At 37.0% G+C, this 144,179-nt stretch overlaps 5 protein-coding genes across 7 annotated transcripts; 3 read left to right on the plus strand and 2 right to left on the minus strand.

The window, feature by feature from the left end:
• Positions 1-3,140: 3,140 nt before the first annotated feature.
• Positions 3,141-48,501, minus strand: LOC117335201 (C-myc promoter-binding protein-like). 2 transcript variants are annotated; one of them, XR_004534306.1, is made up of 38 exons: positions 48,451-48,501; positions 45,839-46,083; positions 44,777-45,075; positions 44,376-44,565; positions 43,802-43,858; positions 43,083-43,152; positions 42,558-42,727; positions 41,329-41,573; positions 40,920-40,986; positions 40,601-40,656; positions 39,421-39,565; positions 38,660-38,753; positions 38,159-38,240; positions 37,612-37,654; positions 35,955-36,095; positions 33,302-33,443; positions 31,669-31,814; positions 31,136-31,191; positions 30,688-30,750; positions 29,454-29,595; positions 29,082-29,122; positions 20,719-20,863; positions 20,361-20,489; positions 19,784-20,087; positions 19,241-19,417; positions 18,814-18,948; positions 16,674-18,014; positions 15,954-16,176; positions 15,384-15,435; positions 14,592-14,898; positions 13,882-14,107; positions 13,165-13,315; positions 12,841-12,921; positions 11,919-12,030; positions 8,776-8,833; positions 8,092-8,264; positions 5,031-7,240; positions 3,141-4,818 (listed from the first exon to the last, which is right to left on the minus strand). XR_004534306.1 is itself a non-coding variant. In XM_033895187.1 (37 exons), the coding sequence occupies exons 3-37, from the start codon at positions 45,070-45,072 to the stop codon at positions 7,104-7,106; spliced, it is 5,997 nt and encodes a 1,998-aa protein (XP_033751078.1). In that variant the 5' UTR covers positions 45,073-45,075; positions 45,839-46,083; positions 48,451-48,501; the 3' UTR covers positions 3,141-7,103. The 2 variants fall into 2 exon arrangements, 1 of the variants encoding a protein (XP_033751078.1); XM_033895187.1 differs by having other exon boundaries at positions 3,141-7,240.
• Positions 48,502-61,484: 12,983 nt separating this feature from the next.
• LOC117335191 lies at positions 61,485-66,958 on the plus strand. Its single transcript, XM_033895173.1, has 2 exons — positions 61,485-61,561; positions 66,408-66,958. The coding sequence occupies exons 1-2, from the start codon at positions 61,549-61,551 to the stop codon at positions 66,887-66,889; spliced, it is 495 nt and encodes a 164-aa protein (XP_033751064.1). The 5' UTR covers positions 61,485-61,548; the 3' UTR covers positions 66,890-66,958.
• Positions 66,959-76,001: 9,043 nt separating this feature from the next.
• Positions 76,002-93,969, plus strand: LOC117334870 (short-chain collagen C4-like). The gene is made up of 4 exons (XM_033894714.1): positions 76,002-76,430; positions 79,494-79,568; positions 80,171-80,656; positions 93,870-93,969. Exons 1-3 carry the CDS (start codon positions 76,064-76,066, stop codon positions 80,650-80,652), a joined length of 924 nt encoding a protein of 307 aa, XP_033750605.1. The 5' UTR covers positions 76,002-76,063; the 3' UTR covers positions 80,653-80,656; positions 93,870-93,969.
• On the plus strand, positions 89,960-93,969 carry LOC117334871 (short-chain collagen C4-like). The gene is made up of 3 exons (XM_033894715.1): positions 89,960-90,247; positions 92,757-92,831; positions 93,384-93,969. Exons 1-3 carry the CDS (start codon positions 90,043-90,045, stop codon positions 93,863-93,865), a joined length of 762 nt encoding a protein of 253 aa, XP_033750606.1. The 5' UTR covers positions 89,960-90,042; the 3' UTR covers positions 93,866-93,969.
• A 3,723-nt stretch (positions 93,970-97,692) lies between these two features.
• Positions 97,693-143,010, minus strand: LOC117334758 (ADAMTS-like protein 1). 2 transcript variants are annotated; one of them, XM_033894554.1, is made up of 16 exons: positions 142,101-143,010; positions 111,894-112,064; positions 110,602-110,835; positions 110,221-110,374; positions 109,187-109,316; positions 108,202-108,403; positions 107,393-107,531; positions 106,907-107,009; positions 106,418-106,548; positions 104,835-104,939; positions 104,452-104,581; positions 104,065-104,275; positions 101,231-102,031; positions 100,720-100,911; positions 99,817-99,961; positions 97,693-98,176 (listed from the first exon to the last, which is right to left on the minus strand). In XM_033894554.1, the coding sequence occupies exons 1-16, from the start codon at positions 142,137-142,139 to the stop codon at positions 98,079-98,081; spliced, it is 2,985 nt and encodes a 994-aa protein (XP_033750445.1). In that variant the 5' UTR covers positions 142,140-143,010; the 3' UTR covers positions 97,693-98,078. The 2 variants fall into 2 exon arrangements, with proteins under 2 accessions (XP_033750445.1, XP_033750447.1); XM_033894556.1 differs by lacking the exons at positions 110,602-110,835; positions 111,894-112,064; positions 142,101-143,010 and having other exon boundaries at positions 110,225-110,369.
• Positions 143,011-144,179: the final 1,169 nt, after the last annotated feature.

The raw sequence follows: 144,179 nt of genomic DNA on the forward strand, positions 1-144,179 counted from the left end.
TATATATATATGAATTGATATATACGTCTCTGATAGAAACTGACATTTTGGATAAGATTTTACTTATTTTTGTTGTCAGAATTAAAGAGTAAATTTGCCAGGGTATATATATCTAAAAACATCGACAAATTGACATATCAATTAGTTCCAAGTTAAGTTTTATATAATGTGTGAATATATTTTAACCGGATTAACAGAAATATGTGATCATAGTAATTTAAATCAAGAATCCTGTTAACTATAGAAGAGCTGTACATGTCATTGTTTTTTTTTCAATTGACAACTCAAGTGTTATGAATATTGTACCACATAGAACTATATTGTGTTATACCTAGTGTCAAAAATATCCACCATTCGGGTGAGTATTTCAGCAGACAGTTTGGTAATTTGAAACTTGTAAGCACTACATTAGCGATTTAAGAGTATCTAACGACTTAGATATTTCGCCTGGGATCATATCTCTTACTAATCAATGATATTCCATAGGGAAAACTGCGTTACACGTGCTATGTCAATGGCTTGGTATATATTCTTAAACATTTCGAAACACAAATATTCTGCAAGCGATCAAAACACACAGATTTGGTGAATGTGGGTATTGCTCCTAGAGCTATTCGATGACAATTCTGAACGATGTGTTGCTAATCTTCCTCCGTTGATAAGCCAGTATAAACTTTCCATTAATGCTAAAATATCATTTCAGATCATTGCGCATTCAACGTGATGTATTCGACTGAACACTTTTGTTGTTAGGTGCTGTGGCCGGATGTTATTACCATATGAAAACGAAAAACACATAGGCTACAACGATTAAATTTGGACCTTTTATGCTGCATCTGTATGATTTGTTATATTTCATTTGATGGCCATGTAGGATAAAATTCATGGAAATTTCACCAATTAATGAAGTCATAAACAAAATGATACCAAAACTTCAAATACAAGTTTGATTCACAAGCCTTTCATCTCTCAAATATCCAACATGTCGACACATTGTGTTTTGTGTCCAATAACGATGTCGTTTTACAATGGGGACGAGTCTCTACATTTGGCGTCAGTTATGAATTTACAATAATATTTTTATAGTTTATTATAATATTTTTTTTAAATTTCCATAGGTATAAAAGAAAACAATCTGTGAAGACTAGGATGTGGGCTTGTGTATATATGGTTTGTTATAAAACAATATGACATTGTGAAATATGTCCCTGGATACTGGTCGTTGAACCCTTTGATTGGTCAATGTTCTTTGGCATCCATTGAGATGGTAAAGATGAGTAAAAATCGGATTCATAAAATTTAAATCAAACATACCAATTGGGAGCCAACGGTACTTTAGATACTGGTTTACAGCCTACATGACGCCACCTATTGCTAGGTTTAGTCCGAGTGTGCTGTCGGCGTACTCTCCGTACGCGATTCTTCGAATTTTCCTCGTTTACGGAAACAGTTTCGATAAGTCACACGTCAGACTTGTCAATGTTTTTGGAAATACATTTTATACCGCTTCTGGTGTCACCAAAGTTGTGTAGAGTATTTACTGTTTCTGTCAGGAGGAATCACCTTCGTTCATGTATTTACAACAGTTGATCATCCCATCACATGATGCCTTTGTATGCCACTAAACAGAATCAGGTTTATTGGTCCACGTGGTCAATAGACATTGTATGATCGTGCAACACTCGTCGCCTGGTGTCCGCCTGTCTACGAACAATTGTTGTTAACGCTACTTCTCCAGAATGTATGATCGTACCAAGACAATACCACGAATAGTGAGCATCGTCTTCTTAGTCCTGAACTAAACTCAGTGAGCATTGTCTATTGTCAGTCCTGCACTAAACTCATACAATTAAGCATTGTCTATTGTCAGTCCTGCACTAAACTCATACAATTAAGCATGGTCTATTGTCAGTCCTGCACTAAACTCATACAATTAAGCATTGTCTATTGTCAGTCCTGCACTAAACTCATACAATTAAGCATTGTATATTGTCAGTTCTGAAGTAAACACAAGACCCTAGTGAGCATGGTCTATTGTCAGTCCTGCACTAAACTCAGACATCAATTAAGCATTGTATATTGTCAGTCCTGCACTAAACTCAGACATCAATTAAGCATTGTATATTGTCAGTCCTGCACTAAACTCTGACATCAATTAAGCATTGTATATTGTCAGTTATGAACTAAACACAAGACCCCAGTGAGCATGGTCTATTGTCATTTCAGAAATAAACTCAGACCCCAGTGAACATCGTCTATTATCAGTCCTGAACTGAACTCAAGACCCCAGTGAGCATTTTCTATTGTCAGTCTTACACTAAACTCATGCCCCAGTGTGCATTGGGTGTAGTCAGTCCTGAACTTAAACAGGCCCAAATGAGCATTTTCTATTGTCAGTCCTGAACTGAAGTCTGACCCAAGTGAGCATTTTCTATTGTCAGACCTGAACTGAACTCAAGACCCCATTGAGCATTTTCTAATGTCAGTCCTGAACTGAACTCAAGACCCCAGTGAGCATTTTCTATAGTTATTTCTGAGCTAAGCTTAGACCCAAGTCAAGGGAGCAGTCTATAGTCAGACCTTAGTAAACTCAGACCCCAGTGAGCATTGTCCATTGTCAGTCCTTAACTAAACTCAGACCCCAGTGAGCATTGTCTATTGACAGTCCTGAACTAAACTTGACCCTTAGTGAGCATGGTCTATAGTCAGACCTTAGTAAACTCAGACCCCAATGAGCATTGTCTATTGACAGTCCTGAACTAAACTTGACACTTAGTGAGCATTGTCCATTGTCAGTCCTGAGCTAAACTTGACCCTTAGTGAGCATGGTCTATAGTCAGACCTTAGTATACTAAGACTCCAGTGAGTATTGTCCATTGACAGTCCTGAACTAAACTCGGACCCTTAGTGAGCATGGTCTATAGTCTGACCTTAGTAAACTCAGGCCAACACCTTGAATATATCATTATTTTTCCAGAACAGAGTAAATTGAGAGGTGGCTTTCACTAATGAGAGATATAATACTGTTCGTTGATAGTGTAACATGTGCTAATTGTAGAGGATCAAAAGTAATCTGTTTATATCAGCTGACAATTCATTCAGTGAAGAAAATGTATCAAATAAACCACAATACACACCGAGACAATGTAATTTTTTTAATGTTCATATATGTAATTCCATCTTATTAGTTTTAACACATTTTATTATCAATGACTATTCAGACACTTTAAGAGAATTACAAAATGTAACATTGGTAAATCTGATTTCACCAGATCTCTCTATACAAACTGTTTAACAGCAGTTTAACACAACACTACAGACAAATCACTACAATACCTCGCTCCCTCAAACTACTAACACCAAACACCCTCCCTATCAACTTTCTTTGGGCATGTAAAAGTATATATGTTGGAATATTTCCTCAAACTTCAAGGAAAGTTACACCATATTTATCCTGTAATAAGCCCATGCCTTGTTATAAGCCCACCCATACCTAATTGTATTGTCCTGTAATAAGCCCATGCCTTGTTATAAGCCCACCCATACCTAATTGTATTGTCCTGTAATAAGCCCATGCCTTGTTATAAGCCCACCCATACCTAATTTCATTGTCCTGTAATAAGCCCATGCCTTGTTATAAGCCCACCCATACCTAATTGTATTGTCCTTTAATAAGCCCATGCCTTGTTATAAGCCCACCCATACCTAATTGTATTGTCCTGTAATAAGCCCATGCCTTGTTATAAGCCCACCCATACCTAATTGTATTGTCCTGTAATAAGCCCATGCCTTGTTATAAGCCCACCCATACCTAATTGTATTGTCCTGTAATAAGCCCATGCCTTGTTATAAGCCCACCCATACCTAATTGTATTGTCCTGTAATAAGCCCATGCCTTGTTATAAGCCCACCCATACCTAATTGTATTGTCCTGTAATAAGCCCATGCCTTGTTATAAGCCCACCCATACCTAATTGTATTGTCCTGTAATAAGCCCATGCCTTGTTATAAGCCCACCCATACCTAATTCTATTGTCCTGTAATAAGCCCATGCCTTGTTATAAGCCCACCCATACCTAATTGTATTGTCCTGTAATAAGCCCATGCCTTGTTATAAGCCCATCCATACCTAATTGTATTGTCCTGTAATAAGCCCATGCCTTGTTATAAGCCCACCCATACCTAATTTCATGGTCCTGTAATAAGCCCATGCCTTGTTATAAGCCCACCCATACCTAATTGTATTGTCCTGTAATAAGCCCATGCCTTGTTATAAGCCCACCCATACCTAAATGTATTGTCCTGTAATAAGCCCATGCCTTGTTATAAGCCCACCCATACCTAATTGTATTGTCCTGTAATAAGCCCATGCCTTGTTATAAGCCCACCCATACCTAATTGTATTGTCCTGTAATAAGCCCATGCCTTGTTATAAGCCCACCCATACCTAATTGTATTGTCCTGTAATAAGCCCATGCCTTGTTATAAGCCCACCCATACCTAATTGTATTGTCCTGTAATAAGCCCATGCCTTGTTATAAGCCCACCCATACCTAATTCTATTGTCCTGTAATAAGCCCATGCCTTGTTATAAGCCCACCCATACCTAATTGTATTGTCCTGTAATAAGCCCATGCCTTGTTATAAGCCCATCCATACCTAATTGTATTGTCCTGTAATAAGCCCATGCCTTGTTATAAGCCCACCCATACCTAATTTCATGGTCCTGTAATAAGCCCATGCCTTGTTATAAGCCCACCCATACCTAATTGTATTGTCCTGTAATAAGCCCATGCCTTGTTATAAGCCCACCCATACCTAAATGTATTGTCCTGTAATAAGCCCATGCCTTGTTATAAGCCCACCCATACCTAATTGTATTGTCCTGTAATAAGCCCATGCCTTGTTATAAGCCCACCCATACCTAATTGTATTGTCCTGTAATAAGCCCATGCCTTGTTATAAGCCCATCCATACCTAATTGTATTGTCCTGTAATAAGCCCATGCCTTGTTATAAGCCCACCCATACCTAATTTCATTGTCCTGTAATAAGCCCATCCATACCTATATTACTGTTCAATAAACTTAACAATTATTAATCTCATTGCCCTGTAATAAGCCCACCCTCTTATTTTGTGTAGGTCCATCAGGATTATTGCAGGATAAATATGGCAATTACATACATTGTCCTCTATAAAAAGTATCACATATTTACTGTACTACAGTACCGGGTAATGTTTATTGGTATTGGAGTTGAACACAACAATAAAAACAATTTCCATATGTAACCAAGATAGTGCAACAGCTGAATGATAAATATAAGGACTTATTTAGTGGTGTAACCCTTAGTGTGCTCAAAACAGCCACTAACATACAAACATGTGAACAGACAATGTTTGTTTTCTCTGAAGCAGCAAATGAACATACAGGAAAGATAAAATGAGGATTTACAAACAAGTAAAAAATTCACAATATCAAATTGCAAACTTGTACTATCACTGTAAAATTTAAAACTGTTGTTTTTTTCTTTTCATAAACATGTTTTGTGTTCTTAGAATTTCAAAAACAATGAACACATCAAAGCCTCTAGGCCAAGAACTCAGCAGAGTTTGTTACAAGGGTTAGGTCTGTGTTATCCATCAGAAATAATATCCTGTTTTCTTCTTCTGGAACATAATTCTGGGGTTTTAAAACATCGTACCACTTTCTTTCCCATAAAATTTCATTGTTCTTTGCCCTCTGGTGCCACCTGACATTCTAACTCGTTGTTTTCTTTAACTTTCTTCCTCTTTACCAGGAATTGATGAATTTTCCATTTTTAAAAAGAAAACATCTTCACATAAGTATTTTGTCTGACAGCACTAGATTAATGAGATACCTAAAAGAGATTATCGGACCCTCCGAGGCTTCTTCTTATGATAAAAAATCCTGTACTTCCCTGTACTTCCCTGTGAAATGAGATTTCGTAGATTCTATTCATGAACCTCGATGATAGTATAAACTGAATAGTCAGCATACTTTTGAAAGCATACATAGTATTACATACTAGGGTACTTTTGATAAAGTTAAAAGGAGCTTTGATGCAGAATACAGGTAACAATTAAAAGCTTTGTTCAAAGTCAAATGTCGTTTGTAATACACAAATCATCAACCATGCAGTTGGTTACGATTTTGAAAGGGATCAATCTTATCACTAGCTGCAAGACTTCAATTTTACCATGACATGATATAAAGGTACAGAGAGCAGAACCCTTGTATATTACAGGTATCTATTGACATACCTTATAGGAGGGAAGGAGAATAGTGAAGATATATCAGGTATACATCTGCATGAATAGATCCTTTGAAGAATATGTGCAAATAAGCATTCAAATAATAGTGGGCTTTGAAATAACATGATTGATAAACTTATCTAAACTCTTCGAAACTGAAAACCATGTCTTTTGAGACATAAATGTAGGAATTTAGATGAAATCTTCATTATTTTTCAGCTCAGTGAATGTAACACTATACATACCACACAGACTATGTGACACATGCTAGCGACATATAATCTATGAACATGAAACAAAGAAATGAAAATCAAAAAAAAATTTGGATTCATACAATTAACAGGCTTAGATATAATAATTATCAGAATAAATAAACAAGAATGTTTTTAAAGCATAGCCACACTCTCTCCAATCAGCTTTTTAAAGCACAGCCACACTTATTCCTATCAGCTTTAAATAAAGAAATCTAAAACTAATATCCGGGAACCACAAAGTAGGTGTATTGTAACATTTTATTATGTATTGTTTACCATGCTCAGACAAAACATTTAATTTGTCACAAAATAGATTTATTTTGGCATTGCACTTTTCTGTATGTACATTAATTTGTTGACAGTTCTTCAGAAACATCTGTCTGAATGTGTCTCCATTATGCAAAAAAAAATTCACTACCCTCTACTCTCTTCACCGCTGTAAAAATGAGAAAAATGGAAAGAAAATGGTCAGGAATTGTATTTAAAACCTTATATCCCTTTAAAACACATAAATTTTCATATTTATTGAGTCTTTAACAGTTTTATCTAAAACACTGTCTTGTGATTATATGTTTATTATACTTCTAATTCCCCGAACACTTTTCGACACCATATGACTTTCGTTTTCCTCGGACGATCGTTCCGCTGCAAGCGTTTAACCTCCATTGGTAATAACCTATTGAATGCTTGTCTGTATTCTCTGTCAAATGCATCTGTAAAGAGCAAGATCAGTTTATTAGTAATATGACCAGAAAAGTTCTTCAAACATTCTTTATATCTGAAATTTTCATTTGAATGACTTAACAATATAAGATATGTCCAACTCACTGGTTACATTTCAGACGGACTACTTAAATCAATTCTTAGCTATCTTGTGTCACAAAATCAGGAGAAAGCCCTTTAACATTTGAGAATGTAGTTGGTATATGAACAAACAATTTGAATAATTTGAGACCTGGAGACTAATATGGTACAGAGACCTTATATAGTCTATACTTAAGCCAAAGAGACGACTATCATAGTCTATATTAAAGTCACAGAGACCTAACATGGTCTATATTTAGTCACAGAGACCTGACATAGTCTATATTTAGTCACAGAGACCTAGCATGGTCTATATTTAGTCACACAGACCTAACATGGTCTATATTTAGTCACAGAGACCTAACATGGTCTATATTTAGGCAGAGATATAACATGGTCCATATTTAGTCACATTGACCTAAAATGGTCTATATTTAGTCAGAGATATAACATGGTCCATATTTAGTCACATTGACCTAACATGGTCTATTTTTATTTAGTCAAGAGACCTAGCATGGTCTATATTTAGTCACAGAGACCAAACATGGTCTATATTTAGTCACATTGACCTAACATGGTCTATTTTTATTTAGTCACATTGACCTAGCATAGTCTATATTTAGTCACAGAGACCAAACATGGTCTATATTTAGTCACATTGACCTAACCTGGTCTATTTTTATTTAGTCAAGAGACCTAGCATGGTCTATATTTAGTCACAGAGACCTAACATGGTCTATATTTAGTCACCGAGACCTACCATGATCTATATTTTCCCTGCCACATGCTGTAAAGGCCAGAAACAACATATCCCGGTACAAACTCCTGTATTTTGGTCTTCGTAACCTGTGGCGCCGCCGACAATTCCCGATCATTTTGATGGGCGACAGGACGTCGTTACACTGAACACTGGTAATAATCTGATGGAGTGTTCTGTAGGAGCAAAATAAGGAGAACATTTTAACAACTTTAATTCAAAGAAATACACATATTAAACTTTATCATCAATAGCAATTGCTTTTCCCGACTCTTCACATCAATTTTAAATCTGTCCAACAATAATACTTAGCACGTGTCAAGAGGTGATACTGTACTTTGAATTAATCATAGGAAACGCCTCGTTCAATAAATCATTCAAGGGCTATTCCAGCATATATTCTTTCACTGGTCCCTGTTAGGTAGACACTGGATAAGTTTGATCTGAAGTTTATTTTTTAGTGAAGTATTACAAAATGACAATACACTGTATATGCAATTACAAATAACCATATATAGCTGGTTGTGAGATGTTAAATCAGTCACTGGACCTGTACTGTATGTTGATCCTAGCTATAGAAATAATCATCTATTTAATACTTACGCTCTGTTAAATGTTAAATCAGTCACTGGACCTGTACTGTATGTTGATCCTAGCTATAGAAATAATCATCTGTTTTATACTTACGCTCTGTTAAATGGCTGCTGCTCAGTAATCAAAGCATCTACTGTATGAGAACTGTGACCTGAAACATACATCAATATAGTATAGGGTGGACACAACACTTAAATCAGTATAGTATAGAGGGTGACACAGCACTTAAATCAGTATAGTATAGGGTGGACACAACACTTAAATCAGTATAGTATAGAGGGTGACACAGCACTTAAATCAGTATAGTATAGGGTGGACACAACACTTAAATCAGTATAGTATAGGGTGGACACAACACTTAAATCAGTATAGTATAGGGTGGACACAACAATTACATCAGTATAGTATAGGGGACGTCACAACAATTACATCAATATAGTATAGGGTGGACACAACACTTAAATCAGTATAGTATAAGGGCCGACACAACACTTAAATCAGTATAGTATAAGGGCCGACACAACACTTACATCAGTATAGTATAGGGGACGTCACAACACTTACATCAGTATAGTATAGGGTGGACACAACACTTACATCAGTATAGTATAGGGTGGACACAACACTTACATCAGTATAGTATAGGGGGGACACAACACTTACATCAGTATAGTATAGGGGGGACACAACACTTAAATCAGTATAGTATAAGGGCCGACACAACACTTACATCAGTATAGTATAGGGGACGTCACAACAATTACATCAGTATAGTATAGGGGGGACACAACACTTACATCAGTATAGTATAGGGGACGTCACAACAATTACATCAGTATAGTATAGGGTGGACACAACACTTAAATCAGTATAGTATAAGGGCCGACACAACACTTACATCAGTATAGTATAGGGGACGTCACAACAATTACATCAGTATAGTATAGGGGGGACACAACACTTACATCAGTATAGTATAGGGGACGTCACAACAATTACATCAGTATAGTATAGGGGACGTCACAACACTTACATCAGTATAGTATAGGGGACGTCACAACAATTACATCAGTATAGTATAGGGGACGTCACAACAATTACATCAGTATAGTATAGGGGGGACACAACACTTACATCAGTATAGTATAGGGGACGTCACAACACTTACATCAGTATAGTATAAGGGCCGACACAACACTTACATCAGTATAGTATAAGGGCCGACACAACACTTACATCAGTATAGTATAGGGGACGTCACAACACTTACATCAGTATAGTATAGGGGACGTCACAACACTTACATCAGTATAGTATAGGGGACGTCACAACACTTAAATCAGTATAGTATAAGGGCCGACACAACACTTACATCAGTATAGTATAGGGGACGTCACAACACATACATCAGTATAGTATAGGGGACGTCACAACACATACATCAGTATAGCATAGAGGGTGACACAGCACTTACATCAGTATAGCATAGAGGGTGACACAACACATACATCAGTATAGTATAGGGGACGTCACAACACATACATCAGTATAGCATAGAGGGTGACACAGCACTTACATCAGTATAGTATAAGGGCCGACACAACACATACATCAGTATAGTATAGGGGACGTCACAACACTTACATCAGTATAGTATAGGGGACGTCACAACAATTACATCAGTATAGTATAGGGGGGACACAACACTTACATCAGTATAGTATAAGGGCCGACACAACACTTACATCAGTATAGTATAGGGGACGTCACAACACTTACATCAGTATAGTATAGGGGACGTCACAACACTTAAATCAGTATAGTATAAGGGCCGACACAACACTTACATCAGTATAGTATAGGGGACGTCACAACACATACATCAGTATAGTATAGGGGACGTCACAAAACATACATCAGTATAGCATAGAGGGTGACACAGCACTTACATCAGTATAGCATAGAGGGTGACACAACACATACATCAGTATAGTATAGGGGACGTCACAACACATACATCAGTATAGCATAGAGGGTGACACAGCACTTACATCAGTATAGTATAAGGGCCGACACAACACATACATCAGTATAGTATAGGGGACGTCACAACACATACATCAGTATAGTATAGGGGACGTCACAACACATACATCAGTATAGTATAGGGGACGTCACAACACATACATCAGTATAGCATAGAGGGTGACACAGCACTTACATCAGTATAGTATAGGGGACGTCACAACACATACATCAGTATAGTATAGGGGACATCACAACACATACATCAGTATAGCATAGAGGGTGACACAACACTTACATCAGTATAGTATAGGGGACGTCACAACACTTACATCAGTATAGTATAGGGGACGTCACAACACATACATCAGTATAGTATAGGGGACGTCACAACACATACATCAGTATAGTATAGGGGACGTCACAACACTTACATCAGTATAGTATAGGGGACGTCACAACACTTACATCAGTATAGCATAGAGGGTGACACAACACATACATCAGTATAGTATAGGGGACGTCACAACACATACATCAGTATAGCATAGAGGGTGACACAGCACTTACATCAGTATAGTATAAGGGCCAACACAACACATACATCAGTATAGTATAGGGGACGTCACAACACATACATCAGTATAGTATAGGGGACGTCACAACACATACATCAGTATAGTATAGGGGACGTCACAACACATACATCAGTATAGCATAGAGGGTGACACAACACATACATCAGTATAGTATAGGGGACGTCACAACACATACATCAGTATAGCATAGAGGGTGACACAACACTTACATCAGTATAGTATAAGGGCCGACACAACACTTACATCAGTATAGTATAAGGGCCGACACAACACTTACATCAGTATAGTTAAGGGGCTTGGTAAAAAGTACTCGTCCAGATTAAGAATTCAGTAGCCCGAAAAATAATCATTTAAAGTCAAACATTTTTTCCCCTTATGTTTATATTTGTTACAATTTAAAACTTGTTTAGATATAAAACACCAAAAGATAGTGCTAGTGTAAATATTACAAAATTTAAGCTAATTTCTTTACAAATTGCATGATTTTTTTTCAATGAATTAAGAAATAATATAATTCTAACTTAAAAAGTCAAAATCTACTTCTCAGGACGAGTTCATTTGCCAGGCCCTGAGAGTAGCAATTAAGATTTATAAGCTTGGTTACAGTTTTACCTTCATTCCAGAGCTTATACATTGGGAGCCCCACTTCATCATGGATACGAATGTTGTCCCAAAGCGGTCTAATTAACACATGTTGACTTGTGTAAACAGCTGTTGACTTTGTCTGAAACGAATTGACCATAACCTCATCACATAGTATAATTTCTAACTTTTTATATTTTCACCACAAAATAACTTGCATGACTTCTTCACCAGGTAGTTTTCTTCACTTCACCATCCAGAAGTAGAGACACTAATGATATAGCATTATACTGAATAGTGAAAGTAGAACAGACGATTAACTAATGAAGGATAAGTTTTTCATCATTATTTGACTTTTAAATCAATTTCAATCAAAAACACATCATTATCAACCATTAAGCACTTAATTTTTTTTCTTTCCTTTTTATTTTTAACAAAATGCAAACAACAAAATACAAATTTAAATTTTTAATTTCTTAACCAATATGTTAGATCTCCTAATGAATATACATTGTCATCAAGGTTTTTTCTCTCAATGAAATGTAAGGGAACTATTCAATTACGGTATAGAGGAAACTAGAACTGTTGTCCAGGGGCGGAGTCATACCCCCAAACTCCCAACCCCCTATTCAGGGAGGTAAATTCTACCTCCTATAGATTATGCACATCTACAATGTATAAGGATTATTGCCAGTAGGTTTAGTTGGAATCCCATTGCATTTATATAACAGGTCCTAATTGAAATGGGAAACCATAACAGAAGTTCCCCAAATGCCTCCCATAATCCCAAAGGTACAAATGTTGTGGCTATGGCAACGAAACCCATGTGGTTGAATTGCAGTCCCCTAATACCCTTGGAAACAAATTTTCGTCGAAATAATGGGAATATGTCAATTTTGACCAATCAGAGGGCAGTATAAATGGTGGCCATATGGTTATAATGGGTACTTACTGGTTTTGGATTTGAATATTTGGCCGTCAGTAACAATCCAGGCATATGGCTAGGTACCTCAATGCGCTTGAAATACCACACCTAGCAAGTAAAAAAAAATATTTAAAAATATGAATTGAAATAATGAAATCAACATTTCAAATAATATTCTTTTAAAATGTGGCTCAATATTTTAGACATTTACATAATAATACATTAAATAATTTTTTTTTTTAATTTCAAAATATGAACTAAACATGAAATATGGAAAGTATCATCAAGCTGAACACAAATCACCGGGAGAAAACTGCTTCTTTGTGATATTCTGTAACTCTAGGTTCCTACCAGATTCCAGAATATTATGGGATGTTCATCCAGGAAGACATCAACACTAAGCGACATGTCACCCTCGCTGTTAAGGATATTCTCCAGTTCCTTCCTCAACACCAAAGGGCTAAGGTAGGGCACCGTGATGGGGTCCATAGATGTTGTTCCTCTGTAACAGGACGACATGTATCACTTTCACATTCATTTAATTCAGATTTATACATTTACAATGGTAGTAATAAGAATTACACAGTATTTCAACCTTGACCAATGACCACATACTAATTGTACAGTCTGATTAAGTCATAAATATGGAGCCTTGCCCCATATCGAACCCCTAACAACAGTTGTTAATATAACACGGATTTATCATAACTGACCCCTAACAACAGTTGTTACTATAACAGGGATTTATCATAACCAACCCCTAACAACAGTTGTTACTATAACAGGGATTTATCATAACCGACCCCTAACAACAGTTGTTACTATAACAGGGATTTATCATAACCGACCCCTAACAACAGTTGTTACTATAACAGGGATTTATCATAACCGACCCCTAACAACAGTTGTTACTATAACAGGGATTTATCATAACCAACCCCTAACAACAGTTGTTACTATAACAGGGATTTATCATTTCAAATTGTGGACAAAGGTTTGCATAAATTCATTCTAGAGGTCATTAAAAACAACTTTTGAAGGGTACTTAATAATTATAGAGGTACTTGCCTCTCCATGAAATCTTTCTTCATTTCGGGTAAATCCGACGGCCGAGTTGGCAGCTCATTATCTTCCTCTATTGAGATGTTGAGAGGGGATCGTACAAACTGGCTCTGGAAGTTATCCATGGAGTCAAAGGAGGTACCGAACATCATATCTGTGGCGCTGGTGAGACATTCACTCGTACATCGTCGACGACCGGCGGTCACATCAAACTCTGAACTACCACTTGTACCTAGAATCAACAGTTTTGATCACTTAAAACATCAAGTCACACCTTTTGAGTTAAGTTAAATGAGATAACCGAGTTCAGATCAAAATAATGGGTATCAATATTTTTTAACTCGTAAATTTGTCAATGTCTGGCATGGGGAAGGTCATACAGGGCCTCCCAATCTACGGTATCTCATAAATGTTAACTTTATCTATTTAATATCAACTGTGAAACAATTATATGAACTTATGTTATCCACTCTAATTTGCCCAGTATGCAAGTGATCAACTGCTGGACGAAATCACAGTACCAAGGGAAAACCCACACGAGCCTCAGTAATAGGTGTAACAGTATACCTAATATCACAGTGCCACTCGACCACCTAAAGTTTCATAATCTTCAGTCATATTTTCGATGGCTGTGAATAATTATCAAATGTATAGTTCTAAACCATATCCAAGTATTTCTCTGGTAAATAAACCAACTATACCATTATTAAGGCTACCTGATGGACTGGAGCAACGTGCAGCCTCTGCCAGATGAGCGTCCTTTCGAGCAGAGCGGTGAGACTGGACAGGACTGGCATGGCCATCACCATCCAGGCTTTCTTCCCCAGGGAAGAAAAAATGATTATTGTCTATGCTTCCCACAGATGTGTTATCCTGGAGCACCCAGGGATCATTTGTTGAATTCTCTGACACAGAGTCTCGATCATGGTCTTCGACCTGCAGGCTGTGTTCTTCAACTTTGTCTGCAAGGTCAATCACATCCAAGCCTTCGATGTGTGTGTTATGACAGTGATCTCTCCAATCCTGAAAGTAATAAAGCCTCCCTGATCAACACAACCTTATACTCAGTGTCTGAACTTTAATCTTCATACTGTTTTAAAATTGATTTTATTGAAAATTCAAAAAAGGTGTCAAGAGTTAATTTCAATATTTAAAATTCAACATTAAATGTAGAATGTGTCAAAGTTAATTCAAAATTCAATATTCAACATTAAATGTAGTATGTGTCAGAGTTAATTTGAAATTAAAAATTAATAATAATATTACATTAAATTCAACTATTAAATGGTAATTGTCCATTGCAGCAAATGTAAGATTAGACATCACAAGTCATAACAGTGCAGTAAAAAACATGAATGATATGATTTTATGTCTTGGTCAAATCATAATTTAAAAGCTTTCTGAGAATAATATCCTGGGAAAGTAACTGTAACACCAGAACAAGATGTGGCTGCTACAGTAACTGTTTTTTTTTAAACATATGCTGTACTGATACAAATCTTTGTTACCTTGACATAAATCTGCAGTCTTGGTACAATCTTTGTCTGACAAAACACACATCTGCAAATAAAAAATAAAAAAAAAATTAAAATGTTCACATGTGAAAATTTAAACTCTAAATCAGCATTTCCTTATTTTCAGGGAGACAATTTCACAAGGAACAGAAAACCATCATTTAATAGTGTCTTGAATCATTCCCTTTTTAACTTTCTATTAAAATACTAGTTATTAAAGAAGACATATTTATAGTTGCCCTCAAATGTATATATATGATGAAAAATCTTGAAATAAGATATCCATTTGTTTACAGAAAGCTGACTGACCTAGAGAAAACTCATACTCAAAATATTCGAGATTTTGCATTTTAAATATATTTTCTAAACTTTTGAATTTAAATATAATAGTAGCCAGTCTTCCATTTCATACTTCACTGTTTGTTTAGTGTAGTAGTAACTACACAAATAAGGAAATCCTGTATCAGATTTATGCCAGCAAACATGTTTTTAAATTACTGTTGCTGTCCTGGGGTCGGATAGCTTCAGCCTCTGTTATCTGTACCTACTAACTGGAAATCTTACATTGTGTTAAGATTGGAGTCATCTGCCAGCCAGCCACTCATGATTTCCTCATCATACAACAGAGATTTACATCGTGTGCAACGACAACAACTGCTGATTTCAGTCTCAATGGCGATGTCATTCAGCGACGGAGCCAAGCTGGCAAAATGGACTGATTTCTGCTCTCCGAATTCCTTCAGTGGAATATACTGCTCCATGAATGACGAAGATGGCAGGAAACTCCCTGAAATATTTCAAGTGAAGAGCTATACAGATTCCTACATGTGATACCCTGGTGTTGTGTTTTTAACCAATATCTAGATTTTGGCAAAATTAAAAAGAAATCAATGATATTGAGCCAACAAGAGTACCGCTGGTTGGAACAATAAACATGTATCCCAGTCTCATATGCAAATATACATAAATGAAAGCGACGTCAGAATCTCAAAATACTGAAACAGCATTTTTACTTCAATGTGGGAAACATCTTTTCAATATGCTGAATTAAGCATTAATACTGAAAAGTTTCACCAATACACAAACAAGGAAATCGTCAAAACAAATTAAGATGCAACTTAAGGGTGCACAACTACACAGGATTCAAAATCCTACTTAGTTTCATTCTTAGTAATTTGTTGAAAGTTGAGCGAGAAGATCCACACATATTAAAGATTAAGTACTATAAAAACCAAAACCAAAGTAGCTGTGATCAATGCTGTGTTGTGATTTTTGTACACATACCAACAGGCAATGCAGTAGCAGTATCTTTAGATTCATCGCGTGCATCACCACGCCGCAGGTCCCTGTCTGAACCCATGGCAGACTTCCTAGCGGGTACGTCCAGTGCCCCCTTGTGGTGCGGGTTTCCTTCCTCACTGTTTACACTGTCACAATCGCCTGTGTGTGACAGTGAGGTGTTTGACCCAGTTTTTGTTGGGGTGCTCATTGTCTGTTTTATCTCGCTGAACTTGTTTGCAAGAGCTCCAAATCCCATTTTTAATGCCCCACTCAATCGTTCGTTATGCTTTCTAAAGCTTCCAACTTTTCGAGGCCCATGGGAGTCTGGAGTTGTTGCTTGACTAGATTCTTCTTTCTCATCCAGGGAATCAGTAGATTTTTTTAAAGAAGATGATAGAGACTGTAAATAGCCTTTTACCGGCCAAAATCCACGCCCAGTTTTCTCTGTGTTGTCTAAAGATCCCGGAGAGCTATTTGTTCTTCCGATATCCATCAATCTCTTTCCTATTTTTCCCACAGGGGAGAGAGGTTGTGAACCAGTACTTGTGACACTGACAGCGTCTAAGCTCTGAGCAGATCCTAGGCTAAACGCATTCTTATTATCACTGTTGGATCTAGTTCTCCTTGCTTCACTAATATTGCACTCTTGAGCAGCGACACCAGAATTTGAAACAGGTTCATTAAAATCAAATTGATCACTAGATTCTGGCTGTGAACAAATCTCATATGGTTGTGACACACAATGTGAAAACGTCACATTAGTCTCGCTCGAAAATTTCGAAACAGAATCAGAAACAGGTATATTGGAATTTCCATCCATAAATAAGCCCAGGGGATCATTTGTGGTAACGGGGGTACCAATGGAATGTAGCACGGGGGACGGGTCAAGTGTCTCGGGTGCACTGACTGAATTAGACATGGAAGACGGTTTCATATCTATAGGTATGGACATGGGCCTAGCTGAACTAGTGCGAGTATCAGTGTTGTCACTGCCCTGTACACGACACTCGTCTAACACCACGCCACTATCCTTTGTGTCATCACTAGTCCTCATCTCATCAGACAATACACTATCTTCAGGTTTATCCAGCTCCACCTCAAATATGTCATCATCACTGCCCTTCCTTTCTAACTCATTGAATTTGAGGAAAAGCCTGTCCTCACCACTGACGTGCCGTGGCCGCCAATTCTCGCTGACACTTTGAGAGCGCGGCTTGTTGTAGTCCCCGGCACTTTTGTGTCTCTTTCTCTTGCCATTGTTATTATCTAAGGATATCTGTCTTTGGAATTCACTAGGTTTTATGTTTTCATTCACCATAATCAATCCAGTGGATGACAAACTCACTGAAATCAAGAAAGAATAATTTTCAAAGTATGCAAATATTTTTCAACAAGAGCCCCAGATAGCCTGTACCACAATTGAAAAATAAAAAAAAAAAAAAAAAAAAGGAAGAAAAACAGCATCATGGCAAAAATTATGGTAATGATGCAAACCAAGAATTTCATGGAATTGGATGTGTTGCCTGCGCAGAAAGCTGGTATTAATGCATATAAACAGATTTTCTATATCAAGTAATAGTGACCTTGACCTTTGACCTTCGGACCTGAAAAGCAATCCCAAGCAAGATTGGTGGTAAGGAAGATCTACATGAAGTTTGAGTTTGATCCGCCCAAGGAACTTGAGTTATCGCATGGAAACCTCTGTGCAGATGTCGTCGCAGACATAGTGATACCTATATATATCATCTGCTTTTTGCAGGTAACACAAAAATTGATCTACAGTTTCTATGGATTCTGTGTAAATATTTTTATTTTGAAAATATTTTTTCTAATATCTCATTTTTATTTGCCCTGTAGGGTCCAGTCCATCTGCCCCAACAATGCTTCAGGACAGTCTCAATTTAATCAAAATCCATCCTGCTGTTCTGGACTTATATTTAAAGAAAAAGTCAAAAATCATGTCATTGTTTTAACTGATCTTTCTTCATGTAAACATCTTAATTTCATTTCTAGTGTATTAATTCAAAACCAATAAATGAAATGCCAGGAACATTATCTACATTATTGCTTGAATGATAAGTAATGTCACTTTGTAAAGCGTGATCACTTTGGTTTTTATTACCTTCACCTAGATTAAACTTACTGAGACTGCCTTTCAATGTCTCGTGACTTCCTATACTGCCAATACTTCCCAGAGATTTCCGTACAATGCTTCCAACTCGTGATCGAAAGGCAACTGGGTCGGCGTCGCAGGCAGGAAAATCAATATCTTTCTTTCCTATAAAGGAATACACGTGGAAGTATTTGATATGAAGTCATTGATCTGTATCAAGTAGCCTTCAATTTGTTGTTAATATGTCATTGCTATGAAAGTTTGGATTAGGGTAGCAGGTATAATTTTGTGAAGGTTTTATTTAATCTATATTCACATTTAAAACTAAATCAGCAAATTCTTTCAATTCCAGTTCTAATACATGTATGTATACAAAATTTATAGATATGAAATGCATGCTGAAATCATAAAGTGACAATGAATAGAACTTATGAAACAAAATGTTTAAAGTGGGAACCTGATGTGCGAGCTGAGTTGTGTTTGCGTGGTAAACTGAAGCGGAGTGAGGGCTTTGTCTCCTTTCTGACTTTCCCGGTCTCTTCCTCCTCCTGGATGGTCATTTCCGTCACACTCTGTACAATGGTTTTTGCCTCATCATACGTCATGGAATTATAGCCGCGATCTGACACCATTTCTGTAAACATTTCACATTTAATAAAATCCTTTACAGTTCACCTCAAATTCTTGAAATATTTACTATTCTGGCTCAATTAAAAAGACTTGACAATTCACCAAGAATTCATGCAAAACTTGTAAATCAGTTGGAATTAATTAGGAGAGGTTGTTGTGTTTTGTTTATATTGAATTGAATATACATAATTAATTGAATTGCATACTGATATTTAATTTGAATGATAGAACTGGAAAAGAAATGTCTTCAAAAAAAAAAAAAAAAAAAAAAATCTTTTCATCATGTAAAATTTGATATTTTAACTTAAAATATATCCATATGTGATACAGAGTAAAATAAACAATTTCTATTGAACGAGTTTGATCCTACCTGAAGTAGCACTTTCCTCACTGATAGTTGATGTTGGAGCCTCACTGACGGTGCTCCCAGTGTCTGTGACCACTATATCTGACTTGATAATACTTTGTGGCTTCTCTCCCGGATCCTCCAGGAAACTGTCTATGCTAGTCCTACTAATCTGGTCATAGTCACTCCCCGAATTAGAACACAGCGACATACTTCGCCGACGGATGGCACGTCGGAATTGAGCAACACCAAATATCACATTCCGTACTTTTTTCCAAAGTACAGCTCCACGACTTCGGGAAGATGGCCAGGTTCCTTCAAAGACGGCCTGATATGTAAAGATAGACTGGTTATACAAGCATGAAATGATGGTGTGAGTAGAATAAAATTCATTTTAAAGGATCACCAGGTAGATATATTCCAGTAATATATATTAACGGTTAAAACTGGATCATTCTTTTACTGTATAACATGAGGATATCCATTTAACGAAACAAGAATTGGGTAGCAACAGATATACTAATCCTTTAACAGTTATAAAACTGTAGTCAGTTTTTACAGGAAACCACAAAAACAGATACTATGGTGTTTAGATACTTACCTTGTTATAATATCCATATGTTATGGCATTAGGGTGGACTCCGGCCATCTTCATCTGGGAATGGACCTTGACCGCTAATACTGGCATGTTATACTGACCACACAGCTGCAACATCACTCTGTAACATACCTGTCAAGAAAGGATATCATTTACGGTCAATTAATGTATTAAATACTCCTAATTATTCTATATAGTACGAGTTAAGTTCTCAACTACATGTATGTGATAACAATGACATAACATTTATATAAAATCTTAAGAAATATCTTCCAAATATCATCTGCATTTCCATAAATGACATTTGGTTACACCCATACAACAAGAATTTGTCCCTTTCTGAAAACCTATGGTGACTCACCTCATCGGGAGGTTGTAGTTTAGCCAGCTTCATTTTCTGCAGGACATCATAAGCTGCCTTCAGTGCCTTTTTTTTGGACGGACTAGCAGCCACATACGCAGGCAGGTGGATAAACCATAGACTGTAGCAGTGACTCAGCAAACACCTAGAAACAATACACATTGTATAGTAATGGTCACACTTCACTGATCACAATACACAGTGTATAGTAATGGTCACACTTCATCGGCCACAAAACACATTGTATAGTAATGGTCACAATTCATTGGACACAATACACATTGTATAGTAATGGTCATACTTCACTGGACACAATACACATTGTATAGTAATGGTCACACTTCATTGGACACAAAACACAGTGTATAGTAATGGTCACACTTCACCGGCCACAAAACACATTGTATAGTAATGGTCACACTTCATTGGACACAAAACACATTGTATAGTAATGGTCACACTTCATTGGACACAATACACATTGTATATTAATGGCCACACTTCATTGGACACAAAACACATTGTATAGTAATGGTCACACTTCATTGGACACAATACACATTGTATATTAATGGCCACACTTCACCGGCCACAAAACACATTGTATAGTAATGGTCACACTTCAATGGACATAGAACACATTGTATAGTAATGGTCACACTTCACCGGCCACAAAACACATTGTATAGTAATGGTCACACTTCACTGGACACCATACACATTTTATAGTAATGGTCACACTTCATTGGACATAAAACACATTGTATATTAATGGCCACACTTCATTGGACACAAAACACATTGTATAGTGATGGTCACACTTCACTGGACACCATACACATTGTATAGTAATGGTCACACTTCATTGGACATAGAACACATTGTATAGTAATGGCCACACTTCATTGGACACAATACACATTGTATACTAATGGTCACACTTCACTGGACACCATACACATTTTATAGTAATGGTCACACTTCATTGGACATAGAACACATTGTATAGTAATGGCCACACTTCATTGGACACAATACACATTGTATAGTAATGGTCACACTTCATTGGACACAAAACACATTGTATAGTAATGGTCACACTTCACTGGACACAATACACATTGTATAGCAGTGTTCCAGCTAGGTCGGGTTAGCAGGGCGCGGCGCCCTGCCCCTAATTCAAAGTTAGAAATGCGCCCCGCCCCTTTTCCTGTAGTACTGCCCTTTTTCTAAGTGTCATTGATGCTCATTTTGCCTCGTATACTCTAGATCCGATTTGCTGATGCCATGCAATATACAGTCAGCCAGTCAGTCACTAATTGGCCACCTATAACACCAGTCCCCTTACCTGTAGACCTTTATCCACGGTACTGATGGACGCTGCCCGAGGCAGAGATCGGTCAGCTGGGGATCGAGCTGGTGTTTTATAGATTCATTTAACCGTGACGAGTCGATAGGATCGGTTGGTAATCCAATTAAATCATGATCACGAAGGCTTTTTGAAGATGGACAAAGTAATGATAATGGATGGAAATGTTGTTTTACTTATGTAAACAACTTTTGACAAGACCGAAAAGAGCCGCACGTTTGTCGTAAAGTTATCCCATGAGCACGTGTGCAATTGGCGATCGATCTATATATCTTTGAAATTTTCTTCACATGACAACACGAAATCCTTCTGGTTTTAACCAAGCAACTTTTAAGTAAATGATCATGAGATCACTTTCCAGTGATTTTCCAGTGATCAAAATTAGCTTTCGGTTGATTTTATTTGATGAAGTTTGGCGGGACGCCGGAAATGGTTCGTTGTAAATGCAGATGTCGCAAATTCCTTGTTGGATTGACGGATTTCTATACAAAATGTTTATTTTTCATCAATAAATAAAGGACACATAAAAATATCTGCTTATGTGAATAATAGTTGCAAAAGTTTAGTTTATATTTTGTTATTTTCGTATCTGAAATGCCGACTCTGCATTAACTGCGGGTCATGTGATAGCCAAGTGAACACGGGGACCGTTTGTTTACGAGAGCAACGGAACAAATGTTTGATCAGAAACTTGCGAATCATGATCGGCCCTTATTCGTTTACCATTTCTTATAATTAATTCAAGAAAATGTTAACTTGCTATAAATTCCTGATTTTAGTTTACCGTTATTTCTAAAAAGTCTAAAGTGAAAGTAAAAATTTACCGCCGCTTAAAAGATAACTGTTACATCGCAGTTATTTGGACGAAGTTTATTCAGATATTAAATAATATAATTTCTTTTACTTAATCATTTTTTTCTCGTATATGCTTGATCACCTTTTCTCTTTTGCTCTATAATATCTTCACTTACAATTAGTCGTCTTACAATCACAACGGACAGACTAACTTCTGGTTGAAAATATCGCTCTGTTGACTATAATCTGATAGTAACTTTTTGATTGGACGTAATTATCGTATATATATATGGATTCTCTCAATACACCCTTAAATTGAAATAATGCTAATATCATTTTATTTTTGAATTACTCTAGGTCATAACTTTTACCATCAAAATTTAAAACAATATTTGAAGAATAAAGAGAAGAAAGAAGACATTTTTACACACAAACAAAATAATAAAAAAAAAATCAACAGATTTCTATTTGTCTCTATGAATCAGGTCATATGTAATGCATGGATGTACTTAAATTGTCCTGTAAAATAAGGTAGAAGATAGATAGGCCCGGAAAAAATGTCGCGCACAAAAATGCCCTTTTTTTAGGCAGCGCCCTGCCCTTTTCAAATCCTAGCTGGAACACTGTATAGTAATGGCCACACTTCATTGGACACAAAACACATTGTATAGTAATGGTCACACTTCATTGGACACAAAACACATTGTATAGTAATGGTCACACTTCATTGGACACAATACACATTGTATAGTAATGGCCACACTTCATTGGACACAAAACACATTGTATAGTAATGGTCACACTTCATTGGACACAAAACACATTTTATAGTAATGGTCACACTTCATTGGACACAATACACATTGTATAGTAATGGTCACACTTCACTGGACACAATACACATTGTATAGTAATGGTCACACTTCATTGGTCACAAAACACATTGTATAGTAATGGTCACACTTCATTGGACACAAAACACATTGTATATTAATGGCCACACTTCACTGGTCACAATACACATTGTATAGTAATGGTCACACTTCATTGGACACAAAACACATTGTATAGTAATGGTCACAATTCATTGGACACAATACACATTGTGTAGTTATGGTCACACTTCACTGGTCACAATACACATTGTATAGTAATGGTCACACTTCATTGGACACAAAACACATTGTATAGTAATGGTCACACTTCACTTGACACCATACACATTTTATAGTAATGGCCACACTTCATTGGACACAAAACACATTGTATACTAATGGTCACACTTCAATGGACATAGAACACATTGTATAGTTATGGTCACACTTCACTGGACACAATATACATTGTATAGTAATGGTCACACTTCATTGGACACAAAACACATTGTATATTAATGGCCACACTTCATTGGACATAAAACACATTGTATAGTAATGGCCACACTTCATTGGACACAATACACATTGTATAGTAATGGTCACACTTCATTGGACACAATACACATTGTATAGTTATGGTCACACATCATTGGACACAATACACATTGTATAGTAATGGCCACACTTCATTGGACACAATACACATTGTATACTAATGGTCACACTTCACTGGACACCATACACATTTTATAGTAATGGTCACACTTCATTGGACATAGAACACATTGTATAGTAATGGCCACACTTCATTGGACACAATACACATTGTATAGTAATGGTCACACTTCATTGGACACAAAACACATTGTATAGTAATGGTCACACTTCACTGGACACAATACACATTGTATAGCAGTGTTCCAGCTAGGTCGGGTTAGCAGGGCGCGGCGCCCTGCCCCTAATTCAAAGTTAGAAATGCGCCCCGCCCCTTTTCCTGTAGTACTGCCCTTTTTCTAAGTGTCATTGATGCTCATTTTGCCTCGTATACTCTAGATCCGATTTGCTGATGCCATGCAATATACAGTCAGCCAGTCAGTCACTAATTGGCCACCTATAACACCAGTCCCCTTACCTGTAGACCTTTATCCACGGTACTGATGGACGCTGCCCGAGGCAGAGATCGGTCAGCTGGGGATCGAGCTGGTGTTTTATAGATTCATTTAACCGTGACGAGTCGATAGGATCGGTTGGTAATCCAATTAAATCATGATCACGAAGGCTTTTTGAAGATGGACAAAGTAATGATAATGGATGGAAATGTTGTTTTACTTATGTAAACAACTTTTGACAAGACCGAAAAGAGCCGCACGTTTGTCGTAAAGTTATCCCATGAGCACGTGTGCAATTGGCGATCGATCTATATATCTTTGAAATTTTCTTCACATGACAACACGAAATCCTTCTGGTTTTAACCAAGCAACTTTTAAGTAAATGATCATGAGATCACTTTCCAGTGATTTTCCAGTGATCAAAATTAGCTTTCGGTTGATTTTATTTGATGAAGTTTGGCGGGACGCCGGAAATGGTTCGTTGTAAATGCAGATGTCGCAAATTCCTTGTTGGATTGACGGATTTCTATACAAAATGTTTATTTTTCATCAATAAATAAAGGACACATAAAAATATCTGCTTATGTGAATAATAGTTGCAAAAGTTTAGTTTATATTTTGTTATTTTCGTATCTGAAATGCCGACTCTGCATTAACTGCGGGTCATGTGATAGCCAAGTGAACACGGGGACCGTTTGTTTACGAGAGCAACGGAACAAATGTTTGATCAGAAACTTGCGAATCATGATCGGCCCTTATTCGTTTACCATTTCTTATAATTAATTCAAGAAAATGTTAACTTGCTATAAATTCCTGATTTTAGTTTACCGTTATTTCTAAAAAGTCTAAAGTGAAAGTAAAAATTTACCGCCGCTTAAAAGATAACTGTTACATCGCAGTTATTTGGACGAAGTTTATTCAGATATTAAATAATATAATTTCTTTTACTTAATCATTTTTTTCTCGTATATGCTTGATCACCTTTTCTCTTTTGCTCTATAATATCTTCACTTACAATTAGTCGTCTTACAATCACAACGGACAGACTAACTTCTGGTTGAAAATATCGCTCTGTTGACTATAATCTGATAGTAACTTTTTGATTGGACGTAATTATCGTATATATATATGGATTCTCTCAATACACCCTTAAATTGAAATAATGCTAATATCATTTTATTTTTGAATTACTCTAGGTCATAACTTTTACCATCAAAATTTAAAACAATATTTGAAGAATAAAGAGAAGAAAGAAGACATTTTTACACACAAACAAAATAATAAAAAAAAATCAACAGATTTCTATTTGTCTCTATGAATCAGGTCATATGTAATGCATGGATGTACTTAAATTGTCCTGTAAAATAAGGTAGAAGATAGATAGGCCCGGAAAAAATGTCGCGCACAAAAATGCCCTTTTTTTAGGCAGCGCCCTGCCCTTTTCAAATCCTAGCTGGAACACTGTATAGTAATGGCCACACTTCATTGGACACAAAACACATTGTATAGTAATGGTCACACTTCATTGGACACAAAACACATTGTATAGTAATGGTCACACTTCATTGGACACAATACACATTGTATAGTAATGGCCACACTTCATTGGACACAAAACACATTGTATAGTAATGGTCACACTTCATTGGACACAAAACACATTGTATAGTAATGGTCACACTTCATTGGACACAATACACATTGTATAGTAATGGTCACACTTCACTGGACACAATACACATTGTATAGTAATGGTCACACTTCATTGGTCACAAAACACATTGTATAGTAATGGTCACACTTCATTGGACACAAAACACATTGTATATTAATGGCCACACTTCACTGGTCACAATACACATTGTATAGTAATGGTCACACTTCATTGGACACAAAACACATTGTATAGTAATGGTCACAATTCATTGGACACAATACACATTGTGTAGTTATGGTCACACTTCACTGGTCACAATACACATTGTATAGTAATGGTCACACTTCATTGGACACAAAACACATTGTATAGTAATGGTCACACTTCACTTGACACCATACACATTTTATAGTAATGGCCACACTTCATTGGACACAAAACACATTGTATACTAATGGTCACACTTCAATGGACATAGAACACATTGTATAGTTATGGTCACACTTCACTGGACACAATATACATTGTATAGTAATGGTCACACTTCATTGGACACAAAACACATTGTATATTAATGGCCACACTTCATTGGACATAAAACACATTGTATAGTAATGGCCACACTTCATTGGACACAATACACATTGTATAGTAATGGTCACACTTCATTGGACACAATACACATTGTATAGTTATGGTCACACATCATTGGACACAATACACATGGTATAGTTATGGTCACACTTCATTGGACACAATACACATTGTATAGTTATGGTCACACTTCATTGGACACAATACAAATTGTACAGTAATGGTCATACTTCATCTAATACGCATTGTAAAGTAATGGTCACACTTCATTGGACACAATACACCTTGTATAGTTATGGTCACACTTCATTGGACACAATACAAATTGTATAGTAATACTGTAATAGTCATACTTCATTAAATAATACAAAGTCAGTACACAAACACAATACATGTCAGTATAGCAAGTGTTAATGACATGTCTCACCTGTCCCACTTTGTCAGTATAGTAAGTGTTAATGACATGTCTCACCTGTACGACTGTCAGTATAGTAAGTGTTAATGACATGTCTCACCTGTACGACTGTCAGTATAGTAAGTGTTAATGACATGTTTCACCTGTACCACTGTCGGTATAGTAAGTGTTAATGACATGTCTCACCTGTACGACTGTCAGTATAGTAAGTGTTAATGACATGTCTCACCTGTACCACTCTGTCAGTATAGTAAGTGTTAATGACATGTCTCACCTGTACCACTGTCGGTATAGTAAGTGTTAATGACATGTCTCACCTGTCCCACTTTGTCAGTATAGTAAGTGTTAATGACATGTCTCACCTGTACCACTCTGTCAGTATAGTAAGTGTTAATGACATGTCTCACCTGTACGACGGTCAGTATAGTAAGTGTTAATGACATGTTTCACCTGTACCACTGTCGGTATAGTAAGTGTTAATGACATGTCTCACCTGTACCACTCTGTCAGTATAGTAAGTGTTAATGACATGTCTCACCTGTACCACTCTGTCAGTATAGTAAGTGTTAATGACATGTCTCACCTGTACCACTCTGTCAGTATAGTAAGTGTTAATGACATGTCTCACCTGTACCACTCTGTCAGTATAGTAAGTGTTAATGACATGTCTCACCTGTACGACGGTCAGTATAGTAAGTGTTAATGACATGTTTCACCTGTACCACTGTCGGTATAGTAAGTGTTAATGACATGTCTCACCTGTACCACTCTGTCAGTATAGTAAGTGTTAATGACATGTCTCACCTGTACCACTCTGTCAGTACAGTAAGTGTTAATGACATGTCTCACCTGTACGACGGTCAGTATAGTAAGTGTTAATGACATGTTTCACCTGTACCACTGTCGGTATAGTAAGTGTTAATGACATGTCTCACCTGTACCACTGTCGGTATAGTAAGTGTTAATGACATGTCTCACCTGTACGACTGTCAGTATAGTAAGTGTTAATGACATGTCTCACCTGTACGACTGTCAGTATAGTAAGTGTTAATGACATGTCTCACCTGTACGACTGTCAGTATAGTAAGTGTTAATGACATGTTTCACCTGTACCACTGTCGGTATAGTAAGTGTTAATGACATGTCTCACCTGTACGACTGTCAGTATAGTAAGTGTTAATGACATGTCTCACCTGTACGACTGTCAGTATAGTAAGTGTTAATGACATGTCTCACCTGTACCACTCTGTCAGTATAGTAAGTGTTAATGACATGTCTCACCTGTACCACTCTGTCAGTATAGTAAGTGTTAATGACATGTCTCACCTGTACGACTGTCAGTATAGTAAGTGTTAATGACATGTTTCACCTGTACCACTGTCGGTATAGTAAGTGTTAATGACATGTCTCACCTGTCCCACTTTGTCAGTATAGTAAGTGTTAATGACATGTTTCACCTGTACGACTGTCAGTATAGTAAGTGTTAATGACATGTTTCACCTGTACCACTGTCGGTATAGTAAGTGTTTAAATATTTTAAACCTACTTTGCCCAGAGCATAGGATCAGTCGAGTTCTGAACAGCATTCTAAAACAAAGAAACAATATATAGTCCAGTTGAGTCCAACAGATCAGACAACAATAAAACATGTCTATATCATCTCATCTTTTACTTATATCAAATTGTTTCTGTTATCCTGGAGGCTTAAAATATCAAATTACGTTAATATCTATCAAGTCAATCTCAGTAGCATTTTCAAAGTATGTATAAATACTGTATGGTAACATCACCCAATCATCTTCATAGATATGAAACCTCAATCTAAAATGATCTGCTATTGAAAAATGGGCATACAAATCCCTGATATGTCCTGATAAAGACTGTTGATGGTGTTGCAGGACCAGTTTTTGATACTGACCTTCTGCGCTGTCCTCACTTCCTGTTTAGTTCGGCGTGAGATTGGGCTGTTTGGACATACAGGACCTTTGGTAGGGAGAGATAACTCCGACACATTTTTCTTCATGAACAACTCGTGCTTCAGCTCTGGGAATCCGTTGTAACTGTAAAGTATTAAAAAAGTTGTTCTTATATTGAAGAATGTTCTGCTACATCCTCGAGTGATGTGAACATTCTATCCTAGTGAGTAAGTAACAAATTTTCCAGGATCTACATCTTTGTGTCTGTTACAGCAGGTTGACCATGTCTACTCTCTCTTGTTGGTACTCCAGTGATGGTATATCCAATTTTCGCAGTCATATGTAAAATTTCTTAGGTGTGGCACAGGTTTAATGGCACAACACCAGACATATTCCAATATTTAATTTACTCTTCTTATGACAAATAAACCAGACAGATGAGCAGAATTCCAGGTGTGGTTGTAAAAACGATATGTAAAGGTTGGAGAAAATTTCTTCACCTATATACTTAAATGCTTTGAAGATTAAGAAGACCATCCTATTTGCTTTCTTGGCATGAATGTTGACGTTGTTTTCTAACTTCAGGTAGCAATCAAAGCTGATTCAAAGGTCCTTTTCTGTTAGTACAATTAATCCTACCCAGTCTCAATCGCTATAGGACATAACTGAGCACAACAGCCTGTGAATCACAGGCTTGGGTTTGTATAGACACAGAACAATTTATAACTCCCATAAAAATAGGTGTCATCAATTGAAAACCTTTAACACTACTTATTACATTATGTTTGTCCTTGTTTCTGCTAATGTTTCAGTTATCACACAAATGTGAAGTGTCATGGTCGTTTTATTGATTCGAGATAAAATTTATATATGGTGGAACATATCTGTACCCTGGAGCCTACTACTGGGGTAACATACCTGTACTTGAGCCCTGAGGCCAATTTGATTTGCACCTTTCAAGGAAGAGAAGCCTTCTCAGAAGATCGTATTCCGGTATATGTAAATCAAGTAAACCGGAAGAACATAACCCAAAACAAAGAAGTTTTAAAGATTTCTCAAACACTGTAACACAAACCTGTGCATGTATGTGCCATACATCCTTCTCTAGTGAAACTCATCACTCCGCATGACCAACACTTAAACATGGTCGCCACCATCTTGGAAGATAAATCTTCCAGCTTTGAGATGGAATGCAAATTGAGTTGGCCTCGGGAGCCTATAACTGGTGTAACATACCTGTACTTGACCCCTTCAGGAAGTCCTACTGGCTCAGGAGGCAGGATAAACACTGTTCTCTCACTATAACAGAATTACAGAAAAGTCCTTATACAAGGCACAGTAGAATGCTACCCTTACCCAACTACGGACGTAAAATGTTGTCAAGAGATCTCAGAGAATGCTACCATTACCCAACTACGGATGTAAAATGTTGTCAGAGATCTCAGGTACATTCTACTTATTGTTTTTTCCCCTAATAGCAAGAAGAGTTCCAAAGATAATTCTCCAAAATAACTAAAGCATTGTCATTGCATTACTTTTCCATAAAAAATATTGATTGAAGAATATATTCAAAGAATGAATATAAAATATTAAGAGTTAACAGTAAGATAATAAATTATATTTTACTCCAATGAATGTTTATGTTATGAATTCAGGTTATCAGATTACTGAAAACTGCTCTTACCTGTTTTGAGAATCATCAATTTCTATTAGTTTGGGTTCTTCTTTTGTTTCATCCACCTGAAATAAAATTATCTAAACATTATTCTCTGAATCTGTTTTAGAAAAGGAGATTTAGGTAAAGGGTGTACTTCACATCTTCCACAAGAACAAACACAAAGTACATCAGCAGATAATGTTTCCCCAGCAATGTTGGATAGTCTGCCGGGGTCGGGGAAGCTCTGAGGTCTCTTCCAGCCAACTATCTACTCAATGCGATGATTCAAAGTTCAAAGTTCAAAAAACAAGAACCACCAACGTAAGTAATTTAACAGTACCATATAATAAGAAAAAATTTCTCCTGCATCCAGCTAGCTTAGAATTCCCTATTTTCTGGAGTCCTAAAGTGGATATATTTCACTGGAATAACCATCAGCAGATTATGTTTAAGTTTTAATATGGTCAAATTAAAGCTTCATTAACAACTTCTGAAGAAAACTACTGAATGTTTTCCTCTGACATGATGAGTAAATTTCTGAAACAAAACTGCTCACAAACCTTTTCTGTACATTCATCAAAGAAAGCAAGACTGGCATCTTTGTCCGATACAAAAGATCGCTCCTCGATGAATCTGATGAACGTCTGAGTTTTTGTTAGCTGGCCGTAGAACTTCATATTGGCTTTGTCTCTACTCTTCAAGAACCCTGAAGGAAAGAAAAAATGTTTAAAGCACTTTATAAAGAGTAATGTAATGAGGCATAATTATATGTCTTAGCCACTCCACTTTTACACTATAGCAAGTATTAAGTAAACTCCAGTATACATTAAAATTCCCCCAAACAACCAAACAAGGTCCACATTATAAAGTGATAGCATGGAAGCACCCTGTATACATTACAACCATGTTTAAATACTTATGTATTGCAAAACAAAAATCAAATTTCGCAAAATCACTAATCCTCAAAATTCACCCAACATTTTTACCTAAAAATTAACACTTCCTAAAAAGTGACAAGCAAATAAATCAATTTATATCATAGAATTCCTCCCAATTTGGCTATAAACTAATTCATAAAACAATTGAAGAAGCAATGAAGATTTTGTATTAATTTCTCAAAATCTAAGGTTTTCAACCCAAAAATACAGCAAAATATTAAAATTCATGTAATGTGTGTTAGATGTCCATACTACAATACAACTATATTTCAGGTTTGGTTTGAATAACATTGACAATTTTTGAGAAACAGAGCTGAACACAAAACTTCAAAGTCCAGATTCCTAGCATCCCTAACTTGCCGTCACTGACCATAAATTCTGATTAATATTCTGTAAATGAAGGATGTGTTGGAATGTTCGCTAGGGGTGAAACGGTACACTTTCAGCTCGGTTTGGTACGTATTGCGGTATAGTGTTGACAGTTCGGTTTTTTCGGTTCGTTTTATTTTAAGATATATAAACCAAAATACAAATAGATGAATAGCTGACGTTGAATATATGTAAAACAAATTCGGCAAGTAGCTGCCGTCACATCCTTTATCTGAAACCAAAATGTTTCTATACGGAAGATCGATAGGAAGCCAGGGAATCTCTCAGCACTAGCGCCATTTTCCCATAAAAATATTGCTTTAATGTAAGGCCTTTTTCGATTGGGGCTCATCAAATTCGCTTGACCAATCAGAAACCAGCCTTTGTATATATCGTCGGTCTACCTTCCCCGGCGCATAGTGAAATAGACACCCATATAAAAATTTACCACTCACGGTGCATGTACTGTAATTTGCCGTCGCTATACTGTGTACCGAACCAAAAGAAAAGTATTGTGGTTCAGTTACACCGCGGAAAACCAGTTCACCCCTAATGTACGCTAGACTTAAACTTTTTGAGCAACAGATCTAAATGCAAATCTTTAAAAGTGAAATGTTGCCACCTCCACTGACAGAAGAATAACACACACCGGTCTTATTTTTTGTGACTTTTAATCACAAGCATGACAAAAATCATCATTATAAGACATATGTTTGTTTTATAAACACTTCCATGGTAAAAGTTGATAAGGCCTCTGAATGTGATCATTATCAATTATTTAGTAGATCACAAACCATTTTCAGTAAACTTAATTTCAGCTACACTTAATCTTTACCTTTAACCTTTCTAGGACGACTAAACTTTACAGGACAAATCCATTACAAACCTTGCATGTCGAAGAGTGATGTCGTGTCGGTCGTACTTTGAGTTGGAGCATGTGTGATAGGCTTTAGGAATTGTTTGTAACCCTTTAAAATGCAGGCCATGAACCGTAGGAAGGCCTCCTGTATCTGCAATTCCATCAGTGTCTGAAATACAATGAGTAACGAAGTTAGGTTTGGTTGAATCTGTAGTGAATTGCTGTGCATAATGGTATGATCACGATGGAATAACTACAGAAATTACCTGTAAGCTAGTAAGCTACCAGCTTAATAATAAAACCCTGGATAAAGATGAAACATAAGTGCTTATCTTAACCATCTCGTTCTCTGTCAATTGCATTGATCAGAATAAATGTCTAACACTCTGTATCTTTATCTCAAAATTTCAGACTGAATCATTCTGTATCATTGTTTAATATTCTGTATTTTATCTAGACAGTGTAGACAGAATCATTGTCTGATATTCTGTATCTTTATCTAGACAGTTTAGACTGAATCATTGTCTGGTATTCTGTATCTTTATCTAGACAGTTTAGACAGAATCATTGTCTAATATTCTGTATCTTTATCTAGACAGTCTAGACAGAATCATTGTCTAATATTCTGTATCTTTTTCTAGACAGGTTAGACTGAATCATTGCCCTAATCTCTGTATCTTTATCTAGACAGTTTAGACTGAATCATTGTCTGGTATTCTGTATCTTTATCTAGACAGTTTAGACGGAATCATTGTATAATATTCTGTATCTTTATCTAGACAGAATCATTGTCTAATACTCTGTATCTTTATCTAGACAGTTTAGACAGAATCATTGTCTGATATTCTGTATCTTTATCTAGACAGTTTAGACTAAATCATTGTCAGATATTCTGTATCTTTATCTAGACAGTTTAGACAGAATCATTGTCTGATATTCTGTATCTTTATCTAGACAGTTTAGACTAAAGTATTGCCCTATTCTCTGTATCTTTATCTAGACTGAATCATTGTCTAATATTCTGTATCTTTATCTAGACAGTTTAGACAGAATCATTGTATGATATTCTGTATCTTTATCTAGACAGTTTAGACTAAATCATTGTCTAATATTCTGTATCTTTATCTAGACTGAATCATTGTATAATATTCTGTATCTTTATCTAGACAGTTTAGACTGAATCATTGTATAATATTCTGTATCTTTATCTAGACAGAATCATTGTATAATATTCTGTATCTTTATCTAGACAGTTTAGACAGAATCATTGTGTAATATTCTGTATCTTTATCTAGACAGTTTAGACTGAATCATTGTCTAATATTCTGTATCTTTATCTAGACAGAATCATTGTATAATATTCTGTATCTTTATCTAGACAGTTTAGACAGAATCATTGTCTGATATTCTGTATCTTTATCTAGACAGTTTAGACGGAATCATTGTATAATATTCTGTATCTTTATCTTGACAGTTTAGACTAAATCATTATCAGATATTCTGTATCTTTATCTAGACAGTTTAGACTGAATCATTGTGTAATAATCTGTATCTTTATCTAGACAGAATCATTGTATAATATTCTGTATCTTTATCTAGACAGTTTAGACAGAATCATTGTCTGATATTCTGTATCTTTATCTAGACAGTTTAGACGGAATCATTGTATAATATTCTGTATCTTTATCTAGACAGTTTAGACTAAATCATTGTCAGATATTCTGTATCTTTATCTAGACAGTTTAGACAGAATCATTGTCTAATATTCTGTATCTTTATCTAGACAGTTTAGACAGAATCATTGTCTAATATTTATCTAGACAGTTTAGACGGAATCATTGTGTAATATTCTGTATCTTTATCTAGACAGTTTAGACTGAATCATTGTCTGATATTCTGTATCTTTATCTAGACAGTGTAGACTGAATCATTGTATAATATTCTGTATCTTTATCTAGACAGTTTAGACTGAATCATTGTATAATATTCTGTATCTTTATCTAGACAGTTTAGACAGAATCATTGTATGATATTCTGTATCTTTATCTAGACAGGTTAGACTGAATCATTGTCTGATATTCTGTATTTTATCTAAACAGTGTAGACAGAATCATTGTCTGATATTCTGTATCTTTATCTAGACAGTTTAGACTGAATCATTGTGTAATAATCTGTATCTTTATCTAGACAGTTTAGACTGAATCATTGTATGATATTCTGTATCTTTATCTAGACAGGTTAGACTGAATCATTGTCTGATATTCTGTATCTTTATCTAGACAGTTTAGACAGAATCATTGTATAATATTCTGTATCTTTTTCTAGACAGAATCATTGTCTAATACTCTGTATCTTTATCTAGACAGTTTAGACAGAATCATTGTCTAATATTCTGTATCTTTATCTAGACAGTTTAGACTGAATCATTGTATAATATTCTGTATCTTTTTCTAGACAGTTTAGACAGAATCATTGTCAGATATTCTGTATCTTTATCTAGACAGGTTAGACTGAATCATTGTATAATATTCTGTATCTTTATCTAGACAGTTTAGACTGAATCATTGCCCTATTCTCTGTATCTTTATCTAGACAATTTAGACTGAATCATTGCCCTATATTCTGTATCTTTATCTAGACAATTTAGACTGAATCATTGTCTGATATCTGGTATGTATACCTCTTTGCGTTTGCGTTTGAAGTCATGATCTATGGGAGCCATTTCCAGTGAGATTTCATCAATGCTGTGTGTGTGAGATCGCTGGGCACACAACTCATCAAACAGTCGATGTAGGGTGTTGTACAAGACCTTGGCAGCTTTCTGTAAAATCAGAAGTCATATAAAGTAGAATGGATTCCCAACAATTCTCTTCTTTATAGCACAATTTGGTACCAGAGCCATTTCTTTTTTTCTAGATAGTAGTGTGACATTATTTCAATACAAAGATGATATCTTAAAAAAATGTTTTGTACAAATGCTACATCGTTTTTACTCAATGTCAATATTGCACAGCAAATGGCCTGTATAATATCATAAACCTCTTTAAAAAAATCTAATTCCAAGAGAAAATATGATTTGTTTTAATGTGGAACTGGCGATCACATTACATTGCTAGTGAAACAGATGATACACTGGTGGTAGACATATTTCATTTGATATTGTAACTACAAAATCTGTAAGACATGAATCGCTCCAATGTAACATTGTGTCCAGTGTACAATGGGTCAAAGGTAACTCAGAGGTGACATTTCACCCTTTAACCTTGACCGATGAACACCATAATGTGATCAAGTGTAGACTTTGATGTTACACACTACCGGTAACTCAGAGGTGACATATCACCCTTTAACTTTGACCGATGAACACCATAATGTGATCAAGTGTAGACCTTGATGTTACACACTACCGGTAACTCAGTCGTGACATTTCACCCTTTAACCTTGACCGATGAACACCATAATGTGATCAAGTGTAGACCTTGATGTTACACACTACCGGTAACTCAGTGGTGACATTTCACCCTTTAACCTTGACCGATGAACACCATAATGTGATCAAGTGTAGACTTTGATGTTACACACTACCGGTAACTCAGTGGTGACATTTCACCCTTTAACCTTGACCGATGAACACCATAATGTGATCAAGTGTAGACTTTGATGTTACACACTACCGGTAACTCAGAGGTGACATTTCACCCTTTAACCTTGACCGATGAACACCATAATGTGTTCAAGTGTAGACTTTGATGTTACACACTACCGGTAACTCAGAGGTGACATTTCACCCTTTAACCTTGACCGATGAACACCATAATGTGTTCAAGTGTAGAACTTAATGTTACACACTACCGGTAACTCAGAGGTGACATTTCACCCTTTAACCTTGACCGATGAACACCATAATGTGATCAAGTGTAGAACTTGATGTTACACACTACTGGTAACTCAGAGGTGACATTTCACCCTTTAACCTTGACCGATGAACACCATAATGTGTTCAAGTGTAGACTTTGATGTTACACACTACCGGTAACTCAGAGGTGACATTTCACCCTTTAACCTTGACCGATGAACACCATAATGTGTTCAAGTGTAGAACTTAATGTTACACACTACCGGTAACTCAGAGGTGACATTTCACCCTTTAACCTTGACCGATGAACACCATAATGTGATCAAGTGTAGAACTTGATGTTACACACTACCCAGTAAGATGTAAATATAAACCAAACCTTCCTAACATTAAGGTGAGAATTACAGCTGTCATCAATGTCACCCTGTAAAGTCTCTGTTTCCTTTTCTTATTTCACCAGCTAAAATAAGACATATCTTACCTTTGGGAATTGCTTGTAGGTGACATTCTTTTTGTCATCAGGACTGAAATATACAATACATAGTAAGTTAGTGTTTATTTACTTATCACTTTTAGTTTACTTATATTTCAAAAGTCTAAACTGAGGTGAAGGTTACAATCACACAAATTATAATCTAGCAGAATTCTTTTATTTGTGAAACAGAATAACTCACGGGTTGTAATGAATCTGACACATATTAAAGACTGATGGAGAAGTATCTCTAAACTCCAAACTCAGAATAACTCACGGGTTGTAATGAATCTGATACATACTAGAGACTGTGAGAGAAGTATCTCTAAACTCCAAACTCAGAATAACTCATGGGTTGTAATGAATCTGACACATTCTGGAGACTGATGGAGAAGTATCTCTAAACTCCAAACTCAGAATAACTCACGGGTTGTTATGAATCTGACTCATACTAGAGACTGATGGAGAAGTATCTCTAAACTCCAAACTCAGAATAACTCACGGGTTGTAATGAATCTGATATACTGAAGACTGTAAAAGAAGTGTCTTTACTTACAGAAATATTGCTATGGTATCTAGATCAACACAGATCACTTCGGGTGGTGGATCATACAGATCAAAGTAGCGAGTGTCCACACCTATAACAAAATACAAATTCTACAACATGCCAGGATATGATCATATTCACTCTGTGCATTCTTTATCAGACTCATAAATATATAAACAGCAAGCACCTGGTACTGAAATTAGCAATAGTGATTTGTAGGATAATTTTTATAACGTTCATTTGATATTATGGAGTATAATTTTTGTGTTTATGTTGGAAAGTGATTTTAAAGTATTATAATAAAGTTGTGATCCCGCTATTTTCAGATCATTAGCTATTTTTAATATATATATAGACATTAAGTTTTGTGTTGAATATTGATTTTTTTTTTTTTTAATTTCCTTTTCAGCAATCTGAAATGCATCAATTTGAGGAATATCTGTTCTGATCAACGATGACTACATACCGACAATGAAAGGAACCGTGTTCTGATCAATGATGACTACATACCGACAATGAAAGGAACCGGTGCACTAAGTACGTAGGAAAGACCCAACGGACACAAAGGAATGTAGGCACACTGCCAGTGTAACGGGAACAACATCTGTTGGTAGAAAAACATAGAATTATCCAACGGAAGCAAACATTAAATTTCCTTTCTAATGACATGATAGAAATAGACCTCTGAATTATGGAACATGTCACTGATCTTTAGTGGTTGTAACAAAAATCTTGAAAATAATATAATTAGTTCTTTGTGAGCAAATGTCTTATAAAACTATTAATATATTTCTGATAAAAACAATCACTGATTTAGCAGGAATGTTTTATGCTAAGAAAGTTCTGGGTAGCTAATGTGTTCTATCCATCCCAATAAATATACTTTTCCATGTAAGCTTCATGTCACAAATGCTTTCTATACAATGTTTTATATAAAGTATATAAAATGCAGATAATTGAAGTTGTTTGAAAATATATATGTTCCCATATATAGGTACGAATATGGGTTTTACCCATATAAAGGTTAATCGAAATCTACAAGCAGTTTATTAGATAGCATTATTTCATTTAGAACAAATACCGATTTCAGAGAGGTCAAGGTAATACAGAGGTAATGATGATTTCAGCTGTAAATTAGAATGTAGAATGTTATTCTGTGTCAGAAATATCACAATTCTTGATCTCAACACCTAGCGATATAGTTTCTCTACCAAAGTCATCCTACAATGTCTCTCATAGAAGTAGTCAATATTCCAGTGTTGATAGCTTACGTTAGCCACCGACTCAGCCACGCCTGTGAGGACAGCTGGCCGTAAGGAATGAAGAAGGATCTTCTGTTCTAGCAGTATGTGTAGTAGAAGGTTCATACAGTTCTCGGGCCCAAGGTTCTTCAGCATCGTTATATAGGAAGCACCACTGTAACAAACATTCAGCATCTTTTTATAGTCTTTTATTTCTCTTTTAATAATGGCTGACTGAATTTTAAACTTTAATAAGCTGCTATTCATAGCCTTTTTTTCTCTTTTCATGTGTTTCTAGGGTGTGAAACAAGACAAAGTATTTCTCCCTTCAACACACATCCAGACAAGTATGATCCGATGACAGAAGTAACACTAACACAGCTGGATGTTCACTACTATGTATAAAATTGTAGTTATAATTAAAGTGACTTGAACAAATAGAATACATCAGTACAGGTTAGTCCCAGACTTAAAACATTAAAACTTCAATAGTCACAGTCACAATCTCAAAACTTCTAACATCTGTTTGCTTATAAAATTTGGTACACTAGCTGTTGTACATATTAAATCTTTTTGATGAAGATTTAACCCTTCAGATTTATAACAAAATATATATATATATAAAGTGTATGCATTGATTTGACTTCTGAAAATGTTAAAACTGATTAGTCTACAGAATGCCCTGTTCGATGACAAGTTATTTATGGCAGTTTCACGTTAACTGGTTGGTGTGATAATTTTGACCTGTCTATATAGGCAACATGACTATAGTGATCATTTTTCTGCCTCCCCTTGGGCGGTCGTTATAGACAGGTTTGACTGTATTGTAATTGCTTCAGTATGGTACAGCCTGAGAGATGATCATGACAGCCTACTACTGTTGTATATAAGTATTGTAATTGTTTCAGTATGGTACAGCCTGAGAGATGACAGCCTACTACTGCTGTATATAAGTATTGTAATTGTTTCAGTATGGTACAGCCTACTACTGCTGTATATAAGTATTGTAATTGTTTCAGTATGGTACAGCCTGAGAGATGACAGCCTACTACTGCTGTATAAGTATTGTAATTGTTTCAGTATGGTACAGCCTGAGAGATGACAGCCTACTACTGCTGTATATAAGTATTGTAATTGTTTCAGTATGGTACAGCCTGAGAGATGATAGCCTACAATTGTTGTATATAAACTATTGAGATTTACTACTTACGTCTGAGGTAACGGAGAGTCCTCTGGCATAGACAAACACAGGGCTTCATGGTTCAACTGCAATAAAGTTCAAAATTATATGATAAAAGTATAACACTATTGCGAACAGTATCAACAAAATTAAATTTTACGTAAAGCATCACAATCAAAGAGTGGAAAGAAGATTACACTGTCGATCTATCCAGAAAACAGTATAATTACACTGGTTTGTGAGAATTACCTATCTAATCATTTAATATTATGTACAACACGGTAAAAATATATTTCAGTCGATTCAGTCCTTTTGACTTCCATGAATTATGAAATGGTGGTAGACTTACCTGGACGAGAATGCGTGGCCTCTGAGGAGATGGGTACGGGACGTCATACATGAAGTGGGAAATATGTCTGAAACAGGAAGACATATCCTTGACAATATCTTATTACATCAATAGTTCTGAGACGATACATCTTCTCCTTTTTCAAGTCTGCAGTCAATATTGAAGATTATCACTTACAGTGTGTGAGGTGTGCATAAGTTATCAATTTAAGGAATCAGAATTTTCATTATAGATATAAATGTCTGGATGCAAGTTGCTAATTATCGAATATTGATATGACACATGCTATTCAATTGTATGAACACATCTGTACAACAATCATGGCTAGTTATATTATACAACTTTTATTGTTATTAAGGTTGATACAATCCCCAGTAATTTTTATCTGTAAGCTGTCACAGCGCCTTACCTCTCCAGAGGGACAGAGTGGGGCCCTGTGATGGAGATACGGTACAGATAGGTCAGGAACTTGCGAAACGCATCAAAGAAGGGCCAATGAGAAAGCAAGCAGATACTTTTGTGAGCATGTACAGTTTTCAGAATACGGTACTGCTCCCGAATATGCTTATTCTTCAGGCCCAGATGGCGTTTTTGTAGGTCTGTGAGTCTTTCTTCTGGAAATTCTTCGTAAAATGTCACAGCCGCACCATAAAGCTGTAATATAGAATCACTCATATTGAAATTTGTCCCTGTACAGTATAATCTGATATTCTGAGTGTCAAAACAGAATTCAAGTAAACACACCTGCTTCCCTGTTTAACTTTACATATCTTACATTTCCCTCTATTTTTAATTTACACACGTTTCAATCATCAAGTTTTACTTTTAACATGTTTATAACAAAGACTTTATAGTGTATGGAATGTTAGGGTATGATAATGTAAAAAGGTTATGGCAAAATGTTAACATTTTAAATCCATCTAAATTCTCTGGTAAATGCTATTACACTGGGACCAAATATAAACAATTCCTAATGATATCACTGGGACCAAACGTAAACAATTCCTAATGATATCACTGGGACAAAAGATAAACAATTCCTAATGATATGACTGGGACCAAAGATAAACAATTTCTAATGATATCACTGGGACCAAAGATAAACAATTCCTAATGATATCACTGGGACCAAAGATATACAATTCCTAATGATATCACTGGGACCAAAGATAAACAATTCCTAATGATATCACTGGGACCAAAGATAAACAATTCCTAATGATATCACTGGGACCAAAGATATACAATTCCTAATGATAGTCACTGGGACCAAAGATATACAATTCCTAATGATATGACTGGGACCAAAGATATACAATTCCTAATGATATGACTGGGACCAAAGATAAACAATTCCTAATGATATGACTGGGACCAAAGATAAACAATTTCTAATGATATCACTGGGACCAAAGATAAACAATTCCTAATGATATCACTGGGACCAAAGATAAACAATTTCTAATGATGTGACTGGGACCAAAGATAAACAATTCCTAATGATATCACTGGGACCAAAGATAAACAATTTCTAATGATATCACTGGGACCAAAGATAAACAATTCCTAATGATATCACTGGGACCAAAGATAAACAATTTCTAATGATATCTCATAAGAGAACAAAATTGAGCTTACCTGTTCTCCTGCAGACCCTGTCAGTACAAACGTAGAGAATACAGGCAGAGGATGTTGGGCTTTCGCCGACCAGCACTCTATGGAAGCTCCCATGGGTAGACAGAATAAAGGTACTGAATCAGGTAGAGGGAAGCTCAAGTAATCCTCTCTCGGGTACCGATCCAAATAAGCTGCATATTAAAAATCTCACAAATGAGCACAAAAATAGAAATAAATTTGGTAATCCCTCCTTAACACTGAGGATACAGAATTTTAACACATTTATTGAAACAAATACATTTCGTCCAGTCTATTATATTTATTAGAGAACAATCTCTAAATGGATTTAATCAGTTTTATCTTTGCTATCCAATTTATTGATGTGTATTTCTCGATCACAATAATTAAAATACATGGCAGTAGAAGATAATTACAACAACAAAATAAAGACGTCAGATTTAACATTCACCATTCGATTTGATTTTATGAGATTTCCCTGAGAGTCAATTTTGTAGCAGTACCACAGCATTAAAGCCCCAATCTTACCTGGCTGGTAGGCCAGAACATCCATCTTAGTCATAGCCTTTTTATAGCAGATGAAGACATCAGACCCCACCTAAAAACAAAACAGATTATTGTAACAAAAATACACAGATAAAATAAGAGATTGTATTAACATATTATTCTTCCTGTATTTTGACTTTTTCCCCCAGTTCAACTCGCAAGCTGAGTAATAAAATTCTGATTATCGCTCAAATCTTAATTTGCCAATAGCAACATAGATTATATTTCTGTAACATTGTATGGGTTTTTGAATCATCAGATAAAATCCTTAAGCTATGTTTTTTTTTTATTCTCTTACTGGAGTACAACATGTCATCAGGGTATTGAACCATGCAGTCAATGAAGTCTAAAGTGGATCCAGTCTATGACCATGTCATTATCCAGTATAACATCTATCTCACCCCAGTACTTCAGGTTTGATTAAGGGGTACCACCTATAGAATTTATTATATAAATTACATAGAAGTAATAGGAAGGCAATCCAACCATGGATAAAAGTGAATTATTGTGGAGTCCTGGGGTCAGGTAGATATTTTAATGGAATAGCCCTCACACCTGATTCAGGGGAAGTAACTCTTAACTTCACTAAAATTTACCACTTGTTTATTTTCAACATGTTCAATCGCATGGAAAAACAAACAAAAATTACACACTGGCAACAAAATGTTCTGCAGTATAATTCTAAAGGATTGTATACATACCATTCCTCTGTTCAGATTCTTTTCAATTCTGTGATATGCATGAGGTGGAATTTCTCCCTGAAGCAAATTCAAAATATTGCTTTAAATTCAATAAATGATTTTGAATTTTTTTTAAACATCCAACAGATACTTCAAACAGGAAGAAAAAAAAATAATTTTGTCTTCAGAAATTGTGTTTAAGCTGTCCCTACAGCATTTAAGCACATAAAACAAACAGGACACCAGCTATTTTCTGGAATCCCATTCAAATCATAATAATCTGAAAACGACCCCATTTATGCACACATAGTGCAAAATCTGGTCCTATTCTATATTGTTGACTAATCTGACTAAAGGGACTTTTGTGTCCAATGTTAACATGTCCAGGTTGGTGGAGTTTGAAAATTGTGTAAATTATATAATATGCATTATAGCAGAAAAATACTGTTTCCATACTTAGATCCCTAAAAATTTATACACAGTAAAACAAATACCAGTTTTTGAACCCCAAAAAATGCCCTTGAAAAATACCTGGATTAGATCAACATCAACCAAAATTAATTTTGGAGAGTTCTGATGATGACCTGCATCTTACCTTGTTTGTAAGTATAACACATATATCCACCACAGCCAGTGTGTCACTGGCAGCCGTCTCCTTGGCTCGGCGGTATGTGATATAGGTACGACCGTTACTGCTGTTGTTTACATTGGCTGGACTACCGAATGGTGTTGTATGTACCACCTCACATTCCGACATGAGGCGTTCCTTCCCCTCAAACAGCACACTGTAAGTATTGGACAGGTTTTCACATTAAACACTGCTAAAAACTATGAGAAGAACAACTAACCAATAATCGTGAATTTGAAGTTTTAATACTCTTGAGGCATGTCCATCAAATTGTTTTGGCTTTAAAGATTATTTGGTGGAATGATTTATAACTGTGCAGTACAAATTCCTCATAGGGAAACATACAATTTTATCCCTAATAGCCTTACCCTACATCTGTGAGAGGTGTTTTGTCTCTACTCCTGCGAAAACACAGATACATTTCAGCACAGCGTAAACTGCCATGGTTAAGGTCTGCTGGGAAACCGTCTGTGGTTCTCTCTAGACAGGTAAATCCTTTAGGAACCTTTTCTCCTAGTGTCTTGTTGATGACACTGATGTCTGTGATAGGGTCCTGTTTATAGGTAGGTTTTATGACAGCTTCGTTTGCGTACTCTTCCAGTGGCAGTGGGATCTCTGGTAATCCAGCTACAATAAAGTAGTCTGCCACTCTTCGTTCGTCCATTTTCTGTGTGAAATAAATGTAGAATTACTTAATACTATCTGCTCCAATTCTATTCATAAATAGGAAATGTGTACATATTATTTATTGATATTATACATGGAAGCATTGCATTACCTAACAAGAATCTTCATGTACAATGTGGATCAATCTACATACAGAAAAAGGCTTATGTGGCTCCGAGATAATTTGACTATATATAATGAAAGTGTTTTTTTAAGTTCTAAAATTAAGTATTGCTTTTAAATATAAATATATATTATCTTTATCCAAAATCTACAGCATGGACTTATGTATTATTTGACTTTGTTTATTGACCATTGAGAGTAGGCTTTTTGACTTCCCAAAAATGAACTTTGAATCTGGGTCGAAATGATATAAATTTTCACACTTGACAGGATAAAAAGCTGTGTAAATTTTCATACTTAAACAAAATAAGCTATATTTGTATTCATATGTAGATACAATCATGGTTAAATATTACATTATGTATAAAGGGTTTTAATTTCAATAAAAAAAACCCCACCTCATTCACTAATTACAAACATTCCATCGGTTCATAGAAGATGCTTGTGAAATAACTATAGTAGTTTCTTTATAAAGGATAGTGGATATCTTTGAAACCATTGAATACATACATAATTGTTCAATCAGTGTTTGTTTGTTCTGAATTTCCAACCCTTCAAATCTCTGTGAAAGAGTAGATGTAATTTAACTGCATAACTTTAACTGAAGACTCTGATGTATCAGCATTTTGTTTGAATCTTACTCTTAATTTTTCTGCAGCAGTGATGAATGGACACTAGGGTGGTGCAGTCATGTTCAATAGATGACTGTAAAATATACTGATATTTCTTCACCCAATGTAGTGGTCTCACATCCTGAATTTCCAGTAGAGATCAATATCTTGAACCGTAGCTAGCCAGGAAAGTCAACCAATGGAAGACACTGTTTTTCTATGTAATTTTATCATCGTGTCTTTTTGAAAGTAAAATAGAGTTCTTGGTCTTTTGTCTGAAAATACACATAAAACTGTACATATTATGGTTATATATAGTCAAGTTCTTCATTCAGAGTCAAGTCTTCAGACTTATTAGATATTGACAAACGATAAGGATTACAGTGTCAGCACAGTCTGTGGTCAGTATAAACATGTAATAAACACAAATTTGCATAATCTGTTTCAAACATATTAATGGTAATAGCTAAAATCTGACCTTCAAGAGAATAGATGTTTTTTTTGTGAGAGAAAATGTTATGTGAAGGATGGACAACAATTTGAATATTGTATAGTAATTATAAATTATAAGTATATTGTTTAGTTCACTTAACTGTCATCAAGTACAGGCTAAAATGATAAAAGTAACAATGAGCTGAGATGATCCAGGTAACTATAATACAGATTCGGTGATAAAATCACTTGTAATAACTCAACAAATTTGAACTTAACACAAATGTTGAATGTCCACATCAGTCTAAACCATATCAAATAAATGTTCTACTAGTAGCTTACATGTACATGTTTGTTATCAGATGTAAGATAAACCAAGGGTACAACAATGATAAAAATGCTTTAGGTCAGCCTAAGATACAAATAATTGTTTTATAGGACTTAGAATTCACATAAAATTTGAAAACAATTCCTAATACCATGAAGAACTTTTTCAGAAATAACAATAAGTTTTAACGATAAAAAAAAATAAAAAATAGCCACGGCTGATTTGTCGACCATTAAGCTGCGTTCCCACCAGTCTAAAAATTGAACATGCACAACTAGTAGTAGCTATATATATAATGGGGAACCTAAAATTAAACTTTCAAGAAATAGCAAAAACAAGCAGTGTTAACAGTTGGAATGATTTGAACACCCTACCATCTCATGTCGGTGGGCTATAAGTACCGGTTTAAATTCCAAATTATATGAATCAACACCAAACTTTCCCTTGTTTATGTTTGATAATCATACACTTGGTATAGCCGTGTAGTTGGCTGCTATGTTATTACTAAGTAGTAAAGTCACCTTTGTAAATATGAGATAATGCATATGGTCATCATTTGTAATATTGATGTCAGAACTAGGTAACAGAGCACAGGATTAATTAAATTTAAATCACTGCCTCCGCTAGGGATCGAACCCGGGACCTCTGGCTTACTAGTCTCACTCTCAACCGATGGAGCTAAAGAGAAGATCTCTCTAGCCGAGCGGTATATTGCAGCTAGTATTTACCAGGGTTACATACTCCCCCTGCAGGAAAGAACTTGTTCTCGAGTTTTCCAGGGGTTACAGCGATGAGTATCATTCCCGAGTCTCTACATGGGCTTCAATGTAACACAGTGCATGATCAATTAAATTTGAATCACTGCCTCCGCTAGGGATTGAACCCGGGACCTCTGTCTTCCTAGTCTTACGCTCAACCGATCGAGCTTAAGAGATGATCTCTCTAGCCAAGCGGTATATTGTGGCTAGTATTTACCAGGATTACACTAGTATTCTGAGCAATGATATATTGGTTGGTTGGTGAAATATTTAATCAAGGGGAATACAACAATAATACAAGTATTTTGCAATTTTGCATTGCACTAATTTTATTTCAATGCATCAAAGAAAGGTTGAAAATTACGCAGAATCCAGAAGTAATAATGAGAAAAAATTAAGGAACCTTCTCCATAACAGCATCGGAGATTCGACAGGTCCAAGGCTATTTTGGAGAAATTTCTATACGGTGTGTAGAACTTGAAAATTCACTTTATCTCTCGCTATGCCATGCAATTTATAACATCTTGGCCTATCAACATTTTGCATTTACGATATTCAAGATTCACTTTAAAAATAAACATCACTAGATAGCTGGGACTGCCATTATGTATTATTATGCATCCGCCAGAAGTTAGACTTTGTAAGTATGCATATTAGATGTGGGATCAGAATTGTCTTTTTCCTGTAGCAGAGACCTACTACCCACGCTACGGCTAACTACGTATTAGTCTATGGATATAATAAATAATCATGAGATTTTTAAGATCATTTGAAATCTCAATCATGCACCACTTTCACTTTGAGAAATTACGTCAAATGCAACATAGAGTTAACTATTCGAAAGTATCTATTCTACCGTGCACTAATAGGACACGTAGCTCCATCGAGCACGAGATGCGTGGTCATGAAGTTGTTTTCATCCCAGACAGTGCAGAGCAAACGAAATAAGTGTTTGGACACGGCCGTGTCAACAAAACCTGCAAAGCCTGTGCTGCTAGCGGCCCTGTAGAACAAAGCATGATGTAAACGAAAATACTGTTAAACAGTGATGAATGAGATTGCAGCACCAATTATCTGGCATCGACACAGAAGCTGCAAAACAGGCATGGTATATATATACTCACAAATATTTACAAGGTTTGTCATACACATATATCCGCCATGTTGAATCAATATTCATACGCGAAAATAGTCCATTAGTGACATTTAAATATCGATTCCATTTCATATAATCTTATAGATTACAATCCGAATCTTATCAAGTGAGTTTATACTGATTAGCTCATATTCTTAAGTTATAACAAATTTTATCTCAAAAATTTAAATGCATATCTCAAAAATAAACAAGAACTATATTTTTCAATGCAAAGCGGAAGCATATAGGCAGGTGGCAGAAGGGAGTTGTCTTCGTTGACACCTCCCTGCTTCATCAGCCTGTCAGCAAACCGCTATGACAGATCTAAGTTAAACTGACGACAGATACGTAGGGTTTTAAAGTATTGAGGTGACACTAGTCATTCCATTGATTAGATAGTATCTGAATGTCTCTGCCTCGCTGATAATTACACATTTTTTTTCCTGATAAAGAAATGCTGGTCTATGACACAGGTAGATACAAGATACAAGAAGCTTTATTTAAAGTCATATGTTAAAAACAAAGAACATTAGCTCTGTAGAGCTATTTCAACTGTTCTTTGTTTTAGTATCTTGTTGTATCTTGTAACATTTAAATTAAAAAAATATCATAATCATGTCCACAAGTACCTAGCTGTGGTCTATGACCATGAGTCAGACGTTCTGTCAATAAGAATACCCTACTGTAGCTATATAATCACTAAGTTATATGCCTATTATCACTCTTTATATATGTAACAGTTAAAGTATATCTGTTATTCTACATTTTTGTAGCTATGGTTAAAGGATGTCGGACTCCACGTTTGGGATGGGTCATGGAATTACTGCTTTCAGTAGATATATAAATCTAGAACTTATAAAATCTTGATAAATATCTTGGAGAATTTGAAATAGGCCTATAGTTTTTTTTTTACGATTTTATTGCGATATTGAATCTACATATGTATTAAAATAGGCCTATGTAAATTACAAGTCCTATGGCGCGGGAAGGATGTCATAATTAAATATTTTTGCCTAGGCAAAAATAAAATATTGCCTAGGCAAAATTATTTCTGCCTAGGCAAAAATCGAATATTGCTTAGGCAAAAATATTTCAGCCTAGGCAATATTCGATTTATGCCTAAGCAAAATTGTTTCTGCCTAGGCAAAAATCGAATTTTGCCTAGGCAATATTTTATTTTTGCCTAGGCAAAATTCGATTTCTGCCTAGGCAAAAATAATTTTGCCTAGGCAAAAATATTTTATTATGACATCCTTCCCGCGCCATAAATTCCTTCTGAGATAGCTAGGAAGTCCGTGATGTAATAGCGGGGAGACAACTCTTATAACATATGGCGAATAGTGCATTCAATAAAGGCCTTATATCAGAGACATATGTATAGACTATATATGTCTCTGCTTATATACACTAAACAATGCAATGTTTAACAAAATAAAATGTCTGCTTAATAACGGGTGACCGGGTGTATTGCAAAAATAATATTTGGCAATATAACTCGTTATACATTCTTCTAAATAGAGTGTACTAGACTCCAGCGGCCTGCTGTGCGCAACTCTGGCCACCAGATTATTTTTTTTTTTGCTAGAACTAGGCCTATAGTATATATAGATTTTAAGTTTTACCCAAGTTTTTATGATGCGCAACCGGATAACAGTGAGTTAATCCTACAAGATGCGTCAGAATTAGCTGATATCAGCTAACCAGCGACGTCGAAGAAGAGGTATCAGGCATCAGGTATAGATGACGAAAAAGTCTAAGGACTAACGACTACTGGTGGCCAGGAGGTCCATTGGTGTAATTCTGGACATGAATGCGGGCAGTCAATCTATTACCTTGATGTTTACGTTATTAGGCAGTTGTTTCAAGGTACAGATGGACCTGGGGAGGAACTAATCCGAAGGGTTCTGATGTTAATATCGCCTTGTGGCGATTTAGTGAACAATGACCAGTGAGTAATATATGTATGTAAGCTAATACAATTTTATCTTACCTTTTAATTGATGTATACCTTTTATGTGTCAGATTGAGGGGAAATGGAGTAAACGTATGTTCAAACGCCGACCTGATGGTGGGTCGCAAAAATTGCTCATTTTCTGTATGTAAGAAGTTCTGACGTATCTACGTAGTAAGATCGTCAGAAAATTCGGGCTAGAGGGAGGAACCTATGAAGGAAGAGGTCGAGCCGTGCTGGTATTTGTTTGTTGTTCTGCTCCAGACTCGAGTCAACTTGATGGTAGATGATATTATTGAACATAATCACTCTAGCCCTCAATCTCCTTTGTCCCACGGAGTTCCAGCCTAGGTGTTTAAAGATGGCTGTCATGCTGCCTGGTTCCTCGGACTTAGAGTCTCCTGCAAATCTTGCTCCCGGTCTCTGTGTTGCCTCTAGTTGGTCGATATATGTCTGGGCCATGACGTCTTTAGGACATGCATGGAGGTTTCCTACGGTGGAAGCCTATTGATCTTGCTTCTCTGGCTGATATGATGTTGGTGTTCGCGCCACGAGAGGTCAGATGCGATGGTGACTCCGAAGTACTTGCTGGATAGTACTGTCTGTAAGGTGTGTCCGTAATGATGGTAGATGCACGTACTTGGCCATCTTTCTCCGCTCATATGCATGTCAACGCACTTCTTTGGATTGAACTTCATTTGCCAGGTATCCTCTGACTTCTGTAAGTTGTCCAGGCCTTTTTGGAGAGAGCCTTTATCTTCTGGGTTCTTGATTGGTCTATAAGATATCAGCAAAAAGGAGCACGCCGGAGTTAACAGATTCCGGCAAGTCGTTAATATACAACAGGAAAAGGAGCAGGCCAACCAATGTTCTTTGCGAGACCCCTGATATAACGCCAGTGTCTGTCGATTGACTCCCCTCATCGACCACGCGTTGCTTCATGCCATATAGAAAGTCCTTAAACCAGCCGTAGATGTTGTTTCGGATTCCGTAGTGATATAGTTTCTGAAGGAGTCTTCGATGGAGACTTTATCAAAGGACTTATCACCTCCATCACCTCCACTTGCTAGCTCGGGGATAGTCTGAAGGAGCTGAGTCTAGGAAGATCTTTTGTGGAAGCCATGTTGTGTGTCTGACAAGATGCTATGACGGTCTAAGTAATCCATGCCTGAGCTGTGGATTATATGCTCTACCAACTTAAAGCAAATGAGAGACACTGGCCTGTAGTTTGTTACTTTGACTGGATGTCTTTTTCTTGGAACTAGGAACACTATGAGCTTGTTTCCGTGCCTCAGGGACGGTGGATGTGTGTAAGAAAGGCCTGTATATCCTGAGTACAGGGGCTAGTTCAGCAGCTAGTTCCCAAAGTAGTCTCGATGGTATTGAGTCCGGGCAAGATGTTTTGTGGGCCGAGTCCCTGGAGCAGCTTCAATATCCCTGGTGTGCTCACACGGATATTGGGCATCGCTGGGGATGGAGTTCCACTTGGGGTTGGCACAGAGGTGGTGTTTCTGTTTCTGTACGATACTGACGCACACTCAATACAGATTATTTTGGTCAGGTATGCGTAGCAAGTGCCATTAAAAGTGTCCTTTTCAAGGCTTAAAGATATATTTTGACATACTAAAAGTCACATTTATTTTCACGGCAAAGAATAACAAGACAGTGTGGTTTAGGCTTAGAGAACTCTTGCACTGATTTTGAAGGCAGCTAGGGGACCTGAATATAATGGATAGGTAGGTAGTTCCAGTCATGTATGGTCCTAGGTATGAAAGAGTATTGGAAGACATTTGTGAATCATGGCGTGTGCGCCCTGAAAATGGTGTGACCTTGGTTCTGTTTGAATTGTCCATTTGGAAATATTTACTCTGGAATCATATGTTTTGTTGACAATTTATTTTGAAAGCGTTTATCATGACTCCTCTACTCCGTCGGTGCTTTAGTATTGGTAGATTTAATGTCTCTAAACTTTCGGTGTATGACAAATACTTAAAGCCAGGTTGTAGCTTAGTTGCTCCTCTTTACACAACTGGTGTTTTTGAATAATAATTTATATAATTAAACACACCTGTATCAAGGAACACAGATGATCTAAATAATTCAACTATGTTGTTTTCCATGTTAACTATAAGATGCATGTGTGTTCTTAAATTCCAGTTTATCAATGTCCTTTTCACTGGTAATATTTTCTAATTGAAGCCGCTCGTCTTCCGGTCGATCTGACGTGTGTATATTTTTGTCTGAAGCTCTTATTGATAACACTTTTTATCAGTTTGAAAGAATTTTAAGTAGTCACGTGTCTTTTTTTCCATTTGGAAATATTTTATTTGCTTTTTCAACACATGGTATACAATACACAATATACAAAACACATTTCAATAACACAACTTTCATTCACAGTTCTGATTTGCACTCCTTCCTTTTGCTCACAACACAACAATAATTACACGTGATACATTAACATACATACAAATTAAATATCTATTGATCCAGGCTCCAATTTGGAAGATACAAATCATTTCCCACACCCCTAAAAGTTGACAAATAGGAGAAGACTGTTGGGAATTATCCACAGACTCTCAAAAATGATACTGTATTCGACCCAACAGGCACACAGGGCACTAAACAATAGAGATAAAATCATAGGCCACCATTCGAATCACCTAAGATTCCAATTGATCATGATTAAACCAATAAGCCACGGGCCAAAATTTTGACATTACAAGAGTGGGGAGTTATCGCCTAACAATCCATGTTTAAGGATGGCTGTCATGCTGCCTGGTTCCTCGGACTTAGAGTCTCCTGCAAATCTTGCTCCCCGTCTCTGTGTTGCCTCTAGTTGGTCGATATATGCCTGGGTCCATGACGTCTTTAGGACATGCATGGAGGTTTCCTACGGAGATCTTGCTTCTCTGGCTGATATGATGTTGGTGTTCGTGTTTGAATATATTATAACATTTAAACAAAAAAAAAAGGAAAAGAAAAAAAGATTGAGGTACTTCTAATGACATGGCCGCTCAACATACATATTTGGAATACTATTTTAAAATGCGTGTAAGTGGTGGAACACTTACGGGTATACTACATATATGTACAGCATCCTCACAGACAGACTTTCCTCCATGGCCCCTTCAATACAGCCATGTCTCAGTAAATGAGTATAGATTAACCAAAGATATTATTTGAGCTATCATCTATATTAGAATGTTTAAGAAACCTATCCAGGTCTTCAGATGCTGCAAATAAATGTATATTTTATTAATTCTTGAATTATATATGGAATTCATTTAACCATGTAATCCATGGACCCTTATGTACTAACAATTGTTTAACATGATTGTATATCTAGAACACCCGTCGTCAGTATGCCTGACTCACCATATATATACCGTATCTAGTACAGCGCTGTCAACAATTACTCTTATACAGACTCGTCAATAGATACCGTATCTAGTGTAGGACTGTCATCTATGTGACTCATCAATGATCATAGATATTACTCTAGTTCAGATTCTGAATCATATATCTATATATAGTAACACAATTGACGAAGGAAGACAACTTTATGACTCGTGCCCTAACTGGGCTCCGAACTAATTATCTACGGCTCCCAATCGCCTAGCCAGAAATACCCGCAGCCTATACCACTGCGCCACATCGGCGTTCTTAAAAAGAACTTTTCAATGGCGCGGTGATGGTCGGCCCGATACTTGACATGATTATTTTGGAAGTCGTCTATTAGATGATATAAACGACATTTCTCTCTAGAAATTTAAAGTTCCACACACTTTATCTAGACCAAGAAATATGAAATCTAATGGATCCAGCCATGAGCCATATAATATACAACCCCTTTGGTCGTCATTAAGTATACACCTACACTCAACACGGAATGTACAAAGTTAGCAAGATCAAATATCCAGCACAAAACTCATTTGGCTTATTATTTACAGCAAATATCTTCTGCAGTTTCAATTTTAAAATCAAAACAAAAAGGTATCTTAGGTATTTCAGTATACTTTCACGAAGAATATCATACACCACTTCCAGTCAATTTTAACTTATTTTTTTATCCTGCAATAGCTCAAGTCTTTAAAGTCACACTCTTCTCATATCTCCCCAAGCGATATTACGTATTTTCCCTCGCTCCTAACCACACCTTCGTGTTATCGCGGATCGATGTAGTCCCTGCTTTGTTCGAATCCTTTGGGCCAACCCAACACGCTCACTCCATTTCTTCCTTAGGTCCGGAGTAAGGTATGATCTGACACTGTTGTTTTTAGACCTGTCTATGTGCAGAGTTGGAAGGATTGCATAGTCTCTATGTTTTAAACACGCGAATTTCAAGCGAAAGTGTGAGAGACTAGGAGTTGTTTCCCTTCCGTCGGTAGCCTGATCAAGTTGACGTGGTAGTCAGGTTCTTGATCATCGCGCCTACCACTTGCGCATCAATTTAAAGTTCCTCGCACATGAACTCACGAATCTGTTGTTCAGTTTGCCGACCGACGCCCCTGAGATAGCAGATTAAGACAATATATTTCTACTCCTTGCCGGTTGGTATTTTGCTTGTTTTTCTAGAAACTCTAGTAAGGAGCACTAATTTTCGCCTTCTTAAGGCTCTGTTTTTTCTGCATGTTAATTTCATCGATCTTTTCATAGCAATAGTCTGCACTTCTTCACCGACCGTTTCTCACTTCTCTTCCACTTTATTTTCCGCGTTATCAATTCTATTTCAAAATTTATCCATGTCCATTTCTTCTCAACTTTAGTTATTTTGCTTACAAAATTCCTCTCTATGGATTGAATTAACTTTCTTAAATCTGAATGTATTTCGAGAGATTCGTTCTGGGTCGCACTGGCAGCCATTTTGATTCCAACTTCTGCTCTCATGGAGGCAATCCTTGTAAAATATGAGTGTATAGGAGTATTCTCACGCTGTTTCGGTTGTTTATTTATGGTTTTGGTTTGTTGCTTTCTTTGGACATTCATTGGTATTCATTAGTATTTCCTGGCTGGGGAGAGGATTTCCCGTTTTTTTTAACATATAGTGCACGTGCACAAAATGCGCCAGCCACGATGCAGGCTGGAACCAGAAGTCAGTAGCCACGTGTCTGACCATTTTGTACACTTCTCTGGGGAATACCACTTATTACAGGAATAAAATGTTGATACAATAAAATGGTTGCGTTGTCGAAAAATAACGTCTTGTTTTCAAATGGCCGGTATCCGATTATTTTGGTTCATGCCTAATCAGTCAAAAGTCAAAACTATTTCCACAGTGTTGGAACAAACCTTAGGAACTGAACATTCCCCGGCCCGCGACCTCGGGAAACAGTTCATCGGGTTAGTCCTAACATCTAAGGGAAAATTTTTGACTATCGACTGATAAAGCATGAAATGACTACATATGCTAATTATATACGGATTACCACGCTACAGGTGTGCTCTGTACATGTACCCCCAGGCGTCTCAGTAATTACTAATTAGTGTATCAGATACTCATTACCGTAGTCTAAACGAGAAGTGATAAGCGAATGACAGGAATTTGCATTAGTGGTTGCCTGTTTGCCAGTGTTCGATGAACTATCAATGGGTACACCAGTAGCTTTCTCATAGCTTGGACTATCTCAATAGTTTGTAAACTTGGGCTGGAGACCCCGGGTGAGTGTGCTGTAACACTTACAGGAAAACAACCTGGGCATGTCATATACATATTACGTGTACAGAGTTCATCAAGGTAATGATGTCTGGTAGTAAGACAGACTGGACTTTCTGTAGATACTATTGTAGCGAAAAACAAAACAAAAAACAAAAAAACAAAGCAAAAACAAGAGCAACTACAAGAACAACGAAAAAAGAATAAATCATTTGACATTCTTGATTGTCATTTCATTATAATGGTACTGAAGCCTACAACGATAAGTCTCCCTGATTGGTTTAGAATAAAACGATATTTGGTAATCCCAGCATAGACCCATGATGAACCTAGAGTCTAAGGTTTTGTTGTCAGAAACAGTTGATCCTATGGTAACAGGCTGTCGTCGTTTACTATCACAGGACTGGATCCAGCGAAGACTAACACCAATCTCCCCATAGGAGTACTTTGGACGTTTGAACAGTAGGCTATCGTCATTAACGTCAAACGACAGCTCAAGCATGATAAGAAACGCTCTACATTCACTGTGGACACGAAGAAGGACCTTCTCGGTGAAGTGCCCCGTGCGACTGACTGATTGTAGCTTGTCAGAGAAACTGTTGGCATGGAGATAAGTCTCTAAAAGCTGGAAAAACAATCTTCTTCATGATCTTTGAAGGGAACGGAAGATTTGACGCGGGAGGCAATTCCTTCTATAACAGGCTTCTACACCAGTGGTCTAATGTAAGTGGGTTTGAAATGAAATTGAACAATTGACTCAGCCAATGACTTATTCAATAGTTAGATTATCACTCAGCACTGCTTCGACAAATTTCTTGAGTAAAACAAGAGATCCCTGAAGGATCTTGACGCCCACCATTGGATGATCTTTATTGGTTATATGTCAGACTTATCTTCTCTCTACTTTTTCCTTCTGTTTTATAGTCCTAATAAAATGACATGAAAAAGTGGAACCTATATGTCAAGTTAGAGATGAATCCCTCCAATAACAGCGATAACAAACTTCAATGCTTAAAATCCAGGATGGCCACCTGTTGGCCATTTTTTTTATCTGATCAAGAATCTAAATTGAATTTGCACAACTAGGTATCAAGGGAAACCTACACATTAAGTTTGAGGAATATCTCTAGTGCTTTTCAAGAAATAGCGATAACAAATTTCAAATTATCAAACTGCCAGATGCCGCCTGTCGGCCATTATGCCTTTCTGATAAAAACTCTTAAAAGATTTGCACCTCTAGGGACCACGGGGAACCTACACGTGAAGTTTGAGGAAATTTTCAAGAAATAGCGTTGACAAGGATTTTTTACGTACAGACGGACGACAATGGATGACGAGCCACGAAAGCAGGACGATTTGAATAACCCACCATTATCAGATGGTGATGATGGTGGGCTTAACAAGGAAGTGATTTCAACTCACAGGATTTCGGCTGGAAGTTGTAGTAATTTAAATGAATTGGTCTCGTGCAATCATATTTGAAGAGGTGCATGTTTCTCGACGAGAGATTCAATAACTTTCAACAAGACGCCAACTCTACCGGCGGTCGACTGGAGGACCGATGATAACGATACTCAACGTCATATCTATTTCTGAAAATTGGTAGTGACATAATAATACCTTTGAACTTTCCCATTTCTGATTTACTCCACCCCCTTGATGGCAAAATTTATCTAATTATACTTAGTAGTTGTTTCTAGTTTGTTTCCGCATCACCCTATATGGAACAGCATTTCTTCAGTCCTTTTATACCACTTAAAGTACATTTTCCCGGAAACTAGTAAATCTTGTCAAAACACGTGGTCACCCTCAATTGTTACTGTTACTGGGTGCATGTCAGAAGTTTCAATATCTTGGGGATTGAAAAATATCTTTATAATGCTTCTCAGTTCAGCAATTTGAATGTTGATATTATGTATATATATTTTATACAATGAGTCCTGGATGCAGAAATGAATATTACATTTTTGGTCTCCTCCGTAGCAGTTTTATTTTCATCAATCTAATTAAAATCTAGATGGTCATTTTCACTACGTTACACGAACATCTTACAACATCGCATAAAGGGTCAATAGAGGGCGCCAATATCTGTTTTGTCCTTCAGGATGCGCAATATAGTATCAATGCGCTGGTACCTTTTCCCTCCTTGGTCTTGCTAGGAATCCTTTCTATCAAAGTCTTGACATCTGCATCGAACTCCCTATTCCTCAACATTCCAAGTTCCCCGAGAAAACCCACGTGGTCGGGCAGGTGACTTAATACCTTTCCACGTCTGATAGGGTAATGTAGACCCCCGGTTAGCTAGACGAAAGGCAAGTGTGTCACTACTGTACCACTCAGTATAGTTCACGCCCGTGTACGTGGTCAGCCTACCTGGATATCGAAAATGTCTAATGAATGTTTGGATAGTCTCTAAACTAATACGTTCATAAAAAGGCGCATGATCCAGAGAATGTGAAGAAATGAAAACTTAGGCAACAAAAATATATCACTAGGCTGGTTTCACAACCATTCCGTCAGTACAGCGTTAATATGTTGTCTTTTACACATGCTATACGTGGACGAGCTGTGGACTTAAAAGAATTTAAATAGGTGGACTACAGATATGGACCATTCTATGTCATATGGGCCATAGTCGATACGACACATGTGGAAATGACATTTAACCTTTTATCTTTTTCATTATAACATACGGTGTTTTTGAAGCGAGATCATACAAGCGATTAGAGCAGACGAAAATACTCCCTCAAAATGTTGTCGTTTTTAACGATGATCATTTCTGTTGCAGTTGTTTCCTATACAAACGGATCTGACGAGAAGCGAATCCTTCTCAGTGATCCACAGTACATCCAACAGGAGCTGACCAGATTCCAGTCAGAACTTCAGGAGATACAAGTCAAGTATAACGCCCAGAATGCCAACCTTGTGGACTTACAGACCAAGTACAACACACAGAATGCCAACCTTGTGGACTTACAGACCAAGTACAACGCACAGAATACCATGCTGACTTCCCAAAACAAAGAACTGGCAGAGCTGCACGCCCCTATCCCAGAGACCCACGGTTGATTGCACTACGCTGAGCAGCACTTATCAACCGTGCAACCGTGGGTTTCCGGCGCTGGTCACAGACGTATTACGCTTGTATGATAGAGTAAACGAACTCAAGTGAAGGCAAAGCCATACGATAGTTACGTGCCCCTATCTTCTCAAGCTCAAGCTTTTAAAGATTTTAAGATCGACGCAGTTGTAATCAAATGGCGGCACGATGGTGTTAAGTTTTTGCCCATGGGCGAAATGAGTGGCATGTGAAAATTCAACTAAAACAAAAGGTATGTATTCATGGAAAAAATATCGTTGTTCCACCCAAAGATATGAAAAAACCCAACACGATTCTACCGAGGATAGATAATGATAAAAAGTCTCATGTCTGCATCATTTTCATTATTTCCATGCATTGTATTGCTCGCGACAACAGACTCTTCCACTTGTTAAACCTAAATGTCGGAGCAGTCGGTAACGCGATTACTTTAACTTTGTATTTATTTATAGAGACACTGAAACAGAAGGGTAAGCATTAAACTGTCCTGACATAGTTTACGCCAATGCTACAAATTCATAAAGCAACTTTTATATGATTCTGTTATAGTATTTGAATTTCTATCTCGGACTAAAACATTCTTCATACAAGCATATGAGTTAATAAACGAAGCAACTTTTGATAAGGTAGACCTTTTTGTGATTAAGTTAGATAAGTATCAATGCAATTTTATTATTAATGCAAGATGCCCGAGGAACACATTAACTTTAGAATTGGTCAGAGAGCCAAACTGTCAATCATTTTGATGTGTTATATTTCCTGACAGCATTATGCGTATAGCTCTGCTATTCTTAATATAGGAACATTAATGATATCGGTATGTGGCCTGTACTGTATAGTTCAATGTAAGAATGACGTAAAGAACTGTGTGCTGTTCCGCCATCTTGACAAATAGTTATTATATTTTAAAGCTGTATTGTTAGAGATATATTCGGTCAGGTCAGGTCTCTGACTCGAGAGATAATGGTCGTTGTGCCGTTATGACCCCATATGAAATCTATACATGTGGCACCTTCTTAAACTTTGTCATCACTGATAGGCCTAACTATATGACCTCTGATACAACGCCATATGAATATCCTCGCCATAAGTCTTCGTATTCCCCTCTCGTATTCATCCTTCATCTTAGCTCAACTACAAAATCTATAGCAAAAAATGCCCCGTGTTTAAATGGTTAAAAACTTAATCTTTCTAATTTATATCAAAATATGTCCAGGATGTAAGGAATATTATATTGGAGAAACAAGCAATACTCTACAGGCCCGGTTTCGCGTGCACAAAAAAATATGTTAATGTGCCAGAATACAGAAGAAATAGATTTAGCGATCATCCTGATATATGTGGAAAGAAACAGTTCAAAATATTTCCTTTCTATAAATTTTTTACAAAAGATACCGTTGAAATAAAGGAAAATGAAAATATTTTATCAGAACTTTTAAACCTAAATTGAACAGACTGCGGTAGACTAATATAATATTTCACCCCCTTGGGGGTGAGACAGGGGAATCTCAACCCGAGGGGAAGATTCTTAAGTTGCCAAACACGAGGCTTGCCGATGGTTGAGATTCCCCTGTCTCACTTCCATGGGGTGAATGATTATTTTTCTCTTACCCTGTATATCTTATGCATCTAATATTGACGTTACATCAACACAAGAAAATGTTGACATGACGTAATACAATTGCTGAGAGCGTAAAAAGAGCACGTGTAGCTTTTCTTTTCTCCGAGGGTGAGATTAATATATTCTCTTACCCTGGACAGGGATATCCGCAGTTTTACCGGGGTGGGATTTTCTTATCTCACCCTAGGGGAAGGAAAGCTACACGTGCTCTTTGCACGTTCTCAACAATTGCATTTCGTCACGTCAACAATACCATGACGTCACAGAAACAGTACAATGACGTTACGTCGACAATTCAATCACGTCACGTCAACATTTCCAGTCAATAAAACTGCGGATATCCCTGTCCGGGGTAAGAGAAATAATTATCTCTGTCGACAGGGGGCCGCGGTAGCCGTGTGGTTAATGTGTCCCGACACTTTATCACAAGCCCTCCACCTCTGTGTTGCGGGTTCGAAACACACGCAGGGCAGTTACCTTGTACAGACCGTTGGTCGGTGATTTTTCTCTGGGTATTCCGGCTTTTCTCCACCTCCAAAACCAGGCTCGTCCTTAAATGACCTTGACCTAAAAGGACCCTAAACAAAGCCCAAAACCCAACTCTGTCGACAGATGACAAGTGAGCCTTCATTACAAGTTGGGGGTGAAGTGACTGGCTGGCCAATATAACTATCAAACTCTCTTTACCTTTCGACAGGTGATAAGGGAGCCGTCTTTACTAGGTGGGGTAGAAGTGACTGTCCGGCCAATATAACTACGATGGTTTACTCAGGTAAGTACTTAAACCTATCCGAATGGTTCTACTACAGTAATGTTATGGATGACATTGACTTTAGTTGTTGATGTTTATATATATTTAAAATCAACGAAATGTTTTTGTCATATGAATGATCTGCGGACAGGTCCCATATGTTTATCACCAGAAGTAATTGATGAGAGCATCTTCCCAGAATCGGGCTTTTACCTCTTTGTCTTCTGATTTTAGGGCATGAAATAATAATTTCTTCGAAAAAAACAACAACACAAACAAATCCCTTCGCTTTAAATTTCTTGTCAAAACAAAAAGATCTGACCACCACCACATAGCAATATCATGGACTGAAACGTGTATACCATTATCTACGTGATACATTCCTGTCTATGTTTGGCCTTATAATGGTATCCTAAAACTGTGACATATTTTGTGGCATTTTAAATAAGTAACATTCATTGTGTGGTATCCCAAACAAGTAACATTTATTATGTGGTTTCCCAAACAAGTAACATTTATTATGTGGTTTCCAAAACTAGTAACATTTATTATGTGGTAACCTAAACTATTGTCAACTGCTCCGATATGCAAAATCTAATTCCAGTGTTCGTTATAGAAACTATTTTTTGTGTGATATCCAATGCAATGATTGTTTATTTTTGATATTCAACCCGAGTTATACCTTCCTCCAGTATTGATGTCAATGACACGCATCCAGTTTATAAACAGTTTACAGTTGTATAATTTCTTTGTCCTTGTATATACACATGTATAGGTTTATGGCCATCTAATAATACCCAATACGTATCCATTAAATAATTAATATATTTTGCTATTATTTATAAAATTATCTCAAGCTTTCTTATCATTTTTACTCTTATTATCTTTATAACAGCAGAAAACTTCTTTCATTTCATTATATTTGTTTATAAGATAGTGGGCTATTCAAATTGCCTGGCGTTCGTGATCCATCCGTCCGTCCGTCCGTAAACAATTCTTGTTATCGCTATTTCTGAGAAAGTTCTGAAGGAATTTTTCTCAAATTTCATATACAGGTTTCCCTTGGTCTGTAGTTATGCATATTGCATTTTGGGACCAATCGAAAAACAACATGGCTGACAGGCATCCATCTTGGATTTTGACGATTGAAGTTTGTTATTGCTATTTCTCAGAAAGTACTGAAGGGATCTTTCTGAAAATTCATATGTAGGTCGCCCTTGGTCCTTAGTTTTGCACATTTTAATGTTTTGACCAGTCAGAAAACAACATAGCCGACAGGAAGCCATCTTGGATTTTGACAATTGAAGTTTGTTATTGCTATTTCTCGGAAAGAACTGAAAGAATCTTTCTGAAATTTCATATATAGGTTGCCCTTGGTCCCTAGTTACGCATGTTTTATTTTTTGACCAGTCAGAAAACAATATGGCCGACAGGCAGCCATCTTTGATTTTGACAATTGAAGTTTTTATCGCAATTTTACAGAAAGTATTGAAGGGATGTTTCTCAAATTTCATATGTAGGTTCCCCTTGGTCTGCCGTATTGCATTTTAGGACCAATCCGAAAACAACATGGTCTTGGAATGTACTGAAGGGATCTTTCTCAAAATACATATATAGGTTTCCCTTGGTCTGTAGTTATGCATGTTGCATTTTGGGACCGATCAGAAAACATCATGGCCGACAGGCAGCCTTCTTGGATTTTGACAATTGAAGTTTGTAATCGCTATTTCTCAGAAAGTACTGAAAGGATCTTCCTCTTCTTTCATACGTAGGTTCCCCTTGGTCCGTAGTTATGCATATTGCATTTTGGGACTGATCAGAAAACAACATGGCCGACAGGCAGCCATATTTTATTTTGACAATTGAAGTTTGTTATAGCTATTTCCCAGAAAGTACCAAAGGGGTCTTTCTCAAATTTTATATGTAGGGATCCCTTGGTCCGTAGTTATGAATATTGCATTTTGGGACCGATCAGAAAATAACATGGCCGACAAGCAGCCATCTTTGATTTTGACACATAAAAGTTTGTTATTGCTATTTCTCAGAAAGAACTGAAGTGATTTCTCTGAAATTATATATGTAGGTTGCCCCTAGTCCGTAGTTATACATACTTTATTTTGGGACCAGTCGGATAACTACATGGCCGACAGGCAGCCTTCTTTGATTTGACAATTGAAGTTTGTCATCGCTATTTGTCAATAAGAACTGAATGCATCTTCTGAAATTTTAAATATGGGTTTCCCTTGGTCCCTTGTTATGCATATTTCATTTTGAAGTTGTTATCGCTATTTTACAGAGGGTACTGAAGGATCTTTCTCAAATTTCATTTGAAGATGCCCCTTGGTCCGTCGTATTGCATTTTTGGACCAATCTGAAAACATTGTCGACGGACAGCCATTATCGCTAAATCACAAATTTCATATATAAGTTCCCCTTGTTTGAAAAGTACTGGAGGGATGTTTTGCAATTTACAGTGATTAGTAAGAGTAAGGGTAAAATAGAGAGAAAATCATAAAGATCATTCAATGGTGGGTGCCAAGATCCCTCTGGGATCTCTTGTTTACCCTTCTTGTCTTATATCCCTGCCCCCTTTCATGACATTCACCTGAGACCGTTTACACTATTTTTTCTATCTTTCGTTTCTTTTCACCTTTGACCTATCCTTTGTCAATCTTACCTTGAAGCTGAGTGGTTTGCTACAGTTGTAAATGTGACCGGTTGCCCCTCCACGTTTACCTTTTTGACGATCATTGGTAAGGCTTTACCTCAATATTGGACGGTTATTGGTCAATTCTACCAGCATATTCATGGTATTTTGATTTTTTTCTGCGTTTTAATGCCTAGTGCAGATTTAACTCAACGTTCATGTCTTGACAGTACAATTGCTCCTCAAATCCTGTAATCATGTCTTTCTTAACTCAGACTCTCAAGATCATAATGACGACATAGCTTTCTTCCATTTGAACATCCGTTGTGTAAGAAATAAGTCATAACATTTAAAAAAGTAAGCGTCTGATTATGACATCATTTTCGTCACAGAGACTCACCTTGATGCTTCTATAGCAAATGCTGAAATACCCATGGGAGAATATACCGCAAGGACCAGTTAACGCCGGGGTGAGAGTTGGCAGTTTACACATCCAGCTTTCTTGTGAACGGTTCCTTGGAAGAACTGACGTAGAATTTTGGGTGGGCGAGGTTGTCTGGATGGAGATTTTCCAAATAAGAAATTATGTAGAACCTCCTAATATTACGGATTTTTTTGCGGATTCTTTTAGAAACTGCCATCAAAAGCTGTTGGTGACATAAACGTTTGTCTCTTAACTGTTGAAAATACACATTCTTAAATTACGATATTATACAATCTTTTCACCTTATAAACGTAATAGACAAACCAACTCTCTGACATGGGTACCTCCAATTCGTAATTGATCAGAAAGCGATGAAGTACATGCCAACTGAAGCTGTTGCGATTCGACCTTATGGCAAACCTTTGTTTACTTTTGATTTACGACGACAAAGAAAAAGAGAGAGACTATAAAATATATTCAAATGTAATCGTTCCATGGGAAACTTGACAAAATTTCGAAGACGACGTAATCATGTAAGTTAGGCGTACCAAAGAAAATTTCTTTGCGAACATGAATGACTTTTAGATCAATACCCTGATACGAACCCCAGAAAAAAATTTGGAAAATTGTCTGCAAATTATCAAAACTTCTGACATTACCAATACTATACTTCTCCTTGTGAACGATGCTAGAAACATGGTAATGACTGATGGTGGTAAAGCCAATATATTAAACGGTTACTGTGTTACCGTATCCACAATAACGATACTGAATCATACTCACCAGAGGTAGAGGTAAGGACGAACTCTATTATATCGACATACAACTCCAACTGAACGACATGTTAATAAAGCTATGGACCATGATTGAATTAGCCATTATCTGTTAATAATTATTCAGTCTGATAGCCTAGCCTTTATCTTTGATATTCTTTCCGAAAAAGTCGAAACTAGCTTTGGTTATGGCATAATTAAAAAAGGGGATAAACAAGTTTCTTAAAATGACAGACCTATATCTCTGCTTCATACTACCAGAAAAGTTTTTGCAAGTTTAGTTATTAAGTTTTATTGTATATGTAGGAAACTTCTATATTGGTTATACACTGTATAACTGTGTCAAAACCCGTAAACAACTTATTTTGGGGAGGTAGTAGTAAATCCTTTAAAACTACTAATGCAGGCATCAAGCAAGGTGCAGTATTAGGCCCTTTACTTTTTATTATATCCAGTATAATATAAATTATATATCTTGCGATCTTGAAAGTTCTGCCATTGTTTGATTATTATTGTGAGGTTTAGGATTGGCTATTTCTCGGTGACGCAGATTAAAAAACTTCAGCTAGAAACTACTCCAATAATCACTTGTTTACAATCTTATGATAGTAGAAATTCATTGTACTCGGAAAGCGAGTAAGAATCACTTGCATTCTCGGAGTAAAATCCCTTACAAACTAAAGCCAAGTTATTTGTCTTCTTTATTACCTCCCTTAGTTCCAGAAAACGCACATTAATACCACCGTCATGCAAATAATTTCTCTTTGGCATATTTTCGCCTATCATTTTCACTTCTACTATTCGATTTTGGAATCAACAAGACAGGCAGTGTTTCGTACATAGAATTTACAAAATCCCTTTAAAGGCACACACAAGTCCCAAATTATAATTTTACTGGAAAATCTTACATATTACATACCAGATTAAGAATTCAATAACACTGCAGTACTTAAAATGATGTAATAGTGAATATATGTTTCTTTTGCTGAATAAAGTTAAACATTATTCGATGTTCTACTTAAGGTACTGCTGGTGGGTCGTATTACAGCCACACTGGAGCTGCAGCAGAATACGTGTGTATGCCTGATGATCCCATCTGGGGACCAAACAAGAATGTGGTGTATAGCGGATCTGTCGGTTACATCTACGGGGCTGAGTATGAGGCACCAAGTGCTCTGTTTGGAATGTCGGATTTCGCAGAGGATGTACCGTGTGCCATCTGTCTTGGTGAACAATACACCGCCTCTCTCATGATCCCGGGTAGGACACAATGCTACCCAGGGTGGACGGAAATCTATCACGGTAACCTAGCGTCCGGTTACCATGGTCACGCGGCAGCCTCACAGTACGCATGTGTTGATGAGCATGCACAGGCAATCCCCGGAGGAGGTACCCACAATGAGGATGGAAAACTGTTCTACGGCGTGAAGGCTAAATGTGGAGCTTTGCCTTGTCCGCCGTACGAGGACAGGAACTTCCTCTCTTGTGTTGTCTGTATGAAGTGAAAAATATTAATATTGAGAAAACACAAATTTAATTTTAACTTCGATTTGAATTTGTCTTGTTTGTCTCAGCATGGCTTCGTATATGTCAATGTTTAAAGTATGAGTTGCAATACTAATGTCAGATTAGTACAATACTACAAATTACATTTCAAGGGTGTGTTTAACCTTATCAGTCCATTTATCACATAAAAACCAGGCACAGGTGTCGTAACACTTATGCATTTGCAATATTTTTGCATATGTTTATGCCATTTGCAAAATGATTCTGACTAAACATTGAGTGATGCGTAAGGTCTAGAAACGGAAGTTTATTATATCCCAGATTTATACTGAAATCTCTGACATTTCCAATGCAGTAATGGAAAATATTTCACAGGAAACGGAGTGGGTGGAGAGAGCGAATTTAGAAAAACAGGTTAGATTTGACAGCTTTAATATTCAAAGAAGTGTTTGGCGAAACACTGAATACAAAACCAAATCGGCGTTACTATCTTCATTGTTGTGAGAAAAGAATAAGATGTTACAGTCTTCGGAACAGACTTGAACAATACCTGAGGTAAATAAAACATTACGTTATCTTGTTGTTGAGGCCAGGAATGAAAACGGCTCTTGGTACAGACTAAATAGTATGTATAGAAATAGTGGCGAGCATCAGTTCCGGACTCATGGACGCTTTGTAAACTTTCTGGATGGTGCTGAATTCGTCATAGGTCATCCGCAGTGTGAAATTATAAGCTGACAAATGACAATCAACAGGTCGATGTGAGTACTGTTCTGCAAATAAATATAACTTTTTCATAAAATAGAAAGCAAAATTGAAAGAATTGAAAGGGAATTTGTTTGCAAAGCAAGAAATGTGTCATTGGACCTGTAATTCTAAAAAGTCGAGCAAATATTGTCACGATTGTAAATAAAGTGCTTTGAAATCATAGTTAATTTTTGTATGCCTTTACTTTCATCAAGTACACCTAGGATTTAGCTGTTAGTGTGACTGTCCGAAATTTTTTTTTTTGTAAACCAAAAAGCTGTCTTAAGTCTTCATATAAACTATCCACAATTAATGTATTGGATACTTATAGTAAACCACATTCCTCCTGGAGTACAAAGAGAACAAAAGGATATTGCTCTGTGTTAAGATCAAATACTTGTAAACAGCCAGGACAGTGTCTCCTATTGACAGTTGGTGGCTACCTTATTGCACAACATAACAGGTTGTAAAACGTTAAAGACCATGCCACAGGACTACTGGTAACTTTATTCACCCATCAGTAACATAGCGTTTTGTACAAGTCATACAAAAGGTTCATATTATTAAGAAAATGAATGCAAAATAAAAATGGAAGATATAAGCCAATCTTCTTAGTATAGTGATTTAAATATCAGTACTAGATGCTGTAAAATTGTAAATAAAATTAAACATGCAGTGGTGTTAACAGGCGGACGTTCATGTCTAGAATAATGAAGCTGCATAACTGTAGCTATTTACGTTGTCTTAAATTATAATATTGATAATGCAACTTTGTATATAGGATTCATCATCCCCGAATTCACATAATTAATTGTTATTGGTTCCCTTTACACGTAACTCCAAAGTTTGTTATCACTCTAGCAGCTTCATTCCTCATATTATCTTTGACAAGTTTCGGGTTCAGAGTTGTTCCCCTTATATATATATATATATACATCTAGTGTTACACTCCTAGAACATTACAGAACATCGCAGTGAGTCACATGAGTGTCCAAGCGTAAATCAGCCGGCACATCCACTTTCCACCAAATAATGCACGCGATATTGTGTACGTTAGACATTTCATTATTAATATTAACAATTTTCAGTTTTAAAATCTTTTTATTCATCATTTTGCATATTATAAGTACATGAAATACATAGGGAAAAAAACATCAATTATAGATACAGTTTTACAGCAGCACAGTATCATTTTTGAGAAGAGCATCAAGGATGACAATGATTTGGTATACATAATAGTAACATTTTAGAAAATGCGTACATGTATATATATTGAAACAATGTTTAATGGCTAATAGAAATAAAGTATGTATTTTGATTTAGATAAAGATGTACCATTGTTGAATTATAGCTTACAGTATTAAGAGGTTGATAGGTGTACATATATTGTATTGAAGAGTTATGATATATACCTATAGTAAGTTGACCATCATTTGCATAAACTGGAGGTTTTGCATAGAATAGAATATATATAATGGTTTTAAGAAACAGGAGAAATGCAAGCTACCTGAGTATTATTTTGAGACTTGTCTCCCTTTGATTAAAAGCTATATCTGGATCTGTATATAATATAAAAAGGCTAATGAAAGTAGCTATTGTTAAATATTGATTTTATGGCATGTACTTATGTAAGGCAAGTAGTGAATATAGTAATAGAACAAGAAATATAGGATTTTGTTTTCTTATTATTTACAACATTTAATACAGCTTTCACACTCGCTTTTATATGGACCATTTATTTTCAAACTTATTGTACTCCATCTTATTTCTAAATATCTAATTCGTCTTTGAATCCTTTTATATTAGGAAGACAGTTTCTAAGTCTTTGTTTGTAAATATGAAACTTTGCTAATAGAAGTTAAGTGTTGAGATATTTTAACTCTTGTTCCTTAGGTAATTTACCCAATATTACATCAACATTTTGTAGTTTTATAGTTCTAGTTGGCTAATTGTATAGCCATACTTTAAAATCATTCCAAAGGTTTTCAACTATTCTGCATTCCCAAAACGTATGCATAATTGTTTCAATGTGACGGTTGCAGAAAGTGTAGAGAGGGGAGCCTTTTATGTTGATCATATGTACAAATTTATTTGTACTAATTATTCTATGTATTATTCTGTATTGAAACCATTTAAGTTCACAGTCTATGGTGGATTTAAATGGGATTATATTGATTTTTTTCCACCATATTGTGTCTTTTACCAAATCAAGTTCTTCGGACCATTTAGTTATGTATTTGTTATTTGTTTTGATATTTTTTTTACTAATAATCTATATATAGAAGAGCCTCTTTGTTTATTTGTTATATGATATATGTGAGTTGGACAGTGTGGTAGTAAAAAAGTATGGTATCTGTTTGGGAGTGCATTCTATGCTGTTGTGATGGCTTTCCGAAGACCGTAAAACTGAGTAATTGGTGGATAAAATTGATGTTTTATGCAGAAAGCTTCATAAGACTGGATCAACTCTCCATTTTCGTCTAATAAATCATATACATATAAAATATTTTTTTGCCCACTTCCTGAAATATACTGGGTTATTATCTATTTTAATATTGTTATTATACCATAAATGTTGATATATGTTATCATTCTCATTAAGAACATAGAGAAGATATATAAGTTTGACAGTACTTCTTTCCAGAAAAGGTTTTTAACCTTTGATTTGGTTTTGAAGAATTCTTTCCCATACGTAGTTATAGTATTTATATTTTCACCAATTAACCTTTCAAAAATCGCGCATATTCCTTTTGACTTAAGTATTCTTTGAACCCAATATAGTTTTAGTGCCATTATAAACTTTTCCATATCAAACATCTTAAGACCTCCTTCTTCATAGGGTTTTATTAGTTCATTTCTCGAGATTTTTATCATTTTTGTTATTCCATATGAATTTGAAGAAAGTTTGCTCCAAGTCTTTTAGAATATGTTGTTTTGGTTTAGGGATGTTTGTAAATAGAGGAATTAGTTTTGGCATTATTATACTTTTTATTACTGTTATTTTACCTATTGTACTTAAGAGTCTTTTAGACCATATATGAACGAGTGATTTAACTTCTTTAAGCTTTTCCTAGTAATTTAGTTCGGTGATTTGGTCCGTGTCTACACTGAGTTTTATGCCTAAGAACATAAAAGGTTCGTCTGTCCAAATAAGTTTTTTATCTCTGCAAAGCCGATCTTTGCTTTACTGCCAATCCAGATACATTTTGCTTTATCAATGTTTGGTTTAAGACCCGAGTATTTTGCATATTGTTCTAGTATATTTAGTGTATTTCTTTATGATTTTTCTGTACCATCTAATGTGATGCTTGTGTCGTCTGCATATTGTGAAAGTATTATTTCTTTATTATTTATTTTAATACTTTTGATGTCTGTGTTATTACGAATCATGATTCCTGGTATTTCTACACATAATATGAACAAATAAGGTGATATCGGGTCCCCTTGTCTACAGCCGCGTCCGATTTGGAAGAAATTTGAAAATAAGCAGTTTTTGTTAATGTTTTATCATGTTTATATAGTTAGAGCCAAAATTGAAAAAATTGAGTACTTTATATATAAAACTCCAAGCTATCGAGTCGATTAATACAAGTAAACCTGGAGTATTCGTTTCTTCAGTGTATTGTAATGTATCATAAATTTGCCTTATATTTTCTCCAATGAAGCGACCCTTTATAAAACCTTTCTTATCTTCATGAATTAGGTTTTCTATTACGTTTTTGATGCGTTGAGCTAGACAATTAGATAAAATTTTATATGACAAGTTTAATAACGATATTGGTCTCCAATTTTTGATAAATTCCCTTGGTTTATTTCCTTTCGAGTTATAGTTATGACTCCTTGTTTTTGAGTAATTGAAAGTTCACCTTTGTGAATTCCAATTAATGATCTTAGCAGATAAAATTTGATGTCTGTCCAGAAAAACTTGAAAAATTCTGCTGTAAAGCAATCAGGGCCAGGGCTTTTGTTATTTTTTAAGATTTTTTTATAGATATGCTTAGCTCGTCCATGGTAATTTTTTCTTCACAGTTTTTGTTTGTTTGTTACTTAATTTAGGAATCGTAAATTCATTAAGAAGTTAACTGAAGTCAAACTCTTCGATGTCTTCTCTGTTGGAGTATAAGTTACAATAAAATTGTTTTATTTAATTCAATATATTCTGTTGGTCAGTCAACATCATGCCACTGCTATTTAAAAGTTTGGATACATTTTTGTTAATATAATTTCTTTTTTCCATACCACAGAAATACTTGGTAGGCTTCTCTCTATTTTCCACCCATTGAGCCCTTGCTCTGATTAAAAGTCCCTTCATGTATTCCTTTCTCAAATCTTTATGTTCGGTTTTCAAGTTTGTTAACGTATCTTCCAAAACTGCATTATGTAAATTGCACAACATATCTTCAATTATTTTTATTTGATTTTCGATTCTCTCAATTTTTTTTCTCTTTTTTTCTTTTTTTCTTTCCACTGTATGGTATTGTCATTGTACGAATCTTCAATAATAGCATTTTGAAAAAAAACATCTGGTCATCTATTTTTGCTAATATTTACAATTAATCTGCGAATTCACCTTCATACATTCACAAGCATCGTCGAACTATCTTTTCAGCTTCTGACTGACAGCGAATTTCGTAATCATGCTTTCAATGAAAAAAAAAATTATCGGCATGTAAATATCACGAAGTTGTTTTTAATTCATATTCAATGTGGTGGAATGGTCCCCTGATCAATTAAGTCAAACTGATTACTAAGTCTTTTCTATAAATAGTCTCGTAGACACTTATTTGGATTGACGTTCCCATGATTAAATCTGTTTTTATGATTAGTGATGCTTTGGATGTCATCGAAACAGTAAGTTGACTATTATCACCAAAATCCTATAAATGTTATGTGATAAGTATCACATTCGACAAAAAGTTATGTTAGGTTGAAAACATGAATTGATTGTTGTATATTTCAAAATACCTAACTCACATACTTACCATTATAACCACCACGGTTTTTATTATCCAAAATTGATTTCTTTCCGAAGAAATCCTTTCCTGCTCAACCTGTACATTTGGAATATTTTAGCGATTATTTTAAAAGCCGCTGATAATGATTTTATAATTTGTTAATTAATTATATTTATATTCCAATACTGTAGTTCTATGCATTTTCGTGAAGTTACTGACTCAAACAATTGTCGTCCTTTTTCTCTGAGCAGTTGTCTAGTTGTGTTTGTAAAACTTCAGAACGATTGATAAAAGTTTGGTACTTGAAGCCAAAGATATAATACTCTCTTTACAAAGTGGGTTTTGAAACAGAAGAATTATAAATGACCATCTCATCGGACTCCACATGAGGCTTCTGCCATTGAACGTTACAGCTGTTATATATGGTGCATGCTCGTTATATTATCTGCTTGTGTCATTATATGATATGATTATGTCATTATATGATGTGATTATATCATTATATGATGTGATTATGTCACTATATGATAACATTATGTCATTATATGATGTGATTATATCATTATATGATGTCATTATGTCATTATATGATATGATTGTAATTATATGATGTGATTATGTCATTATATGATATGATTATGTAATTATATGATATGATTATGCCATTATATGATGCGATTATGTCACTATATGATAACATTATGTCATTATATGATGTGATTATATCATTATATGATGTGATTATGTCACTATATGATAACATTATGTCATTATATGATGTGATTATATCATTATATGATGTGATTATGTCTTAATATAATGTGATTATGTCATTATATGATATGATTATGTCAGTATAAGAAATGATTGTCATTATATGCTGTGATTATGCCATTATATGATATGATTATGTAATTATATGCTGTCATTATGTCATTATATGATGTGATTATGCCATTATATGATATGATTGTAATTATATGATGTGATTATGTCATTATATATGATTATGTAATTATATGATATGATTATGCCATTATATGATGTGATTATGTCACTATATGATAACATTATGTCATTATATGATGTGATTATATCATTATATGATGTGATTATGTCTTAATATAATGTGATTATGTCATTATATGATATGATTATGTCAGTATAAGATATGATTGTCATTATATGCTGTGATTATGTAATTATATGATGTGATTATGTCATTATATGATATGATTATGTACTTATATGATGTGATTATGTCATTATATGATGTGATTATGTAATTACATGATGTGATTATGTCATTATATGATATGATTGCCATTATATGATGTGAAGTATGTCATTTTATATGATAACGTAATTATATGATGTGATTATGCCATTATATGATGTTATTATGCCATTATATGATATGATTATGTAATTATATGATGTGATTATGTCATTATATGATGTGATTAGGCCAGTATGTGATATGATTGTAATTATATGATGTGATTATGCCATTATATGATATGATTATGTTATTATATGCTGTGATTATGTCATTATATGATGTGATTATGCCATTATATGATATGATTGTAATTATATGATGTGATTATGTCATTATATGATGTGATTATGTCATTATATGATGTGATTATGTCATTATATGATATGATTATGTAATTATATGCTGTGATTATGTAATTATATGATGTAATTATGTCTTTCTATGATATGATTATGTCATTATATGATGTGATTATGCCATTATATGATGTGATTATGCCATTATATGATGTGATTATGTCACTATATAATAAAATTATGTCATTATATGATGTGATTATATCATTATATAATGTGATTATGTCATTATATGATGTGATTATGTTATATAACGAATGTACACCATATAAGAAGCTGTGGGGTTCCATATTCTGCCATTTAGTTTTTTCACCTTGAGATGACCTACGATACCAAGAATACGATACCGAAAATGTCATCATGAACGATCTTCATGTCCTTGGCGTACGTGATTTGGTTTGGTTTAGTATTAGTTAACGTCATATCAACAGCCAATGTCATCTAAGGACGGTCTACCCTTTGTGCGAGATCCATGCATGTGGTGTTGTTGGAGGCTGTGGTATATTGGACAGAGGAAAACGGAAAATCACACAATAATCCAAATCTTACCCTCGATGTTACTTAAATTCCTGTTGTTGAGCAGACAAAATCGCTTGGCCTCATTTTTATTCGAAACTCTCTTTCATACCACACAAACTATATAAAGGATAAGTGTTCAAAGGCGTGGGACATTATGCGAGTCCTTTCTCATACTGATTTAGGAGCATTCACAGATAACTTATTATAACCAAATTAGATAATGGTTCTATGATATACAAGTAAGGGGGCAGATCTTACCTCCAAGTGCTAGTCCCAACCATAACCAGAGGATTCGTCTAGTCCTTGAAGCTTTTCAAACAACACTTGTGAAAAGCCTGTACTTGGAAGCAAATGAACCATCTCTTGGTGGCAGAAGGAAAAAACTTGACTTACAGTTTCCAACTTAGTGAAAAAAGAAGAAGAAGAAGAAAGAAATCTTGCTTTTTACCAAGTATTCAACCAACGAAATATCAAAACATATTTACGAAAAACCGAAAGGTTCTACCAACATTTGGTATATGAATTTTAAATTTCCTATAAGAAGTCATCGTAAAAAATGACCGACAAAGTTGAATTGAATATATTTGATGTTACCCAATGGAAAATACCAACTCATGATTTTAACTTCGTGTTAGATAAGATTACCCTTCTCTCACACACGCTACACCCACGGCTCCAAAGGAGGTGAGAAATTGGCTGCAAACTGCTGTACTGCTAATTTTGACCCTAGACCTTATCGAAGGGAATCTGTATGCCACGCATGTGACACCCAATTTTTCAGTGGAAAATTTTGTTAATAGAATGTTCTGATGTTAAACACATTCGTGATGACTACTTTCGAGATCCAGATATGAACAATCTTTCCAGTTCCGTGGAATCTAAGGTACTATTTACCTATTTGATAAACATCGATGTATTCTATGGATTCTGATGTCTTCTTACCCATATTACCTACCCCTTTGACATGTATATCAAATAGTCCATATCATCTCTTCGTGATCTATTTCCATATCTAACCCCCTTCTCATTTTAATTATCTAAACATGCAATGGATGATTTTACAAATAAGCATTTTTATTTGATTTTGTCTTCACTTACCACATAGTTGTTTGAAATAAGATAAATAAATGAATAACCATATGGCTTTAAATGACCGCAGTCGTCGATGGGTTGTTAAACCTTAACAAGCAAAGTGAGGGCAGCTCTCGGAGGAAGTCTCGTGAGTGTTCTACGCTATGAACATCATGTGGGTCATTGTCGATATGGCAGTTGTTCCTCTGGCATTTCACATTTCGTGTTGTTATCTATAATCATATGACTTATGTTTCGTTTCTCACAGCCGACCACACACGATTAAGTACTTGCCTCAACATGTTTTCTTATTTACTATTGACGGCCTTTCTTGCAGTTATTTCCTATACAAACGGATCTGACGAGAAGCGAATCCTTCTCAGTGATCCACAGTACATACAACAGGAGCTGACCAGATTCCAGTCAGAACTTCAGGAGATACAAGTCAAGTACAACACACAGAATACCAAACTCGCCGAGCTTCAAGTCAAGTACGACACACAGAATACCAATCTCACCGAGCTCCAGAAAAAGTATGACTCCCAAAATACCAAAGTCACTGAGCTTCAGGCCAAAGTCACCACCTTTGAAAACGCTTTCATTTCCCAAGGTAAATTAATTTTGATAAATGTTTTAAGCATTGGACTTTTACCAGATGGTAGTATATACAGTCGATATGAATACAATTTGGGTCACAGGTAAATAATTCATGTCGCCCTAACGGGTGACATTCCATTTTGGTAACAGTTCAATGCTTATATTTACATTCATTTAAGCCACATACTCACCAAGAAACAGATATGAATGTTTACATTTTGAGCTTTTTATAGTTTTAGGACTTGATACATACCTAACAGATTATCGTGAATCAGAAATTGAAAGAAAATGTGTATTTATGAAAGTATACGGGGAATTCCCAAAAATAATAACTGTGGCTGCCTGACCAAGTTTCTCTGAAAATTAGTCTCATAATGCAACGGCGGGTTTTACAGTCCATACAAAATGGCGGAACGCCGCAAGCGGGGAACTGCGGAAACGCAGACAGATTCTGCAAAAAAAAAAAAAAAAAAAGGGACACAAAAGTGAGTTGAATCGGCAAAACCCGAGTATTTCCTTAGGACTGGAAATGATTCGCTGCAACTTAACGAGAGAAAAAAAGAAATAGACTCGAATTTCTTTTTTCCCGGACATCTATGGGATTGCTGGTTAGCTTTTGAACATTGCCAACTTCACCGATCTTAGATTTTATCGATGTTTTGTTGTATGCATATTGCTACATTTTGAAAATTAAGTATTTAAATGTAAACTGTTTTTTAAAATTTTGTTCAGTTACCTGGGTATTACGCGAATATTCTGTTAATATATTTAAATGAAAGCATAATTAGGGCAAGTTCACGTATGCTCGATATGTAAACAACGGTGTGTAGTTTATGTGCAGTGCACGTTGTTATAGCCTCGTTCTCGGCTACGTGACAAACCTCGCTATAAATATAAATCCGGCGAGTTATTTTTATACACTGATGTCTCAAGGACTCCACCGGTCAAGTGTCCAGGCCGGTGGTCATTTTAATGTTAGGAGAGCGTCAATGAGCATCTTGGATTGCCATAAATACACGTGTGCAACTAGAATTTTAGGTTGTTCGTGAGTATGTGGCTTTAAGATTTATTTTATCTATTGTAGATTATGACGCGTTTAAATTTGCCGCTTACCATATAACTGACGTCATCTAGTTCAAATACCGAAAAAACCGACATTTCCAGAAGGAATAATATTGTCCCTCGTGTCGTTATTAATAGCATTGATAACACATACGATGGTTTTGCACAAATTTGGCTTTATTTTCTGTTTTATATACGCTAGTAGATATCGTCAAATTATTCACAATTGCATAATTTCTGATTGTTTAGAATCCAAGCCATGTTTTGGCGCAATGCTATACGGTTAACATTTGGAAGTGATGCGGCATTGAACGGCATTGCACAGGACATACTCAATTCCTCGGAGTTTCTATCGACTGGATTTACGTTATTTTCAGAAGAATATCAGTTCTTAAATTCTAAATGAAAGTCGTCTTGACAGTAGGTGAAAACGATTCCAGGGATAATACGTTCGAAACAGAATCAAGTCTAACCAGTTGCATCTAAGCAGACGATTTTTAACTTCACAGAGGCTCGGTTTTGTATGGTAGGTCTTTGACATCAGTGAATAACCACAAAACTAAAATTCAATATACAAACACAACCGGAAACCATGAGATTTTTTTTTTATATATAAATACTGGACTTTTAATTTTGTCATGTCTTACATTTCTGAAAATACGGAAACGAGTCCCTGTGAGTGTGACGACATTGACAATTTGATAATTCCTAGATCAAGAACGGCGCTTATAGTTATTATGTGTTAACTACATTTCGTTTTAATTATAAAATATTACTCTCATTACTTGTGAAGTTGATTTGTTGTTGTTGTTGACTATCAATGCTAGCATTCGAAAGCTCTCTAAGCTAAAAGTAACTGCACGGCCATTGCTTTGACCAGCAACACCCGGGGCTGTATTCATACTCTGACCGAATCACTGTAAATTGTAGTATACAGTCTGATGAATACAATTTGGTTTATTTACGATATAGAGGCAAATGCAACACAGAATGTAAATATACTGACATAAATGACTTGGTAATTTGTATACATCTCTAGAGACAAAAATCCAAGTGTGTCAATATCTAAAAGAATGTCGTATCCCTAGGACTGTATCATATCATACATGGTTACTAGTATTGATGTTCATTAAGACTGATCAATCGGTATGTGGACGTGACAAGGGGCTGTCTTAACAAGGTGAGTTGATATGACCGACATGGAAACTGAATGCTCGATATCATAGATCAGATGACCGTTCATGATTCATGAAATAATTCAAATATTTGAAAAATTTTGAATGCATAAAAAAAGAAAATAAATAAATAATAAAAATGAAGCACTATGATGACAAGGAATAAAGGAAAACCATCAGCAAATATGGAAAAATACGACATAGGATATATATGACATTTTTAGAAAAAACAAAAGAATGAACGCTTACAAGAAATATATTTTTGTGACACACTCCTTACTGTAGACCCCTCTTTCTGACTCTCTCTCTGTCTCTCTCTCTCTGTATCTCTCTCTCTGTCTCTATCTGTCTCTCTCTGCATCTCTCTGTCTGTCTGTCTGTCTGTCTGTCTGTCAGTCTGTCTCTCTCTCTCTCTCTCTCTCTCAGTACAAGTTAACACCCCACGTTTCATCTCTCTTTCTCCGTCTCAATCTATCCAGTTTTTAGTGTTTTTTCTCTACCTCTCTCTCTTTTTCCTAATCTCTCCCTCCCTCTGTCCTGCACCCCTACTTTTTATCTCCCTCTCGCAATCTGAATTTATCTAGTTTCTTTCTCCACTTCCCTCTCATTCCTATCCCATCTCTACCCCAACCCCCTCCGCACTATCACACGCCCTCTCTAAATCTAACTTTATCTCTGTTTTCACTCTTTATTTATTATTTTTAAGCCCACAGGAAATTAAAAAAGAAATACGTACAGTATGTTTTATGTCGCATTGTTACCATGCTGAAAATAAACCTTTTCCTGAGTGCGAAAAAAGAAATCAATATAACTATGAGATTCTCTTTAATTGTCGACAGGTGACAAGGGAGCCGTCTTGACAAGATGGGGTAGAAGTGACTGTCCGGCCAATATAACTACGATGGTTTACTCAGGTAACCACGGTATAAGAATTGTTTCGTACCAGTCCGAATTTTCCACTATTGCAGTGATGTTGATCATTTTGACTTGTAGTATCAAATCAGTGGAATGTTTTGACATGTTCATCGCAAGAATCAAATAACGAGGACCTACGACAGGATCGGAGTTTTCCCCGGATATTCTGCTTTCGGTGCCTTCAAGAAACCAGTACCGCAATTGATTGCCAAATGGCTATTTAGGATTTCCATCCGAGAATAGCATATTTTAAACTATTATAAAAGCTTGAAACGTTTGGTCATACAGCAAAAACCAGCGCGTTATACTAGTTTGCATCTAAATGTTAATCATATCGTACTTTCTAACCAACTAAGAGTTCGACAGTTGCCCATGTTTGATGAATCAGATATGATAATTTACAGTTTTAAGTTTTAATAATGACCATTTATATTCATTATTGTATATATCTAGTCCCTGATCCATCACATTTCTTTTAGAGAGAACAAAATGCTTGAGAGAATGTTTACGACATTGTCTCATAAAACAACTTATATGTAAAATCATCAAGGGACATAACTCTGTATAAGAAATTGTAACATTATTTTAAGTTTCGTTCAAGGTACTGCTGGTGGGTCGTTTTTTACGCATACCGGGGCTGCAGCAGAATACGTGTGTATGCCTGACGATCCAATCTGGGGACCAAACAAGGATTTAGTGTATGGCGAAGTTGTCGGATACATCTACGGAGCTGAATACCAAGACCCGGATACTCTGTTTGGGATGTCAGATTACGCAGAGGATGTACCGTGTGCCGTCTGTCTTGGTGAACAATACACCGCCTCTCTCATGATCCCGGGTAGGACACAATGCTACCCTGGGTGGACGGAAGTCTATCACGGTAACCTAGCGTCCGGTTACCATGGCCACACGGCAGCCTCACAGTACGTTTGTGTTGATGAGCATGCACAGGCAATCCCCGGAGGAGGTACCCACGACGAGGATGGAAAACTGTTCTACGGCGTGAAGGCTAAATGTGGAGCTTTGCCTTGTCCGCCGTACGAGGACGGGAAGTTCCTCTCTTGTGTTGTCTGTATGAAGTGAAAACATTGTCAATTAAGTGAATATACCCTTATAAGTAATACTACAGAACGCGAATAAAACTATATTATCATTTGTTTGATTTTATTAAGACTTGTATATGTCAGTGTTTAAGCGTGTGTTGCAATCCACATTAACACACTATGACAGAGCAAACTTGTCTGTGTGACTTACATATTTGTTTGTCTGTCTGTTTGTAGAGATGACGTACATATTTGTTTGTGCCTGTTTGTAGAGATGACGTACATATTCGTTTGTCTGTCTGTTTGTATATTAGCCCGAGTTTTCTCTGGCCCTGTCACCATGTCTGGTGTAGGGCCAGAGCGCACTACTATATGAAAACGTGGAATTATCCGACACCGTTTGGTGACGCTAACAATTTGGTGAAATACAATAAAATCGGGTGTGACATAACACCTACCTTACATATATGGATAAATGAGATATGTATTTACCCCAAAACACCCCTTTAGTCCCACTTAGGTGTTTTATTTCGTCTGTATAGACCAGTTTCAATAAGAAAATCCCTGACACCTTTCACTGGTGCCTTGCTTGATTGCTTGAGGATGACAGGTTTCTTCTCGTTATTTGTAACATGAATCCTTCGCTTGTCTGCCTCAAAATTTGTTTATAAAACGAAACTGACAAGGACGATAACTCTTGTGAAAATAAGAAAGAGGGTAGCCATTGGGGGAGATATGATGTTTCATTTCCCGACCACATGATGCGTTTATGTGACGTTCATTTGTGTTTGTCTTCTCTTTGTATATGTGACCTACATATTTGTTTGTACTTTTCATTGTTTATGTGACGAACATTTTCGTTTGTTCTTCTCTTTGTATATGTAACGTTCATACTTGTTTCTCCCTTTGGTTTGTTTTTGTTTAACGTCCTATTAACGGCCAGGGTCATTTAAGGACGTGCCAGGTTTTGAAGGTGGAGGAAAGCCGGAGTACTCGGAGAAAAACCACCGGCCTACGGTCAGTACCTGGCAACTGCCCCTTCGTAGGTTTCGAACTCGCAACACAGAGTTGGAGGGCTAGTGATAAAGTGTCGGGACACCTTAACCAATCGGTCATCCCTCTCTTTGTATATGTAACTAGCCTATTTGAAACGATTCGGGTTTTTATACCTGATGAATACCCCTCCCCCCTTGTTTTGTTGAAATTATTTCATACAACGGTTCCGGCTGTCTTCTTAATAACAATTCAGATTGGTCTCTAGACAGGCGTGTCTACGACGGCTGTTCCGATTGGTCTCTAGAAAGGCGTGTCTACTACGGCTGTTCCGATTGGTCTCTAGACAGGCGTGTCTACGACGGCTGTTCCGATTGGTCTTTAGACAGGCGTGTCTACAATGGCTCTTCCGATTGGTCTTTAGACAGGCGTGTCTACGACGGCTGTTCTGATTAGTCTCTAGACAGTCGTGTCTACGACGGCTGTTCCGATTGGTCTTTAGACAGGCGTGTCTACGACGGCTGTTCCGACTCTACACGTGTCTACGTACTGTGCTGACCAGTGTGGCAGACCACAATTGCCTTTGGAAATTTGTTTACAAAATGATAACAATACTAGATAATCATTTTCCTTCCATCAACAACAATAAAACATTTCATAGTGTAAACAATATTTATTTCATAGCTGGTTCAAAAATAGTACATTATATCAAATATATATTAGAGGGATAAAACAAACTCGAAGCTTACGTAAAGCTTTCTTTTGTTTCTACCGGAAGTATTCTGCAGGTGTACAGGCAGAACGTGTAATCAAAGAGGGTTGTAATAAATACATTAATAAAATAATATTGGTTTCTGTGTAAGCTTTTAATGATCGTGGAATTGCAAGTCTGATATACCATATTTGTATGAGAGATGTCGCTCGTGGATACAAACATTTTTTTAGAAATTTATTCAGACATGTTTAATTTATATACATATGCTGTTTCTGCTTACAGATCGGATATTCGTCTGAAGGAAGGTAAACATTAATAGTAAAACCTTGGCAAATTCCGTAAAGGCTCGGAATCAAAGACGACATTAGCCGAGGAGTTGCAAAGAGAAAAACATGCGCAATACAAGGTCATATACATCTATAACTTAGAAGTTCTTTAAAAACCACTAATTGAATTCGTAAATATGATATACTTTTACACCTTTCTTTTGGAAGGAATATTCACTTCCTTTACTATTAGAAAGCTCTGCATGATACAGATTCAAGTAAATGTTTGTTTGATATACTGCATACCTCCGAGAACTTACAAGCACCATGCAGAAGTAGATTACTTCTTCTCATTGAACATTGTTTAAAAGGTTAAAAATATATACATGAACATAGGTTTTGTTTTCAGTGTTAATTTTAATTTTGGGAAAAAACATAATTTTATCGAATTAATATTCAGTTGAAGCCACACCTCAAATTACTGGCGTAAGTTTACCTGTACGGTTAAAGCGGAATAGAGCAGATTTGAAAATGTTTGACCAAGGTTTGAATTGGTGTGAAATTACTTTAAACTGTTATAACAGAGGGTCCGAAATAGATTCGTGTTGGGGATCCTACTTTTGACGTCAAATTTTAAATGTTACCATTGGTAACCTCGACCTCGTGAGTAGATTCTGAAAGCAAGAACCAATTCAGTATGTCTGTTACCGATTTTGAACATGTGTGTGATATAAGTACAATGTTATGCTAGAGAATTTGAAGAAATACGTGTACCAAGTGTGTAGAAGACTTGATTCCGTGAATTTGAACTTTTGAACGTTATTTAGGTATTAGGACGAACAGACAACGCGATATATATTGCTCACCGCAACCTTTGAACTTACAATCTAAGACCATTATATGTATTACATATCAAAATCGAGACGCGCACAGGAAAAGTCAACGGATTTGATAAATGAATTAAGTTCAGCCTTTCATTATGTCCCTGACCTTGACCATTGACCTCTTGACCTTGGAAAATAACTAAGTGGCATTACCACGACTCTATTTCTTCCTTGATCCTTTTCCTTCAAACATAAATGCAAAAAAGTTGAACCGAGGTATATTTGTATGGAGTATTTTATACGGATTTGTCGAGAACAAACATTTACAGTTCAAGGCACGACAGCAATGACAAAGGGAAAATGAACAGATTGTTTAATCATAATCTTTTCTATCCTCAAAGCGCGTACAGCGTTCTAGTATTGCATACCGGTATCCGTTTTTTTGTTATATTTACTTCCCCTATATTTTCTTATACATGTATTTTGCATGCTTTCAACCTGATATCGTATATCTATGAAACATTCAGCCGCAGTAAGCAACCTCAACATACTAATTTAATAACACAACATATTAAAATTTCATCGACGCCATCTAAGCTGTATTTGTAATAATGTGTAACCTCTAACCAATGCAATGTAATATCAAATAAAATAATCAATTTCATAGAAACTTGGTACAAACCAAACATTTCATTTATTACATGTATATCAAATTACTTAATTACTTACAGCACTTTCCTTGTGCGGAGCTGCAGGTTAAGGATTGTGATGTAATTTTTTTTTGCAATTTCAGGAGCCATATTAGTGTAATAAGATGCAGTTATCGTGAGTGCTTATAAAGATATGTTAATTGTGTGATAAGATTGTCTACATAATGAATCAGTCAGAACCATCACATGAAGAAAACCCTAGTATCTTTTATTGAATTTTTGAAAACTTAAGGCATATTCTCTTCATCTTTTTAACAACCACACGAACCGTGAGGTTGAAACTTTGTGCCAAGACTCCATGGACAGATACGTCATCACTCACATAACAAAGAATAATTCTCATAGTCAAACGGAAGCCTCACAGTACGTTTGTGTTGATGAGCATGCACAGACAATCCCCGGAGGAGGTACCCAAAATGAGGACGGTAAACTATTCAACTGCTGATAGTGCGAAAAAACAAATTTAACTTTATCTTCGATTTTAATTTGTCCTGTTTGCCTCACCATGGCTTCATATATGTCAATGTTTAAAGTTTGAGTTTCAATCCTAATGTCAGATTACTACAATATTACAAATTACATTTCAAGGGCATGTTTAACTGTGCGTTCAATCTTATCAATCCATTTATCACATAAGAACCATGTACAGGTGTCGTAACACTTATGCATGTGTAATATTTTTGCATATGTTTATGCCATTTGCAAAATGATTCTGACTATACATTGAGTGATGTATAAGGTCTAGAAACGGAAGTTTATTATATCCCACAAATACACTGAAATCTTAAATATTCTCTGACATTTCCAATGCAGAAATGGTAAATATAGCACAGGAAACGGAGTTGGTGGAGAGAGCGAATTTAGAAAAACAGGTTAGATTTGACAGCTTTAATATTCAAAAAAGTGTTCGGCGAAACACTGAATACAAAACCAAATCGGCGTTACTATCGTCATTGTTGTGAGAGAAGAATAAGATGTTCCAGTCTTCGGAACAGACTCGTTGAAGTGGACAATACCTGAAGTAAATAAAACATTACGTTATCTTGTTGTTGAGGCCAGGAATGGAAACGGCTCTTGGTACAGACTAAATAGTATATATAAAAATAGTGGCGAGCATCAGTTCCGGACTCATGGACGCTTTGTAAACTTTCTGAATTCGTCATAGGTCATCCGCAGTGTGAAGTTATAAGCGGACAAATGACAATCAACAGGTCGATGTGAGTACTGTTCTGCAAATAAATATAACCTTTTCATTTAATAGAAAGCAAAATTGAAAGAAGTGAAAGGGAATTTGTTTTCAAAGCTGGAAATGAGGCATTGGACCTTTAATTCTGTGAAGTCAAGCAAATATTTTCACGATTGTAAATGAAGTGCTTTGGAATCATAGTTAATTTTTGTATGTCTTTATTTTCATCAAGTACACCTAGGATTTAGCTGTAACTGTGATTGTCCGAAAATGATATTTTAACCAAAAGGCTGTCTAAAATCTTCATATTAACTATCCACAATTAATTTATTGGATACTTATAGTAAACCACATCACTCCTGGAAACAAAGTACAAAAGAGAACAAAAGGATATTGCTCTGTGTTAAGATCAAATACTTGTAAACAGCCAGCACGGGGTCTCCTATTGACAGTTGGTGGCTACCTTATTGCACAACATAACAGGTTGTAAAACGTTAAAGACCATGACACAGGACCGCTGGTAATTTTATTAATCCATCAGTAACATATTGTTTTGTACAAGTCGTACAAAAGGTTCATATTATTAAGAATATGAATGCAAAATGAAAATGGAAGATATAAACCAATCTTAATAGCATAGTCATTTAAATATCAGTACTAGATGCTGTAAAATTGTAAATAAAATTAAACATGTAGTGGTGTTAACAGGCGGATCGCCATATCTACAATATTGAAGCTGCATTAATGTAGTTGTTACGTTGTCTAAAATTATAATATTGATATTGCAACCTTGTATATGGGATTCATCATCCCCGAATTCCCATAATTAATTGTTATTGGTTCCCTATACACGTAACTCCAAAGTTTGTCATCACTCTAGAACTCCCATCCCCCATATTATCTTCGCAACATGTCGTAAATGATCCAAACATGCCCGCAGAGCTAAGAGTGTGTGGCAAAAAAACATTTGTGTGATGTTCTGTGATATAACCAGGTGCAAGCTTCAGTTGGTATGTACCGCAGGCAGAGTTTCCAGGTACTCTAAGTCCAGATTTGTAAATGAAATTTGTGAGGTTTCCAACTTTTGTCACTCACTCTCAGCTTTACAGGTCATGTTTGGATAATTTGACATTGAAATCATGCGTTGGACCATTTTTGTATCACGCTGCTCTCAAAGAGGATCGTGACTATATATTGGTCCTCTGAAAGCATTTAGGCATGCAGTTGCAATGAGAACAAGTTTGCCAACAACTGGCATGAGGATATTTGAAGGAAGTCTGTCTTTAAAGAAAGTCTATTTCTTCAAACGACCATGGTATGTCATTTGCCTGGAATGTATCAACTAGGGATTTTCCAGCATCATACCCCATCTCAGCAAGAACACCAATGACATCCCTGAACTCACGATAAACTATGACATTATCATGATTGACAAGCCAAGCCTTCAGAAGTTCAACATTGTCAATGATGAGTTTGGTGATTGACGCATCATTGACACTCCCGAAGTAAGATCCAATAGTGTCCAGTACATAGCCATCTGTTAAAACAATGGATTACACTCGCTTTGTCGCCAAAAATGTTTTTGTAAACACTGTATTATATCGCATTGTTAACTCGCGTGTTACATGATTTATTGGTTTGGTTTATTTTGTTTAACGTCCTATTAACAGCTAAGGTCATTTAAGGACAGCCTCCCTTGCGTGCGATATGCATGGGTGTGGTGAGTGTGTATGTGTGTTTTGGGAGGCTACGGTATGCTCGTGTTGAGTCTCCTTCTGATAGGCCGGAACTTTTGCCGATTTCTAGTGGTACCCCACTGAAGCATATTGCCGAAGACACTCAGTAGGACACCCCCACCCGGTCACATTATACTGACAACGGGCGAACCAATCGTCCCACTTCAAATGTGCTGAGCATTAAGCAGGAGTAGCAACTACATTTACAGACCCTGGTATGTCTCGGCCAGGGGACAGAACCCAAAGCCTTCCTCATAGAGGCGAACGCTCAACTAAAGGCCAAAAGTGAGGCATTGTCAAGGGAGTACCTCCTGCAGATTGTTGTAGATATGACAACTTTACCGGTTTTCATGTTTTCTAAAACTTTCACAATAGATATTTACCATGTTGGTCCAAATAATTTTGGGTGTACAATAACCGGAAGTAGTTGTACAAATTTCGTAAAAAGTAAACATGGCTTAAAAATTTAGGTATTTTTGGGGTTTAATATTGTGTAATTTTTTAATAGATATTTTTGTTGTTGTATAAATGCATCTATGATTTGCAGTAAATATCACTCTAAAGAAAATGATAACTTTTAAATTGGCTCGTGGGCAAAAATCAATGTGACCTGTAACAGGTCCTTTAATTCATATTCAATGTGGTGGAATGGTCCCCTGATCAATTTAGTCAATCTGATGTCTTTTTCTGTAAATAGTCTCGAAGACACTAATTTGGATTACGGTCCCATAATTAAACCTGTTTTTTATGATTAGTGATGCATTGGATGCCATTGAAATAGTAAGTTGACTATCATCACCAAAATCCTATAAATGTTATGTGTAAAGAATTATCACATTCGACAAAAAGTGATGTTAGATTGAAAACATGAATTGCTTGTTGTATATTCTACTATACCAAACTCAAATACTTGACACTATAACCACCTAGGTTTCATTATTATCCTAAATTGACTGCTTCCCGAGTATTCCCTACACTCTACTCTTTACGAGAATAAAAAAATGTCAATTAAAGAAATCCTTTCGCGCTCCACCTGTACATTTAGAATATTTCAGCTATTATTTTTAAAGCCGCCGATAATGATTTTTTAATTTGTTGATTAATTATATTTATATTCCAATACTGCATTTTTGTGAAGTTACTGGCTCAAACAATTATCGTCCTTTTTCTCTGAGCAGTTGTCTAGTTGTATATGTAAAACTTCAGAACGATTGATAACAAGAAATATCTTTAAAAAAGATAAACGGCATAGTTTTAATGCGTGTGGTTATAATATAAATCTGCTTGTGAAATAAATGAACGAACTTATGTGTTTCAGCGCAGATAACACAATTATATCAGTTTGAATCATTTTTGGTGATAATAAGACTGCATTTGATTCAGGGATAAAATTGAATTAATGTGTCATTTGTCATTATTCAGCTTGCATTCAATCTTAACTTTGTTTCGTTTTTTAACTGCATAACTGCATTTTTCATTGACCGCTGCATTGACCAATCACATACTTCATCTTGACCAGTAACGCCACCTGTCGCGTAATATCCGGACCAAAAGAATATTAGACGGCTATGCCGAAAAAATTATGATACTTAAAGCTAATGACATAATACTCTCTTTACAAAGTTGGTTTTGAAACTGAAGAATGATACATGACCATTTCATCGGACTCCATCTGAGAAGCTTCTGCTATGGAACGCCATAGTTGTCTTATATGGCGCACGTTCGTTATATGATGTGCTTTTGTCATTATATGATGTAATTATGTCATCATATGATATATTTTGTCATTATATGATGGATTTTGGTTAACGTCATATCAACAGCTAACGTCATCTTAGGAGGGTCTCTCCTGTGTGCGAGATCCATGCATGTGGTGAATGTTAGTGTTGCTGGACAGATAAAACGAAAATCACCCAATACTCACACAATAATCCAAATCTTACCCTTGAGTATGGTTCTATGATATATAAATAAGGGGGCGGATCTTACCTACAGGTGCTAGACCCAATCCATAACCCGTCTAGTCCTTGAAGGTTTTCGAACAACACATTTGTGAAGAGCTTGTACTTGGAAGCAAATGAACCATTTCTTGGTGGCAAAAGGGAAAAAAAACCTATCTTGCTGTTTGCAGCTTGGATAAAAAAAATTAATAAAAAAAAAGCAAAAACAAATCTTGCTTTTTACTAAGTATTCAACCAACGAAATATCAAAACGTATTTACGCAAAACCTAAAAGTTCTACCAACATTTGGTATCTGAATTTTAAATTAACTATAAAAACTCATCGTAAAATTGACCGACATAACTGAATTGAATATATTTGATGTCACCCATGGAAAATACCAACATATGATTTTAACTTTGTGTTGAAAAAGAGAAGTTACGAAGAACCCAAATCCGCCTTTCGGAATGAATTTTTTTTTTTTTTTTTAATTTGTCAACATAATGTTTTGATTTTAAACACATTAGTGATGACTACTTTCGAGATTCAGATATGAAAAATCTTTCCAGTTCCGTGAATTCTAAGGTACTATTTAGCTATTTGATAGACATCGATCTATTCTATGGACTCTGATGTATTCTTACCTATATTACCTACCCCCTTTGACACTTTATCTGTATAATAGTCCATATCATCCATGCGTTATCTATTTCCATATTTAACCTCCTCCTCATTTTAATTATCTTAACACGCAATGGATGCTTGTACAAATAAGCATTTAATCGGATCTTGTCTTCACTTACCACATGGTTATTTGAAGATAAATAAATGAATAACCATATGGCTTTAAATGACCGCAGTCGTCGATGGGCCGTTAAACCTTAACAAGCAAAGTGAGGTCAGCGTATACGATGTCTAAGTATGAACATCATGTGGGTCATTGTCGATATGGCAGTTGTCACTCTGGCATTTCACATTTTGTGTTGTTATCTATGATCATATGCCTTATGTTTCGTTTCTCACAGCCGACCACACAAACGATTAAGGATTTGCCTCAAAATGTTTTCTTATTTACTATTGACGGCCTTTCTTGCAGTTATTTCCTATACAAACGGATCTGACGAGAAGCGAATCCTTCTCAGTGATCCACAGTACATCCAACAGGAGCTGACCAGATTCCAGTCAGAACTTCAGGAGATACAAGTCAAGTACAACACACTTCAGGCTAAAGTCACTACCTTTGAAAACGCTTTCATTTCCCAAGGTAAATTAATTTTGATAAATGTTTTAAGCATTAGACTGTTACCAGATGGTAGTATATAGTTGATATGAATACAATTTGGGTGGCAGCTAAATAATTCATGTCGCCATAACGGGTGACATCCCATTTTGGTAACAGTTCAATGCTTATATTTACTCAAATTAAAGCCACATACTCACCAAGAAACATATATCAATGTTTACAATTGAAGCTTTTTATAGTTTTAGGACTTGATACATACCTAACAGATTATCGTGAATCAGAAATTGAAAGAAAATGTGTATTTATGAAAGTATACGGGGACTTCCCAAAAATAATAACTGTGGCTGCCGGACCAAGTTTCTCTGAAAATTAGTCTCACAATGCAACGGCGGGTTTTACAGTCCATACAAAATGGCGGAATGCCGCAAGCGTGGAACTGCGAAAACGCAGACAGATTCTGCCAAAAAAGGACACAAAAGTGTGTGAAATCGGCAAAACCCGAGTATTTCCTTAGGAAAGGAAATGATTCGTTTGAACTTAACGAGAGAAAAAAAAGGAATAGACTCGAATTCCGATTTTTCCGGACGTCTATTGGATCGCTGGTTAGCTTTTGAATATTGTCAACTTCACCGATCTAAGATTTTATCGATGTTTTCTTGTATGCATATTGCTACATTTTAAAATTAAGTATTTAAATGTAAACTATGTTTGTTTTTTTTTTTTTTTTTTAAATTTTGAACAGTTACCTGAGTATTACGCGAATATTCTTTTAATATGTTTAAATGAAAGCATTATTAGGCAAAGTTCACGTATGCTCAATATGTAAACAACGGTAATGTGTGTAGTTTATGTGCAGTGCACGTTGTTATAGCCTCGTTCTCGGCTACGTGACAAATCTCACTATAAATATAAATCCGGCGAGTTATTTTTATACACTGATGTTTCAAGGACTCCACCGGTCAATTGTCCAGGCCTGTGGTCATTTTAATGTTAGGAGAGCGTCAATGAGCATCTTGGATTGCCATAAATACACATGTGCAACTACAATTTTAGGTTGTTCGTGAGTATGTGGCTTTAAGATTTATTTTATTTATTGTAGATTATAACGCGTTTAAATTTGCCGCTTACCATATAACTGACGTCATCTAGTTCAAATACCGAAAAAAACCGACATTTCCAGAAGGAATAATATAGTCCCTCGTGTCGTTATTGATAGCATTGATAACACATACAATGGTTTTGCACAAATTTGGCTTTATTTTCTGTTTCATATACGCTAGTAGATATCGTCAAATTATTCACAATTGTATACTTTCTGATTGTTTAGAATCCAAGCCATGTTTTGGCGCAATGCTATACGGTTAACATTTGGAAGTGATGCGGCATTGAACGGCATTGCACAGGACATACTCAATTCCTCGGAAATACTTAAGTTTCTATCGACTGGATTTACGTTATTTTCAGAAGAATATCAGTTCTTAAGTTCTAATAGAAAGTCGTCTTGACAGTAGGTGAAAACGATTCCAGGGATAATACGTTCGAAACAGAATCAAGTCTAACCAGTCACATCTTAGCAGACGATTTTCAACTTCACAGGTGCTCGATTTTTTAAGGTAGGCCTTTGACATCAGTGAATAATCACAAAACTAGAATTCAATATACAAACACAACCGGAAGCCATGTCGATACTCCCGATTATCAAGATTTTTTTTTTCACAAACACTGGACTCTAATGTTGTCGTGTTTTACATTTCTGAAAATACGGAAACGAGTCCCTGTGAGTGTGGTGACATTGCCTATTTGATAATTCCTAAGAACGGCGCTTATAGTTATTATGTGTTAACTACATTTTGTTTTAATTATAAAATATTACTCTCATTACTTGTGAAGTTGATTTGTTGTTGTTGTTGACTATCAATGATAGCATTTGAAAGCTCTCTAAGCTAAAAGTAACTGCACGGCCATTGTTTTGACCAGCAGCACCTGGGGCTGTATTCATACTCTGACCAAATCACTGTAAATTGTAGTATACAGTCTGATGAATACAATTTGGTTTATTTACGATATATAGGCAAATGCAACACAGAATGTAAATATACTGACATGAATGACTTGGTAATTTGTATACATCTCTAGAGACAAAAATCCAAGTGTGTCAATATCTAAAAGAATGTCGTATCACTAGGACTGTATCATATTATAAATGGTTACTAGTATTGATCTTCATTAAGATTGATCAATCGATATGTGGACGTGACAAGGGGCTGTCTTAACAAGGTGAGTTAAAGTGTTGAGGTGATTCTCTGATCAATATAACTATTAGATTCTCTTTAATTGTCGACAGGTGACAAGGGAGCTGTCTTTACAAAGGTGAGTTAAAGTGTTGAAGTGATTCTCTGATCAATATAACTATGATATTCTCTTTAATTGTTGACAGGTGACAAGGGAGCTGTCTTTACAAAGGTGAGTTAAAGTATTGAAGTGATTCTCTGATCAATATAACTATGAGATTCTCTTTAATTGTCGACAGGTGACAAGGGAGCCGTCTTGACAAGATGGGGTAGAAGTGACTGTCCGGCCAATATAACTACGATGGTTTACTCAGGTAACCATGGTATAAGAATTGTTTCGTACCAGTCCGAATTTTCAACTATCATAATGATGTTGATCATTTTATATATCTATATATCAAATCAGTGGAATGTTTTGACATGTTCATCATAAGAATCAAATAACGGAGACCTACTACAGAATCGGAGTTTTCCCCGGATATTCTGCTTTTGGTGCCTTCAAGAAACCAGTACCGCAATTGATTGTCAAATGGCTATTTAGGCTTTCCATCAGAGAATAGCATATTGTAATGCTTGAAACGTTTGGTCATACAGCAAAACCTGTGCATTATACTATTTTGCATCAAACTGTTAATCATATACTTTCTGATCGACTTAGAGTTCGACAGGTGTCCATGTTTGATGAATTAGATGTTATAATGTTTTAATAATGACCATTTATATTGATTATTGTATATATCTAGTCCCTGATCCATTGTCTTTATTTTTGTTTACGACATTGTCTCATAAAACGACTTATATGTAAAATCATCAAGGGACATAACTCTGTATCAGAGATTGTAACATTATTTCATGTTTCGTTCAAGGTACTGCTGGTGGGTCGTTTTATACACATACCGGGGCTGCAGCAGAATACGTGTGTATGCCTGACGATCCAATCTGGGGACCAAACAAGGATTTAGTGTATAGTGAATCTGTTGGATACATCTACGGAGCTGAATACCAAGAGCCAGATACTCTGTTTGGAATGTCGGATTACGCAGAGGATGTACCGTGTGCCATCTGTCTTGGTGAACAATACACCGCCTCTCTCATGATCCCGGGTAGGACACAATGCTACCCTGGGTGGACGGAAGTCTATCACGGTAACCTAGCGTCCGGTTACCATGGTCACGCGGCAGCCTCACAATACGTTTGTGTTGATGAGCATGCACAGGCAATCCCCGGAGGTGGTACCCACGACGAGGAAGGAAAACTGTTCTACGGCGTGAAGGCTAAATGTGGAGCTTTGCCTTGTCCGCCGTACGAGGACGGAAAGTTTCTCTCTTGTGTTGTCTGTATGAAGTGAAAACATTGTCAATATTGTGAAAACACAAATTAAACTTTCAGTGAATATTCCTTTATAAGTAATAATACAGAACGTGAATAAAGAGCAAACTTGTCTGTGACGTACATATTTGTTTGTCTGTCTGTTTGTTTATGTGACGTAAATATGTGTCTTTCCTTTTATATATATGACGTACATAATATATAATAAGTATAAGTCGAGTTCAATCAACGAATTAAATAGACTTTTTGATTTAATCACAATTTTCGTAACGTTCAAACTCTGGAATCAGGCCCGTTTCAATAAGAAAATCCCCGACACGTTTTACTGATGCCTTGGTTGATTGCTTGAGGATGACAGGTCTCTTCTCGTTATTTATAATATGAATCCTTCGCTTGTCTGCCTCAAAATTTGTTTACAAAACGAAACTGACAAGAACGATCACTCTTGCAAAAATCAGAGAGAGGGTAGCCATTGGGGCACGCGCTCCAGGGAGATATGATGTTTTATTTCCCGACCACATGATGCGTTTATGTGACGTACATTTTTGTTTGTACTTTTCATTGATTATGTGACGTACATTTTTGTTTGTCTTCTCTTTGTATATGTGACCTACATATTTGTTTGTACTTTTCATTGATTATGTGACGTACATTTTTGTTTGTCTTCTCTTTGTATATGTGACCTACATATTTGTTTGTACTTTTCATTGATTATGTGACGTACATTTTTGTTTGTCTTCTCTTTGTATATGTGACCTACATATTTGTTTGTACTTTTCATTGATTATGTGACGAACATTTTTGTTTGTCTTCTCTTTGTATATGTGACCTACATATTTGTTTGTACTTTTCATTGATTATGTGACGAACATTTTCGTTTGTTCTTCTCTTTGTATATGTAACGTTCATAATTGTTTCCCCCTTTGGTTTGTTTTTGTTTAACGTCCTATTAACGGCCAGTGTCATTTAAGGACGTGCCAGGTTTTGAAGGTGGAGGAAAGCCGGAGTACTCGGAGAAAAACCACCGGCCTACGGTCAGTACCTGGCAACTGCCCCTTCGTAGGTTTCGAACTCGCAACACAGAGTTGGAGGGCTAGTGTTAAAGTGTCGGGACACCTTAACCAATGTCGGGACACCTTAACCAATCGGTCATCCCTCTCTTTTTATATGTGACTAGCCTATTTGAAACGAATCGGGTTTTTATACCCGACAGGCGTGTCTACGACGGCTGTCCGATTGGTCTCTAGAAAGGCGCGTCTACTACGGCTGTTCCGATTGGTGTCTAAATAGGCGTGTCTACGACGGCTGTTCTGACTCTACACGTGTCTACGTACTGTGCTGACCAGTGTGGCAGACCACAATTGCTTTTCGAAATTTGTTTACAAAATGATAACAATACTATATAATCATTTTCCTTCCATCAACAATAAAACATATCATAGTGTAAACAATATTTATTTCATAGCTGGTTCAAAAATAGTACATTATATCAAATATATATTAGAGGGATAAAACAAACTCGAAGCTTACGTAAAGCTTTCTTTTGTTTCTACCGGAAGTATTCTGCAGGTGTACAGGCAGAACGTGTAATCAAAGAGGGTTGTAATAAATACATTAATAAACTAATATTAGTTTCTGTGTAAGCTTTTAATGATCGTGGAATTGCAAGTCTGATATACCATATTTGTATGAGAAATGTCGCTCGTGGATACAAACATTTTTTTAGAAATTTATTCAGACAGGTTTAATGGATATACATATGCTGTTTCTGCTTACATATCGGATATTCGTGTGAAGGAAGGTAAACATTCACCGTAACACCTCGGCAAATTCCGTAAAGGCTCGGAATCAAAGACGGCATAAGTCGAGGAGTTGCAAAGAGAAAAACATGCGCAATACAAGGTCATATACATCTATAACTTAAAAGTTCTTTAAAAACCACTAATGGAATTCGTAAATATGATATACTTTTACACCATTCTTTTAGAAGGAATATTCACCTCCTTTACTATTAGAAGGGACCAACCAACCAATTGTTTTCCCATAGACTTTAGTGTTAACCTTTTGGAGTATTTCATTCAAATTCTTGAATTCAATATGACGATTATGGTTTAAAACAAAATTTTAGGGTCTGATATAAAACCTAATCAAAAAACAGTTGGGTCCTTCAGCTCAAATTTTCTTCAGGGTAGCCATTTTGAAAATAGGTGAATTTCGTAGTAAAACTTCTCAAAATCTTAAATGTTTACCTGTTTATTATCATTACGTGCACTTTTGGGAAAAAATCAATCGGATTTACGAAATTTATCTCAACATCTCTTATTGATAGTTACCTATCAGGCTACATATCTATTTTCTCACTTCAGAACATACTGGCCAATCAGTGGCTGTCAGACATTTTATCCTTGGCTCAACTTTCTATACACAGGGGCTGTTTCAAAATATATTTTTTCAATTGGTTGGTTGTTCCCTGTAAGCTCTGCATGATACAGATTCAATTAAATGTTTGTTGATATAATGAATACCTCCGAGAACTTACAAGCACTATGCAGAAGTAGATTACCTCTTCTCATTAAACATTGTTTAAAAGGTTAAAATAGATACATGAACATAGGTTTTGTTTTCAGTGTTTATTTTGATTTTGGGGAAATATAATTTTATCGAATTAATATTCAGTTGAAGTCACACCTCAAAGTATTAGCGTAATGTTTACCTGTACGGTTGAAGCGGAAGAGAGCAGATATGAAAATGCTTGACCAAGGTTTGAATTCGTGTGAAATTACTTAAAACTGTTATAACAGTTGGTCCGAAATAAATTCGTGTTTGGGAATCCACATTTTGACGTCAAATTTTAAATGTTACCAATGGTAACCTCGATATCGTGAGTAGATTCTGAAAGTAAGAACCAATTCAGTATGTCTGTTACCGATTTTGAACATGTGTGTGATATCAGTACAATGTTTTGCTAGGGAATCTGAAGGAATACATGTACGGAGTCTGTGAAGGACTTGATTCCGTGAATTTGAACTTTTGAACGTTATTTAGGTATTACGACGAACAGACGACGCGAAACATTGCTCACCGCGACCTTTGAACTTGCAATCTAAGACCATTATATGTATTACATATTAAAATCGAGACGCACACAGGAAAAGTCAACGGATTTGATAAGCGAATTTAGTTCAGCCTTTCAGTATGTCCATAACCTTGACCATTGACCTCTTGACCTTGGAAACTAACAATAACATTACCACGACTCTATTTCTTCCATGATAATTTTTCTTCAAAGATAAATGCAAAAAGTTGAACCGAGGTATATTTGTATGGAGTATTTTATACGGTTCTGTCAAGAACAAACATTTACAGTTAAAGGCAAGACAGCAATGACAAAGGGAAAATTAACAGATTGTTTAATCATAATCTTGTTCATCCTCTAAGCGCGTACAGCGTTCTAGTATCACATACCGGTATCCGTTTTTTTGTTATATATACTTCCCATATATTTTCTTACACATGCATTTTGCAGGCTTTTAAACCTGATATCGTATATCTAGCTTATGAAACATTCAGGCACATAACCAACTTCAGCATACCAATTTCATAACACAACAGATTAAAATTTCATCGACGCCATCTAAGTTGTCATGGTAATAATATGTAACCTCTAACCAATGCATTGTTAAATACATTTTCTTTTAAAGCAATGTAACATCAAATAAAATAATTTCATAGAAACTTGGTACAAACCACACATTTCATTTATAACATGTATATCAAATTACTTAACTATTTACGGTACTTTCCATGTGCGGAGCTGCAGGTTCAGATTGTGATGTTTTTTGTTTATTTTTGCAATTTCAGGAGCCATATTAGTGTAATAAGATGCAGTTATTGCGAGTGCTTACAGACATAGGTTACTTGTGTGATAGAATTGTCTACATAATGAATCAGTCAGAACCATTACATGAAGAAAACCCTAGTATCTTTTATCGAATTTTTGAAAATTTAAGGCATATTCTCTTCATCTTTTTAACAACCACATGGACCGTGGAGGTTGGAACTTTGTGCCAAGTCTCCATCGACAGATACGTCATCACTCACATAACAAAGAATATTTAACAGCATTAAAAACAATAGAATAAAATATTTCCGGCATCGTTGGAATACAACAAAGTTTGATGAGTGGTGGTAAATAAATATTGATTAACAAACGTGACAGAAGATACGTTTGGTTATGAGCAGGTCCTACAGCACTTTGTCCGGAAACTACCACTGTTACACAGTCGCATGATCTTCACAATACTACAGTAGTCGGATTCATCGGTACACTCTGAAAAGTTAAACATATGATGTCATTAACAGGAAACGATAGACACATCTTCATGTACCGGAAGTATAGAGATGTATAATGGTGTAACGGAAGTATAAAGACACATCTTCATGTACCGGAAGTATAGAGATGTATAATGATGTAACGGAAGTATAAAGACACATCTTGATGTACCGGAAAGTATAGAGATGTATAATGGTGTAACGGAAGTATAAAGACACATCTTGATGTACCGGAAGTATAGAGATGTATAATGGTGTAACGGAAGTATAAAGGTACATCTTGATGTACCGGAAGTATAGAGATGTATAATGGTGTAACGGAAGTATAAAGACACATCTTCATGTACCGGAAGTATAGAGATGTATAATGGTGTAACGGAAGTATAAAGACACATCTTGATGTACCGGAAGTATAGAGATGTTTAATGGTGTAACGGAAGTATAAAGACACATCTTGAGGTACCGGAAGTAAAGAGATGTATAATGATGTAACGGGAATATACATTAATGTATCTGAATATACAGACATATCCAGTGATACATGAAGTAAATATATAAATGTAACAGATCTAAAGCGCATGATTAATTCAATTTAAATCACTGCCTCCGCTAAGGATAGAACCTGGGACCGCTGGCTTATCTTACGCTCAACCGATCGAGCTAAAGAGAATACATCTCTAGCCGAGCGGTATATTGTGGCTAGTATTCCCCAGGGTTACATATACAGAGATAAACATGATGTCAAAGATATACAAAGATATACAGAGTGATACATGAAGTACAGAGATATACAGAGTGATACATGAAGTACAGAGATATACAGAGTGATACATGAAGTACAGAGATATACAAAGTGATACATGAAGTACAGAGATATACAAAGTGATACATGAAGTACAGAGATATACAGAGTGAGATATACAGAGTGATACATGAAGTACAGAGATATATAGAGATATACATGAAGTAAGAGTATACAGAAGGATTATGAAGTACAGATATACAGTGATACATAACAAGATAGTCAGTACATGAAGTACAGAGATATACAAAGTGATACATGGAAGTAAAGAGATATACAAGTGATACATGAAGTAAGAGATATACAAGAGTGATACATGAGTAAGATAACATGTGATAATATACAGAGATATACAGAGTGAGATATACAAAGTGATACATGAAGTACAGAGATATATAGAGTGATACAGAGTGATACAGAGTGAGATATACAAAGTGATACATGAAGTACAGAGATATACAAAGTGATACATGAAGTACAGAGATATACAGAGTGATACAGAGAGATACAAAGTGATACATGAAGTACAGAGATATACAAAGTGATACATGAAGTACAGAGATATACAGAGATATACAGAGATATAAAAAGTGATACATGAAGTACAGAGATATACAGAGATATACAAAGTGATACATGAAGTACAGAGATATACAGAGATATACATAGTGATACATGAAGTACAGAGATATACAAAGTGATACATGAAGTATAGAGATATAACAGAAGTACGAAAACAAATGGTAATCCACCAGAAATGCCAAAGAAATTTAATGGACGATCCAATGCTCCTGTTGAGATATTTCGGTAAGAATATGTTATGTATAGTTCCTTACCCACAGAACACTTTTTAAGACAAGGTTTTCTCGTTCTCGGTCGGCGGACCCCTTCACAATGACGCATGGCTGGCAGTCCCGAGTTCGACCATATACAGTTCAGCATCCTAGCTCTGAAACCTTTCTTTCCACACTCACCCATACACTGAAAAGACAGAGTCCCAAATCTGACCACTCACAAGACAAATAATTTACACACAATATATAACAATTATAGAAATAGAATTTCTTACATTTGCAATTAATCATTGAAAAAGACAAAAATTATAAGCTCAAAATTTTGGAGGGTTGTGATAGTGTTGAATATGAATGGTATTGTGTATAGATATACAAGTGTTTATGTTCACGATTAGTCGTAGTAATCGAGATATTTTGGACTGATCACCAATCCCATCCCCACCATTTTTTTTAAATCACCACGTATGAAATATACACCAAAATTAATCGCAAAATATCGGCCATTTCCGTCAAACTCTCAATGTCTATAGTAACATCTCGGATAATTCCATAAGCGTGCAGGAAATTCGGTCAATGCTCGGAATAAACCCTCAATATCTTTTGCAACAAATCGGATAATTCTGTCAATGTTCGGGAAATTATGTCAATGCTCGGAATAAACCCTCAATATCTATAGAAACATATCGGCTATTTCCGTTAATGTTCGGGCAATTCTGTCAATGCTCGGAATAAACCCTCAATATCTATAGAAACATATCGGCTATTTCCGTTAATGTTCGGGCAATTCTGTCAATGCTCGGAATAAGCCCTCAATATCTATAACAACATCTCGTTTAATTCCGCCAACAGACCTGATACTTTCCCTTCACGTATTGTGGTACAAGCCTTGGAAATATCATTGGTGACGTAATCAAGCCTTCAACACAAACCTGATGACGTACTTACGTCTGACCACGTGGACGTGTTCCACCTAGCGGTGCAGTTGACGTTGATACATTCCCTGATGGGATGTGGCCCCGCCATCGGCCCTTCGCAGTAGGTCGAATTGATTGGAACTGTTTCATCTTCTTCTGACACACACGTCACAGTTCTCTCCATCAACGAGAACATGGTCCTCGTGCACTTTGTGTGTAGACACTGGAATATGGAATTTGGAACAGAGAATCTCAATTACCTTTTAACGAAATTGGGTCATTGGTCACACGTCTATATAATTAAGAGAATTCAGGCAAAGAATATTTGTATGTATAAGGTTTTCCATCTATTTTATACACTTGCTATATTATATGGTTCGATTCAATGAACGCATGTTCATACATTGAAATATGCTTTGATATTTACGATATTGAACATCTCACCATACATTTTGAAGGTACAAAGAAGAACGTATTTAAAAAGGCAGTAAGGATATTCTTGAAGCACGTAATACTCAACAGTAAAAGCGTTGTTTTATTACCTCTGACCAATCACCGACTTTCCAAAATGTACAAGGCACGAGATTACAACTACGTATAAGTTCCGGTTTAGGATATCCAGCCTTGATGCAGGTCCGCATCGGAAACATTTCATAATAGTCATTGGTAATAATTTCACAAGAGACATTCCTATTTTGTAGTCCACCACCGCACGTGGCTGAGCATGCGCTCCAAGGAACTTCCACGAGGTACAATGGTCGTATAGTCCGATCCAGCGGATCCTTTTGAAATGTTGTCATGTTTCCTGCACGTGTTTCCGCAAGCATTTCCGAAAGGTATGATTCTCGGATAACCGTTTCTTGGAAAAGATCGTAAACTGTACTGAACAGAAGCGTCATATTTGCACGCACTTTACCATATTTACAAGTATAGACACCAGAATCAACTTCCGGTCGACTTTTCCTTATTTTTAAAGCATAACGTTGTGTTAATTTCACTCGTGACGTCATGTAAAACCGACGTCCGTCTTTGAGCCACTGTATCGCCTTTTTGTTTACCCCCTTTGCGGTACATTTTATAATTACTGTCGTCCCTGGCAACACCGACGCCTTCATCCCCACACTCAGGCGAATTCTTTTTATTTTATTCAGTTGAAAAAATACGGCATCAACCGTTTTAATTTTTGGCGTCGGACATTTTGTGCGGTTACACTGTTGAAATCTGTCCGGCTGAAGGATGTTCCAACACTCGTCATAAGTAACATTGACTGTTCGTCCATCGGACAGCTCCTTCACGCAGAACACGTCACGTGACCGGAGGCCAAAACCACAGGATATGGAACACTGGAAGGAAATAAAACCAATCATAGTACTGGTCAGTTACACATCTCTGGTCAGTTACACATCTCTGGTCAGTACTATATATTTGGTCAGTACTATATATTTGGTCAGTTACATATCTCTGGTCAGTTATATATCTCTGGTCAGTTACATATCTCTGGTCAGTTACATATCTCTGGTCAGTTACATACTGGTCAGTTATATATCTCTGGTCAGTTACATATCTCTGGTCAGTTACATATCTCTGGTCAGTTACATATCTCTGGTCAGTTACACATCTCTGGTCAGTTACATGTCTCTGGTCAGTTACATAGCAATCATACAATGTCTGGCAATATGGAAGCAGCATTCATACAAGTCATTACAATATGGAAGCAGCATTCATACAAGTCATTACAATATGGAAGCAGCATTCATACAAGTCATTACAATATGGAAGCAGCATTCATACAAGTCATTACAATATGGAAGCAGCATTCATACAAGGTGTTACAATATGGAAGCATCATTCATACAAGGCGTTACAATGAGGCAGCTTTCATACAAGTCATTACAATATGGAAGCAGCATTCATACAAGTCATTACAATATGGAAGCAGCATTCATACAAGTCATTACAATATGGAAGCAGCATTCATACAAGGTGTTACAATATGGAAGCATCATTCATACAAGGCGTTACAATGAGGCAGCTTTCATACAAGGCGTTACAATATGGAGGCAGCATTCATACAAGGCGTTACAATATGGAGGCAGCATTCATACAAGGCGTTACAATATGGAGGCAGCATTCATACAAGGCGTTACAATATGGAGGCAGCATTCATACAAGGCGTTACAATATGGAGGCAGCATTCATACAAGGCGTTACAATATGGAGGCAGCATTCATACAAGGCGTTACAATATGGAGGCAGCATTCATACAAGGCGTTACAATATGGAGGCAGCATTCATACAAGGTCTGGCACTATGGAGGCAGCATTCATACAAGACGTTACAATATGGAGGCAGCATTCATACAAGACGTTTCAATATGGAGGCAGAATTCATACAAGTCGTTACAATATGGAGGCAGCATTCATACAAGTCATTACAATATGGAGGCAGCATTCATACAAGACGTTACAATATGGAGGCAGAATTCATACAAGTCGTTACAATATGGAGGCAGCATTCATACAAGGTCTGGCACTATGGAGGCAGCATTCATACAAGTCATTACAATATGGAGGCAGCATTCATACAAGGCGTTACAATATGGAGGCAGCATTCATACAAGGTGTTACAATATAGAAGCAGCATTCATACAAGGCCTGGCAATATGGAGGCAGCATTCATACAAGGCCTGGCAATATGGAGGCAGCATTCATACAAGGCGTTACAATATGGAGGCAGCATTCATACAAGGCCTGGCAATATGGAGGCAGCATTCATACAAGGCCTGGCAATATGGAGGCAGCATTCATACAAGGCGTTACAATATGGATGCAGCATTCATACAAGGCGTTACAATATGGATGCAGCATTCATACAAGGTGTTACAATATGGAGACAGCATTCATACAAGACGTTACAATATGGAGACAGCATTCATACAAGGCATTACAATATGGAGGCAGCATTCATACAAGGCGTTACAATATGGAGGCAGCATTCATACAAGGCGTTACAATATGGAGGCAGCATTCATACAAGGTGTTACAATATGGAGGCAGCATTCATACAAGGCGTTACAATATGGAGGCAGCATTCATACAAGTCGTTACAATATGGAGGCAGCATTCATACAAGTCGTTACAATATGGAGGCAGCATTCATACAAGGCGTTACAATATGGAGGCAGCATTCATACAAGGCATTACAATATGGAGGCAGCATTCATACAAGGCGTTACAATATGGATGCAGCATTCATACAAGGTGTTTCAATATGGAGGCAGCATTCATACTAGGCCTGGTAATAAGGACATCATATTGACCCGTGATGTTTATCAATATATCTCAGGATATAATCTGATATAAGTATAAATTCGTACCTCTGACCAGTTGCTGACCACCCATTTCGCCGGGCAATTGATACGATTACAATGCTGACGCCGGGGAGGAGTTGGCTGATCGCACATGAAGTCTGGAAGATTTAGAATGTTGTTCCTACCGGAAGCGAATTCCTGAACACACGTGACATTCCGTAACATGAACCCTCCTCCGCACGTCGCGGAGCAACGCTGGAAATAGCCAACTTTCCACCTATGAAAACAAAAACAAAAAAACTCGGGAACATTAACAAGCATTTGACAAGCAATGATTAAATAAAAGTTAAATAAAATGTACGACATTTAATTTTTTAATCTGTAAATTGAAAAAATACAGCTAACATACAAAGAAAACGTCATTGGTACTTACTTTAAGCCAGATAATCTTACCTTTGTGGGCATGGAAAGTCATTGCACACCTTTCTTTCTATTGGGATCGCTTCCGCTTCTGCACAGAGCCTTTCCGGTGATATCTCGTCAGTAAACTTGTTGACACATCGGAGAATAGATTCTTTTACGCCTATTACATAAAACATCAAAAAGCAAAAACAAAACTTTAGTCCTCATTTCTCACCTCTGTTGAGATTTATTGATATAAAAATGTATTCATTGATTCATCCATATGCATCTGCTATTCTGAATGTCTCGGTATGTCTCGGTATTTATTGATAAACAAACATACATGTAACTGCTACTCTGAACGACTCGGTATTTATTGATATAAACATATTTATCTGATACTCTGAATATCTCGGTATTTACTGATGACTTGCCTCCCAAACAACTTCTGCTGCATTCGGTCTCGCCGATGGCGCGGTATTCGTAGTGATCGAGACAGGGGTCTCCTTCACACGGTCCACTTTCCGCCGGTTTCACGTCTGAAAATTTTAATTTCACAAAAATGAAATATATAATAAACTGTCGAAGCATTATTATTTCGTGATATAGGAATTCGTTTCATCTTAGTTCTTAATACAGAGTTCGTGATATCAATGCCAGTTTTCGTAGTATTACAGTTCTGATATTAGAATTTGTAACATAAGTGTCTTGAAATATCACTTTTCGATATAGGTATCAGTATTTGTGAGGAGAAGAGTTCGTAATATAAGAATTCGTAATATGAGAGTTCGTAATATGACGCTTTGTGATATGAGAATTCGTGATGTGAACAGTTCGTAATATTGGACGTTGTGATCATCTCTGTCTCAGGTTTACCCCAGATACAATAGACTATATCTCCTAGCCGTATAACCTCATTTACCCTTTTCAATATCATTATTCTATACAATAAGACATTCTATATATTTCCTATTCCCGCTCCCTTTCTCATCCTAGATCCCTCTTACGGTACCCCTCCATCTTATCTAGTGTTTTCCCTCCTCTCTGACGTTCCATTATTCTTCATAGATCCCCCTAACGGTACCCCTCCATCTTATCTACTTTTTTCCCTCCTCTCTGACGTTCCATTTTTTTTTCCCTCCTCTCTGACGTTCCATTATTCTTCCTAGATCCTTCTAACGATACCCCTCCATTTTCTCATCTTATCTCGTTTTTTCTCCTCTCTGACGTTCCATTATTCCTCCTAGATCCCTCTAAACGATTCTCCTTTCCCACTTTCTCCTCATGTCCCACTTTTTTCTTCTCTGTGATGTTTCTACTCTGGGGACTGGGTTTCCCACTTTCTCATCATATCCTGCCTTCCTCTCCTCTCACGTGATTTTTATTTTCTATCTCAATGTTTTGAGTTATTGTTAATGTACACGAAACTCGAAATTTTGAGGTACAAGTTTTGACTTCGAGATAACTGAATTCTGAGACTCGAAATGCACAAAGAGAACAAATCAGCGGTAGCAATGCCTTCTGGAACAACCTAAATTATCGGTACACGTCACGAAATTGGATATATATACAGATCATATTACAAACATAACAATATATCGTTATGTCATATCTTACTTGGTTTTGTATTAAGCTTTTATGTCTGATTTGGAAACTACGGAAGCCGGTTAGTGCCAAATGAAGTAAACTTTTTATATCATAATTGCGAATTAGTATGTCGTAATTACGACTCAGTTATCTCGTAATTACGATATACTACGAGTTAATCGTAATTACGACATAGAATTTTACTTCAAGCGGCACTATAGTCCGAGTTTCCTCTGGCCCTGACACCATGTCTGGTGTAGCCCGAGTTTCCTCTGGCCCTGACACCATGTCTGGTGTAGCCCGAGTTTCCTCTGGCCCTGACACCATGTCTGGTGTAGGGCCTCTACACCAGTCATGGTGTCAGAGCCAGAGGAAACTCGGGCTAGTGGCACTAACCAGCTCCTGTAGGAAACAGGGCGACTGTACAGACCTTGGCAGTCGGAGTCCGAGAGATCCGTGACGGTGTCCAGGAAGGACAGGTACACCTTACAGCGGACAAACCGGAACCGGGCTCCCTTCCCACAGGTGGCGCTACAGGGTCCCCAGTGACTAACCACAAACCTGATAACAAAAAAGGGGTTTTACATCCTCACTAGAACTAAGGTCTGAAGCGACAGTAAACAAATGAAGATAAGACAGATATCAAACTGATCAAGAATTGTCGGTTTTTAATTCTATAAGTCGAATCTCGTTAACTCGAAGTCGGCAAGATACAAGGAGTTCGAGTTATCTGAGTATTCGAGTAAGTGAATTATTGTGCTTGTTATGTTTATTTCATTACTCACTTCATCTTAAGGCATTTTGAGTTGTTGGTAATACGAGTAACGATAATAGCCAACGTTTAAACATCATTTAAAGATATAAAGAGACAAAGAAGAGTCCTGATAATTCAAAATGAAATTGGTTAAGTATATTTTACCTCGGGACCCCTAACCGCTGTGTGTCTATATTGTCGTCATAGATGACGTCACTGGTGTAAAAAGAATCCCGCTGCTCTCCGTCATATGCCTCCTGTATATCATCTTAACAAATAAGAAATTAATTGATATGATGAAGCATTTTTGTGCAAGTCTCCGCCATACTGGTATCAGAGACAGTACCTTAACAGATAAGCCAAATCAGGAAGGCACGTGTAAATGGTATAAATGTGTATCTTGTAAAAAAACTTAACAAAATAACAAAGCACAAAAAAAAAAAAGAAAAATATAAAAAAACAAAACAAAAAAAAACAAGCATACACTGTTCATGATCGCGGATAAAAACTATTAACATCCTAAGCCTATAGGCAATGCTATAATCAGATAAGACTTAACATAAAATTTACAGATTTCAAACTGATACAGTAGAATGATTTTAAGAAAGTCAGCGCCCGCTCCTGATGATGAAGTAGACAGAGCATTCTCACCATTTTGTGAAGAACATGGTATATTAGTTGAGCAATTCTTTCTGGTGACAGGCTTTCTATCAGCAGGGCAAAACTGGATCCCGATATGTCGACACACGACATCTCGATCTTGGAATCCTGGCCCACACGAAACGCTACACTATAACAATGACAACAATAGAGCATTGTTATCATCAATAAACATTGTCTTCTCACACATCTACTCTACAGACATTTTTTGCAAGAAATTGTTTATCAGTTAGGAAGTTAATGATGAAGATTTATTCATTTGTGAAAGTTTCAAATGTAACAGAAACCAAAACTATCTACATTTCGTAGTTGTTTCGTGGTCTTAAGTCTTTAAGATGTGCCTACACCATAAGCCATTTTAATGTTGACTTTTAATTAATAAGATACAAATAAAATCACTTCGCCTACTGAATAAAAAAAATACGAAAGGGAAATAACTCGTCCATTCTTACAACGAACTTGTCTGGAAAACTGATTTCAAAGTTCTAGAATGACGACAAGGACTTGACCAGAACTAAGATTTCATGACATTTGATAATAATGATGATGCTAGACTTTATTTAAACTTCATATCCTATGGAGTCAGCATCGTCTCAACATGGTCAACTCATATAAAATATACATTATATACAAGCAAGTGTTTCGAAGTTAACAAAAACTCGAAAATTGACGATTACCTTGGTATAAATGACGTCTATGAATAAAAAAAATGACAAAGAAATAAATTATATTGAAATAGTAAAAGCAACGTAAATATATTCGAGGAATAATCTGGGTGATTACAGCTATTGTGTACTTACCGGCGTCCATTCTCCCGCGTACCATTTCGGACATAGAGTATTCCCACACGATTTCCTGGTGGAAGGTTTGGGGTTCGGACACTCTGTATCCGTCAACACTCTCTGTGTACCGTCTATAAATGTGTCCACACAAATGACGGTCCGCCATGCAAACCCGCCACCACACGTCTGAGTACAGTCGTACCAGGGTCCGACACGCCAGCTGTAAATTATCAGGATGATAATAACTCCCAGTCAGATGTCCGGCATCCGTGCCGAATAAACGAATCTTGACCCAGAGTTGTCGTTCCTTACACTCACTTATTAAGTGAGTAAGTGAGTATATATAACGACAACTGCTGGTGATTTTTATTAGAACACTATAGGATGGCTTAATTATGCTAAAATAACCAATGTAACAATCGGAACTACTAGCATGTGACCGGCCGTTGTGTGAAGGTGACAATTTGAACCCCTCATTTTCTACGCCGGCAGACGGAGGCGAGGAGTTTCTCATGTACACGTATATTAATACCTGTATATGATTCACGGAATATGACATCATCGGCTCCCATGGATTCTTCTTTGCGTTTTACTCGTTTGATCCGTGGAGGCAATTCGGTTTGTATTAACATTAACATTTTTATCGACCAATCAAAATGCTTCTTATCAATTAAGTTCTTTTTCGAATGGAAAATGGAGACAATATACCAAGATGGCTGTGCGCATGGTTAGTTGTCTGCCATCTAGCAAAGTTAACCTAAGAACAGATAAAACAACGCTTCTTTTTGGTGACATTTTCCGAAGCCATTCTAAACGGAGCCGTCAGATAACTGGGTTTGATTCATGAAAACTCGAGACCTTTTGTGAAAATGCCCCCACGGGATCGATGGGAGCGATAATGCGAAACCAGATCACGTGGATGTCTACTTTTGAGATATAATAGCTGATTTTGATGCGTTGTGTATTTTTTATCTTTTTTTACGAAATCATATTAATTTCTGACCTTGGCAAACATTTCCTGTTGATACATTGCTGTCGGACCGGTGCGATGACGTCACTTCCGCGACAATTTTGGCTGTTTACTAATCGTCTGGTTCTCGTGTCTTGGCAAGCTACACGGCGTTCTTGGTAACCTGACATCATATAAACAGAGATAAGTTCAATCATCAGAATAGCTTCATTTTAATATGGAGACAAAAACATAACTTTTACACTTGATTGCTTGTCGTATTTTTTTTTTTAATTCTGCGTACATCTATCGTAGTCTAACGGAAAGAAAGGCCATTTTTTTTTTTACGTGGGACGAAGAAACTGTCTTTATCAAAGTACTATATTTTATTTCTTACATTGCGTAGGATTCTCTGTGGACGTAAGCGTTCCAAAAACAGTGGAATAAAAACACTTTTATATCCACAATTAAATACCGAACACTGAAAGGTTTAATTGAATCTGGTGTAGGCTCCATGACATCACTCTCTCAATCTCTCACTCTGCTGTCATCAATTCACACGATATTTTTCTTGCGTATGCTTTGTCATTCTGTATCTGCCTTGCGTCTTTTTTTGTATTTGTTTTTTTGTTTTTAAATTCTCGCACCTGAAATCTGTATGTACTAAATATACCGACATATACCGACCATCTGTCATATGTTTCCCTTCTCATTAGATTGATGATACGAGACTTTTTTCAGAGGTTATTTTTGTGAGAGTAAATTTTGAGAGACTCAGGCGAGCATACAATTTCATGTTATGAGATAAGATTAAAATTGTCTCTCGAAGGTTTATCTTTACGAGCATTGGCACCCCCCTCCCTCAAAAAAGAAAAACAAAAGCTAAAAAAAATCTACATGGTCGAATTCACTAGATAACAGGCCAATTATGTGACAAGAAATTTATAACATCGATAATCTAATGAGTTACACACGATTTTCTAAATCAGAGGGATCAATTCCTTCAAAATATAACACATAAATAACGCCCAAATCAAGGGAGACAAACTATATATGGATATTACAAAAGGGGAAGTAATCGATGTTACCTACACCACAGGTCTCCGAACAAGGTCCATATCCGGTATTGATCCATCTGTACCACGTGTTTCCGGTCTGAGATAAACACGAGTTATTGCCACCACACACTCCACACGAGTCCATGTATTTCTTGGAGCCAAGGACCTTATCACAACCAACAGGCTGAGAGGAAAACAATACGCCGGGTTACTTCAGGGTTCTACAGTATACTAAGTATGGACTGAAAGGGGTCAAGGGTCACGGGATTTTTGTTTTGTTTGTCGATTAAGAAAAAAAGAGATACACTACATTTGTTTAGAAAATGGCGGTGTGGTCATATGGAAAGGAAAGTTATCGATATACATAATCATAATTGTAGACCAGTCATATAAAACAATCATTAGTCTTACCCAACATTTCCCATTAATACAGATATCCAGAACATCATTTTGACATCGCGTTCCGTCAAGGACTTTCGGACTGAACTTCCGAATAGTATTCGAACCCACAGCCTGACAATAAAGGGCACAGGGGCTTGTCGAATCATGGTAGGGAACCCACTTCAGATCGGTCACCATATGTCGATCATCATTGTGCGCGGCGCATTGCTGCATCCGGAAGTCCACACTCCCACGAGGACATTCCTGTAGAGGTTAATGGTACGATGTTTTATTTGGGCTACATATCTCTGATATAACCGAACTATACATATATCTAACTTGCATCAATTCTGCGGGGATCTAAACCACGGAATGGTCAATGTTGTTCTACCCCGAGTTGTCAATATAGTTCTACCCTGATCTAAACCACGGAATGGTCAAGATAGTTCTACCCTGATCTAAACCACGGAATGGTCAAGATAGTTCTACCCTGATCTAAACCACGGAATGGTCAAGATAGTTCTACCCTGATCTAAACCACGGAATGGTCAATATAGTTCTACCCTGATCTAAACCACGGAATTGTCAATATAGTTCTACCTCGATCTAAACCACGGAATGGTCAATATAGTTATACCCTGATCTAAACCATGGAATGGTCAATATAGTTATACCCTGATCTAAACCACGGAATGGTCAATATAGTTATACCCTGATCTAAACCACGGAATGGTCAATATAGTTATACCCTGATCTAAACCATGGAATGGTCAATATAGTTATACCCTGATCTAAACCATGGAATGGTCAATATAGTTATACCCTGATCTAAACCACGGAATGGTCAATATAGTTATACCCTGATCTAAACCATGGAATGGTCAATATAGTTATACCCTGATCTAAACCATGGAATGGTCAATATAGTTCTAGCCTGATCTAAACCACGGAATGGTCAATATAGTACTACCCTGATCTAAACCACGGAATGGTCAATATAGTACTACCCTGATCTAAACCACGGAATGGTCAATATAGTTCTAGCCTGATCTGTTCACACATCAGAGGTAGGCTAACTATATATATACATGTAGTCCAATTTAAGCCATTACTCAATGAACCTATCAAATCATCGACAGTAAAATAGCTTTAGTCAAGTTTATTTCTGTAAATCGACAAAACTTCAAATACTTATGCTATTAACTTGCTAGTTAAAACCCCATATAGCGGTTTATGGAGTAGTGTGAGACTTGTCCGTGCTATGGTTACCTGAGTGTTACAAGTTTATGGAGTAGTGTGAGACTTGTCCGTCCTATGTTTACCTGAGTTTTACATGTCGAGTAACGGATATGCTCCCCATCACAACCTCGCGCAAACCTCCTACTGCGCAGGCAACGTCTTAGCTGGTAGGCCGCCCCGGAGTCGCACGTGCGGGAACATTCGCTCCATTCTGTCCATATTGACCAATAGTCAGCTACTACCACGTGACATGTCTGAAAGGAAGTAAACATGAAAAAGACTCAGATGACTAGACTGATGTGAAGTTTATATCGTCAATGAGGTACTCGTTTGGTGTCGTTATTCTCCGACATTTCACTTACATCGTTATTAAAGACAACATGTACTTGGCATGTTAGTTAAAGTATCACGGTTTTTTTGTTAGACACCTTTTAATGAATTAAATGTGACGTCAGCGTCCTCATCCAACTAGTGATGACGACATTTCGATCGTAATCAAACGAATGATGACTATATGTCAGTATTGTTTGCAATACAGCACATTTGTTTTATTTATCCCAGTCTAAATATTCTGCGACATCAAAATTTCGTACGCCAGTGTGACGTCACTGTTGGTATGTCATATAACATAAACAAGCCTTTAGCTATGGCAACATTACCTAAAACGATTGTTTTGCCGGTCAAAGTTTCTGTGGTTCTCAAGCCAAAATAACTAGAATATAATTGACTCTTACTATCGAACTAAGAAGACAATTTATTTCATTAAAGAAACAAATGTTGAATTAATGCTGCGAGTTGATTCTAGGTCTACAGCGCCAGGTTTCCGAACGACATCTGGTTTGCAGGAGTTATCGTTCTTAGAATCTGGCGTTAGCTATCGATTATCTGAATTTGTCTTTTTAAATTATTATATGCACTGCTCAAATCTACGATCTGGTAACCAGAATTATTCATGATTAACAATTTGGAGATCGTCAGAAAAAAAAACCTTACTTGTTTTGAGGTGTTCGATGCGTTGTAAGATATTTAAGCATTGAACTGTTACCAAATGGTAGTATACAGTCGATATGAATACAATTTGGGTGACAGATAAATAGAATATCGCCCGTTATAAAGATTTTTTTTATTTACTGTAGCTTAAGACGCATTTAAATTTGCCGCTTCTCCTATCATTGACGCCATCAAGTTAAAATACCGGAACAGCCGAAATTTCCAGAAGGAATAATATAGTCCATCATGTCGTTATTTGCACAAATTTGGCTTTATATTATATTTCATAGACGTTTGTAGATATCGTCAAATTGTTCACAATTGCATAATTTCTGATTGTTTAAAATAAAAGCCGTTTTTCTGCGCAATGATATACGGTTAGCATTTAGAAATGATGCGGCGTTGAACAGGTATTGCACAGGATAGACTCGATTCCTCGGAAACACTTGGGCCTATGTATCTATCGACTGGATTTACGTTATTTTCAGAAGAATATAAGCTCTTAAATTCTAAATGAAAGTCGTCTTGACAGTAGGTGAAAACGATTCCAAGGATATTTCGTTCGGTACAGATCCAGTCTAACCCGTCACATCAGTGTCGCTAACTTAGCAGAGGATGTTCAACTTCACAGGGGCTCGATTTTGGAGTAAGGATGGTCTTTGACATCAGTGAACATACACAATCGGAAACCAATTTGATTACTTCGTATAGATCAAGAATAGCGCTTATAATGATTTTGTGTCGACTTTAAATTTTTCAATCATTAAATTTTTCCCTCATAACTTGCGTTGCTTTATTTTATTGTGATGGTTTATGCAGAAAAATGCTAACATTCGAAAGCTCTATAGGCCGAAAGTAACTGGCGGCCATTGTTTAACCTACAACACCTGGAGCTGTATTCCTACTCTGACCGAATCACTGTAAATTGTAGTAAATACAGTTTGGTTTACTTACAACATAGAGGCAAACGCAACACAGAATGTAAATATTGTAAAATTGATATTATTTGTATTAAATGAAGAACAAAACACCAGCTCATCACAAATACCAGCACATCTTATAAACAGGAAACAAAGAACTCAAATAAAACTCGAGAGTGACGTTAGACAACGTTAACCCTATAACGTATGAAATTTATTATTTTTTGGCGTCGGACCGACAGAAATATCTACGGTGTAAAATACATCACTACTTATACACATTCGGTTTGTCATGAAAACTATCAAATTACACACAGATTCTCTAGCAAAGTATAAACAAATGCGGGTCTGATACAAAACAGGCCCCGAAAACTCGCTCGTGGTGACCATCGATGTCAGAGCGGTGTTATACTGATCTCTGAATGCCTGATTATAAGATAAGTCCACATGATCGTGAACCCTCGTGGGTTAGGTTTCACGCTTATAATGTCAAATAGTAGCATACATCGTAACGGCATACCGACATCATTATCTGTTACAAATGGCATATGTTAGCTTCCACAATTAGTGTTAGGTTAGATCAAACGGTTTTGTGTTTCTCGCCAGAACAGTAAATGTCGAAGAAGAGAAACAAATCTCTGTTTTGTCGGAACAATTACTATTACAAGACATCATCGGCAGTTGAGTTACATACGGGAACTTTGACCTTTGACGTCGGGAACACAACCTGTAGCTTCCTCATCTAAATCATGGAATGGTCGATCTAGATCTACTCTGATCTAAACTATGGAATGGTCACTATTGTTCTACCCCGATCGAATCTACGGAATGGTCTAATAGAATCTTTCACTCCTTTTGGGCTAAGATCGGGGGATCTCAACCCGAGGGGGAGGGGGATGGTTAAATTCCCAAACACGAGGCTTGTAGTGTGAACCAAATCCAAACGTATGTAAACAACAACACGTGGACGGCGGATGACTGTTGTGATAAGGCTGCAGCAGGCGCTTTACACGTTACGACGTTGATTTCATACAAAACATAGTTCCGATAAGCTTGTCAAAAAGAACACCAAACATTCAGTTTACTCTGATAATTAGTACTTTTTAATTTGAACATTTTCACTACGTTTTAAATCTTCCTCAAATTGTATTCACACAGGTAAACAAACAAACGAACATATGCATGTGTGTGACCCTGAAAAATTAGTTCCGAGTCGAGTCATAGTGACGTCACCCTAACGAGAACAAGAGCACGTTCAAAGAGCACGTTCAAAGAGCACGTGCAGTTTGTCCTTTCTCTAGGGTGAGATAAGAAAATCTCAACCCGATAAAACTGCGGATATCCCTGTCCAGGGTAAGAGAAAATATAGTTCTACCCTGATCTAAACCACGGAATGGTCAATGTTGTTCTACCCTGATCTAAACCACGGAATGGTCAATGTTGTTCTACCCTGATCTAAACCACGGAAGGGTCAATGTTGTTCTACCCTGATCTAAACCACGGAAGGGTCAATGTTGTTCTACCCAGATCTAAACCACGGAAGGGTCAATGTTGTTCTACCCTGATCTAAACCACGGAATGGTCAATGTTGTTCTACCCTGATCTAAACCACGGAAGGGTCAATATAGTTCTACCCTGAGTGGTCAATATAAATATATATACATTCTATTAGACTTTATCGAATACCAACTTACCTGCCCTGGTTTGAAACCGAAATGTACTCAAGAAACCGAAAGTATAAAGTTCAATTGATGTAATTTTAGTGTTGTGAAGACAGTGGTAAGCCTAGATATATATACAGACAGACTAATGTGTAGACATTAGAGATAGGCAGATACTAGACATATTGGCAGACGAACAGACAGACTCAGATATCAAGACAGACCGACAGGTAACGTTCTTTGTTGGTGTAGGACGAGCAGACTTATCGAGACTAGCCGCTATACTACCATCTGGTTACAGCCAGTCCACGTGTTCATAACTCTCCATCTTGCTGATTCGGCAGGTGGTAAATCACAATGGCGGATACTCATACGTTGACCTTTGGCCAGTTGTGGAATTCCTGATCTTTGACAGGTGTACCGGCTGTGTAAATATCAGGGCAAACCGCTGGCTTCGATGTACAAACATTGTACTTTGCAAAGTGACGTCACGGTTAAAAGGCTGCCAACATGTGGTGAAAAAGTATCCTCAAATAATATTTACATACCACATCATACTTCCTTGTTTACACCTTCTCCTGTACAACCTTACAAGTTCGGTCTCTGGAGAATCAGCCTACAGATTTCACTATATGATGGTATGAGGCAACAAATTTGCGCTTCCGGATTTTTTTTATTTACCTACAATATATCTAATTATCATGGACGTGGAAGTTGGGGTCTATCTTTTCTTTCCCCGGTTTAGGTTTTCCTAGCAGCGTCTTCCACGGACACATCTTTAGCGACTCTTTGTTAGAATGCGACTGAGTAATCGTATGACATAGTGGTTAGCGTGCTCGCCAGTTACGACGACGGCCGGGGTTCGACAAAGAAACAAAGACATTCACACTTACGAAGCTTATGCCAAGATTTGTGCAGCAAATATTGAATCATTTCGAAGAAAACGCCCGTCATAAAGGCGGATCAACTTGCTCAAGGTCATTATCTACATCGAAATATCTTCCAACAGAACATGCTCATAGGAAATGGGTGTATATGTAACATACAAAGCACGTGTATATGCAAGGATTCTTTTCATCTTGCAATAATTCCATAAGTATGCAATACTTTAACTGTTTCTACTTACAAAATACATAAACAACCACGTGTTTACGGGCTGTTCTAGAAGTATCAGACAAAAGAAATTCTCTAAAAATGTTAACAATGTATTATCGCTGAGCATGCGCAAGCTTGAACTTAATTATCCAATTGATTTGGCATTCATTTGAAAAGTTTACACTAAATCAACCCAATTTTATGAATTATTTTAAATGAAATAGGTCTCACTTGTTAGAATTAAACCAGAGAAACTACGGACGAAAAAAAGCGACTTCTTACCTTATGTTGAACATCATTAACTCAGATGAAACTAACATGGTTTTTGTCCAAACTATTGTGTTTTTAAAAACTAACATGGTTTTTGTCCAAACTATTGTGTTTTTGGTCAAATCTTGCTGTCACTTGATTTGTGTTAACATTCATTATATCAGTAGTTATAAGTTTCAAATCAACGTTGTCTTCGTTTATTTACTTATTTTAGAAATAATTGCTTCTGGAAACAAATATTTATTTCTACTTGGCCTTCAACGCATGCTTTTCCTTTGTGTTAAGGATTTTAAAAATCCATACCCCGTGTATTACATAATATACAGACAAGTAATTGTACCTGTATTACAGGACGATATCGCTGGTTACCCAAGCAGCAAGGCGATGATGGGCCTTGGTTATGTTTTTCGTTTATACGGGAATTTAAAATCTAAACAAGATTTATTTTGATATTTCGCTATATTTGTGTATTTGGAATTATTTCTATGTCTAGTACAGGTTCTTTTTTTTATTTCAATTTATTTATTTTGGGATGTGTGGTGAAACTAAAAATGACCAGATCTGGCAATCAATTGAATATTACTAAATGTAGGCTTGATATCAAGTTGATTTGTTTTGTAAGTGGAGAAAGAACTTTCAGAGTGTAAATAGGAAGGAGTAAAGACGGCAGCCTGCTGGCATTTCATACAATCACTAGGCTGAAGGGAACTACCCATGGTAGTCCGAGACATTAACGTGGTCTATAATCTTAACTAATCCATCACAAAGTCTTCTTTCCTGAACACAGCCATAACAAAGGATTTTATTTCCAACGAAGCCTCTCAATATCCAATGGATGACACTTTGAATGGTCAACTTGTCAACGCACAAAATTGAAATAGGACGGAGTGATAAAAATAAATAGATAAATAAATGAAAAAATAAACCCTGACCGTACTGGGCCTCAAACTAGCAACTTCTCGCTTACACCAGCCTGGGGTAGCAAGTAAAAGTGGACGAACTAAGATAACTTAAGCTGATTAAACTATTATATATCGGCTATTGTCAAAGTATTTATTTCTAATTCATCAAGGTTTAGGACATACTACCGCCTACAAGCATCCTGCAACGTTTCTCAATTTAATTCATGCACACAAGTCACATGATCATCATCGCATAAAGACGTAATACTAACAGTATGCTATCAATATCTGTCGAACTTTATATTTAACGAAGACTGATAAAAAAACTGTATATACATATAATCTGTAAGACGCTTCCTGGGTATACACCGATAAACGACAATGCTAGATAAATCACATTATAAGAACATCAGTTATTCTTACAGAAAATCTGTGCCAATTCGGCCACTTGTTAGTCACTGGGGCACATTAATGTAAACACTTGTGCCAACTTTCGCTCATCCTTTCCTCCCCCTCCTGCCCACCCTGCCTGTCTCCGTCAAACTTGGATCGTAATTAGGAGCGAAACCTGCCTGGTTGTTCCAGAAGGTGGGTTGTGACGCGATCTCGTTCCCTTTCACCCTACTTCTGTCTATACAGTCTGTATGTCGGGGACTGACAAAAACTAGTCTGCATTTAGCGCTAACATCATATTGTATTGTTATATGTAGCAGTTCTTGTTACTTTGTGACTTTTCATCAATCTACACTACTAACACTAAATATAACACAAACCACCCCGGTACACGATTTGTCGCTAGGCTCATGTCGGGTTATCGGGCCGACCATCAATGCGCCATTTAAACGTTCTTTTTTAGAACACGGAAGTGATGTAGTGGTATAAGCTGCGAGTATTTCTGGCAAGACGATTTGGTGCCGTGGATCGTGACTTTGAGGCCCGGTCAGGGCACGAGTCATAAAATTGTATATATAAATACAAATGATAACATTGGAAACACTAATTGGTACAGCACGAATGCTTTTATTTCTAATCTTCAGATACGCTACATAGGCTATTATAGTATCGTTATACATAAACAATACCAGACATTATTATTGATGACGAATATATTTATATTTACAGTCCAACTTCGTTATCTCAAAGTCGTTGGAGTCATGAAAAACTTCGAGGTAACACGAGTTTTCGAGATAACCGATAATTCTATATAGAAATTCTACTGTCGGAAGCAAATATTTACGAGTTTTCGAGATAACCGAGAATATTCTATATAGAAATTCTACTGTCGGAAGCAAATGTTTACGAGTTTTCGAGATAACCGAGAATGTTTACTTCGAGTGTTCTGAGTCCGAGACAACCAATTCAGACTGTAAATATATTTTTGATTGAAATTTCTTGTTTGTTTCTCACAAAGAGATAATTTATCGAAGGTATCTTCATCTTGACCAGTTTAATTGATATCAATCATAGTTGAACGAAGATTTGACCATCCGTGAAATCATTCAATAATGGCAAGACGTATTGTTTCATGGTTCACTGAGTCAGTGTCTAATCAGGGATGAACTGGCCTGTTTGATTAGATCGACATGGCTCTACTCACGGTTTGTTACGGTTCGTTGGATTTTATCCATTCCTTTGTTTATATTTAGTCTGATAGTTTGTGAGAATATAGATACTGTCTCCTATAAATAGATACAAAATATGATACAAAGATTATCCTGATTGGATTTTATAATCCTCCGTGGGTCATGATCAGCTCATACCACATACATATATCACTTTTCAAAGTATGACTTAAAAGCGTATTTAAGGCATAATTTTTTGTTCACGCTAGTACTAAACCCTTGGATATTCCACTCCGGACAGAACAAAGAAAAGTGGCCCTAGTACGGAACCCTGAGATATTCCACTCCGGACAGAAACAAAGAAAAGTGGCCCTAGTACGGAACCCTGAGATATTCCACTCCGGACAGAAACAAAGAAAAGTGGCCCTAGTACCGAACCCTGAGATATTCCACTCCGGACAGAAACAAAGAAAAGAGGCCCTAGTACTGAACCCCGAGATATTCCACTCCGGACAGAAACAAAGAAAAGAGGCCCTAGTACTGAACCCTGAGATATTCCACTCCGGACAGAAACAAAGAAAAGAGGCCCTAGTACGGAACCCCGAGATATTCAACTCCGGACAGAAACAAACAAACGCGGCCCTAGTACTGAACCCTGATATATCCCACTCCGGACAGAAACAAAAGCGGCCCTAGTACTGAACCCTGAGGTATTCTATTCTAGACAGAAGAAGAGGAGATATTCTGCTATGTATATCATCCCAATTTGACATATATTTGTAATAACTTCTCATGAGATGTAACTGGAGGGATAAGCCTAGATCACTATGACTAAGATTTGTAGATTTTAGTGTGTAAATAACGCGACTTTCTCAAATAAACCTCGATACTCCAGAAGTTACTTTTATGTTTGCTCTTTGCACCCATTTAATGTGTCGTGAAGCACATCAAGCTGCTTGATTGGTATAAGATCCCGACCTTAGAGCGAAAGTGGACATATCCCTGGGGTAGCGAGGATGATGTTCCTACAAATATGTGGTTAAATCCATCAAATCATTGGAAACTGAGCGAAGTGTTGTAGCTGTGATTCTGTATCCGAGGGCTAGGGTTGACGAACCTAGTGATATCTCAACTTACTATGGAATACCGCTAGGGGACACAAGATTAAAATTAGACGTAAATAACATGGATCAAAAGATTACGACTAGGAGACAAAAATGGAGGTCAAATTTTCACAGCTACGGTACAGAACTCGGGGGCAAGGACAGCTAAGAGACAAAGTACAGTTTAAGACAAACTACAGCTAGGAGACAAACAACAGCTAGGAGACAAAGCACAGATAGGAGACAAACTACAGCTTGGAGACAAACTACAGCTAGGAGACAAACAACAGCTAGGAGACAAAGCACAGCTAGGAGACAAACAACAGCTGGGACACAAACTACAGCTAGGAGACAAACAACAGCTAGGAGACAAATCTAGAAGACAACAGTTTACAACTAAGGGACGAATCTAGATCATTTCATGACCACGAGACAACATTTGAGGGCAAAACTCTACTACTAAGGTACAAATCTAGGAGAAAAAAACACTAGGGGAGCGAGTTTACAGTTTGCGAAACAAAACAAGGAGACAAGGATGGATGAATTTTACAACTAAAGGAACAAACCTAGGGGACAGATGTTTACAACTATAAAAACAAAACTAGGGGACGATGTTTACAACTATAGGAACAAAACTAGGGACGATGTTTACAATTATAGGAACAAAACTAGGGGACAGATGTTTACAATTATAGGAACAAAACTAGGGGACAGATGTTTACAACTATAGGAACAAAACTAGGGACGATGTTTACAACTATAGGAACAAAACTAGGGGACAGATGTTTACAATTATAGGAACAAAACTAGGGGACAGATGTTTACAACTATAGGAACAAAACTAGGGACAATGTTTACAACTATAGGAACAAAACTAGGGAACAGATTTTTACAACTATAGGACCAAACTAGGGACGATGTTTACAACTATAGGAACAAAACTAGGGACAATGTTTACAACTATAGGAACAAAACTAGGGAACAGATGTTTACAACTATAGGGACAAAACTAGGGACAATGTTTACAGCTATAGGGACAAAACTAGGGAACAGATGTTTACAACTATAGGGACAAAACTAGGGACAATGTTTACAACTATAGGAACAAAACTAGGGACGATGTTTACAACTATAGGAACAAAACTAGGGACAGATGTTTACAACTATAGGAACAAAACTAGGGACGATGTTTACAACTATAGGGACAAAACTAGGGACAATGTTTACAACTATAGGGACAAAACTAGGGGAAAGATGTTTACAACTATAGGAACAAAACTAGGGACAATGTTTACAACTATAGGAACAAAACTAGGGGACAGATGTTTACAATTATAGGAACAAAACTAGGGGACAGATGTTTACAACTATTGGAACAAAACTAAGGGACAGATGTTTACAACTATAGTAACAAAACTAGGGACGATGTTTACAACTATAGTAACAAAACTAGGGACGATGTTTACAACTATAGTAACAAAACTAGGGACGATGTTTACAACTATAGTAACAAAACTAGGGACGATGTTTATAACTATAGGAACAAAACTAGGGACGATGTTTACAACTATAGGAACAAAACTAGGGACGATGTTTACAACTATAGGAACAAAACTAGGGAACAGATGTTTACAACTATAGGAACAAAACAAGGGACGATGTTTACAACTATAGGAACAAAACTAGGGAACAGATGTTTACAACTATAGGAACAAAACTAGGGGACAGATGTTTACAACTATAGGAACAAAACAAGGGACGATGTTTACAACTATAGGAACAAACCTAGGGGACAGATGTTTACAATTATAGGAACAAAACTAGGGACGATGTTTACAACTATAGGAACAAAACTAGGGAACAGATGTTTACAACTATAGGAACAAAACTAGGGACGATGTTTACAATTAAAGGAACAAAACTAGGGACGATGTTTACAATTATAGGAACAAAACTAGGGAACAGATGTTTACAACTATAGGAACAAAACTAGGGACAATGTTTACAACTATAGTAACAAAACTAGGGACGATGTTTACAACTATAGGAACAAAACTAGGGACGATGTTTACAACTATAGGAACAAAACTAGGGACAATGTTTACAACTATAGTAACAAAACTAGGGACGATGTTTACAACTATAGTAACAAAACTAGGGACAATGTTTACAACTGTAGGAATAAAACTAGCCTGGTCTATTTACAATATCTTCTCCTGAACATTTCTTTTATGTTCAAATGTTTCGCGAAGGAACATAATGCATTTACAGCACTATAACTTTCAGAATGCACTTTACATCACCGGGTTTTGCACTTAACCTTGAAATACTTATACTTGTCATCACGTCCACCGACGATATTCTCTGGCAGATTGGCTGGCTATGCATCAAATTGTTGGTTGATTCGGAATGGCATCTCCCGTTCTTACCTATCGCAGCTAATGCAGAGGCGCGGTAATTAATCAAACTATAAATGCCAACAGTTGAAGACCTCGGACGTAAGTTCTTAGATGAAAGATTGTCAGATTTTGCCAGGCCTGACACTTGGTATTCGGCAGCACTTCTGTCTGACGTTGTGTTAGAGTACGGTTGGTCTTACCACGGACGGAACCAGAATGCGCTCACACGGTGGTGGCAAGCGTCGGAGATACACGGAATAGCATTCTTCAAGCCATTATGTGACCAGGACCACATGTGCGACTTGAACAATTGTATATGTCGTGTATCATACCTATGGATGACATACGACAAATATTTTGATGAAATCAAGTCACGTGACCAACCGCGTACTGAATTATTATATTTCTTAATGAATTTACATATACTCCATTCCTATTATAAATGACTTTGTAAATGGCTCTGCCGAGATAAAATATAGCAGAAGTTGTTTAAAATACACCACGTATCAGTACACTATTTCGATGTCGCAGTGAAAAAGAAAGTTGATATAATTGCTATCGTAAGATAAAACTGAAAGCCTTGCCTGAGGGTCTATCTGTGAACGCATTTAATTATTAAAGATATACACTCTCACAATATATCGTCACTGGGTTTATCCAGACGTGCTGTTTTCTTTAGTTTTTCGTGTTTTTCCTATTTTGTACACACTCCATGCCTACTATTTACGTTAAACGGAACCGGAAATGAAATGAAATGTCAAGAGTTGCGTAGACAGGTCTGGAATGTCTGGAATGTCAGTATAGATGTTTCTTTGCTTTAGAGATTGCGTTTATCTTAAATCTTAAAGGTATGAATATTTCTGATTCACGTATTTAGGAAGAACATTCGTCATGAGTAGTTGTCCATGATTCTCACCATGAAAATGTAAAATTTGACAAAGAAAATACTACAAAAATTGAAATATCATATCTGTTTCAGTAAACTAGATTTTTTATGTGATAAAGGACTCACACAACTAAATCAGCCAATCAGCAGCTGTTTCTCCTGAATCAAATACCTAACGAAAATGCTTTTCTGAGGTTTGAAGTTATTTTTCTTGAGTAATGGACACGTGGAATGAGCACTACCTATATAGGAGGATAAAGAGTAATGCCCCAAGACTTTAAAAACAGAAATATATATTCTTACTGAAAATAGAATGGCGTACATTGTAGGACTACAGGTAAAAAAGGCGTGAATTCCCTAGGTGGGAGTACAATATCAAGGGTACTGTCTTTCGAGTACCTGTGTGCTGTTACATGCCATTAAACGTACATAATAACATCATGTATTAAGTAACCAAAACTTCAATCATTAATTGATATAGATTTCACACAAATTGAACTTCAAATAAGCGATTAAGGGGATGGAGTCATTTGTAATAACAAATATTGAATATCTAAATGTGTGAAATAAAATCCGGATTATTTGATTATGAGTAAATACGAGTGACGCATTGCACTTGTCAATATATTCTGAAGCTGTAAAATTATGAACAGAACTGTTCGTGACCAGTGTTATACACCTAAAACAGGAAACTGTCTTCTATAATATTGACTGCTTCACTAATACATTACAACATACTGGTGATCTTCGCCGAAGATCATTGACGAAAAAAAAACAAACCCAAAAAACAAGGACACTATACTAGGTATCACGGAATATCCCTGACAAACAAGGATAATGATACTAGGTATCCCGGAATATCCCTGACAAACAAGGATAATGATACTACGTATCCCGGAATATCCCAGACAAACAAGGATAATGATACTAGGTATCCCGGAATATCCTTGACAAACAAGGATAATGATGCTAGGTATCCCGGAATATCCTTGACAAACAAGGATAATGATACTAGGTATCCCGGAATATCCTTGACAAACAAGGATAATGATGCTAGGTATCCCGGAAGATCGTTGACAAACAAGGATAATTATACTAGGTATCCCGAATATCCCTGACAAACAAGGATAATGATACTAGGTATCCCGGAATATCCCTGACAAACAAGGATAATGATACTACGTATCCCGGAATATCCCTGACAAACAAGGATAATGATACTAGGTATCCCGGAATATCCTTGACAAACAAGGATAATGATGCTAGGTATCCCGGAATATCCTTGACAAACAAGGATAATGATACTAGGTATCCCGGAATATCCTTGACAAACAAGGATAATGATACTAGGTATCCCGGAATATCCTTGACAAACAAGGATAATGATGCTAGGTATCCCGGAAGATCGTTGACAAACAAGGATAATTATACTAGGTATCCCGGAATATCCCTGACAAACAAGGATAATGATACTAGGTATCCCGGAATATCCCTGACAAACAAGGATAATGATACTAGGTATCCCGGAATATCCTTGACAAACAAGGATAATGATGCTAGGTATCCCGGAATATCCTTGACAAACAAGGATAATGATACTAGGTATCCCGGAATATCCTTGACAAACAAGGATAATGATGCTAGGTATCCCGGAAGATCGTTGACAAACAAGGATAATTATACTAGGTATCCCGGAATATCCCTGACAAACAAGGATAATGATACTAGGTATCCCGGAATATCCCTGACAAACAAGGATAATGATACTATTATGTTCTCTTAGATTGAACTTTCTTCCAGCACCGGAAATGACGTGTAATGTCTTTTTATAAAGCAGTTACCAGGCTGAAGTATTGTTACATGAAAAACAAACGAATCTGTTGATTGTACAGTGTCAAGGCGTGCACCACTTTTCAGATCTGGTGCCATGGATGTAACACTTACTGAGATAAATAAACACTCCTATTTATATCAATTACTTTGACTGAAAACATTTTGACAGTTGGAATGAGATATGATCTCTATTTAATCTATGATTTTGTATAACTTTATTCGTTAGCCGTCGATTTGAAATTAGGCAGAATCCTAATTAATTTCTTTTCTAATTTCGAGTTCCGCCGACACATTCCAATCTATAGCCATGGAGATTAAAATAATTTGAAACATTTAGAACCTCGCAACGTATTCGGAATAAGGCATATTAATTCATTACATTTTATAAAAAAATGTGTTAAATTCGGCCCAGCTGAGAGTAAAATCTCTCCAAGGCATCAGCATGTTTGCCAACCGTGATATACTGAGCCACATACAGAGAGATTATGAATGGATAGTGTTACAAATGGTATTCATGTAGACTTCTGTTTATTTTCAAACTTTTCATTCTGGCTTACATCAAATAGAATGGTTTTATGGTGCACTTGCTGCATCGGCATCAATCGTTTAAATGCGTGGTAAATTCTTCTCGTGCCAAGTCTTCATTCATGCTGTGAAATTAACATTTATACTAAAATTTACTTTCTTATCTTTAGCATAGGTGCGTTGGCCCCGCACGCTGAAGGCCGCGGTTCGATTCGGATGACATCTAATACATAGGAATCATGTTTAACTGACGTTGCGCCACTTGGCATTAATTCGAGAAAATGTTAAACAGTGATTGTTATCATATCCGCGGGGAAGGGTGGGGGTTTCTCGATACAATATGTAGTCTAGAACAGGGGGAAGGGATTAAACTGGCTATTAGTCACTACGAATTGCCCATTTACATTGTAGTTTGACTCAGACAGATCTCTAAGAAATCAAACATATGTTTCATACGTACATGTAAGTATAATTTTAGTAGAGTCTATGGGAGGACGTAGTATTATAAAGTCCAACCCATGTGTTTTAGTAGAGTCTAGGGGAGGACGTAGTATTATCAAGTCCAACCCGTGTGTTTTAGTAGAGTCTATGGGAGGACATAGTATTATAAAGTCCAACCCGTGTGTTTTAGTAGAGTCTAGGGGAGGACGTAGTATTATCAAGTCCAACCCGTGTGTTTTAGTAGAGTCTATGGGAGGACGTAGTATTATAAAGTCCAACCCGTGTGTTTTAGTAGAGTCTAGGGGAGGACGTAGTATTATCAAGTCCAACCCGTGTGTTTTAGTAGAGTCTAGGGGAGGACGTTGTATTATCAAGTCCAACCCGTGTGTTTTAGTAGAGTCTAGGGGAGGACGTAGTATTATAAAGTCCAACCCGTGTTTTAGTACAGTCTAGGGAAGGACGTAGTATTATAAAGTCCAACACGTGTTTTAGTACAGTCTAGGGAAGGACGTAGTATTATCAAGTCCAACACGTGTGTTTCAGTAGAGTCTAGGGGAGGACGTAGTATTATCAAGTCCAACCCGTGTGTTTTAGTAGAGTCTAGAGAAGGACGTAGTATTATAAAGTCCAACCCGTGTGTTTTAGTAGAGTCTAGGAGAGGACGTAGTATTATCAAGTCCAACCCGCGTGTTTTAGTAGAGTCTAGGGGAGGACGTAGTATTATCAAGTCCAACACGTGTGTTTTAGTAGAGTCTAGGGGAGGACGTAGTATTATCAAGTCCAACCCGTGTGTTTTAGTAGAGTCTAGGGGAGGACGTAGTATTATAAAGTCCAACCCGTGTGTTTTAGTAGAGTCTAGGGGAGGACGTAGTATTATAAAGTCCAACACGTGTGTTTTAGTAGAGTCTAGGAGAGGACGTAGTATTATCAAGTCCAACCCGCGTGTTTTAGTAGAGTCTAGGGGAGAACGTAGTATTATCAAGTCCAACCCGTGTGTTTTAGTAGAGTCTAGGGGAGGACGTAGTATTATAAAGTCCAAACCTTGTGTTTTAGTAGAGTCTAGGGGAGGACGTAGTATTATAAAGTCCAACACGTCTGTTTTAGTAGAGTCTAGGGGAGGACGTAGTATTATCAAGTCCAACCCGTGTGTTTTAGTAGAGTCTAGGGGAGGACGTAGTATTATCAAGTCCAACCCGTGTGTTTTAGTAGAGTCTAGGAGAGAACGTAGTATTATAAAGTCCAACCCATGTGTTTTAGTAGAGTCTAGGGGAGGACGTAGTATTATCAAGTCCAACCCGTGTGTTTTAGTAGAGTCTAGGGGAGGACGTAGTATTATAAAGTCCAACACGTGTGTTTTAGTAGAGTCTAGGGGAGGACGTAGTATTATAAAGTCCAACCCGTGTGTTTTAGTAGAGTCTAGGGGAGGACGTAGTATTATCAAGTCCAACACGTGTGTTTTAGTAGAGTCTAGGGGAGGACGTAGTATTATCAAGTCCAACCCGTGTGTTTTAGTAGAGTCTAGGGGAAGACGTAGTATTATAAAGTCCAACCCATATGTTTTAGTAGAGTCTAGGGGAGGACGTAGTATTATCAAGTCCAACCCGTGTGTTTTAGTAGAGTCTAGGGGAGGACATAGTATTATCAAGTCCAACCCGTGTGTTTTAGTAGAGTCTAGGGGAGGACGTAGTATTATCAAGTCCAACACGTGTGTTTTAGTAGAGTCTAGGGGAGGACGTAGTATTATCAAGTCCAACACGTGTGTTTTAGTAGAGTCTAGGGGAGGACATAGTATTATCACGTCCAACCCGTGTGTTTTAGTAGAGTGTAGGGGAGGGCGTAGTATTATAAAGTCCAACCCGTGTGTTTCAGTAGAGTCTAGGAGAGAACGTAGTATTATAAAGTCCAACCCGTGTGTTTTAGTAGAGTCTAGGGGAGGACGTAGTATTATAAAGTCCAACCCATGTGTTTTAGTAGAGTCTAGGGGAGGACGTAGTATTATCAAGTCCAACCCGTGTGTTTTAGTAGAGTCTAGGGGAGGACGTAGTATTATCAAGTCCAACACGTCTGTTTTAGTAGAGTCTAGGGGAGGACATAGTATTATCAAGTCCAACCCGTGTGTTTTAGTAGAGTCTAGGGGAGGACGTAGTATTATCAAGTCCAACACGTGTGTTTTAGTAGAGTCTAGGGGAGGACGTAGTATTATCAAGTCCAACACGTGTGTTTTAGTAGAGTCTAGGGGAGGACATAGTATTATCACGTCCAACCCGTGTGTTTTAGTAGAGTGTAGGGGAGGGCGTAGTATTATAAAGTCCAACCCGTGTGTTTCAGTAGAGTCTAGGAGAGAACGTAGTATTATAAAGTCCAACCCGTGTGTTTTAGTAGAGTCTAGGGGAGGACGTAGTATTATAAAGTCCAACCCATGTGTTTTAGTAGAGTCTAGGGGAGGACGTAGTATTATCAAGTCCAACCCGTGTGTTTTAGTAGAGTCTAGGGGAGGACGTAGTATTATAAAGTCCAGCCCGTGTGTTTTAGTAGAGTCTAGGGGAGGACGTAGTATTATCAAGTCCAGCACGTCTGTTTTAGTAGAGTCTAGGGGAGGACGTAGTATTATCAAGTCCAACCCGTGTGTTTTAGTAGAGTCTAGGGGAGGACGTAGTATTATCAAGTCCAACCCGTGTGTTTCAGTAGAGTCTAGGGGAGGACGTAGTATTATAAAGTCCAACACGTGTGTTTTAGTAGAGTCTAGGGGAGGACGTAGTATTATCAAGTCCAACACGTGTGTTTTAGTAGAGTCTAGGAGAGGACGTAGTATTATCAAGTCCAACACGTGTGTTTTAGTAGAGTCTAGGAGAGGACGTAGTATTATAAAGTCCAACCCGTGTGTTTTAGTAGAGTCTAGGGGAGGACGTAGTATTATAAAGTCCAACCCATGTGTTTTAGTAGAGTCTAGGGGAGAACGTAGTATTATCAAGTCCAACCCGTGTGTTTTAGTAGAGTCTAGGAGAGGACGTAGTATTATAAAGTCCAACACGTGTGTTTTAGTAGAGTCTAGGGGAGGACGTAGTATTATCAAGTCCAACCCGTGTGTTTTAGTAGAGTCTAGGAGAGGACGTAGTATTATAAAGTCCAACACGTGTGTTTTAGTAGAGTCTAGGGAAGGACGTAGTATTATCAAGTCCAACCCGTGTGTTTTAGTAGAGTCTAGGGAAGGACGTAGTATATTATCAAGTCCAACCCGTGTGTTTTAGTAGAGTCTAGGGGAGGACGTAGTATTATCAAGTCCAACCCGTGTGTTTTAGTAGAGTCTAGGGGAGGACGTAGTATTATCAAGTCCAACACATGTGTTTTAGTAGAGTCTAGGGGAGGACGTAGTATTATAAAGTCCAACCCGTGTGTTTTAGTAGAGTCTAGGGGAGGACGTAGTATTATAAAGTCCAACCCATGTGTTTTAGTAGAGTCTAGGGGAGGACGTAGTATTATAAAGTCCAACCCGCGTGTTTTAGTAGAGTCTAGGGGAGGACGTAGTATTATAAAGTCCAACCCGTGTGTTTTAGTAGAGTCTAGGGGAGGACGTAGTATTATCAAGTCCAACACGTGTGTTTTAGTAGAGTCTAGGGGAGGACGTAGTATTATCAAGTCCAACCCGTGTGTTTTAGTAGAGTCTAGGGGAGGACGTAGTATTATCAAGTCCAACACGTCTGTTTTAGTAGAGTCTAGGGGAGGACGTAGTATTATAAAGTCCAACCCGTGTGTTTTAGTAGAGTCTAGGGAAGGACGTAGTATTATCAAGTCCAACCCGTGTGTTTTAGTAGAGTCTAGGGGAGGACGTAGTATTATCAAGTCCAACCCGTGTGTTTTAGTAGAGTCTAGGGGAGGACGTAGTATTATCAAGTCCAACCCGTGTGTTTTAGTTGAGTCTAGGGGAGGACGTAGTATTATCAAGTCCAACACGTCTGTTTTAGTAGAGTCTAGGAGAGGACGTAGTATTATCAAGTCCAACCCGTGTGTTTTAGTAGAGTCTAGGGGAGGACGTAGTATTATCAAGTCCAACCCGTGTGTTTTAGTAGAGTCTTGGGGAGGACGTAGTATTATCAAGTCCAACCCGTGTGTTTTAGTAGAGTCTAGGGGAGGACGTAGTATTATAAAGTCCAACCCATGTGTTTTAGTAGAGTCTAGGGGAGGACGTAGTATTATCAAGTCCAACACGTGTGTTTTAGTAGAGTCTAGGGAAGGACGTAGTATTATCAAGTCCAACCCGTGTGTTTTAGTAGAGTCTAGGGGAGGACGTAGTATTATCAAGTCCAACCCGTGTGTTTTAGTAGAGTCTAGGGGAGGACGTAGTATTATCAAGTCCAACCCGTGTGTTTTAGTAGAGTCTAGGGGAGGACGTAGTATTATCAAGTCCAACCCGTGTGTTTTAGTAGAGTCTAGGGGAGGACGTAGTATTATAAAGTCCAACACGTGTGTTTTAGTAGAGTCTAGGAGAGGACGTAGTATTATCAAGTCCAACCCGCGTGTTTTAGTAGAGTCTAGGGGAGAACGTAGTATTATCAAGTCCAACCCGTGTGTTTTAGTAGAGTCTAGGGGAGGACGTAGTATTATAAAGTCCAAACCTTGTGTTTTAGTAGAGTCTAGGGGAGGACGTAGTATTATAAAGTCCAACACGTCTGTTTTAGTAGAGTCTAGGGGAGGACGTAGTATTATCAAGTCCAACCCGTGTGTTTTAGTAGAGTCTAGGGGAGGACATAGTATTATCAAGTCCAACCCGTGTGTTTTAGTAGAGTCTAGGAGAGAACGTAGTATTATAAAGTCCAACCCATGTGTTTTAGTAGAGTCTAGGGGAGGACGTAGTATTATCAAGTCCAACCCGTGTGTTTTAGTAGAGTCTAGGGGAGGACGTAGTATTATAAAGTCCAACACGTGTGTTTTAGTAGAGTCTAGGGGAGGACGTAGTATTATAAAGTCCAACCCGTGTGTTTTAGTAGAGTCTAGGGGAGGACGTAGTATTATCAAGTCCAACACGTGTGTTTTAGTAGAGTCTAGGGGAGGACGTAGTATTATCAAGTCCAACCCGTGTGTTTTAGTAGAGTCTAGGGGAAGACGTAGTATTATAAAGTCCAACCCATGTGTTTTAGTACAGTCTAGGGGAGGACGTAGTATTATCAAGTCCAACCCGTGTGTTTTAGTAGAGTCTAGGGGAGGACATAGTATTATCAAGTCCAACCCGTGTGTTTTAGTAGAGTCTAGGGGAGGACGTAGTATTATCAAGTCCAACACGTGTGTTTTAGTAGAGTCTAGGGGAGGACGTAGTATTATCAAGTCCAACACGTGTGTTTTATTAGAGTCTAGGGGAGGACATAGTATTATCACGTCCAACCCGTGTGTTTTAGTAGAGTGTAGGGGAGGGCGTAGTATTATAAAGTCCAACCCGTGTGTTTCAGTAGAGTCTAGGAGAGAACGTAGTATTATAAAGTCCAACCCGTGTGTTTTAGTAGAGTCTAGGGGAGGACGTAGTATTATAAAGTCCAACCCATGTGTTTTAGTAGAGTCTAGGGGAGGACGTAGTATTATCAAGTCCAACCCGTGTGTTTTAGTAGAGTCTAGGGGAGGACGTAGTATTATCAAGTCCAACACGTCTGTTTTAGTAGAGTCTAGGGGAGGACATAGTATTATCAAGTCCAACCCGTGTGTTTTAGTAGAGTCTAGGGGAGGACGTAGTATTATCAAGTCCAACACGTGTGTTTTAGTAGAGTCTAGGGGAGGACGTAGTATTATCAAGTCCAACACGTGTGTTTTAGTAGAGTCTAGGGGAGGACATAGTATTATCACGTCCAACCCGTGTGTTTTAGTAGAGTGTAGGGGAGGGCGTAGTATTATAAAGTCCAACCCGTGTGTTTCAGTAGAGTCTAGGAGAGAACGTAGTATTATAAAGTCCAACCCGTGTGTTTTAGTAGAGTCTAGGGGAGGACGTAGTATTATAAAGTCCAACCCATGTGTTTTAGTAGAGTCTAGGGGAGGACGTAGTATTATCAAGTCCAACCCGTGTGTTTTAGTAGAGTCTAGGGGAGGACGTAGTATTATAAAGTCCAACCCGTGTGTTTTAGTAGAGTCTAGGGGAGGACGTAGTATTATCAAGTCCAGCACGTCTGTTTTAGTAGAGTCTAGGGGAGGACGTAGTATTATCAAGTCCAACCCGTGTGTTTTAGTAGAGTCTAGGGGAGGACGTAGTATTATCAAGTCCAACCCGTGTGTTTCAGTAGAGTCTAGGGGAGGACGTAGTATTATAAAGTCCAACACGTGTGTTTTAGTAGAGTCTAGGGGAGGACGTAGTATTATCAAGTCCAACACGTGTGTTTTAGTAGAGTCTAGGAGAGGACGTAGTATTATCAAGTCCAACACGTGTGTTTTAGTAGAGTCTAGGAGAGGACGTAGTATTATAAAGTCCAACCCGTGTGTTTTAGTAGAGTCTAGGGGAGGACGTAGTATTATAAAGTCCAACCCATGTGTTTTAGTAGAGTCTAGGGGAGAACGTAGTATTATCAAGTCCAACCCGTGTGTTTTAGTAGAGTCTAGGAGAGGACGTAGTATTATAAAGTCCAACACGTGTGTTTTAGTAGAGTCTAGGGGAGGACGTAGTATTATCAAGTCCAACCCGTGTGTTTTAGTAGAGTCTAGGAGAGGACGTAGTATTATAAAGTCCAACACGTGTGTTTTAGTAGAGTCTAGGGAAGGACGTAGTATTATCAAGTCCAACCCGTGTGTTTTAGTAGAGTCTAGGGAAGGACGTAGTATATTATCAAGTCCAACCCGTGTGTTTTAGTAGAGTCTAGGGGAGGACGTAGTATTATCAAGTCCAACCCGTGTGTTTTAGTAGAGTCTAGGGGAGGACGTAGTATTATCAAGTCCAACACATGTGTTTTAGTAGAGTCTAGGGGAGGACGTAGTATTATAAAGTCCAACCCGCGTGTTTTAGTAGAGTCTAGGGGAGGACGTAGTATTATAAAGTCCAACCCGTGTGTTTTAGTAGAGTCTAGGGGAGGACGTAGTATTATCAAGTCCAACCCGTGTGTTTTAGTAGAGTCTAGGGGAGGACGTAGTATTATCAAGTCCAACACGTGTGTTTTAGTAGAGTCTAGGGGAGGACGTAGTATTATCAAGTCCAACACATGTGTTTTAGTAGAGTCTAGGGGAGGACGTAGTATTATAAAGTCCAACCCGCGTGTTTTAGTAGAGTCTAGGAGAGGACGTAGTATTATAAAGTCCAACCCGTGTGTTTTAGTAGAGTCTAGGGGAGGACGTAGTATTATCAAGTCCAACACGTGTGTTTTAGTAGAGTCTAGGGGAGGACGTAGTATTATCAAGTCCAACCCGTGTGTTTTAGTAGAGTCTAGGGGAGGACGTAGTATTATCAAGTCCAACACGTCTGTTTTAGTAGAGTCTAGGGGAGGACGTAGTATTATAAAGTCCAACCCGTGTGTTTTAGTAGAGTCTAGGGAAGGACGTAGTATTATCAAGTCCAACCCGTGTGTTTTAGTAGAGTCTAGGGGAGGACGTAGTATTATCAAGTCCAACCCGTGTGTTTTTAGTAGAGTCTAGGGGAGGACGTAGTATTATCAAGTCCAACCCGTGTGTTTTAGTTGAGTCTAGGGGAGGACGTAGTATTATCAAGTCCAACACGTCTGTTTTAGTAGAGTCTAGGAGAGGACGTAGTATTATCAAGTCCAACCCGTGTGTTTTAGTAGAGTCTAGGGGAGGACGTAGTATTATCAAGTCCAACCCGTGTGTTTTAGTAGAGTCTAGGGGAGGACGTAGTATTATCAAGTCCAACCCGTGTGTTTTAGTAGAGTCTAGGGGAGGACGTAGTATTATAAAGTCCAACCCATGTGTTTTAGTAGAGTCTAGGGGAGGACGTAGTATTATCAAGTCCAACACGTGTGTTTTAGTAGAGTCTAGGGAAGGACGTAGTATTATCAAGTCCAACCCGTGTGTTTTAGTAGAGTCTAGGGGAGGACGTAGTATTATCAAGTCCAACCCGTGTGTTTTAGTAGAGTCTAGGGGAGGACGTAGTATTATCAAGTCCAACCCGTGTGTTTTAGTAGAGTCTAGGGGAGGACGTAGTATTATAAAGTCCAACCCGTGTTTTAGATATGTTCAGGTGTTAACAATATCGCTCCCTTTTCGGATTAAATTAATAATTCAAAATTTGAGATAAGGATGAAATGTGCGAAGATCAAATGTTAACGTTTTGGCAGGCTTACTTGCCAAAAAATGAAATAATGAACTACACTTTAGATTTAGACAGGATAAATAGTGGTAAAATAATGAACTACACTTTAGATTTAGACAGGATAAGAGTTGTTAAAAATGATAAATCACACTTTAGATTTATTTCAGAAAGAAGAATTCACATCAAGAGGGAAACTATGCTTGACAGAGGGACTTAAATTGTCTTTCATATTAAAAAGCTGCCCATCTAGGTACACTCGTTGCAAGTGATGCACTGATAATACTTTGTTTCATTTTGAAGTCACTTCTGGTTAAAAAATTGATGTCAATTCCTATTAACCTCAATTCATGTTTTAGATTGATATAGAAATTCTACCTCTTATTTGCGCTTCCATGAAATGAAATTGTCATAACATCGAAAATATAACCTATTTTTTTTTTATAAATAAAGTTGGTATTCAAGCAGCATACACCCATATATATACTTTTGTCTCTAAATGAAGCTTGGTGAGTTTAGTTTATTTTGTTTATCGTCCTATCAACAGGGTAATTTAAGGACTACGTGAACTACCTGTCTAAAATTCACCAGCGCTTGAAAAATGAATAAAAGACACATAGCAGACGGAAAAGAGGAATGTTGTCGTTTGTGATTTTTATTTACATCATTGATCCAGCTGAGGTCGATTTTCTACGTAATCCGCGCTAACCCGAACATAATACTGGAAATATACCGGCTCTCACTGATACGTAATCCGCGCTAACCCGAACATAGTACTGGAAATATACCGGCTCTCACTGATACGTAATCCGCGCTAACCCGAACATAGTACTGGAAATATACCGGCTCTCACTGATATGTAATCCGCGCTAACCCGAACATAATACTGGAAATATAGCGGCTCTCACTGATATGTAATCCGCGCTAACCCGAACATAATACTGGAAATATACCGGCTCTCACTGATATGTAATCCGCGCTAACCCGAACATAATACTGGAAATATACCGGCTCTCACTGATATGTAATCCGCGCTAACCCGAACATAATACTGGAAATATACCGGCTCTCACTGATATGTAATCCGCGCTAACCCGAACATAATACTGGAAATATACCGGCTCTCATTGATATGTAATCCGCGCTAACCCGAACATAATACTGGAATATACCGGCTCTCATTGATATGTAATCCGCGCTAACCCGAACATAATACTGGAAATATACCGGCTCTCATTGATATGTAAAGGGTAATATTAGAGTCGGACAACCTTGACATGAGACCTCCCGAGACTCCAACTTCCGGTCATCCCTATTACTTCATACTCGTTAATTCAGAGTTTAGTCCATACAGTATTATATTAGAATATGCTGTTATGATCAACTTCGATCCGTGTAATGTTACGATTCTAAAACTGAAAAAAGAAGCTAACAGTAAAAACCGAACAAAAACATTTTTGAATGAAACAAATAGTTCGAAGAGAAAATATTCTTGTCGCCATTGACACCCTCTGCAGAGCCACCTATTGCTCCCGCACCAAGTAATAAATGAAGTTACCCATATTTACTATTGCATTTTATTAAGCATGCTCAGCAGCCAATTCGTGTTCCTTATTTGCATTTTCATTATAATGATAATATAAACAAATGACCAATCATGCATCACCTCTCATCAAACATTGTCGGTTCTTCCAGCCAGTTGAAAAATGGACGCGTTTGTGTTGATGTGGGGAGCTAGAGGTTTAATCTTAATTCTCAACAGTTGAATGGGATGCCCAATTGGTCATCCATTACGATATATAAGATATATAGTTATTGTTCTACAGTGGTAGATGTCTCGGGTTGTGTTAATGGTTTCTTGGTCTAGCCACGCTACGGTGTATATCGAGATTCTCAGAACTGCAAGCTGGATTATCGCTGTCAACGTACAAAAAATGTAGCCCCATGATCGAAAGGTATATGGATTTGAAGAGTAAGGCTTTCTGCGCAAATCGATGCCGGGCTACGTGGGTGTACACAATATACTTTTGAGCTATGAGTTTCAAAATAAAGTCCTGCTGTCCAAAGGTAAGTCTGATTGTGTCCTTGCAGTGTTTATTACCTCTTATGCAATTCACTGCCGGCCCCTGTCATCGCCCTTAGTGACCAAGAACAATAATGAGACGTCCCGAAAACATTGTTTACTGTTAATGTGTATTTGAGAGGCATCCCGAAGGAATATTTCTAACTTTTGTGTGTTTAATATAAGTGGACTTGAGACGATTTATTGATAAAAGATGGTTTCGAGATAAACATTTAACTGAAATATCCTGCTTATAAGTCTGTCGAAGTCACGTGAGGACTCGAACCCACGTCTACCAACACACCAGGGTTCTAAAGCATGAAAACGCTCTCGAGTATGAGGTCACGGCCGAACGATCATTATATCAAAGTTAAATATAATAAGTTTGATGTATTGATGTGCCAAAAGTTGGCCTTGTCTTGGCCAACACTGTTTGCAGACATTGTAGAGAAAGGCAATGTAAAATGTTCCTTGTGTTGTACTTCTGAAATGGACAGGTGTATTTGCGTTCTGAAGTTTAATTATTGTGGCAATATTCCAGAATGAGTAAAAGAAACCATACCTATTAATGTGTCAAAATACCATAACATGTTTATGTTTAGACATTCATTTGACATGAAATATCATACCTGTACAGTGGGAACAAAAAATACTGGTATCTATCTATACAGTGGGAACAAAAAATACTGGTATCTATCTATACAGGGGCACAAAAATACTGGTATCTATCTATACATGGGCACAAAAATACTGGTATCTATCTATACAGGGGGCACAAAACACTGGTATCTATCTATACAGGGGGCACAAAAACACTGGTATCTGGAGTGGATGTTCTGTCCTATATATATCTGTACAGTGGGCACGAAAACACTTGTATCTGGAGTGGATGTTCTGTCCTATATATATCTATACAGCGGGCATAAAAAACACTGATATCTGTAGTGGATGTTCTGCCCTATATATATCTATACAGTGGGCATAAAACACTGGTATCTGGAGTGGATGTTCTGTCCTATATATATCTATACAGTGGGCATAAAAACACTGGTATCTGTAGTGGATGTTCTGCCCTATATATATCTGTACAGTGGGCACAAAAACACTGGTATCTGTAGTGGATGTTCTGTCCTATATATATCTATACAGTGGGCATAAAACACTGGTATCTGTAGTTGGTGTTCTGTCCTATATATATCTATACAGTGGGCATAAAAACACTGGTATCTGTAGTGGATGTTCTGCCCTATATATATCTGTACAGTGGGCACAAAAACACTGGTATCTGTAGTGGATGTTCTGTCCTATATATATCTGTACAGTGGGCACAAAAACACTGGTATCTGGAGTGGATGTTCTGCCCTATATATATCTATGCAGTGGGTACAAAAACACTGGTATCTGTAGTGGATGTTCTGTCCTATATATATCTATACAGTGGGCACAAAAAACACTGGTATCTGTAGTGGATGTTCTGCCCTTTATACATCTATACAGTGGGCACAAAAAACACTGGTATCTGTAGTGGATGTTCTGTCCTATATATATCTATACAGTGGACACAAAACACTGGTATCTGTAGTGGATGTTCTGTCCTAGATATATCTATACAGTGGGCACACAAACTAGTATCTGGAGTGGATGTTCTGTCCTATATATATCTATACAGTGGGCACACAAACTAGTATCTGGAGTGGATGTTCTGTCCTATATATATCTGTACAGTGGGCACAAAAATACTGGTATCTGTAGTTGGTGTTCTGTCCTATATATATCTATACAGTGGGCATAAAAACACTGGTATCTGTAGTGGATGTTCTGCCCTATATATATCTGTACAGTGGGCATAAAAACACTGGTATCTGTAGTTGGTGTTCTGTCCTATATATATCTATACAGTGGGCATAAAAACACTGGTATCTGTAGTGGATGTTCTGTCCTATATATATCTGTACAGTGGGCATAAAAACACTGGTATCTGTAGTTGGTGTTCTGTCCTATATATATCTATACAGTGGGCATAAAAACACTGGTATCTGTAGTGGATGTTCTGTCCTATATATATCTATACAGTGGGCATAAAAACACTGGTATCTGTAGTGGATGTTCTGCCCTATATATATCTGTACAGTGGGCATAAAAACACTGGTATCTGTAGTTGGTGTTCTGTCCTATATATATCTATACAGTGGGCATAAAAACACTGGTATCTGTAGTGGATGTTCTGTCCTATATATATCTATACAGTGGGCATAAAAATACTGGTATCTGTAGTTGGTGTTCTGTCCTATATATATCTGTACAGTGGGCACAAAAAACACTGGTATCTGTAGTGGATGTTCTGCCCTATATATATCTGTACAGTGGGCACAAAAACACTGGTATCTGTAGTGGATGTTCTGTCCTATATATATCTGTACAGTGGGCACAAAAACACTGGTATCTGGAGTGGATGTTCTGTTCTATATATATCTATACAGTGGGACACAAGACCACTAGTATATGGAGTGGATGTTCTGTCCTATATTTGTCTTCAACACGATACAATACATCTGAACTATGAACCAATAAAACACCCGAGTCCTGTGCTGTAGAGCCGATGTCGCGTTATCACAAGAACTTCCGCTTTTACCCATTCGTTTAAGATTGGTCTTTTTTGTCTTAATTTCTAGGGAAAATATTCAACCGTAAAGAAATTTCAAGTAGTAAGCTACGAATATCTAGAACTTAGCTTAAGTATGAATAATTTCAATGGGGATTAGAGCCTATTATCGGAACGGCCCAGCCAAAGGCCCGGAAAAAAGCCTTGCAGCTGTCTTTAAATACTTTAAGGTGTCGTATATATGTAAAAAGCAGTGATGAAATGTTCAATTAGCTAACTTTAGAAATTGATATCCAGTTGGATTTTAAAAAAAAATTTGTCAGACATCTCGTACAGCTTCACGTTTCTGTTGGTATGAAATATTAACTTCAATGATTGAAAAATGTTAGCTGACGTTGTAATTAAGCGATATTTTTTTTTTAATTTTTGTGTATGTGAGAAGCTATTTCTATTACATGTACTTAATTAGTGGTGTGTTGTATATAAGTGCTTTAATTGCAATTCGTTTTAAATTCACGGAGCTTAACTTGTTTGCAATAAAGGACTCGTTTCTGGAAAACATTGCTGGCACACGTGCCGACGGTATAAACATGTTGATGGGTGTTTGTGTCCCGTCCATGACCCAACAGTGATGTCGTTTTCTCATTGAGACTCAAAATCACAGTCCTGGATAAAAAGGAAGTCACGTTCTCGACATCACTATCAAAATAGTTACATAGGAATCCGATTTCAGACTGCTTGTCGGAGAAAGGAACATCCGAATTAATGGAGTTTAGGGTAGTTTTCGGCCTTGTCCACCTAGTTTTAAATAATATACAATTTTAAATCATATATATGCTTTGCGTCTCTGTAATGCACGCGAGCTATTTTGTCGCCGAATGCATCGGGTGTGTTTGTATTGCAGTATGTAACCGCCATGATGATCCCGACAAGAGTCAATACTGGAGTAGAGTCAATCAATCAAACACGTGTAAACAGATCAACCAATCAGCCATGAACGTAAAGTAGGGCAAATAAGCAACAAATCAACCAAGAAAATAGGTGTTTAACTCAATAAAGTATCGGGACTAAGGTTTGTCTAGAGATCTGTCTGGTTTGGATACTAACTTATACAATATATTTATATACCGATTGGGACGGCGATATACACAAACAGCATGACATTGTCACGGTCAGGATATTTCGTGTCAAAACAGTTTTAATTTATCGTTAAGAGTTATGAATTAGATAAACTCATTCTATCTAATCCTATATAAATCCTTTCAGAGTTTAAATTCAATTTATGGTGTAGTGTTAAACGTCTCCCGGGAATTCAATGGGTTGGCCTAGATTTTGTAAAGACGCAACACAAAAGTCTGCGGTTTCAAATTCAAGATAATTTAGGTAATCGTACAAGATACATTCCTCCATTCCGAAAGGAATTTTCCCTCAGCTTACAAAACATTGATAAATCGTAAAAGTCAGTCTGATATAAACTCAGACTGCAATGCCAGATATTCAGAAAGCTATTTAATACCTAATATGCCATTTTCGCCTAGCTCGCTGCCAAAGTCATAAGGACACCTATTTCGTTTGTTTTTTTTTTCATTTTCTTCCCCGACTCCTTAGAATTAACGTTGGATGCCATATTTAACGAAAATAAGCTAGGGCCAGGCTGCTAAGGACCACCTTATACATGTCCATGTATTTTAGCTCCTGAATTGTCCACGCAAATATTTCACATACATGTACAACCCGTGTTCATTTAGTTCCTGATATCTAATAAAATTATAATTCAACATAAGTGCCTATGTAGCGTAATGTTAAGTCGATTGCAATTTCATTGACACGAATGTAAGATTCTTTTAATCAAATATGTCATACATAAGACAGGCAATTCTTATTCGGACAGTATATTTTTTCACTGCCGTGACAATATATGTATGACGTCAACAATAATAAGGTGACGTCAAATGTATGTATTACGTCACACTATTTTACAAATGTCTCGCGATTAACATGGATGTAATAACACTGCTGAAGATCGGTTAGACCATACTTTATATGGAATCTGAATGAGTTTAATAAAATCTCACATAAAACGATAACAAATTTAGATACTTTTTATCACATAACTGAAAAAATATCATTCACATTTCGTCTATCACGTCAGTGTCAATATTATGACGTCACAATCGACATTTGACTTTTCTGACCAATGAAAAACGGTCTAGTGACTTTTGACTTTTCTGACCAATGAAAAACGGTCTAGTGTATAGTACACTAGTAGTTTATGCAAAAACATTAAATGGGCGTATTCATTGGATAACAGGACGTTTATGTGATTAATAAATATTCACTCCTACCTCGATGGTCCTTAACAATTTGAATACACAAATACTTGTCCCAAGGTGTGAGATCTAATTTCATTACATGGTATCGTCTTCCATAGTTATATGTATGTAAACGTCCCCATTGTAAGAAAGTCTATAAATTATGCACTGCACATGCTACCGGTATCAAGTGTATACCTGGAGCGGAGGACGTCACATTCCGGACATAACTTCACAGGTAGCAGATGTCTCCGTGCATAATATAAACTTGTTAGCTGTTGTATTATTTACGCACCTGTTGGGAATCAACACCTTACGTAAGCGTCCACGGTTACTTACATACAAACATACAGTATCGAAACAAGCCCAATCGATAACATGTCAAAGGTAAATTAGGTTTGTGGCGTGACGCGCGAATACATGTAAAATATACAAAGTTATCAAATATAGCTGTTGGGAAGCAAAACAATCAACAAATAAGTAAACAAATGTTATTTACTTACCAGCAGTATGTATAGACATGTATGTATGGCGAGCGTCATTGATGTATTAATCAGTTGTATTCCTAGGAACGGGATCCAAATCCATGAGGAGTAGTAATGTGTCCAGAGAGCGGTAATATCTCTAGTCGGAGCTGATAAAATATTTGTTCATAATTAAAACTTTGATATCTGTTATTATATCCGAATCTTCCTCATTAACGGAAGGTTTACTGAGTTGCACTTTGTCTCTACCTGTATATAAAGTAATTTCCTTTTTATAGACACACAAAGATACACACTGGGGGAAATCTCCGTATTCCTCTATCAGTAATGGGTCTCCTGTTGTTTATAAGATAATGCTTATATAAATTGCATTCTTTTCTCACAGAATGGAATTCCAGGAATGCAATTAGCTATGTCCAAGCATTTCATTCCTGCCCACATACTCTTCCATCTGGGCTATTAGTCTTTCCACTATTTTAAGCATGTCTGTATATCACAACTTATAGAAAAACAACAAACATTTTCGTCATTATATTCCAGTGTTTTTTCTCCTGTCTTGTGTCCGTTTCAGCGGACGTACAGACCATGTGAATCGGACACTGTATGTGACAGAACTCAGCAGAAGTAAGATATTCCTCCTCGACAAATCCACCATTAACTTACGACAATAAAACTGGACAAAGAAACGCCTCCTGACAATAGCTACACCAACTGTAAAGATAGAGAAAATGAAGACGTGAAGTTAAACAAACACGCTGTCAATACCTCATAAAGTTTCACTGTTCAAACTTAAGTAAATCCAAGTTATTCATCCCCTCACAAAAATTGCCTTTGAAATTCACTGAAGCAGACGACATAAGTATATAAACAGCTTCCGCTTAGAGTTTGGCGGACCTATTCACAGAGCGTACAAGTACACGCTCACTGGTCCACTGAAGACCTAGCGGGCTCGCCACCAATCCACAAGTTTTTCATTATATACATACATCTTTTCTTTTGGCATACACTTTATATAATTGGAACCACGATAGGTAGTTCAGATTATACAATACTCACTTATAAAAAAAACCTTCTTCTCATTTTGTGAGCGCGTGTATTGCACGTTATTGCTTAATTTGCATCCGATAAAAAGAAGAATCGTGTATTTTTGTAAACATTTGTTTTCACTTGAATGAATAGGTATCATTACCTACAAGTAGAGTTTCCACGTTCCACGTAAGCATATTCTTTCTCGATAAACCTGGAGAAGCGTCTGTAATAGATCAGTTTGGTCAGTGTTAGTAATAGTGGAATTGGAGAGGGGATAGTGTTGGGCGGGGAGGGGGGTAATCTTAGGTCCATCTGTGTTGTGTCAGAGGAGGATTATAATGTATACCAGTGATGACAGGAGAGATCCGTGTTTTATTGAGACAACCGGACATACATTACGGCGGATACACAATACACTTCTGTACAATATGATGTGACTGGTAATTGACCGGCTACTATCCAAAGCATGCGAGACTTTTGGGGGGGTGGGGTGGGGTGGGGGGTGGGGGGGGGGGGGGGGGGGGGGGGGGGGGGGGGGGGGGGGGGGGGGGGGGGGTGGGGGGGGGGGTGGAAGGGGGATTTGAGATTACCCCCCCCCCCCTTTCCCTACTCCGTTTACAGCCACGAATGTGATGAATACATCTGCTGTACCCTGAATTATATCACCTCCCTTCCCACTTTCTCACTACCGTTTCCTTCTTAATCTTTTGATTGTTAGCCCAACAATAACTGTTGTGGGTTATCTCCCCTGTAGGAGACTTTACGTTCAGCTCGGCTTTCGACCGGCTAGAGGACCGGCTAGTCAGTTATTCATATCATCAACCCTTGTGTGGGGTCATGACCGTCTAGTCAGTTGTAGATATCATCAGCCCTCGTTAGGGGTCATGACCGGCTAGTCAGTTGTAGATATCATCAGCCCTTGTGTGGGTCATGACCGGCTAGTCAGTTGTAGATATCATCAGCCCTTGTGTGGGGTCATGACCGGCTAGTCAGTTGTCTATATCATCAGCCCTTGTGTAGGGTCATGACCGGCTAGTCAGTTGTAGATATCATCAGACCTTGTGTGGC

The sequence above is a fragment of the Pecten maximus genome, chromosome 9 (assembly GCF_902652985.1).
Source record: "Pecten maximus chromosome 9, xPecMax1.1, whole genome shotgun sequence".
Classification (NCBI taxonomy): Eukaryota; Metazoa; Mollusca; class Bivalvia; order Pectinida; family Pectinidae; genus Pecten; species Pecten maximus.

Excerpts from the sequence above, each read along its gene's own strand:
- LOC117334871 (XM_033894715.1), top strand. The coding sequence starts at position 90,043 with ATGTTTTCTTATTTACTATTGACGGCCTTTCTTGCAGTTATTTCCTAT. Across the intron at positions 90,248-92,756 it reads AAACGCTTTCATTTCCCAAG|GTGACAAGGGAGCCGTCTTG; the intron begins GTAAATTAATTT and ends AATTGTCGACAG. Across the intron at positions 92,832-93,383 it reads AACTACGATGGTTTACTCAG|GTACTGCTGGTGGGTCGTTT; the intron begins GTAACCATGGTA and ends GTTTCGTTCAAG.
- LOC117335201 (XM_033895187.1), bottom strand. The coding sequence starts at position 45,072 with ATGGACGAACGAAGAGTGGCAGACTACTTTATTGTAGCTGGATTACCA. Across the intron at positions 38,754-39,420 it reads TGGCTGAGTCGGTGGCTAAC|ATGTTGTTCCCGTTACACTG; the intron begins GTAAGCTATCAA and ends TTCTACCAACAG. Across the intron at positions 30,751-31,135 it reads ATTGATGATTCTCAAAACAG|TGAGAGAACAGTGTTTATCC; the intron begins GTAAGAGCAGTT and ends ATTCTGTTATAG.
- LOC117334870 (XM_033894714.1), top strand. The coding sequence starts at position 76,064 with ATGACTTATGTTTCGTTTCTCACAGCCGACCACACACGATTAAGTACT. Across the intron at positions 76,431-79,493 it reads AAACGCTTTCATTTCCCAAG|GTGACAAGGGAGCCGTCTTG; the intron begins GTAAATTAATTT and ends AATTGTCGACAG. Across the intron at positions 79,569-80,170 it reads AACTACGATGGTTTACTCAG|GTACTGCTGGTGGGTCGTTT; the intron begins GTAACCACGGTA and ends GTTTCGTTCAAG.
- LOC117334758 (XM_033894554.1), bottom strand. The coding sequence starts at position 142,139 with ATGACGCTCGCCATACATACATGTCTATACATACTGCTG. Across the intron at positions 107,532-108,201 it reads ACGCGGGAGAATGGACGCCG|TGTAGCGTTTCGTGTGGGCC; the intron begins GTAAGTACACAA and ends TCATTGTTATAG. Across the intron at positions 99,962-100,719 it reads ACACGTCCACGTGGTCAGAC|TGTATGGGTGAGTGTGGAAA; the intron begins GTAAGTACGTCA and ends CTGTCTTTTCAG.